The 112417-nt window shown below is 40.8% G+C and overlaps 8 protein-coding genes across 17 annotated transcripts; 3 read left to right on the top strand and 5 right to left on the bottom strand.

The window, feature by feature from the left end:
* The first annotated feature begins 851 nt into the window (after nt 1–851).
* On the top strand, nt 852–6975 carry sephs1 (selenophosphate synthetase 1). 2 transcript variants are annotated; one of them, XM_030732296.1, is made up of 10 exons: nt 852–932; nt 2411–2551; nt 2653–2749; nt 3221–3324; nt 3443–3550; nt 4520–4674; nt 4768–4858; nt 4959–5058; nt 5691–5903; nt 6178–6975. In XM_030732296.1, the coding sequence occupies exons 2-10, from the start codon at nt 2456–2458 to the stop codon at nt 6390–6392; spliced, it is 1179 nt and encodes a 392-aa protein (XP_030588156.1). In that variant the 5' UTR covers nt 852–932; nt 2411–2455; the 3' UTR covers nt 6393–6975. The 2 variants fall into 2 exon arrangements, with proteins under 2 accessions (XP_030588156.1, XP_030588157.1); XM_030732297.1 differs by having other exon boundaries at nt 905–932; nt 2429–2551.
* Nucleotides 6976–10062: 3087 nt separating this feature from the next.
* cpt1b (carnitine palmitoyltransferase 1B (muscle)) lies at nt 10063–37226 on the bottom strand. 4 transcript variants are annotated; one of them, XM_030730819.1, is made up of 20 exons: nt 36902–37226; nt 35521–35590; nt 15495–15647; nt 15175–15314; nt 14854–15025; nt 14609–14710; nt 14014–14151; nt 13847–13924; nt 13507–13614; nt 13326–13410; nt 12861–13056; nt 12580–12765; nt 12393–12498; nt 12189–12305; nt 11902–12066; nt 11677–11811; nt 11043–11195; nt 10820–10933; nt 10608–10700; nt 10063–10515 (listed from the first exon to the last, which is right to left on the bottom strand). In XM_030730819.1, exons 3-20 carry the CDS (start codon nt 15633–15635, stop codon nt 10384–10386), a joined length of 2361 nt encoding a protein of 786 aa, XP_030586679.1. In that variant the 5' UTR covers nt 15636–15647; nt 35521–35590; nt 36902–37226; the 3' UTR covers nt 10063–10383. The 4 variants fall into 4 exon arrangements, with proteins under 4 accessions (XP_030586679.1, XP_030586680.1, XP_030586681.1 ...); XM_030730820.1 differs by lacking the exon at nt 35521–35590; XM_030730821.1 differs by lacking the exon at nt 35521–35590 and having other exon boundaries at nt 15495–15644.
* Nucleotides 37227–37397: 171 nt separating this feature from the next.
* Nucleotides 37398–39781, bottom strand: LOC115781264 (kelch-like protein 42). Of its 3 annotated transcripts, none has more exons than XM_030730823.1 (7): nt 39516–39781; nt 39238–39422; nt 38817–39168; nt 38563–38708; nt 38289–38443; nt 37913–38070; nt 37398–37787 (listed from the first exon to the last, which is right to left on the bottom strand). In XM_030730823.1, the coding sequence occupies exons 1-7, from the start codon at nt 39642–39644 to the stop codon at nt 37605–37607; spliced, it is 1308 nt and encodes a 435-aa protein (XP_030586683.1). In that variant the 5' UTR covers nt 39645–39781; the 3' UTR covers nt 37398–37604. The 3 variants fall into 3 exon arrangements, with proteins under 3 accessions (XP_030586683.1, XP_030586684.1, XP_030586686.1); XM_030730824.1 differs by having other exon boundaries at nt 39238–39414; nt 39516–39648; XM_030730826.1 differs by having other exon boundaries at nt 39238–39301; nt 39516–39640.
* Nucleotides 39782–40675: 894 nt separating this feature from the next.
* chkb (choline kinase beta) lies at nt 40676–48791 on the bottom strand. Of its 3 annotated transcripts, XM_030732212.1 has the most exons (11): nt 48243–48791; nt 47393–47501; nt 47108–47221; nt 46804–46937; nt 46615–46719; nt 45568–45626; nt 44546–44633; nt 44247–44355; nt 42417–42517; nt 42230–42311; nt 40676–42115 (listed from the first exon to the last, which is right to left on the bottom strand). In XM_030732212.1, the coding sequence occupies exons 1-11, from the start codon at nt 48752–48754 to the stop codon at nt 42059–42061; spliced, it is 1470 nt and encodes a 489-aa protein (XP_030588072.1). In that variant the 5' UTR covers nt 48755–48791; the 3' UTR covers nt 40676–42058. The 3 variants fall into 3 exon arrangements, with proteins under 3 accessions (XP_030588072.1, XP_030588073.1, XP_030588074.1); XM_030732213.1 differs by lacking the exon at nt 47108–47221; XM_030732214.1 differs by lacking the exons at nt 42230–42311; nt 42417–42517 and having other exon boundaries at nt 40676–42073; nt 44256–44355; nt 48243–48790.
* Nucleotides 48792–50399: 1608 nt separating this feature from the next.
* LOC115781643 (zona pellucida sperm-binding protein 4-like) lies at nt 50400–52642 on the bottom strand. The gene is made up of 8 exons (XM_030731417.1): nt 52248–52642; nt 51963–52147; nt 51758–51855; nt 51435–51592; nt 51161–51353; nt 50899–51082; nt 50709–50784; nt 50400–50542 (listed from the first exon to the last, which is right to left on the bottom strand). Exons 1-8 carry the CDS (start codon nt 52618–52620, stop codon nt 50433–50435), a joined length of 1377 nt encoding a protein of 458 aa, XP_030587277.1. The 5' UTR covers nt 52621–52642; the 3' UTR covers nt 50400–50432.
* A 2838-nt stretch (nt 52643–55480) lies between these two features.
* LOC115781799 (zona pellucida sperm-binding protein 3-like) lies at nt 55481–57769 on the top strand. The gene is made up of 8 exons (XM_030731657.1): nt 55481–55947; nt 56067–56185; nt 56380–56483; nt 56570–56744; nt 56842–56959; nt 57068–57150; nt 57238–57467; nt 57648–57769. Exons 1-8 carry the CDS (start codon nt 55528–55530, stop codon nt 57710–57712), a joined length of 1314 nt encoding a protein of 437 aa, XP_030587517.1. The 5' UTR covers nt 55481–55527; the 3' UTR covers nt 57713–57769.
* A 2132-nt stretch (nt 57770–59901) lies between these two features.
* On the top strand, nt 59902–89644 carry mapk8ip2 (mitogen-activated protein kinase 8 interacting protein 2). 2 transcript variants are annotated; one of them, XM_030730811.1, is made up of 14 exons: nt 59902–60389; nt 71784–71889; nt 80838–81077; nt 81197–81275; nt 81647–81748; nt 82283–84482; nt 84668–84876; nt 85522–85597; nt 86116–86288; nt 86376–86485; nt 86583–86705; nt 86828–86898; nt 86985–87083; nt 87887–89644. In XM_030730811.1, exons 1-14 carry the CDS (start codon nt 60325–60327, stop codon nt 87957–87959), a joined length of 3726 nt encoding a protein of 1241 aa, XP_030586671.1. In that variant the 5' UTR covers nt 59902–60324; the 3' UTR covers nt 87960–89644. The 2 variants fall into 2 exon arrangements, with proteins under 2 accessions (XP_030586671.1, XP_030586670.1); XM_030730810.1 differs by having other exon boundaries at nt 81647–81850.
* On the bottom strand, nt 89641–95099 carry arsa (arylsulfatase A). Its single transcript, XM_030730812.1, has 8 exons — nt 94879–95099; nt 93457–93697; nt 93137–93355; nt 92713–92882; nt 92304–92428; nt 91111–91238; nt 90924–91026; nt 89641–90836 (listed from the first exon to the last, which is right to left on the bottom strand). The coding sequence occupies exons 1-8, from the start codon at nt 95097–95099 to the stop codon at nt 90544–90546; spliced, it is 1500 nt and encodes a 499-aa protein (XP_030586672.1). The 3' UTR covers nt 89641–90543.
* Between the last annotated feature and the right edge of the window lie 17318 nt (nt 95100–112417).

Below are 112417 nucleotides of genomic sequence, written 5' to 3'. Positions count from 1 at the left end.
CATGTAATTAAAGGAGAGTTTAAAACTGTCATATGAAACAAAGTACAATAACAGCATTGCATTAATTTATTTTGCAAAAAATACATCACACAGGAAGCTGTCCATTGTGAATTGTGCCTTTTAAGTGACTTCGGTGGGTTTGACGTGCAGTGCAGCATCCACCTTTATATTCAAATGCAAAAATCTGTTTGTTTTTTTTTGGCAAATTTTAATTCATTAAAAAAAAATCTTGTTAATAGAAGGTTTGCAGTCTTCATCTGCCTGAAAATATAAAAAATATACACCATACTATATTTTTTTTCATATATTATTTAGGCTATGCATATCACTGCTGTTGTCAATATTGTGATGGCATTAAGTATTTTCCTTTTCATTTTTGCTAACTGTGCATATAAAAATTATAGCTGATTCCATCATTAAATATACTTTATTAACAGCTGCTTTTTTGTGTGTGTGTGCTTTTTTAATATTATAGAAAATATAATTAACAAGCGAAATGTTTTCTAATCTTTGTTAGTGTAACTTTCAGCCGGGCAATGCTGTATTGCTGGAGTTGCACTTAGAGGGAAACAGTAAATTAAAGGTACACTCCATTGTAGAGATTTTGTTGCCAGACTTCACAGCTCATTAAAGGGGATGTTGAAGTCGCCAGTGTGCAGTCGGAGGACCCTTTGAGCTCTCGTTAGTTTCCTACTTGTATTCTGAACCACAGATTTTTTATGAAGGCGAGCGAAGATTGGAAATGTTTTTGTAAACACAATACGGCTAATTGCACGTGATAGTTTGATAATTTTATTCTCCTGGAGCAATGTTAGAAGTAAAATATGTGTCACTTTTCGTCAGGCTTTCTCTCAGGACAGCCGTTTGCTGCCCCGGTGCATGCTGGTGCCTTCCCCGCTCTTCTGTCGGGATCCGCCGCTAACGTGAAGCTGGTAAGGATAAACTGGTCAGAGCAATTAAAGGGGAAATGTTGCAAGAATATACCTCCGCTTTGATCCTAAAATCGCATCTAGAGCAGTTGTAAACACTTCTATTACACCGCATGTTACAAAGTTTGCACACGTAGCAGATGCAGTCCTGTTTTATTCAAGTTGACGCTGATGTTGCACACATCGCATGGCGAGGGACAGGAAAGGGTTAATTTTTTCCGCCGCCGACATTTTTGTTCGGCGCTCTACGGCAACTTTTTAACTTGCATGTGCTACGAGTTGGCGCTGCGACTCAAGAGTGCGCATCGCGTTTAGGTGGCAACGTGTGTCGTGCTTGTTTTTTTAGATGCACGGCAGGCCGCGGAGTGGGCTGCACTCGGCTCTTTGTTGCACGGAGCTGCTTGTCCTCATCGGCTCATGCATGGACCAGGGTTTGCTAGCAGAGAGCTAGCACTAGGAAAAAATAAAAGCATTTTCAGCAAAACAAACAGACGTGGATGGTGTAGCTGTCGTTATCAGCGCACGTGTCTTAAAGCTGAGCTGCCGACAGTGTTTTATGAGGCGCACATCGCAAAAAATAGAAGTTCACTTCATCACTTTTATTGTTAGCCAGTGCCTAAGGGTTGAATGAACTTGGGATCATTGTGTTTCTTGAACACTACCCCACTAATAATAAATGCGCCTTCAGCAGCTCACACTGGTTTATACTCAAACCGCGATAAGTTACAAGTAACCAGCACGGCGTTTCCATTTTATGCATTTCTAACGTATTCTGAAAAAAAAAATACATATATTTGCACGCATCTGTACATTTTAAAGATTATTATTTTTAGTGATTGGAGAGCATCAACGCAGTACTTTTATACTGTATAGTAGTTTGCGGTCTGCAGTATTCATTATTGTGCATTTCAGTTTTAAGTGTACCCCTCTCACCACCCCCCCAAAAAAGGAATAAAGTCATTTTTAAAACTAGTATTGAATAAAATTAAACACATTTAATAAATGTTCATTAAAAAAATCACCATGTGGTTTTTATTAAATTTATTTTTAAATCGAAAAATACAGCACACCCACAAAAAATAAAACACTGATCAGTTTTAATATTGATGTGGGAGAGGTGTTGATTTAATTCTAGTCATGTTTTTAGTGGCAACTTCTAGTGCACTGATAAGCTGTTCCTAATATTATGTCAACAAAGCACCGACTTTATTAAACATAACTTCGCCACAGAGGATGTCTCTCATTGCTGCAAAAGAGATGCTAAGCAGCAGACAGTTAATCTACAATTTTTTTGTGATTGATTCTTTGCAGTGATGCTTCTGCAGATGTACTTCCACTGATTCACTCGAAATGATGTGATTGCATTGCTGCGAATGAACTGATATTCTATTTATTTTGTGCAAGCTAACATTTTCTTGTAGTTACTCCTAAATAACCAGACACTGTGTCTAATCACCAGTTTTGTTGTATATTCTTAATAGCCATTGATGTGGTTCTAGTGGTGAGGATCCAGAGCTTCTTCAGACATGTCTGTGAGGGAGTCTTTTAACCCTGAAAGCTATGAACTGGACAAGAACTTCAGGCTCACACGGTTTGCTGAGCTCAAGGGCACAGGCTGCAAGGTTGGCTGTCCACACAAATCCACCTTGGATGCATTATTTTCTCTGTACAGATTAGCTGGGAAATAATGTATGAAAATTTTGGTTATTTTCTCTAATCACAGGTCCCCCAAGATGTGTTACAGAAGCTGCTAGAAACCCTGCAAGAGAACCACTATCAAGAGGATGAACAGTTCCTGGGGGCAGTTATGCCTCGATTAGGTAATTCTTATCCTCATATAGGACTGTACTAGTGGATGATTTTTAGTGCTTATGAGTAATGAAGCCTTATTTGGTTTTTTAAGCAAATATGTATACTATGTATGTATGTATATATTAAAGGACTAAAACTAATTGCATTAAGTTTTAAAGAAATATCCTGCTGGGACACTTTTCAGAGTGAAGTAAGAATCCTTGTTTTATGTTAAAACATGTTTTGTGGTGGCATTGAAAACATAGTTGTTTCATGTATAGTGGTCTGACCTCCACTGGTCAGAGAATTGAGATAAGAAGTAAAACTTCACTCTCGGTTTTAAAGCGGACAAGCCACAAGTGTGCACACACTAAAGTAGGGGTTCATTAGATTGCTTAATTTTTTCTGTTAAGGCAGATTATGCACCCTGTACTGTACACACAAACACAGCTGATGTTAAACAGCAAAATGTCTCATTAAGAGATATTTTCTTTTTGAAGGCATCGGCATGGACACTTGTGTGATCCCCCTCCGGCATGGTGGCCTTTCTCTTGTTCAGACAACAGATTACATCTATCCCATTGTGGATGACCCCTACATGATGGTAAAGAAATCGCCTTCTTCAGGAGCAGTGCTTTTTGCTCCTGCCTGGTTTTCTTTCATTAAACCTACTTTACATACCAAACCTTTATGTGCTTAATTTTATGATCTCCTTTCTTTAGGGAAGAATTGCTTGTGCCAATGTTCTAAGTGACCTGTATGCCATGGGAGTGACAGAGTGTGATAACATGTTGATGCTTCTGGGAGTCAGCAACAAAATGTCAGAGAAAGTAAGACACATCTTGCTTAAATTATGTTATGCACTCACTGGACACTTTGCTAGTACCAGGTTGTCTTCACAACTGCCTTAATTCTTCATGGCATAGATTCAACAAGGTGCTGGAAACATTTCTTTGGAGATTTTGGTCCATATTGACATGGTGGCATCACACAGTTTTGCAGATTTGTTGGATGCACATCCATGGTGCGAATCTCCTCTTCCACATCCCAAAGGTGCTCTGTTGGATTGAGATGTTATGACTGTGGGAGCCATTTGAGTAACAGTGAACTCATTGTCATGTTCAAGAAACCAGTTTGAGATTATATGAACTTTGTGATGTGGTGCATTAGCCTGGTGTAAGCAGCCATCAGAAGGTTTGCACACTTGGTCATAAAGGGATGCGCATGGCAGCAAGAATACTCAGATAGGCTGTGGAATTAAGTGATGTTCAGTGGGTACTAAGGGGCCCAAAGAGTGCAAGAAAATATCCCCCACACCATTACACCACCACCACCATCCTGAACTGTTGAATACAAAACAGGATGAATCCCTACTCTTGTTGTTTATGCCAAATTCTGACTCTACCATCCAGTGTGGCACCACAACTCAATCTTCATCAGTAGATGAGCAGTTCCTGAAATACTTAGAGCAGCTTCTTTGGCACCAACACCATTCCATGTTCAAAGTCACTTAAATCACCTTTACTTCTTCATTCTGATACTCAGTTTGAACTTGACCATGTTGTCTTGACCATGTCTACATTCTATCAATGTATTGATTTTCAGCCATGCATTTGGCTGATTGGATATTTGCATTAATGAGTAGCTGAACAGGTGAACCTAACAAAGTGGCAAGTGTTTCTATATTTCATGCAATAGCTCCAGTACTGGCATGAGATTAGTTCGGGACATCTCTTAATATAATCATTGCATTGTAAAATATTCTGAGTCTCAGCTCTGACATTCGTATATCTTTACAGGAGAGAGACAAAGTCATGCCGCTGATCATCCAGGGATTCAAAGATGCATCAGAGGAGGCAGGCACATCCGTAACGGGAGGTCAGACGGTGTTGAACCCCTGGGTAGTGATGGGAGGGGTTGCAACAACAGTTTGCCAGCCTAATGAGTTTATCATGTAGGAATGAGTTTCTGCTGCACATGTAGCTGTTTTTGCCTTTCTTAGCTGCTTAAAAAGAAACCTGATGATGCCATTTCTACCATTTCTCAGGCCAGACAATGCAGTGCCAGGAGATGTGTTGGTATTGACCAAACCACTTGGAACACAAGTGGCAGTTGCAGTACACCAGTGGCTAGATATTGTAAGTCTGCCAACTCATTTATTAATTTTTTGTTTAAAAATCTGTTGTTTAATAATAACCAGTAACACCATTGCATCTTTATGCTGTCTTTGCCTCTCAGCCTGAGAAGTGGAACAAGATCAAGCTGGTGGTGACCCAGGAGGATGTAGAGCTGGCTTACCATGAAGCCATGATGAACATGGCCCGGCTCAACAGAACAGGTAAACTCATTGAGCAGGTGTGAATTGTTCTTGTAACTGCCTGAACTTTAGATTATTCTCAGTTAAATTTAAATTAATATTGCAATATAGGTGGTTTCAATAACTGTCCTTATTTTATTGGATTAATTACTTGTTAATTACAAGTAATTAATGAGTGTTATTACTCATTAATTACTTGTTAATTTACAAGTAATTAATGAGTGTTATTACTCATTAGGTTCTGTTATGTTACTGGTTGGCATCATTTCATATGTAGCATCAATCAATCAATCAAATATACTTTATTGTCCCCACAGGGAAATTTGTCTTGGACATCGTACAAAAACAAGCTGCTACCACAATAATACAGTATAACAATAAAAGTCATTTTAACAGTGCATAAATACACCCCCCCCCCCCAAAAAAAAGAAATTCAATAAAAACAGTCAGAAACACTAAAACAATAGAATACATACACTTACATACATACATTACATACATTCCTAGAGTGAGCGAGCCAACAAATCAGTTAGCTAGAGCATCATGGTTATTTGCTTGTTTGCACATTTTTGGCAAACATTAAGTCCTTAAACAAATTCATATTCATGATGTTTTTCTAACTCTCTTCTCTCCATCCCCGTCTTTCCTTGCAGCTGCTGGTCTCATGCACACCTTCAATGCTCACGCAGCCACCGATATCACAGGGTTTGGCATCCTTGGTCACGCTCAGACATTGGCACGACAACAACGAAGTGAGGTGTCTTTTGTCATCCACAACCTCCCAGTGCTCGCCAAGATGGCTGCCGTGTCTAAGGCCTGTGGGAACATGTTTGGACTTATGCATGGCACTTGCCCTGAAACATCAGGTGTGTGTGTGTACATGTGTGTATTTTAATGTAAAGCTGTACCAAGGAATAGATTGTACCAAGGAACAGCCAGTAAGTTTCAGACAAATACCTTTAGAAAAAGAAAATGTGTAATTTAGCAGTTTGATGAAAACATTCAACTATGGTCACACAAGTTTTGTCTTTGTTAAACCATGTGGAGATACTACAAAAGCAGTGTAGCAGCAGTGTCACACTTTAAAAATATTATCATCATTTAAGACACTTTGCTGACAATATCTGCTTTCATTTCTAGGAGGCCTGCTTATTTGTTTACCTCGAGAGCAGGCTGCCCGCTTCTGTGCCGAGATCAAATCCCCGAAATACGGAGAGGGTCATCAAGCTTGGATCATCGGGATTGTAGAGAAAGGAAACCGCACTGCTCGAATCATTGACAAACCACGAATCATAGAGGTGGCACCACAGGCAGCCACGCAGAATGTCAACCCAACACCTGGAGCAACTTCTTAAACCTCCTTTGTTCCGTCACAGACCGGACCCCAAAAGCTCTGAGTGATTTTAGACACACAAACTACAGAACCATCGTAGAGTGTTGAAGTATATTCACAAAATAATATGTACACAGAAAAGACTGGGTTGGCGTGCATCAACATGAAAACAGCTCCACACAGTGGCCCAGGGGGCACTTCATCACCCAGTGGACTCAACCTGCAGTATCCCCGTGATAAAAATTGGTATGAAATAGAGCTTAAACGTCCACTTGCCTTTCTTGTCTGTTGTATTCTGTTATGTTAAACATGCTTGTTTGGCAGGCAGCTTCTGATAGGAGATAATCTGATACTGCTGATTCATTTTGAATCATAGGAAGTCTGGAGTCGGTTGCCTCTTTGGCGCTCTTAAAACTGCTCTCATCAAACTGGTGGCGTTTTTGTTTAATGTCCATTTACTTTGTTGTACAGTTATACAGCCTAGTTTTAGTTTATTGTAACTGTTGCCTTGAAAGAAAGTACGTGCGACCAGAATGGCTTGTTTTTTATTACTTTGACTTTTTGTACTGTCCCTTCATGAACTAATAAACCGTCTTCTATTTGAATATTTGTTCTCACTGCTTTGGAGCTGTACTTGTGTGGATGAACTAAATCAAATTGGCCATGATGTAATTACAATATTGAACTAAAAGCTTATTTTTTGGATTTAAAAAATAGATACTTCTCCAGTGTGCTTTCTTAAGTTATAAATGAATCATTGTTTAGTCATAATACAGCAAAATCTGCATAACCCTCAGGAGATGAATCGTGAACCATCTGCATTCCCATTATGTCATGTTTAACATGTTGCAAAATATGAATCTAATACGAATATAAAAATTGCCTAAAATGTCTACATCATTAGTCTACAAGTACTCTACTCAGTGAGCTTGTTACCTCTGATCAAAATCTGCTACTTTTTTAAAAAACAAACCATTTCTCATTATTGCCAGACGATGTACTACAGAACTCTGAGTTACAGTATCGAAGCTTCCAGAAGAAGTTCTTGAAGATCTCTGTAAATGTTCAGGAACATGTTATAACCCCCATGCCGCCTCTTAAAATAAATTTCTCTAATAAAATGTCTTTTTGTGTCCATTGTGAATATATTCAAAGCATGAAAACATTATTTTGTAATGAATGGAAATACAGTACTGTACAAAAATCTTTATATTTTGCTAAAAAAGAAAAAGGAACTAGGTGCAGTGGTTTATTGAAATATTCAAATATTAATAGAAATACAGTAAACAGGGTTTGTACAATTTAATGAGTTTGAAAGTCAATATTTTGGTATGAACACCTTTATTCTTCAGCACAGCCTGAACTGTCTTGTAACTGACTGGAGTGAAAATGAGTGAAAAAGCAGCCAGTCCATGGAAAAACTTTGAAAGACCTTCAGAAAGCCTTCAGTGCTCAGGACCATTTAAAAAAATTACAAGGATGCCTGCCCCATTTGTAAGTAAAATAAATTCATAAAGAAGACTTTTGCACAGTACTGTATATTATCTACAAAGTTTCTAGAATGATTGAATGAATGAATGATTTTATCAATTTGTATTCATGGAGCAAAGCTTGCAAGTGAGTTTAGTTCAAGCAGACAACACAAACTGGTCTCTGTCATACAGATAAATTGCCTTACTCTCCTGAACAGAAGCTCCCAAGTTTGTCAATCTATTTAAGCTCCAAAATTCCCATATTTTTCCCTGTGCAGTGCAGTGCTGGTCTGTCACTGCCTGCTCTTTCAGTCTCTTCACTATAGCATATCTCTCTCTCACTCATTATACACCATTCAAACATAACATTATGACTACCTGCCTGACACTGTGTTGGTCCCCCTTTTTCTGCCAAAACCACCCTGACCTGTCAAGGCATAGACTCCGCTCCCTGAAGGTGTGCTGTGGTATCATCAAGATGTTAACAATAGATCCTTTAAGTCCCGTAAGTTGTGAGGTGAGTCCTCCATGGATCAGACATGTGTGCCCGTCACATCCCACAGATGCTCAATTGGATTGAGATGTGGGAAATTTGGATGCCAAGTCAACACCTCAAACTTGTTGTTGTGCTCCTCAAACTATTCCTGCACCATTTTTGCTTTGTCGCAGGGTGCATTATTCTACTGAAAGAGGCCACATCTGTTGGGGAATACCGTTTCCGTGAAAGGGTGTTCATGGTCTGCAACAATGCTTAGGTAGATGGTACGTGTCAAAGTAACATCAACCCAAGGTTTCCCATCAGAACATTGCCCAAAGCATCACACTGCCTCTAGCGGCTTCCCCAGGTAAATGATGCCAGGCCGCCTTCTTCCATTGCTCTGTGGTCCAGTTCTGATGTTCACGTGCTGGCACTTATGGTGGTGGACAACACCACCAAAAGTGCACCACCTTGACTGGTCTGCAGCTTTGCAGCCACATACACAACAAACTGTGATGCACTGTGTATTCTGACATGTTTCTATCAGAACCAGCATTACATTTTTCAGCAATTTGAGCTGCAGTAGCTTTTCTATTGGATTGGATCACAGGGGCCAGCCTTTGCTCCCCACATGCACCTATGACCCTGCAGCTGGTTCACCACTGTTCCTTCCTTGGACCACTTTTGATAGATACTGACCACAGTTGTGTAGCCGTCACAATTTGGAATTCATGAATTGAATTCTTCACTTCACCTGTCAGTGGTCATAATGTTATGCCTCACTGGTGTATGTACTGTTCAAAAAAAATTAAAGGACCACGTTTTACTCAGTTTCAAGTCAATTGACCTGGTCAGTTAATTAGCTGAGGCAGTTGTTAATCAGTTTCAGCTGCTTTGGTGTTGATGAAATTAACAACAGTTGCACTAGAAGGGCAACAATGAGACAACCCCAAAATGGGAATAGTTTTACAGGTGGAGGCCACCGATATTTTTTTCCCCTCCTCATCTTTTCTGACTGTTTTTTTCACTTGTTTTGCATTTGGCTAGGGTCAGTGTCACTACTAGTACTTGCACGAGGTGATACCTGGACCCTACAGAGGTGGTACAAGTCGTTTAACTCCTCCACGATGGCACACCAATCCATTGCCAGAAGGTTCACTGTGTCTCCCAGCACAGTCTAAAGAGCACTGAGGACATTCCAGGGGGCAGGCAATTACTGTAGCAGAGGTGGACAGAGTTGTAGAAGGTTCTTAACCCATCAGCAGGACCGGTATCTGCTCCTTTGTTCAAGGACGAACAGGATGAGCACTGCCAGAGCCCTACAAAATGACCTCCAGCAGGCCACTTGCGTGAATGTCTCTGACATAAACAGATTTATGAGGGTGGCCTGAGGGCTTGATGTCCTCTAGTGGGTATGGCTATGTCCAGCATAATTTTTTCCCTTTGAGATCTGATTTGTTTTCAAAGTGGTCCTTTAATTTTTTTGAGTAGTGTGTACAGTACCAGTCAAAAGTTTGGACACACTGTCCAAAGTTTTGACATACGCACACATTTCAAACAGGAGTTTTCTACTCTTACACAGTAGTGTCACAGAAGTCATATTTAGTTATATTTTTAATCACAAATGACAACCACCTTAAAATGAGCAGCAAATTATTAAATATTTGTATATAATGAATCATGTGATCTGTAAATACATAAACACATTATTTTTGGCAGATAAATTTACAGCTTTCATAAGATCATGAATAAATACAGATTTATTTATTTTTTTACAGATTTATATACAGTCCTTCTGGTATGTGTATATGAGGAACTATTTTCAAAAATATCCTTTATTTACCCCACCAACACCAAAGCATCTCTGAGAAATACAGTATAAATAGGAAAAACACAGAGGTGTCACAACTGTTGTTTTTATCTGAGAGGAATGCCCAGCTCCTGTTCTGTGACTCACCAGAGTAGCCTAACCTGTCCCCAGAACCTTGTTTTACTTTTATGAATGAAGACTGAGTCACAGGTTGTACGTGCTCCAAATCCAACATACCCTCCCACACTGTCTGTTATATGTGCTTCTTCCCATTTTCCAGATGGATATACTTTGCATTCTCTCCTATCTTATCATTTTCAGGCTTGAAAAGAGCTTGGATGTCAAGCATGGCCTGTCGAATTTGCTGACCAAACCGATATGAGTCCTGCAGGTCACACAGAAAGGCAGTAATCAGAGAGATCAAAACAAAAAGATTTGGATTTCTAGTAGGTAATGTTCTCTTTTATTTGCTCTTACTGTGTCAGGACTGGAGAACTTGCTGGAGATGTGGAATGTGATGAGGTTTTCCCCAACAATGATATAAGACACACCATAACCATCATCAGCAACCTGGGGATATAAAAGAGATGATGTTATACTTCACTTAGCACTACCTGATCAGGCTAGCAGGTAAGAATGGTATGACTGTAACTTTCTACACATCTTTATACTACAGCAGATGAACTCACAGGGCCAAATCCACCTCCAGCACCCACATATTTAGGGAACTTGTTGATGTCAACTAAATTGAGCTGCTGTTGTGGAGTCTGGCTGGTGGACAACTTCCAGGGCTCTGAAAGCACCTTTGGCAAAGACAGTGAATTTAGTCTGGAAAAGGGCAGGTTAGAATGGTGTTACAAAACAGAAATCAATAAAAAAAATAAAAGAGAGAGCGATAGAGATGATTCTCACCTTCTTAAGAAATGGTGAGTCGACACCAAGGTATTTAGATACTATATAGAGACAGAAAAGGTGACGATCAATCCCAGAACCCGTCATGGCCAGACGATACATGTTTTGATGTTTTTCTGCTGCTTTCCGAAACAGAGCAAGTCTCTGGGCATTCTGATCACATAAACAACAGGTAAACAATTTAATTTCTAGTTTTCATAAATAACTGAATGCAAACTACATTTAAATAATTCTTAGATAACTATATTTAACAATAAAGAAACGTGTCAGCTTAACCCTGCCAGAACATCCAAGAGTTTAAAGTCCAGGGCACTGAGACACAGAGACACATTATATCTAGGTCTTGGTCACCATGTTATGGGCAGAACATCATGGCCTTTAACAACGTGACCTTTCAGAAAATCTGAAATTGTGTACATGGACATCATGTGACTAAATTTGTGAGGCAGTTAAACCACATTAGGTCCAAAGTGTTTATTCTAAAAAATAAAAAAACAAAAAACAAAAAAAACCTTCTCCATTAAAGTGCTTTTCATCTGTGATTCTGCTTCTACAAAGATGGCGAGCAACTGGATGATGTTTTCATGAACCTTTTTTTTTTTTTTTTGTGAATATGGTTGCTTGTTTTGCCTACCGTCTCACCAGCGTCCTCCATGGCTCTGACAAATGCAACTGCCTCAGAAGTGCAGGAGCGTACCGTCTCTGTCCGCCCATCTCTGAACATGCGAGTCATCGATGACTCGTACGTCAGACAGAACACCCTCTGGTCCTATGAAGGAGGTAGTTTCCTATGAGTTAATGGTGGCCGGTGATGCAGTTAAAGAAATGTCAGTGATTCAGTGAAATATGGCAGGTCTACCCTAAACTGGGCCAGCTGCAGGGCCAGCTGAATAAAGGCATCAGGGCTTGTCCTGCACTTCTTGATTAGGCCTTTCCCAAACTCAGTAAACAGATGGCCATGGAAGTCCACATCATCAGCTATATGCTTGGCCAAGAGGTATGATGTCTCAATGACATCTTGGCACTTAGAGAGGGCAAAACAATATCCTAATTAGTTTGTGTACAGCTCTAACATACGAAGAATCCATTAAATCAAAACAAACCTCACTGGATAGAAGAAATAAATGACATTAATCTCTACTACACCTCATTTGGAATATGCCACTGTAATCGAGTGGGATAAGGCAGGTTCTTGTTCACATCCCCTTTACAGTGTCCCTCCTCAGTGTAACCAAGATGGAAACAGTCTGTTGCAAGAACATACTAAAAAGAGAAAATTACAGCTGAAGGAATTTTTGGGATTTTTTTAATCTTTTTTTTTTTAGGATTCATTCAGAACACGTTTCCTACCTCCCACATGTGTCCTACAATTGGTGCATCAGACCAAGAATGTTCAACATTTACACCCATTTTTCCATTTGGATAAGAGATCAAGGTAAAGGATTTGTCAAACCACCTGCGAAGAAAGAAAAAATATATTTTTTTAGGGAACTAATTTGCTTAAAGTCAATAAAAAGCTGAGCCTTTCTTTGCCTACCTGTCATAACATTTTCCATGCAGCAGGGACTTGGCGTAACTATCAAGTGAATTGCTCCTTGCAGGATCGTAACCCTGTGGCTCATCATCCAGTGTCAGGAAGAAGGCAGCTGACTCAATGGCATCCAGGGATACTTTGTTTACTCCCCGGTTAAAATATTTTATCCGAGCCAGAGCCCATGGGACCCTAAAGGAGAGCATTAGACCAGTTCCCTTTTCTACTGGAAGTGAACAGTTATCCTGCTTACTGTGTGTGTGTGTGTGTGTGTGTTTTGTATATACCTGTGTCCTGCTGTCAGGGCAGCTAGTTTGAGTTCTCCTGGTTGGGGTTCTGATGTATCATTGAGGATCCTTTGAAACTGTGTCTCAAGTTCACTGGGCAAGAGGTGGCGCCCTCCAGTGTAAAGCCACACCTGAAAGAACCGACCCTTGTGGAATACAACCAGGTGTTTACGATCAGTCAGGTGCTGCACAATATCTGTAAGGATTGTTAAAACAGTAAAAGATTAGATTTAATTTATGTTACACTGAAAATGACTGAAAGCAAGATGCTCATGCCCCCACTTTAGTCCAAATAACTTAATCTAAGCCTTTCACCCACAGGCAACCCTTAAAATGATAAGGGGAAGAAAATGGATGGATGGATGGATGGATGGATGGATGAACAGCAAGAAGTGTCTTATCTATGACTTAGTGTCAATTCAGCCTTCTAACAGTACAGCACAGTACTTCTACACAGTTGCTCACCTGTTTCAATGCCAGGGATGCGAGTGGTGTTGAACATCCTCTCCATTTGAGTGGAACACATAGGAACTGTTCCTAAAGCCCTTAACTAAGAAGAAAAAATTAAATAAAAATCATCATGCGTTTACCCACGTAGGAAAAACACACAAAAAAGAAAAAGGTCCATTGTAAGGGCAAGCTGTACCGGTGCATGTTCACCACGTTCCAGTTTGCGTCTGTATTGCAACATGGCATGGACCACATTTCCTGCCCTTGCAGCCTGACGGTGTGTTGGAGTCATGTACAGGAGGTCCTTCACAAAATAAATGGAAAGACCAAACATATCAAAGTGTCAAAAACAGACAGAGAACATGTATAAATAATACACACTTATTACAAAATTTAAGGATTACATTTTTTAGTTAATGTTTTAATACTTTCCCATTTGCTAAATAAGATTTGTGCTCTTATAATTTTATAAAAATAAATTACTGCATCAATTCCACTACTAATACAAAATTGATCTAATTGACAGTCTAACATACCATTATATAGAAGTTACTATTGACCATGATAGGGCTCCTGCCCCTGAGGTAAATGTACTCCTCCCACCAGTCACTTACCTAGAGAAAATAACAGGTTTTTATTGTGTAACATCACAATTCAAGTGAATTTCAGTTACAAGATTGCATTACATGTAAATATTACTCACATAATTTGTTGCCCACCATGATTTCAAGATTAGGTATCTCTGCAGCTGGGCTGCCTCGGTTTCTTTAAAATCATTGGCCAAAATCTCCATTTTATTGTACTGTTCATTGTCCAGCAGAGGCCGAACTGACTCAAGGTACTGTGAAAACAATATTGAATGCTGTCAATAAAAGGGAGAAGTGTTATGTAGACGCAGATGTCATATAATAGATCAGTTAAACTGCAACGCCAGAAAACTTGGGAGACATCTAACATCCAAGAAAGTTTCCTGCAAGAGGACAGGCTAAGTTTTTCCCAGTAAAACTACTGAACTAAGCAAGGTGCAAGAGGGCTGCTGGAGCAGTAGAGGGAGTATTTTTTATACCTCTGTTTGTTTGGTCTGGCAAGTAATCATTTACTGAATGACTGACAAGACCTTTGGGCGATGTAGATTTAGTTAGGTTTGAGTTTAGTTTTGGGAATTGATGGAACAAACAAACAAAACACAAAATGAAAAAATTTTTTTTTTTGTATGAAAAATTCACATACTTATAATGACCATGTTTTTATTTTATGTGTTTCTGGTCATGGAAGGCCATAACTGTGTAACTGCATACCCCGTGAACTGTGTCATCCACACTGGGCACAGGGAGTCTGGGTAAGGAGGCCTGGAAACTGTAGAGCAATGGTCTGCGTCCAGAGAACATCTTTACCAGGCACTGGTAACAACAACCAGAAAAACAAGCAAAAAACAACAACAACAAAAAAAAAAACGATGAAGATATCCTCTCTACTGCATTAGAGCTAAAAAGACAGAAACAGTACAAGATTCATACAGTGAAGGAAAGGGAGATGAATATACCAGCCACACTTTGGTTGATGTGCTCATTTTTCCATGGGATTCAAAAATCCATCCATGATAGGACAACAGAGCTTTGAGAGTGTATCTCAAGAGGTAGATGAGGAACAGCCACAGTCCCGTGGCAAACAGGATGGCACTCACCACCGCTCGTGTCTGCACTGAGACATGATCTCTGCACAGAAAAAACAAAACACTGCCTTTGTCATTAACTGCATATATAAAAATCAGTGAAATAGAGAAATGACTCACTGTATAGCTTGTCCAGTAAACACTAAAGGTCCAGTGAAATACTTAAAAACTGGGCTTTGTGGGATTACTGACCGGTATGGTAGATTTTCCTTGATGACATCCATCATTCCTAGTGAGGGGTCTATGTGGATATATAAAGAACTCATCATGGCAATCACGACAATCAGCCAACTGGATGGACTGGCAGGGTAGACTCCTGCCAGTATACCATTCTGCAAATATAAAATATCAGCATTCATTGGCACGGATACACTTTTCAGTATGGACATTATGAAAGAAAGTGCACAGCCAGCAGTTAGAACTCTCAAATACGTTATGTGAAAGCTTGTTTTTAATTTCACTGAGTGACTTCACATAAAAACAAGCTAAATCTGAAGTGCCAGCTTTTGTACCTTGAACCGAATGGCTTTCTTCTTCCATGCTGTCACTCCTGATAGGTAGATGTTTTTGATGACTTCTCGACTCAGTTTAAAGTCTACACCATCTGGCCGCACAGTGAACTGGAAGCCTACTGCCTGGTGTGCCTCAGCCATCTCTGTGTTCTGCTAATATGATCAGCAACGAGAAGCTATTAGGTTTTTGAATACAATGATGTCCATAATGTCATGTCAGAACAAGTAGCACTCTAAGAGCACAAGCCTCCACTAAGGCAGCTCACTCTCTGGGCAGTACTTACTTTTAAGGGAATAGTTTTGTGTTTTGTGTATATTAATTAGGCCCGAGCCGACGAAGTCTCGGCGAGGAGCCTATTGGATTCACTATGCCACATACCCCAAAATGCGTTAAAATCCCCACGGTCGCATGGGACGCGGTCGCCAGTGACCCCTGACCTCATAGGGACGTGGGTCAGGTCGAGACGTTTCCGAAAAGGTATGCGTCGGGGTGACTGGGAAAACGCCTAATTGTTTTTGCTCGAATTCTCCATTATTCTTTATTATTATTATTATTTTTCTTTATTATTATTAGGCCCGAGCCGACGAAGTCTCGGCGAGGAGCCTATTGGATTCACTATGCCACATACCCCAAAATGCGTTAAAATCCCCACGGTCGCATGGGACGCGGTCGCCAGTGAGCCCTGACCTCATAGGGACGTGGGTCAGGTCGAGACGTTTCCGAAAAGGTATGCGTTGGGGTGACTGGGAAAACGCCTAATTGTTTTTGCTCGAATTCTCCATTATTCTTTATTAGGCCCGAGCCGACGAAGTCTCGGCGAGGAGCCTATTGGATTCACTATGCCACATACCCCAAAATGCGTTAAAATCCCCACGGTCGCATGGGACGCGGTCGCCAGTGACCCCCGACCTCATAGGGACGTGGGTCAGGTCGAGACGTTTCCGAAAAGGTATGCGTCGGGGTGACTGGGAAAACGCCTAATTGTTTTTGCTCGAATTCTCCATTATTCTTTATTATTATTATTAGGCCCGAGCCGACGAAGTCTCGGCGAGGAGCCTATTGGATTCACTATGCCACATACCCCAAAATGCGTTAAAATCCCCACGGTCGCATGGGACGCGGTCGCCAGTGACCCCTGACCTCATAGGGACGTGGGTCAGGACGAGACGTTTCCGAAAAGGTATGCGTCGGGGTGACTGGGAAAACGCCTAATTGTTTTTGCTCGAATTCTCCATTATTCTTTATTATTATTATTATTAGGCCCGAGCCGACGAAGTCTCGGCGAGGAGCCTATTGGATTCACTATGCCACATACCCCAAAATGCGTTAAAATCCCCACGGTCGCATGGGACGCGGTCGCCAGTGACCCCCGACCTCATAGGGACGTGGGTCAGGTCGAGACGTTTCCGAAAAGGTATGCGTCGGGGTGACTGGGAAAACGCCTAATTGTTTTTGCTCGAATTCTCCATTATTCTTTATTATTATTTTTCTTTATTATTATTATACTTTCTCTCTCTTTGAACCCAATTTTGACCCCCTGAACATGCGCGAAAAGTCACCATTTTTTGCATGGTGGTCAGGTCTGGCGAAAAATTACGTATTTTAATGTCGCCACAAACTAACTCAAAAACACGGCTACACTGCGCCCCCTGGAAATTTCATTTTTCGGGCCCCTATGGGAGAGGCCAAATTCAAGTTTGCCCTAGATTCATGAAATTCTCGTCACACATAGATCATGTCAGGACAAACAAAAAATCCTCTTGAGGCACCCCTGCATGACCCACAGGAAATCCACCAGGTTCACTTGAAATTTGACTTTTGCCGAGTCAGCAATTTCGCTCACCTTGTATTTGCGCGAACTTCTCCTACAGCATTTGACCCACAAACACCAAAATGGCTCAGCATCATTTAGAGACATAGGGCATCTAAAGTTATCGAAGGCTTCGTATTCATTTCAATTGTCTTGTCACACTAGGCCCCTGAAGTTGGCCTTCGTTTGACCAATAATTCCGGTCCTCTTTCCTGCCATCAATCGCACATCCTTTGCCCGATCTGCCCCAAAATGGAATCATTTATGAACACACCTACACTGAATCCATAAGTGCAGAAACCACGTCGATTGATGCCATAGCGCCCCCTACAGAACAAAATGAAAATTTGTATGGGGGTCCACAAAATTAGTTTCTCTGGTATGCATGAAAATTTTTTTACATGTTCTTCAGATACTCCTGGTCAGAAAAGCCTATCAGACCTATGCCCAATTTTGCACGCCACACGCGCCACCACACCGCAAATGTGCGTTGCGTTTATATGGGGAGCCAACAATTTACTTTCTCAGACATGCATGCAATTCGAGACAAACATTCTGTACCCCAGCACGATCAAAAAACTCAATGAGACCCATACCCACATTCCCACAGGAAATCCGCTAGCTTGGCTTGAAATTCTGTTTTTGCCAATTTTGCACTGTTGGACACCTCATATTTGCTCGAACTTCTCCTAGGGCATTTGACGCACTAACACCAAAATGGCTCTGCATCATCTACAGACATAGGGCATCCAAAGTTATCGAAGGCTTCGTATTCAATTCAACGGGCTTGTCACATGAGGCCCCTGAATTTGGCGTTCGTTTGACCAAAAATTCCCGTCCTCTTTCCTGCCATCAATCGCACATGCTTTGCCCGATCTGCCCCAAAATGGAATCATTTATGAACACACCTACACTGAATCCATAAGTGCAGAAACCACGTCGATTGATGCCATAGCGCCCCCTACAGAACAAAATGAAAATTTGTATGGGGGTCCACAAAATTAGTTTCTCTGGTATGCATGAAAATTTTTTTACACAATCTTCAGATCCTCCTGGTCAGAAAAGGCAATCAGACCTATGCCCTATTTTGCACGCTGCAGCCGTGACCACCACCCCAATGGCAAGATGACGTCACTATGGAGAAACCACAACCTTGTCACACGTATTGCACAATCACTCACGCACTCTTTCTGCACTTTGCTTGCCATTTCCTTTCCCTTATGTACTGGACAAGACTTAATTTAGATTTGTGGATTCAGAGCAACAAGTGCACTAGTGCCCCCTACAGATGGAACAAAAGCATTAGATGGTGGGAATCACATTTAGGTTTTCTGAAATGCATGAAAAAAGGTAGACAACTTCGCGACAGTCAAATAGATAGATTCAACAGTGTTATCATGTCCATCCTTGCCAAGATTTTCATCTTTTGCCAGTGGGGATTACATTTGGCAGAACAGGTGGCTCTCTGACAGCTTGAAGGGGGATCTCAGGTGGCTCGCAGGTGGGTTGCAGGCTGTTTGCAGGGCAGGTTGTTCGCAGGGAAGGCAGGTCGCAGGTTGCAGGAGCAGCGGCTCTCAGGCGGCATGCAGTGGGGTTTGCGGGGCTCGCAGGTGGCTGGCTGGAGATTTGCGGAGCTCGTAGGTGGCTCGCTGGGGGTTCGCGGGGGCTCACTGGCGGCTCGCGCTGGGTTTGGCGGTCGCGCACGCAGCGAGGGCCGTAAAACGCCGCTTGCGGCTTTAATTATTATTATTATTTTTCTTTATTATTATTATACTTTCTCTCTCTTTGAACCCAATTTTGACCCCCTGAACATGCGCGAAAAGTCACCATTTTTTGCATGGTGGTCAGGTCTGGCGAAAAATTACGTATTTTAATGTCGCCACAAACTAACTCCAAAACACGGCTCCACAGCGCCCCCTGGAAATTTCATTTTTCGGGGCCCTTATGGGAGAGGCCAAATTCAAGTTTGCCCTAGAGTCATGAAATTCTCGTCACACATAGAGCATGTCTGGACAAACAATAAATCCTCTTGAGGCACCCCTCCATGACCCACAGGAAATCCACCAGGTTGACTTGAAATTTGGCTTTCGCCGAGTCAGCAATTTCGCTCACCTTGTATTTGCGCGAACTTCTCCTAGAGCATTTGACCCACAAACACCAAAATGGCTCAGCATCATTTAGAGACATAGGGCATCTAAAGTTATCGAAGGCTTCGTATTCAATTCAATGGTCTTGTCACACTAGGCCCCTCAAGTTGGCCTTCGTTTGACCAAAAATTCCGGTCCTCTTTCCTGCCATCAATCGCACATGTTTTGCCCGATCTGCCCCAAAATGGAATCATTTATGAACACACCTACACTGAATCCATAAGTGCAGAAACCATGTCGATTGATGCAATAGCGCCCCCTACAGAACAAAATGAAAATTTGTATGGGGGTCCACAAAATTAGTTTCTCTGGTATGCATGAAAATTTTTTTACACCATCTTCAGATCCTCCTGGTCAGAAAAGGCAATCAGACCTATGCCCAATTTTGCACGCCACACGCGCCACCACACCGCAAATGTGCGTTGCGTTTATATGGGGAGCCAACAATTTACTTTCTCAGAAATGCATGCAATTCGAGACAAACATTCTGTACCCCAGCACGATCAAAAAAGTCAATGAGACCCATGCCCACATTCCCACAGGAAATCCGCTAGCTTGGCTTGAAATTCTGTTTTTGCCAATTTTGCACTGTTGGACACCTCATATTTGCTCGAACTTCTCCTAGGGCATTTGACGCGCTAACACCAAAATGGCTCTGCATCATCTAGAGACATAGGGCATCCAAAGTTATCGAAGGCTTCGTATTCAATTCAACGGGCTTGTCACATGAGGCCCCTGAATTTGGCGTTCGTTTGACCAAAAATTCCGGTCCTCTTTCCTGCCATCAATCGCACGTGCTTTGCCCGATCTGCCCCAAAATGGAATCATTTATGAACACACCTACACTGAATCCATAAGTGGAGAAACAATGGCGATTGCTGCAATAGCGCCCCCTACAGAAGACACTGCAATTTTGTATGGAGGTCCACCGCATTACTTTCTTTGACTTTTCTGATCAGGAGTATCTGAAGAACATGTAAAAAAATTTTCATGCATTTCAATCAGACCTATGCCCTATTTTGCACGCTGCAGCCGTGACCACCACCCCAATGTCAAGATGACGTCACTATGGAGAAACCACAACCTTGTCACACGTATTGCGCAATCACTCACGCACTCTTTCTGCACTTTGCTTGCAATTTCCTTTCCCTTATGTACTGGACAAGACTTAATTTAGATTTGTGGATTCAGACCAACAAGTGCACTAGTGCCCCCTACAGATGGAACAAAAGCATTAGATGGTGGGAATCACATTTAGGTTTTCTGAAATGCATGAAAAAAGGTAGAAAACTTCGCAACAGTCAAATAGATAGATTCAACAGTGTTATCATGTCCGTCCTTGCCAAGATTTTCATCTTTTGCCAGTGGGGATTACATTTGGCAGAACAGGTGGCTCTCTGACAGCTTGAAGGGGGATCTCAGGTGGCTCGCAGGTGGGTTGCAGGCTGTTTGCAGGGCAGGTTGTTCGCAGGGAAGGCAGGTCGCCGGTTGCAGGAGCAGCGGCTCTCAGGCGGCATGGAGTGGGGTTTGCGGGGCTCGCAGGTGGCTGGCTGGAGATTTGCGGAGCTCGTAGGTGGCTCGCTGGGGGTTCGCGGGGGCTCACTGGCGGCTCTCGCTGGGTTTGGCGGTCGCGCAGGCAGCGAGGGCCGTAAAACGCCGCTTGCGGCTTTAATTATTATTATTAGGCCCGAGCCGACGAAGTCTCGGCGAGGAGCCTATTGGATTCACTATGCCACATACCCCAAAATGCGTTAAAATCCCCACGGTCGCATGGGACGCGGTCGCCAGTGACCCCCGACCTCATAGGGACGTGGGTCAGGTCGAGACGTTTCCGAAAAGGTATGCGTCGGGGTGACTGGGAAAACGCCTAATTGTTTTTGCTCGAATTCTCCATTATTCTTTATTATTATTTTTCTTTATTATTATTATACTTTCTCTCTCTTTGAACCTAAATTTGACCCCCTGATCATGCGCGAAAAGTCACCATTTTTTGCATGGTGGTCAGTTCTGGCGAAAAATTACGTATTTTAATGTCGCCACAAACTAACTCCAAAACACGGCTCCACAGCGCCCCCTGGAAATTTCATTTTTCGGGGCCCTTATGGGAGAGGCCAAATTCAAGTTTGCCCTAGAGTCATGAAATTCTCGTCACACATAGAGCATGTCTGGACAAACAATAAATCCTCTTGAGGCACCCCTCCATGACCCACAGGAAATCCACCAGGTTCACTTGAAATTTGGCTTTTGCCGAGTCAGCAATTTCGCTCACCTTGTATTTGCGCGAACTTCTCCTAGAGCATTTGACCCACAAACACCAAAATGGCTCAGCATCATTTAGAGACATAGGGCATCTAAAGTTATCGAAGGCTTCGTATTCAATTCAGTGGTCTTGTCACACTAGGCCCCTGAAGTTGGCCTTCGTTTGACCAAAAATTCCGGTCCTCTTTCCTGCCATCAATCGCACATGTTTTGCCCGATCTGCCCCAAAATGGAATCATTTATGAACACACCTACACTGAATCCATAAGTGCAGAAACCACGTCGATTGATGCCATAGCGCCCCCTACAGAACAAAATGAAAATTTGTATGGGGGTCCACAAAATTAGTTTCTCTGGTATGCATGAAAATTTTTTTACACCATCTTCAGATCCTCCTGGTCAGAAAAGGCAATCAGACCTATGCCCAATTTTGCACGCCACACGCGCCACCACAGCGCAAATGTGCGTTGCGTTTATATGGGGAGCCAACAATTTACTTTCTCGGAAATGCATGCAATTCCAGACAAACATTCTGTACCCCAGCACGATCAAAAAAGTCAATGACACCCATGCCCACATTCCCACAGGAAATCCGCTAGCTTGCCTTGAAATTCTGTTTTTGCCAATTTTGCACTGTTGGACACCTCATATTTGCTCGAACTTCTCCTAGGGCATTTGACGCGCTAACACCAAAATGGCTCTGCATCATCTAGAGACATAGGGCATCCGAAGTTATCGAAGGCTTCGTATTCAATTCAACGGGCTTGTCACATGAGCCCCCTGAATTTGGTGTTCGTTTGACCAAAAATTCCGGCCCTCTTTCCTGCCATCAATCGCACGTGCTTTGCCCGATCTGCCCCAAAATGGAATCATTTATGAACACACCTACACTGAATCCATAAGTGGAGAAACAATGGCGATTGCTGCAATAGCGCCCCCTGCAGAAGAAACTGCAATTTTGTATGGAGGTCCACCGCATTAGTTTCTTTGAAATGCATGAAAATTTTTTACATGGTCTTCAGATACTCCTGATCAGAAAAGTCAATCAGACCTATGCCCTATTTTGCACGCTGCAGCCGTGACCACCACCCCAATGTCAAGATGACGTCACTATGGAGAAACCACTACCTTGTCACACGTATTGCGCAATCACTCACGCACTCTTTCTGCACTTTGCTTGCAATTTCCTTTCCCTTATGTACTGGACAAGACTTAATTTAGATTTGTGGATTCAGACCAACAAGTGCACTAGTGCCCCCTACAGATGGAACAAAAGCATTAGATGGTGGGAATCACATTTAGGTTTTCTGAAATGCATGAAAAAAGGTAGAAAACTTCGCAACAGTCAAATAGATAGATTCAACAGTGTTATCATGTCCATCCTTGCCAAGATTTTCATCTTTTGCCAGTGGGGATTACATTTGGCAGAACAGGTGGCTCTCTGACAGCTTGAAGGGGGATCTTAGGTGGCTCGCAGGTGGGTTGCAGGCTGTTTGCAGGGCAGGTTGTTCGCAGGGAAGGCAGGTCGCAGGTTGCAGGAGCAGCGGCTCTCAGGCGGCATGCAGTGGGGTTTGCGGGGCTCGCAGGTGGCTGGCTGGAGATTTGCGGAGCTCGTAGGTGGCTCGCTGGGGGTTCGCGGGGGCTCACTTTCGGCTCGCGCTGGGTTTGGCGGTCGCGCAGGCAGCGAGGGCCGTAAAACGCCGCTTGCGGCTTTAATTATTATTTTTCTTTATTATTATTATTATACTTTCTCTCTCTTTGAACCTAAATTTGACCCCCTGAACATGCGCGAAAAGTCACCATTTTTTGCATGGTGGTCAGGTCTGGCGAAAAATTACGTATTTTAATGTCGCCACAAACTAACTCCAAAACACGGCTCCACAGCACCCCCTGGAAATTTCATTTTTCGGGGCCCTATGGGAGAGGCCAAATTCAAGTTTGCCCTAGAGTCATGAAATTCTCGTCACACATAGAGCATGTCTGGACAAACAATAAATCCTCTTGAGGCACCCCTCCATGACCCACAGGAAATCCACCAGGTTGACTTGAAATTTGGCTTTCGCCGAGTCAGCAATTTCGCTCACCTTGTATTTGCGCGAACTTCTCCTAGAGCATTTGACCCACAAACACCAAAATGGCTCAGCATCATTTAGAGACATAGGGCATCTAAAGTTATCGAAGGCTTCGTATTCAATTCAATGGTCTTGTCACACTAGGCCCCTGAAGTTGGCCTTCGTTTGACCAAAAATTCCCGTCCTCTTTCCTGCCATCAATCGCACATGTTTTGCCCGATCTGCCCCAAAATGGAATCATTTATGAACACACCTACACTGAATCCATAAGTGCAGAAACCATGTCGATTGATGCAATAGCGCCCCCTACAGAACAAAATGAAAATTTGTATGGGGGTCCACAAAATTAGTTTCTCTGGTATGCATGAAAATTTTTTTGCACCATCTTCAGATCCTCCTGGTCAGAAAAGGCAATCAGACCTATGCCCAATTTTGCACGCCACACGCGCCACCACACCGCAAATGTGCGTTGCGTTTATATGGGGAGCCAACAATTTACTTTCTCAGACATGCATGCAATTCGAGACCAACATTCTTTACCCCAGCACGATCAAAAAAGTCAATGACACCCATGTCCACATTCCCACAGGAAATCCGCTAGCTTGGCTTGAAATTCTGTTTTTGCCAATTTTGCACTGTTGGACACCTCGTATTTGCGCGAACTTCTCCTAGGGCATTTGACCCACTAAACCCAAAATGGCTCAGCATTATCTAGAGACATGGGGCATCCAAAGTTATCGAAGGCTTCGTATTCAATTCAACGGGCTTGTCACACGAGGCCCCTGAATTTGGCCTTCGTTTGACCAAAAATTCCCGTCCTCTTTCCTGCCATCAATCGCACATGTTTTGCCCGATCTGCCCCAAAATGGAATCATTTATGAACACACCTACACTGAATCCATAAGTGCAGAAACCATGTCGATTGATGCAATAGCGCCCCCTACAGAACAAAATGAAAATTTGTATGGGGGTCCACACAATTAGTTTCTCTGGTATGCATGAAAATTTTTTTACACCATCTTCAGATCCTCCTGGTCAGAAAAGGCAATCAGACCTATGCCCAATTTTGCACGCCACACGCGCCACCACACCGCAAATGTGCGTTGCGTTTATATGGGGAGCCAACAATTTACTTTCTCAGAAATGCATGCAATTCGAGACAAACATTCTGTACCCCAGCACGATCAAAAAAGTCAATGAGACCCATGCCCACATTCCCACAGGAAATCCGCTAGCTTGGCTTGAAATTCTGTTTTTGCCAATTTTGCACTGTTGGACACCTCATATTTGCTCGAACTTCTCCTAGGGCATTTGACGCGCTAACACCAAAATGGCTCTGCATCATCTAGAGACATAGGGCATCCAAAGTTATCGAAGGCTTCGTATTCAATTCAACGGGCTTGTCACATGAGGCCCCTGAATTTGGCGTTCGTTTGACCAAAAATTCCGGTCCTCTTTCCTGCCATCAATCGCACGTGCTTTGCCCGATCTGCCCCAAAATGGAATCATTTATGAACACACCTACACTGAATCCATAAGTGGAGAAACAATGGCGATTGCTGCAATAGCGCCCCCTGCAGAAGACACTGCAATTTTGTATGGAGGTCCACCGCATTACTTTCTTTGACTTTTCTGATCAGGAGTATCTGAAGAACATGTAAAAAAATTTTCATGCATTTCAATCAGACCTATGCCCTATTTTGCACACTGCAGCCGTGACCACCACCCCAATGTCAAGATGACGTCACTATGGAGAAACCACAACCTTGTCACACGTATTGCGCAATCACTCACGCACTCTTTCTGCACTTTGCTTGCAATTTCCTTTCCCTTATGTACTGGACAAGACTTAATTTAGATTTGTGGATTCAGACCAACAAGTGCACTAGTGCCCCCTACAGATGGAACAAAAGCATTAGATGGTGGGAATCACATTTAGGTTTTCTGAAATGCATGAAAAAAGGTAGAAAACTTCGCAACAGTCAAATAGATAGATTCAACAGTGTTATCATGTCCGTCCTTGCCAAGATTTTCATCTTTTGCCAGTGGGGATTACATTTGGCAGAACAGGTGGCTCTCTGACAGCTTGAAGGGGGATCTCAGGTGGCTCGCAGGTGGGTTGCAGACTGTTTGCAGGGCAGGTTGTTCGCAGGGAAGGCAGGTCGCCGGTTGCAGGAGCAGCGGCTCTCAGGCGGCATGCAGTGGGGTTTGCGGGGTTCGCAGGTGGCTGGCTGGAGATTTGCGGAGCTCGTAGGTGGCTCGCTGGGGGTTCGCGGGGGCTCACTGGCGGCTCTCGCTGGGTTTGGCGGTCGCGCAGGCAGCGAGGGCCGTAAAACGCCGCTTGCGGCTTTAATTAGGCCCGAGCCGACGAAGTCTCGGCGAGGAGCCTATTGGATTCACTATGCCACATACCCCAAAATGCGTTAAAATCCCCACGGTCGCATGGGACGCGGTCGCCAGTGACCCCTGACCTCATAGGGACGTGGGTCAGGTCGAGACGTTTCCGAAAAGGTATGCGTCGGGGTGACTGGGAAAACGCCTAATTGTTTTTGCTCGAATTCTCCATTATTCTTTATTATTATTTTTCTTTATTATTATTATACTTTCTCTCTCTTTGAACCCAATTTTGACCCCCTGAACATGCGCGAAAAGTCACCATTTTTTGCATGGTGGTCAGGTCTGGCGAAAAATTACGTATTTTAATGTCGCCACAAACTAACTCAAAAACACGGCTACACTGCGCCCCCTGGAAATTTCATTTTTCGGGCCCCTATGGGAGAGGCCAAATTCAAGTTTGCCCTAGATTCATGAAATTCTCGTCACACATAGATCATGTCAGGACAAACAAAAAATCCTCTTGAGGCACCCCTGCATGACCCACAGGAAATCCACCAGGTTCACTTGAAATTTGGCTTTTGCCGAGTCAGCAATTTCGCTCACCTTGTATTTGCGCGAACTTCTCCTACAGCATTTGACCCACAAACACCAAAATGGCTCAGCATCATTTAGAGACATAGGGCATCTAAAGTTATCGAAGGCTTCGTATTCATTTCAATTGTCTTGTCACACTAGGCCCCTGAAGTTGGCCTTCGTTTGACCAATAATTCCGGTCCTCTTTCCTGCCATCAATCGCACATGCTTTGCCCGATCTGCCCCAAAATGGAATCATTTATGAACACACCTACACTGAATCCATAAGTGCAGAAACCACGTCGACTGATGCCATAGCGCCCCCTACAGAACAAAATGAAAATTTGTATGGGGGTCCACAAAATTAGTTTCTCTGGTATGCATGAAAATTTTTGTACACAATCCTCAGATCCTCCTGGTCAGAAAAGGCAATCAGACCTATGCCCAATTTTGCACGCCACACGCGCCACCACACCGCAAATGTGCGTTGCGTTTATATGGGGAGCCAACAATTTACTTTCTCAGACATGCATGCAATTCGAGACAAACATTCTTTACCCCAGCACGATCAAAAAAGTCAATGACACCCATGTCCACATTCCCACAGGAAATCCGCTAGCTTGGCTTGAAATTCTGTTTTTGCCAATTTTGCACTGTTGGACACCTCGTATTTGCGCGAACTTCTCCTAGGGCATTTGACCCACTAAACCCAAAATGGCTTAGCTTTATCTAGAGACATGGGGCATCCAAAGTTATCGAAGGCTTCGTATTCAATTCAACGGGCTTGTCACACGAGGCCCCTGAATTTGGCGTTCGTTTGACCAAAAATTTCTGTCCTCTTTCCTGCCATCAATCGCACGTGCTTTGCCCGATCTGCCCCAAAATGGAATCATTTATGAACACACCTACACTGAATCCATAAGTGGAGAAACAATGGCGATTGCTGCAATAGCGCCCCCTACAGAAGAAACTGCAATTTTGTATGGAGGTCCACCGCATTACTTTCTTTGAAATGCATGAAAATTTTTTTACATGTTCTTCAGATACTCCTGATCAGAAAAGTCAATCAGACCTATGCCCTTTTTTGCACGCTGCAGCCGTGACCACCACCCCAATGTCAACATGACGTCACTATGGAGAAACCACTACCTTGTCACACGTATTGCGCAATCACTCACGCACTCTTTCTGCACTTTGCTTGCCATTTCCTTTCCCTTATGTACTGGACAAGACTTAATTTAGATTTGTGGATTCAGAGCAACAAGTGCACTAGTGCCCCCTACAGATGGAACAAAAGCATTAGATGGTGGGAATCACATTTAGGTTTTCTGAAATGCATGAAAAAAGGTAGACAACTTCGCGACAGTCAAATAGATAGATTCAACAGTGTTATCATGTCCATCCTTGCCAAGATTTTCATCTTTTGCCAGTGGGGATTACATTTGGCAGAACAGGTGGCTCTCTGACAGCTTGAAGGGGGATCTCAGGTGGCTCGCAGGTGGGTTGCAGGCTGTTTGCAGGGCAGTTTGTTCGCAGGGAAGGCAGGTCGCAGGTTGCAGGAGCAGCGGCTCTCAGGCGGCATGCAGTGGGGTTTGCGGGGCTCGCAGGTGGCTGGCTGGAGATTTGCGGAGCTCGTAGGTGGCTCGCTGGGGGTTCGCGGGGGCTCACTTGCGGCTCGCGCTGGGTTTGGCGGTCGCGCAGGCAGCGAGGGCCGTAAAACGCCGCTTGCGGCTTTAATTATTATTATTATTATACTTTCTCTCTCTTTGAACCCAATTTTGACCCCCTGAACATGCGCGAAAAGTCACCATTTTTTGCATGGTGGTCAGGTCTGGCGAAAAATTACGTATTTTAATGTCGCCACAAACTAACTCAAAAACACGGCTACACTGCGCCCCCTGGAAATTTCATTTTTCGGGCCCCTATGGGAGAGGCCAAATTCAAGTTTGCCCTAGATTCATGAAATTCTCGTCACACATAGATCATGTCAGGACAAACAAAAAATCCTCTTGAGGCACCCCTGCATGACCCACAGGAAATCCACCAGGTTCACTTGAAATTTGGCTTTTGCCGAGTCAGCAATTTCGCTCACCTTGTATTTGCGCGAACTTCTCCTACAGCATTTGACCCACAAACACCAAAATGGCTCAGCATCATTTAGACACATAGGGCATCTAAAGTTATCGAAGGCTTCGTATTCATTTCAATTGTCTTGTCACACTAGGCCCCTGAAGTTGGCCTTCGTTTGACCAATAATTCCGGTCCTCTTTCCTGCCATCAATCGCACATGCTTTGCCCGATCTGCCCCAAAATGGAATCATTTATGAACACACCTACACTGAATCCATAAGTGCAGAAACCACGTCGATTGATGCCATAGCGCCCCCTACAGAACAAAATGAAAATTTGTATGGGGGTCCACAAAATTAGTTTCTCTGGTATGCATGACAATTTTTGTACACAATCCTCAGATCCTCCTGGTCAGAAAAGGCAATCAGACCTATGCCCAATTTTGCACGCCACACGCGCCACCACACCGCAAATGTGCGTTGCGTTTATATGGGGAGCCAACAATTTACTTTCTCAGACATGCATGCAATTCGAGACAAACATTCTTTACCCCAGCACGATCAAAAAAGTCAATGAGACCCATGTCCACATTCCCACAGGAAATCCGCTAGCTTGGCTTGAAATTCTGTTTTTGCCAATTTTGCACTGTTGGACACCTCGTATTTGCGCGAACTTCTCCTAGGGCATTTGACCCACTAAACCCAAAATGGCTCAGCATTATCTAGAGACATAGGGCATCCAAAGTTATCGAAGGCTTCGTATTCAATTCAACGGGCTTGTCACACGAGGCCCCTGAATTTGGCGTTCGTTTGACCAAAAATTTCTGTCCTCTTTCCTGCCATCAATCGCTCGTGCTTTGCCCGATCTGCCCCAAAATGGAATCATTTATGAACACACCTACACTGAATCCATAAGTGGAGAAACAATGGCGATTGCTGCAATAGCGCCCCCTACAGAAGAAACTGCAATTTTGTATGGAGGTCCACCGCATTACTTTCTTTGAAATGCATGAAAATTTTTTTACATGTTCTTCAGATACTCCTGATCAGAAAAGTCAATCAGACCTATGCCCTTTTTTGCACGCTGCAGCCGTGACCACCACCCCAATGTCAACATGACGTCACTATGGAGAAACCACAACCTTGTCACACGTATTGCGCAATCACTCACGCACTCTTTCTGCACTTTGCTTGCCATTTCCTTTCCCTTATGTACTGGACAAGACTTAATTTAGATTTGTGGATTCAGAGCAACAAGTGCACTAGTGCCCCCTACAGATGGAACAAAAGCATTAGATGGTGGGAATCACATTTAGGTTTTCTGAAATGCATGAAAAAAGGTAGACAACTTCGCGACAGTCAAATAGATAGATTCAACAGTGTTATCATGTCCGTCCTTGCCAAGATTTTCATCTTTTGCCAGTGGGGATTACATTTGGCAGAACAGGTGGCTCTCTGACAGCATGAAGGGGGATCTCAGGTGGCTCGCAGGTGGGTTGCAGACTGTTTGCAGGGCAGGTTGTTCGCAGGGAAGGCAGGTCGCCGGTTGCAGGAGCAGCGGCTCTCAGGCGGCATGGAGTGGGGTTTGCGGGGCTCGCAGGTGGCTGGCTGGAGATTTGCGGAGCTCGTAGGTGGCTCGCTGGGGGTTCGCGGGGGCTCACTGGTGGCTCTCGCTGGGTTTGGCGGTCGCGCAGGCAGCGAGGGCCGTAAAACGCCGCTTGCGGCTTTAATTATTATTATTTTTCTTTATTATTATTATTATACTTTCTCTCTCTTTGAACCCAATTTTGACCCCCTGAACATGCGCGAAAAGTCACCATTTTTTGCATGGTGGTCAGGTCTGGCGAAAAATTACGTATTTTAATGTCGCCACAAACTAACTCAAAAACACGGCTACACTGCGCCCCCTGGAAATTTCATTTTTCGGGCCCCTATGGGAGAGGCCAAATTCAAGTTTGCCCTAGATTCATGAAATTCTCGTCACACATAGATCATGTCAGGACAAACAAAAAATCCTCTTGAGGCACCCCTGCATGACCCACAGGAAATCCACCAGGTTCACTTGAAATTTGGCTTTTGCCGAGTCAGCAATTTCGCTCACCTTGTATTTGCGCGAACTTCTCCTACAGCATTTGACCCACAAACACCAAAATGGCTCAGCATCATTTAGAGACATAGGGCATCTAAAGTTATCGAAGGCTTTGTATTCATTTCAATTGTCTTGTCACACTAGGCCCCTGAAGTTGGCCTTCGTTTGACCAATAATTCCGGTCCTCTTTCCTGCCATCAATCGCACATGCTTTGCCCGATCTGCCCCAAAATGGAATCATTTATGAACACACCTACACTGAATCCATAAGTGCAGAAACCACGTCGATTGATGCCATAGCGCCCCCTACAGAACAAAATGAAAATTTGTATGGGGGTCCACAAAATTAGTTTCTCTGGTATGCATGAAAATTTTTGTACACAATCCTCAGATCCTCCTGGTCAGAAAAGGCAATCAGACCTATGCCCAATTTTGCACGCCACACGCGCCACCACACCGCAAATGTGCGTTGCGTTTATATGGGGAGCCAACAATTTACTTTCTCAGACATGCATGCAATTCGACACAAACATTCTTTACCCCAGCACGATCAAAAAAGTCAATGACACCCATGTCCACATTCCCACAGGAAATCCGCTAGCTTGGCTTGAAATTCTGTTTTTGCCAATTTTGCACTGTTGGACACCTCGTATTTGCGCGAACTTCTCCTAGGGCATTTGACCCACTAAACCCAAAATGGCTCAGCATCATCTAGAGACATAGGGCATCCAAAGTTATCGAAGGCTTCGTATTCAATTCAACGGGCTTGTCACATGAGGCCCCTGAATTTGGCGTTCGTTTGACCAAAAATTCCCGTCCTCTTTCCTGCCATCAAACGCACGTGCTTTGCCCGATCTGCCCCAAAATGGAATCATTTATGAACACACCTACACTGAATCCATAAGTGGAGAAACAATGGCGATTGCTGCAATTGCGCCCCCTACAGAAGAAACTGCAATTTTGTATGGAGGCCCACCGCATTAGTTTCTTTGAATTGCATGAAAATTTTTTTACATGTTCTTCAGATACTCCTGATCAGAAAAGTCAATCAGACCTATGCCCTATTTTGCACGCTGCAGCCGTGACCACCACCCCAATATCAAGATGACGTCACTATGGAGAAACCACAACCTTGTCACACGTATTGCGCAATCACTCACGCACTCTTTCTGCACTTTGCTTGCAATTTCCTTTCCCTTATGTACCGGACAAGACTTAATTTAGATTTGTGGATTCAGAGCAACAAGTGCACTAGTGCCCCCTACAGATAGAACAAAAGCATTAGATGGTGAGAATCACATTTAGGTTTTCTGATATGCATGAAAAAAGCTAGAAAACTTCGCAACAGTCAAACAGACAGATTCAACAGTGTTATCATGTCCGTCCTTGCCCAGATTTTCATCTTTTGCCAGTGGGGATTACATTTGGCAGAACAGGTGGCTCTCTGACAGCTTGAAGGGGGATCTCAGGTGGCTCGCAGGTGGCTCGCAGGCTGTTTGCAGGCCAGGTTGTTCGCAGGGAAGGCAGGTCGCAGGTTGCAGGAGCAGCGGCTCTCAGGCGGCATGCAGTGGGGTTTGCGGGGCTCGCAGGTGGCTGGCTGGAGATTTGCGGAGCTCGTAGGTGACTCGCTGGGGGTTCGCGGGGGCTCACTGGCGGCTCGCGCTGGGTTTGGCGGTCGCGCAGGCAGTGAGGGCCGTAAAACGCCGCTTGCGGCTTTAATTATACTTTCTCTCTCTTTGAACCCAAATTTGACCCCCTGAATGTGCACGAAAAGTCACCATTTTTTGCATGGTGGTCAGGTCTGGCGAAAAATTACGTATTTTAATGTCGCCACAAACTAACTCCAAAACACGGCTCCACAGCGCCCCCTGGAAATTTCATTTTTCGGTGCCCTTATGGGAGAGGCCAAATTCAAGTTTGCCCTAGAGTCATGAAATTCTCGTCACACATAGAGCATGTCTGGGCAAACAATAAATCCTCTTGAGGCACCCCTCCATGACCCACAGGAAATCCACCAGGTTGACTTGAAATTTGGCTTTCGCCGAGTCAGCAATTTCGCTCACCTTGTATTTGCGCGAACTTCTCCTACAGCATTTGACCCACAAACACCAAAACGGCTCAGCATCATTTAGAGACATAGGGCATCTAAAGTTATCGAAGGCTTCGTATTCAATTCCATGGTCTTGTCACACTAGGCCCCTGAAGTTGGCCTTCGTTTGACCAAAAATTCCGGTCTTCTTTCCTGCCATCAATCGCACATGCTTTGCCCGATCTGCCCCAAAATGGAATCATTTATGAACACACCTACACTGAATCCATAAGTGCAGAAACCACGTCGATTGATGCCATAGCGCCCCCTACAGAACAAAATGAAAATTTGTATGGGGGTCCACAAAATTAGTTTCTCTGGTATGCATGAAAATTTTTTTACACAATCTTCTGATCCTCCTGGTCAGAAAAGGCAATCAGACCTATGCCCAATTTTGCACGCCACAGGCGCCACCACACCGCAAATGTGCGTTGCGTTTATATGGGGAGCCAACAATTTACTTTCTCATACATGCATGCAATTCGAGACAAACATTCTGTACCCCAGCACGATCAAAAAAGTCAATGAGACCCATGCCCACATTCCCACAGGAAATCCGCTAGCTTGGCTTGAAATTCTGTTTTTGCCAATTTTGCACTGTTGGACACCTCATATTTGCTCGAACTTCTCCTAGGGCATTTGACGCGCTAACACCAAAATGCCTCTGCATCATCTAGAGACATAGGGCATCCAAAGTTATCGAAGGCTTCGTATTCAATTCAACGGGCTTGTCACATGAGGCCCCTGACTTTGGCGTTCGTTTGACCAAACATTCCCGTCCTCTTTCCTGCCATCAATCGCACGTGCTTTGCCCGATCTGCCCCAAAATAGAATAATTTATGAACACACCTACACTGAATCCATACGTGGAGAAACAATGGCGATTGCTGCAATAGCGCCCCCTGCAGAAGAAACTGAAATTTTGTATGGAGGTCCACCGCATTGGTTTCTTTGAAATGCATGAAAATTTTTTTACATGTTCGTCAGATACTCCTGATCAGAAAAGTCAATCAGACCTATGCCCTATTTTGCACGCTGCAGCCGTGACCACCACCCCAATGTCAAGATGACATCATTATGGAGAAACCACAACCTTCTCACACGTATTGCGCAATCACTCACGCACTCTTTCTGCACTTTGCTTGCATTTTCCTTTCCCTTATGTACTGTACAAGACTTCATTTAGATTTGTGGATTCAGAGCAACAAGTGCACTAGTGCCCCCTACAGATGGAACAAAAGCATTAGATAGTGGGAATCACATTTAGGTTTTCTGAAATGCATGAAAAAAGGTAGAAAACTTCGCCACAGTCAAATAGATAGATTCAACGGTGTTATCATGTCCATCCTTGCCAAGATTTTCATCTTTTGCCAGTGGGGATTACATTTGGCAGAACAGTTGGCTCTCTGACAGCTTGAAGGGGGATCTCAGGTGGCTCGCAGGTGGGTTGCAGGCTGTTTGCAGGGCAGGTTGTTCGCAGGGAAGGCAGGTCGCAGGTTGCAGGAGCAGCGGCTCTCAGGCGGCATGCAGTGGGGTTTGCGGGGCTCGCAGGTGGCTGGCTGGAGATTTGCGGAGCTCGTAGGTGGCTCGCTGGGGGTTCGCGGGGGCTCACTTGCGGCTCGCGCTGGGTTTGGCGGTCGCGCACGCAGCGAGGGCCGTAAAACGCCGCTTGCGGCTTTAATTTTGATTGTTTTTTCTTTTCAAGCATACTTTAGGAAGTATGTAGTGCAGTAAAAATCACATAAGGGTAGCACAACAGATGCTTACTTTGATTACACAAATATTATATAGGAGGAGGTAATAGATAATAGGTATTCTTTGTACATAACTGACCATGAATAACTTGAGCTTATTATATAATATTATACTACAGTATATCTAACTAACTAGGCAGCTCATTCTCTTTCTCTTGACAGTACTTTCCTTAGAGATATAACACATTTTGAGGTCAGCTTGAAAGAAAGACAGATGCGAAATGTAACAGTGAGATCAGAGGTCAAATGTGACATGATATTTGGATGCAAACTATAATGTGATGTTTAGGATCCCCATATACCAATTTTAGTTCCTAAATGTTGCCAATACAAACAAAGGCAGTTGAATTTTAAGTAGAGTTTTAAAGATGATAGACATTTTTGAAAGTTTGACCTTATTTGACCTTGAAGAAGAGGTCAGATGGCCAAAGTAACATGATATTTAGAATCCCCATATATTATTCCCAATGTGCCTATATGTTGTCAATATAAATAACAGCAGTAATTAAACATAGTTTTAAATAGCTTTATTTAACATTTTATCACTTTGACGTTCAGATCAACCTCAAAGATGTTGGCAGGAAGTAAAACACCCCCAAAATAAATAAAAAATAAAAGCATGCAAATAAAAAAAACAAAAAAACATCTGAAGTATACAACAATCAAAATCTATTAGCAAAATCCACACCATAAAAAAACACAATAAAATATAAAAATACTTCCACAGGGTAGCATAATGATTTAATGTTTATCCACAAATGTAGTTTTTTAAATGATAGCTCTCAAGGCTTTGTCCTACCAAGAGCTTAATGTCCAAAATTCATACCTATTGGTGTTTAAAGTCCTGGCCACACAGGCATAGAGACCATCAGGGACCCTCTGGCAACCACTGGGTCCTAGGTAAAAAATGTATGTTACCCAAAGCAAACACCCAGTGAATATAAATTTGAATTCAGACTTTAATGGGTGCTGCAGGTTGGGGTTGCCAGAACCTGATGATGCACACTCTTAGTAATCAAACCTACTTATTATTAGTCAGTTTGAAGGTTGTGACTGAAAGCCGCTAGCACTGAATTTTTCAGCACGTGCCATTGAACTCCCCATAGACTGTCTTGAGATAGGTTAGTTTTACCCTAGTGATGATGTGTTGTTGCAATAGTAATCACACTCAGTATGAGAGGACCTGCAGGGTTACACAAATGGTTTTACAGGGTGGCTGTGGCTCGGGAGGTAGAGGGCATCTACTAATAGGAAGGTTAGTAGTGCGATGCCTGGCTGCTAAAGTCTGCATACTACAGTATCCTTGGGCAAGATGCTGAACCCCAAGTTGCTCTTGATCCATTCACTGGAGTGTGAATGTGTGTGGATGTCAGGCAAAATAATCAGATGTAACAAAAAGTGCTTGTGTGAATGGGTGAATAAAGTACTTTAAGTGCTCAAGCAGAGTAGAAAAGAACCAGTTTATTTACTTTAATGGCAGAATTTTTCCATTGGGCCATGCTTTGGTTTTACTGAATATTGTGAATCACTATTGTCACTCAAATAAGTGAGGCTGATCTTTCAACAATTAACCTGAAAAAAAGAGACTTTCATAGATGTGACTGACGGCTATTTCAAAGAAAGCAGCTCTGTTTGTGTTGTTTGCTCAAAATGCGATAAGTTAGGTCACTGATAGAGGTTTGACAGCTGCCTCTATGAAAAGTAAATACACTATTTGGTTGAAAGAGTTCAGTCATTGTCTCTGAAATATGATGGCCATCTGTAATTCTAAACAAAAATATCTGGACTTCCCAAACCATTCCATATAATGGTTGGGGGGGAGAGATCTAGTATTTCTTTTTCCATGTCATATGACTAAACAGTCACCAAGTGGGACAAAGTTCACTGGCCAGATATAGTAGTACCCTGGCTGAGCATGTGCACAATCTCCAGACAGGCATGGAAATATAAACACAGAACACAACCAACAAATGGGTGCAAAATCTAAGAAAGACTATACAACCATTTCAAAATCTAGCAGATAGCTAAAGATTTTTGTCTGCTACTGAATTATAATTTTCCCACTTTAATGCCTAAGCAGAATTTTACCTTTACATTAACAAGCAATCATTAGAAATTTAAAAAAAAAAAAAAAAAACCCAAACCAAACCAAAACAAAAAACATGCATGAAGGACTAAAAACAATTTAAGGCAGGGAAGTACATTACCTTGTGAGCAGAGTAAGCCTAAACCACTGGAGCAAAGAAAAGCTGTGACTTTGGTTTGTGTCAGTGAGGCAGTGAAATTCTTCCGTTCTCAGGCTTGTGTGCTCTGTGCCCTTGAAGTAGCTTTCTACAGGTTGTGGTCATAGTTGTCCTTTCCTGTGCTTTACACACCTCCCCACCACCATCCTCAATTTCTCTCTCTCTCTCTCTCTCTCTTTCTCTCTCTCCTGCCCATCACATGCTCCCCTTTGTAACGAGACACCAAACACAGACAGAACCTAACCTGCTACGCAACTGAATCTGCAGCAGTGCTGCGTTAAGACGTAACAGAGAGCCATGTGACATTTCACCTACTGAGAAATACTTCTCCAGTATGACACCAAAATATAATGTGACTTCAGTTTTATGTGATAAAACTGATGAGATGGTGTTTATCAAGAGAAAAAAAAATGATTACATTGTTTTAATGTAAACAAAACAAACATTCAAATTAGCAGGGATAAACAGGTCATACATTTAAGGATACTTTATACTTTAAACCAGCAAAGATTTTGAATCTCACATATAAATATGAACACTGGACAGTATAAGGACTGGGAGTTTGAGCACAAGAGATTGTTGTGTTTGAGAAGGACATTCTACAAACTGCATTCAGCCCAAAATAATCTGCACACAATATATGTGTGAAAAGATGCTAACCATTGCATCAGAAATGAAGATAAAAGGTAGCTTCATAGCGAGTGAAGATGGGTAGAAGAGGAAGAACTTTGAGGGAGAGTGTTTGGAGGTCCATTCTAACCACAGTGTTGTGCTCAACACTTGGAATCAGGACCTGATCACCAGCCACTGTCCCCTGACCTGCTAATGCCACTTTCTCAGCTCTGTGTACCTGGAGAAAAAGAGCATAATAGACTATTTAATTTTAGTTAAAATTTCTGTGAATGAACATGATTCATGTTCACATAACCCAGCACTCTTCAAATATGAGGGCGGGTTAATTAGTTAGATCCTTACCGTTCCCCATTTCCGTGACTCCACACAGAACGAGGTTATCACATTCTCTGAGTTGTTCCCACCAATCACAAGCAGTCTGTCAGTGGCCCCCAGGAAGTAAAGTGTAGGGAGATCTACACTGGCTCTGGAAAGGGTGGGAAGCAGTTCAGACCACAGGTCTAAAGAAGGGAGAGAATTCAAAAGCAAAATATTTCATTGTTCATACAGATAAGACGTTGGGAAGCAGTGTACTGCTTGTAAATGTAAATCTAGAGTGGGTGAACTATACTGAAGGCATTTTGCCGATAACAGCACACATAAGCATGAGCTTTCTGTGCTGGCAATAAAACCACATTTCTCTTGGTGAGCAGGGTTGATCCTTTCTGGCTTTTTGCACCTTGCTTTGTGTTGTACTGCAGCAACAACTTCTCTCCAGTCCTCTGGATGCTCCCCAGCACATAGATACAGTGTCCAAGGCTCGTAGCAAGAGGAACATCATGGGACAAAGACATGGTGAACTGGAAGGCAGTGAGTGGCAATGAGGACACAAACCTGAGGCAGAGATTATACGAATTACTGAAGGAAGCGTTTTTTTGAAACATAAACAATTAGAAAGCATCAAGTGCCACAGAAAGCTGCTAGCTGTTTTAACTAACAAAGAGGAGACAAACCTCCATTTATCCTTCCATGGATCATAGCACTCCACAGCTGTATAGAGAGCTGTGCTGGAATCTGGGGTTACCAGAGAGTCCAAGTACCAGCCTCCCACAGCGTAAATAGAGCCTTCACAGGCCACAGCACTGAAGTGCCTTCTGTGCTGTGGATGTAACAGATGGTGACACTTTTCATTAGTGTTATATAAACACTGGAGGAAGACAGACAGACAAACTGGTCATTGGTTTCCACAAACTGGAAGACCTCTTACTTTTATCAGAGGAGATGTGGTAACCCATACATGAGTAAAGGGATTATATCTAAAGGAAGCCATGCTGAACTCCCAGCCTCTCTTCATACGCTCCCTGTAGCCTCCTATGACATACAAGTAGTTGTAAAGCACCACTGTAGTAAAACACCACTTGTCAGCCCAGAAAGGAAGTTCTGTAACTGGACACCACTCTCCGCTGTCCTCTGACCCTTGCAGGATGAATAAGTGTCGTGCATGCTCTGTTTCTGGGTCCTTCCACGAACTCAGGTTCTCTTTCCGTAGGCTGCATAGATGTTGGTCTCCTTGTGTCCTCAAGTGGACAACTTCTTTCATCTCCTCATCATTCAGGCATCTGAGGTATAAATCAATTTCAGTGACAAGAGACAAGCATGTAAAATTGGGAAGTTAAAACATTGCTTACCTGATGATGTGTGGGAGCTCCAGTAGGTTTCTGCTCAGGTAAGTCAATACTGTCATCTTCAGTTCTACACAAAAGATCTCATGAGCAAGACTCAGGTATGACAGACAGTTAGATGGGCTGAGCTCATCTGTCAGGACTGACAGGCACTTTGTGAGGAAGGCCTCAGCTAGAAGATAGCTGCTCACCTCCAGAGTCAGAAAGAGAAATAAAAGAAAGCATGACATGCCTCTTAAGAATTAGAATTACCAGCTAGGGAGATTTTACATATTAAGCTGTACCTTGATGTGTGCTCCCAATTCATCTTGGGGGACTTTAAAATGATTGTTGAAGGAAAACTCAAGGAGGTTGTGGAAGATGGAAGAAGACACATGATCCATGTGGATGAGGCTCTCAGAAGTCTCTCTCATCCTGGACTGGGACAAAGCTCGGAAGTACTCACTGCACTCTGAAAGTCTTTGGAGGCTCACCTTAAAATAAATTATTAAACCAAGTTTTTTTCATGGCCTCATGTTAGCCAGTATAACCGGAAGTCTTGTACTTTAATACTTACATGAAAAGCATGTGTTTTGGTTTGGACTGTAACCTTGGTTTCATCTCCAAGGAGATATGTTCGTAGTGCCTCACTGTTCTTCCATTCTTCTGAGTCTGTTTGGCATGATGTTCTAGGTGTGACACCAGAGGACGCTATCCAGTTGTTGACTATTGGAAAAGCATCCAAAATTCTTCGAAGAATGCATTTCAGGCACAAGCTTACCCACTCAAAAAGTATCATACTGTATTGCCTAAGATGATTCATCTTAATGACAGAGAGTGCTGCCTGGATCTAAGTTTAGGCCATTTTAACAATTTTAAGATGCACCTCACTGTCCAAACACTCATTCAGGATGGAAATGTAGGTCCTCCATATAAAGTAAGCCAGGCCCCCTGAAGAATTCCAACAACCACTGCACAACAGAAAAATAGAAGCCCATGTATTTTAGTCCATGTACCGCCAACTGCTCTCCATTTCTCTCAGCTCTGTCACATGACCTTTAACAACGTAAACACCAAAATGACGGTGTCCAATTTTGGAGTACTTGCAACTAGAATAAGCACGGAGAATAAAAGGCTAGAAGTGTCTGTTCTGAAACAGATCCAGTGGATTCAGAAGCGTCTCTTGATCATAAAGCAGTCTTTAGCAGTTCTTTCTGCCTGGTCTATTCTTGGATCATGGAGGGGGGACAACTATCAGCTTTTGGGGATAGTGTTCACTCTAAACATCATCACTGGCCACTCAGATTACTTTGTAGTTAGCTTAACTTTACATCTCAAACTTATCTAGACATTAAACACAACTTTTACAGCTGAAAGAAGTGAAAGAGATACAGAGTTCTAAGTACATACATTTATTAGCATTTAAATTAGATTTTTTTTAATGGAATAAAATTTGTCGCTTGAAAATAAAAAAAAACATTGTTATGGAGACCTTATTTATTGCAAAATTACTGAACATTCAGTGTAATACAAGACAGTCAAAATAAATAAAAGCACAATAAAGCAATTTTAAAAAAATTACCATTCAAATGAACTACAGGAAGTGACTGCAACACACTTTTTCATTATTGGTGAAACTTACACATTTGCCATAACTTTCTATTAGGTAAGAATGTCAAGCTATTATTTGCAGACAAAAGAGAAAAGTAGAAATAAAACTGAGTTAAAAAGGCAGACAGCTGATGCAGCAGAAATGCAACTATAACAGTTATCTTATATAGTGACAAGGACAAAAATTACAGACAAATGCTTCAAGCCATTTTCACACATGAACTCTTCATGTTGCTTCAAGTTCTGATGTAGCACATAAGAGGAAAGAGTCTGTTTCAGATGTGTTCTTATTACAGGAAGGACTGTGTGAGTAAGGCGAGGGTGCTGTCTGGATAAAGCATGCAGGAGTTGCCATACAATTCTCACATCAATGTGATGAGACACCTCATAAACTTTGTGTTTTTAATGGCCAAAACATACATTTCTGTAGGGTAATGTCTAGAAAAGCTCAGCGCTGCAGTTCATATGTGAAAACAGCTTTACACTTTTTAATTAATTGCTTAAACTGACAGTATTGTTGACTACAGTGATGAAAGAGTATAAATAAAAAGCCTTCACATAATAACTTGCTGAAAGCAGGCAAGCTTATAACTTAATTCTATGAACATTTAAAGAATAACTAGAGTGGAATATTTTCACATGGTCTTCAGTAAAACCTAAAACAGGAAAGAGTTATGATGTATGGAGTGACTATGTAATTATAATCTAAGTTATTCCCTCACAGGACACAGTTGTAATCAGCCCTTTAAGATGAAAACAATACACACTACAAACATTGCAAGTGAGAGGTAGACTTTTATACAAACATGTCTCATGCTGAACTCAACAGTATTGGTTTAATATACACTAAATATAACTAATACAGGCAAAATTTCAAATGAAAAAGGACATTCATTCTCTGGTCTTTGACATCCATAGAAAACACACAAAAAAAAAAAATGTCCAAAAGTGGTCCAAGGAAATGAAATGCATAAACCATAACATAACATAAACCAGCTGTGAATCAACTGAGTTCCCTAAATGATGACAACATTTCAGTCAGGTTATTCGTGAGTAACTGCTTGAGGTGTAGAGCGTACTTGTGTATCGCCTTAAAATGTCTTTTTTCCCCCGCTTCACCATAAGCAGACAGGTATAGTTTCAAAAATATGGATGCAAAATGTTGACAAAGGCATGAGACAAGCTTGAAGAAAGATAACATAAATGAGACAGTACACCCTGATTAACATATCGGAAGTCAACTGAAGAGCTTCTTTTGCTTGAAGTAGGCATCAAAACGACACTGGGCGTAGTCCTGCAAAATAATACTGTTCATTACGATGCTGCAGGGTGAAAAATATGAATGTGTGACTTGTACTATGCTAAAAAAGAATAATAACATCAGCAATTACGCTCAAACCCTCCTTACCATGTATCCAAACTCAATCTTGGATATCTTAGCTTGAATGATGGACCACAGCCCCCAGAGGAAGTGTGATGCCAATGCATATCTACGATTCAATGACAGAACAAAAATTCAGGGTTTGTGTGATCTCGCTGTAATTTGTAGTAACAGACAGTCAACACAGCTGTAAAACTATTCAAGACTGTTTTACCTGTTTGCTTCGATTATCATATCTTCTTCAGTCTGTGTCTGGTCCACAGCAACGTTAGTGAATTTGCTTTGTTCTGCCAAATAACTTCTAATAAAAAGAAGCTGAAATCATAAACAATAATTCATTACATGTTAATAAGTGTAGCTAAAGTATCAGCTGCTTGCGACTTGACTGATTTAATTTAAGTGCACCTGCAACATTTGATCGCCTTCATAAACATAAAAATTCAAGACGTTTCACCATTAGATGGCACTGCATACCCAGTCTATCCCACCAAGGGAGACAACTTCAGATATTTGGTTTAAACATCAGCACTGTTTAGCATTACAAGGAGAAATTAGCAGAAAATGATTTAACTACCGTATTTTTCGGACTATACGTCGCTCCGGAGTATAGGTCGCACCAGCCAAAAAATGCATAATAAAGAAGAAAAAAACATATATAGGTCGCACTGGACTATAAGTCGCACTTTTTTTTTGGGGGGGGGGGTTGATAGAATCCGAGACTCAGAGCACAAATTCCATCTTGAACGGCAATTTAAAATAATAATGGATTAAAGAACAGGACGAACACGGTTACACCTACGTTATGCTAACGTAGCACATTCAGCTACATGACGCACAACGAACACGTGTTCGGTATTGTTACGTTGTAAACACACTTCCAAAGTCGGCGATATTCACAACAAAGGTCGTCTTTATTAACAGAAAAACGGCTGCTGTAGGCCACAGCCACGCCAACCACAACTACAACAGTGGAACAGCAACACACACACAGGCAAGCTCTCGGTCTTTTTCTCTCTCTCCATGCTGCCTTCACGAACCTCCCGAACAGTCCGAAATCCCACAACATCAACACGCTCTCTAACTAAGAGAATCGCTACAGTATGTTAACGTAACATTAAGTTATTCAGATAGCCATAGCATAAAGAACATACTAACAAGTTAACCAAACCATCAATCCATTGAATTCTTCATCCTCTGTGTCACTTCTAAACAATTCCGTACACTCCGTAGACGAAGCGCCGCTTCCTCTTCTGTGTCGCGTTAGTCAGACTCGTCGTCAGCTGCAGTTCCAATTATTCCAGCCTTTCTGAATCCCAACAGGATGGTTTGTCACTGAAGCCCATGTTTTCTTGATCCATCCAATGACTTCCAGGAAAGTTGGGTGGCGCATTCTCCCAGTTGCCGTTAAGCTGTGCTCTCCATCCATCATCCACTGCGCCCACAGGTTACGCAAGACTGCCTTAAAGCTGCAGTTCACGGAGATGTCAAGTGGCTGGAGTATTTTGGTTCATGTGTTATAAATGTCACATATACGTCGCTCCGGAGTATAGGTCGCACCCCCAGCCAAACTATGAAAAAAAGTGCGACTTATACTCCGGAAAATACGGTACCTATATATCCAAACAGTAAATAAGAAACCTGGTCCTAAATGTGTGAATATTCACATTTAAAAGAAATAGACTGAAGCTGCATGAATATTCAACCAAGACAAAACGCTGTAAAATATTTGAGTGATTAATTAAATGCGTCCATTAAAAGTGCAAGAGTTACTGTTAAAATCAACTTTCATTTTTTATTTAAGCTTTTCTCTGATCTTGTAAGAACTATAAAAATTAATTTTGATGCCTTCTAGTAAATTTTCAAATCTGTTTCCTGTACTTTTATTTTTTCCTACTTGACAGTGTATGAACTACCCTTATGCATTATGACAACGTCTATACCCATAATTGCATTACATGCAGTAAATAAGAGGGTATTTAAGCAGTGTTAAAACTGCAGCTCAACTGACAATCCTTTTTATTTGGCTTTAATTTGTGGGACTGACCTGCTGCTCCCTGGTTGGATAGTTCTCTGGTGTGGCTTTGTAGAAAGGCCACTCATTGTAGGTGTAGTCATACATCCACTCACTGAAATGGTTCCCGAAGTCAAAACCCCTAAAAAAGTAACATGTTGTGTTATTTACGTGAAGGTAAATAACATGTTGTGTTATTTACCTTCACGTAAAAGGGGCGTAATTATTTGATTTCCTAAATCAAGGGCAGCAATTCCCTTACACTAAAACCACACGAATCCCACTAAAACAATTTTTTTTTTTCCACTAAAACAATTCTGAGATCCCGTTACCTGTAGTTGTAACTGCTGTATTCAAAGTCGATGAGCATGAGTTTGTCCCTTGAGGAATGCGTTTTGTCTTCCAGCATAAGGATGTTGCCTGCATCAACAAAACAAGAAGTGATGAATGACACACTAAATGCTTCATGTACTCTTAGACCAGCTCAGCTTATTAAAATGAAGTAGAAACATTACTATTGGAGAGATCTGAACCAGTTAGACTGGTCCCCTTCTCTATAGGAGTTGATTGTGCCAGTGGGGGGGTTTGATGGTTCATCTGTCACTGTACTTCTGATATCACATTTCTTTTGACATTATAAACAGCTTTAATGTGACATACATACTGAATGCTTAGTAAATGATAAGTCTTTACCTTATAAATGCAAAAAAATTACCAACCATATCTGGTACATCTAAATGTCCTTTTTGTTCTTAGTTCTAATAATGACAACATTTAAAGAATACAATGATAATTTACAGTAAACAGTGTACTGTGCCTCCAACTGTTTGCAACAAGCTATTTTGTTGACATCAAAATGACACTCCCAAAGCTCAGAGCCAGACTCAGAGACATGTTATTCCCAGCTTGGTTTAGAAGAAATTGACTGGAGTGCCCTGACTTAACACCTTGGAGTAACGTGGAACATTTTTTCATATCTGAACATATCCTTGCAAGTGAAGGAAACAAATGAATATAGTCAAGGAGCGACACATTCAAAGCTGCACCACAGAGTGGAGGCTGGTAAATGGGTGTTCAGATATTTACCTACTTTTGGCCAAAAGTTCCGCTTAGGTGGCTGCCTTGTTTGTGAGACACTCCCATTTGTATCACCTCATCTACTTTAGTGACTCTTTTTCACATTATGCATGATGTATATGAATATGACCTGCACCTAACTACAGCCCAGATTGCTGATGACTTATATACCGATTTCGTAAGAATCGTGACAGCAAAACCAGAAGGTGAATCAATCAGAAAACACCAGAGACGTGATGACAGGCGGAGCTATGACTGGATGGAAGGAAGTTTTTACCTTCTTGAACGTCATTGTGGCAAAATACCACTGGTGAGGGAGTCGCTGCCAGCAAAGCACTGTTGCGGAGACATGAGCCAAGAAAAGCGAGTGGATGATAAAAGAAAAAGGGGAGAAAATGAAACATGAATGTTAGTGCTGGATATGCAGACAGTGTAATTTATGCACTTTTAAATTTCCACGAGATGTGGCGTAGATGTGTAGCTATCCTAATCTACCGAAATTAAACTTAAGCAATAGCAGACATTAAGCAATAAACTGTCACTACTGCACTGTAAGATAAACTGAATTATTCAACAGCCAATACAGTTCCACTCTCATTGGTCGACAGCACAGACAGAACACTATGTGAAAGTCACTGCTGACTTGAATTTTAATTTAATTTAACTTAAAGTATTTTACCATTTCTACTACCCTGAATTGGATAAGTGGAAGAACATGGATGAGTGGATGGATGGCTGTACTAAGCCATTCAAAATATGTAAAAGTTCTATGACCTGATACTCTTGCATGAATGGGAAAACTCCAGAATAAGTTAAGTGGCATAAGCAGTGTTTAAATCTCTAGAAGCTCAGGATTATATAACTGAGGATTCTTGATCATTAGTAATTCCTGACTGCAGAAAGAAGACTAGAGTGCCTAGAACAAGCTAAGACAACAGTACCCTGGAGTCTACTAGCCAGCATGCTGTGAAAGATATGCCTTCAACTCAGATAAATCTGAAGCCTTAAGTTCACTGCAGCAGACACCAGTTGCATGTTGAGACTGGTACATTTAAACAAGATAACACTTGTTCATAGATAAACACAGATAAACACTGGTCTGATTCTGTAGTTGTTCTAAGGTCAGACTACCCAGACAACTCAGCAGTGAACTTGTGGAGGCACTGGGACAAAGGTCAGCTGATGCATAATAAAGAATGAACCAGTCCTGGGAAACTCACTGAATTTTCTTTTTCTCAGTCTAAAGCTTTATGTAAACTCTGTGCAAAAAGATATGACTCCAGTATACAGCATTCAGCCATCTGAAGCCTACATTCCAACTCACCGGAGGCTCTTCAGCTCAGCAGGAAGGTCTAGCTTCATCAACTTCTTGTACTTCTTCACATGTGCATCACGTACAAAATTAATTTTCAGCACTTGAGCCATGTATCTAAAAACAACACATAGACAGTATCTTTAACTGTGAATAAGTAACAGTTTGAGTAGTTGAGAGATAACATTCATATGTCCTCACTTATCAATGGTCCCAAACAGCCACTTAGGCTCTTTGTTAAAGGGCATAACCATGTTATGGAAACGTGCCAGCTTGTTGGCAATCTCAGCTGAGATGGCTGGATCTGAAAGTTGTTCGGTGCACATGCGAGTATTCTGGGAAAATGCAAGCACACACACACACACACACACACACACACACACACACACACACACACACACACACACACACACACACACACAATCATTGATAACATGTTTTCAAAGACAAAACAAACTGACAGAAATAACTGCAGTATAAAGCAGCAGAAATCCACTGTGTATACCAGAAGGTATTGTTCCAAGCGTCCCTGGGGGAAGATGCCATAAAGTTTTGGGCCTAATGCCCTTTCTGCAAGAATGGCAAACATCACACTCTCCAACACCAGAGAGTCCACTCCCTACATCACAGAAACACGTGAGACACGACACAAGCATGTGCAAATTAATGATGGTTATAAGGTATACTGAGTACAACAAAAAAAGTACAATCTTCTTGTTACAATAATTGAATAATACCAGTAGCCAGATACACACGTAACTTCTTGAGGACCCATATTAGACAGACTAACCTGTAAAATGGCACCATAAATCCTGAGGAGCACCTGGCGAGGTTCCTGTCCCACACATTGCACATGGTCGGGCAAACTACACAGGTACAGCAAATTACTCAGTCCACCACTGCAAATAAAAAAAAAAAAAAATTATGTTATAACATCTAGGCCAAGTTAAAATGACCCTACTAAATCTTAAGAATTACATGAAAATAAATATAAAAATAAAAAGTGTTGTGTAAATCTGTGTGTAAATTTTATATGGTTTCCAAAAGGCAAAGCTACTGAAGAACTTTTAAGGGCAATCCGATGGTTGTAAGATCAATTTAACATTCCATGACTGTATGACCCAGTATTTTAAGGTGGGTTCTAGATCAAACGGAGGGACACCCTGTTGCTGGTCGGCATCTGTTTTCAATAAACCCACGTGCCCCAAACAGAGGACTCAGGGACCTTTCAGAAATTTTGATCATTTGGATTTGACAGCTGTTGGGTATACAAAGCAAACATGGGTATGGTATCACTTTGAACCTTATTTAGTAAAGCAAGATGGGAGAAAACAAACAAACAAACGTCAGCTCTGAATAAGTCTACAGACCACTTGGCGCGCCACTTTTCCAACCCCCCATCGTCATCAGTTGTCCGACAGCGAAACAACCAATCACAGGGGGGGAGGTGGGTGTACAGCTGATTCAGCGTAGCATAAACATCAAGGATCTTGGCATTACAGTAGCTTTATTTCGAACCATGGGGACAAACATAGTGGTCCCTACACATTCACGTGTAAAAAAAAAAAAAAAGACTAATTATAAGCTCCATATCATTATAATAAAGACGTACAGTCATTGGTAACTTTTTATAATTTTACCTGACAATGCTGATTTGAAAATCAGCATCTTCAATGGTCTTCCACGACCCAGAAAGAAAGTCTCGGCACCAATTTATGGCCCTGTCCCTTGTGTCCCTGTCGACCTCCTCGCTTCTCCCATCCCGGAAAGCCTCTGCCTCCGAGTCGTCATCGCAGTTGGCCCCAGTCTGAGGGCTCGGGGTCCTCAGGTGTCTCTGGTTCACAAGAAGCGTACTGTGCACTTGCTCCTTCTTCTTCTCATCCGGAGGACCTGCGTCTTCTGTAATGACAGTGGAAATGTTGCTGCTGTAAAGCTCCGGCCCAGAACTATTTGTTTTGCCTAAACACGCTTCGCCGCAACTGCTAGCTACATTTCGGCTGGGCTGCATAGTGAAATTCCGGGTGAAGAGTAAAGGAGAACTGCGCTGAAATGTCGGTGCGGGGCAGCAGGAGGGACTCGCTAACACACGCAGTCCGCCGGTAAAGCTACTTAACCGGAAGAGCCAAACATAACTGGGTGGTCTGAACCACATGGGAGATGGCTGATAGCGTAACTATAATATATTCAGATATCTTCTACGTCGTTGCAAAGATATCTACCAGTGGCTGACATGGAGAATTCAACGTCCAATCAGAATTTAAGATCGAATTCAGGCGCCAATCTCATTGGTCGTTGCCGGTCGTAAATTGTCACGTAGGCTTCACGTTCGCTGAAGGTTTCTGGGAAATGAAGTTTCTACTTTCGTAATTGACTGTGGCGTAGACCTCGGTGGATTCATAGCAAAAGGAAACGAATTCACCGAGTGCGACGAGTAATATAATTTCTGAGTGTATTCACAGATATTATGCAGTAGGAATGTGGGAGAATACGGTGTAGTTACGCTGTGCTTGAGTTTTATTCAACATAAATTTGAGTTTTAAAACTTTTTCAACTTTGAGTTGTTTTCAATAGCCCACAATTGTGCCACGAAGCTCTTTATTTCTTGCAATCCCTTAATATTAAAATATGCTGTTCTGAACAGGTCAATGGATGAGGAAGTTCCTTAGTTGTAGATGCCCAAACAGAAAAGGCCATACAGTATTTCATGAGACAATATGTTCACTGAACTTAACTTTTAACTACATTTCAAAAATTGATGTTTACACTGTTTTTGTGTTAGAAGTATTTTTATGTTTGTTACACTTAAGTGAAGAAGCTAATCTTGACATCTACAACTATACTGCTGTTTATTTGTTTTCTGGGTTTAAGAAATACACATTAGTGTATTAGTGCACGGTAGTGTGGTGGTTAGTATTAGTAGTATCCAGTCTGAGGCCTTTCTGTGTAGGGTGTGCATGTTCTCCGTGACTGTGAATTAGATAATTGGAAAAGAATAAATGGAACTTCAAATTATAAAAATTTAAATTGTGCTTATCTATGAGTTAAAAATAACTCATAGAAGCCATGTGATTTTATTCAGATCTGTTTGTAAATTACTCTGCAAGATTTAGGGCATCTACTAAAATGTGTCATTGTTTTGGTTCTTTCATAGTCCTGTTATAAAACTCTGCAGTGCCTGACAGTCAATTTACTTCATACTGCGGCATATTTGCTTTTAGCCTGTTTCTGTGGGCATTTTCTCACAAGACAGGAGCATTTTGCAGCAGCAACGAACCTTCTTTTCATTTAGTAGCTTCATTTAAACCTCCCTATAGTGCCTCCTACATTTGCTGTTTTGAGGCATACTGCCATCAGCTTTCTCTGATAATGCTTTCTTTTTTTTTTAATACCATAACTGTAAATGGTCAATGGAGAACTTGGCATTTTTTTGTGAAATTAACAACCATACAAGATCCTAAAAGTTTTGGATTCATCAAATAATAAAACATTTTGAAAGTTTATCATCACTGTGAGTTTATACATGAAGCTCCATGCACTGGAGGATCAGACACTAGGAATTTTAAATTTGTTGCTCAGCTGTGTTTAGATGTATTTATTTTTAAGAATTTTTTTTTCACAAACCTTTATCTGGCCAAATCTGTATTTGCTCTGAATTACTAACATACTTTTTTTTTTTTTTTTTTTTAACTGATACCAATGATATAAAAATATGAGAACTAAAACATGTAAAATGTCAACTAAAATGATGTTTTCTGAGGGAACAAAATGATCTGGCAATGCATTTAGAGTTCTGAAGATTTATTTTAAACACAGTCATTTCAAGGATTGCATCATGAGGATGATCTGTTAGGATCTGTTTCCACAAAGATAAGCTCCAGGCTGCTAACCACACTGGTGTCTTCTCTGGTGCCTTTCTTGATCGAACCAGCAATTTCTCTCCCTGTGTATAAAACATGGTAGCTGTCAGATACAAGCAGACTTGGGGTAAATAAATCACAAGCTGACCGGAGATGTCCTAGTTTCATTAATTATCTTACTCACAAAAGGGGACTAGACTCCAGAAAACACTGTACTGATGGTGCCAGTGTGAATGTTGTTTTACTTACGCTTTCTGAGGCACCTAGGTTCACAGTTATTTCCAAGAGTAGGTTGGCAAACAGCTACATCACAGTGAATATACAGCTGGTCAAAATAAAATAAAGAAAAAAAGGGAATATCTTTGCAAATATGTTTACAACCAATAATAAACATGCTGTGAAAACAAAGCATTTTTCCCTAGATATTTGGATACTATACCTTTTCTTGGATAGGAGGCATATTGTCTGGATTTTTAGGCACTTTCTGGCCTGGACTGACTACACGATCACCTACAAAACTGAACAATTTGAAAACAAAGCGCCTGTGGTGGCTCGGGAACTTGTATCCCGATGAGGGTCTAGGAAGCAGGGTTGTTAGGTAACGGTCATCACGGTAGGGGCAGCTATTACAAAAGGAGAGCATGTACAATAAAGTATAAAAAATATTATATAAATGTCTCCAAATTCAGACCACCACTTACCCATCAATTAGCAAGTCCCACTGAGGAAGGCTATGAGGGTAGGGGCTAGAGGTTACCCAGCATCTTCCAAGAGTCAGGACAAGGTTGGGATCTGTCCTCTCCATCATGTAGACCTCAACGTAAACTGGATCCCTCAAAACCTTTCTGACAGGGTAATCAGCAGAAGTGTAAAAGGAGGTGTAGGCCTCCTCCTCTGCCCCCAAAAGAGAATGGTTGTTAACACATTTCCTGCTAAATGAGACTAACTGTACAAAGCAGGCTCTTTAATACAAACCTTCAATGCAACCCTTGGCAATGCAGTGTCCGTTGGCGAGCTTGAGCTCCACACGCAGGGGTCCAGCAGCTGCAACTGGGATTGGCTGAGGAACCAGACCAACCTCAATAACCAAAGCCTCAACTGTGGTGCCAACATATCTGCACTGGACCCACAACCTGAGACAAGAAATACAGATTGTGTTAGTCAGTCAGAAACTATAAATACTGAATAATAATCTCTTGCTCACTGGATAATTTCAGTCTTCCAGTCTTTGCCCATGCATAGTAACCCTTTTGTCCTATGCTGTAACCACTTATTTATAAAGACATTAAAACACATACTCATAGTAAGTGTCCCTGGTAATGGATCCATAGGGTCCAGTAACCACTTCAAATAAGGAAGTCATCTTATTCTGATAGATTACAACACCAGGTTCCTCCTAGAGTACATTGAGAGGATTTCAATCTTCATTATTTCCAAACAAAAATGAGTAAAAAATTCATCTGAACAACCACATTGGTTGGTTAAATTGGTTACAACCCTTACTATTACAACTGTGCCACAGGTGGTGACAGGGAACTGGTAGATGACAAAAGCTGAAGTGGTGCCAACTGGATTGCAGTTTTGACCCTTCTCACTGAAAGAAATTGACTCCAAATCAATGTTGGGTAGAGTGGCATCTCTGGCCACCACCACAATAAACTGGGCATCCTTGGTGCACTGAAGTGTCACTGAAACCAACAATTTAGAAAACAAAGATGAATGCAAATGCTTTGCCCTTTCACTTTTACGTATTAGTAGTGTAGTGTTTCTTAAAGCAGAACTGCTTACCAGATTTGCCATAATAGCACATGTGTCCATCAAAGCAGCAGTTTATAGCATCACATTCTGAAGCAGAGATTGTAGAAGCACCACACCTTATCTTGTAGTTATCAGCAACTTCACAAGTGTGAAATGGTGCTAAAGGATTTTGAGGCTGCTGAGGCTGTTTGGGCTGCTGAGGCTTCGAAGGTTGCTGAGGCTGTTGAGGCTGTTGAGGCTTTGAAGGCTGCTGAGGTGGGGAAGGGGGGTACCTAGGGGTCTCTGGCTTTGGCCTCTTTGGAGATGGAGGGTTCTGAGACCCCTGCCCATAATTTTGAGCATCAGCCCAACAGCCAAGCAGGATGAGTGCCAAAAGACAACAACAAGTCAGCTTCATTGCCATGGCTTCAAAGCACAGAGCAGCGGATGCTGTGATGTGAAATGATGCCGTAAATATGCTGCTGACTTTTATAAAGTGTGATTAATGATGACCTGTTGGTATCTCATACCTTATTTGTTGTCTGCAACTGCCAATCAAATGCTACCAATACTGGTTGGTCTATTCTGATGCACTGAGGTAAGATTAGAGTAGTGAAAAAATAAATCACGGAACAAATTAGACCAATTTTAAAGAGATACTAGATTTTAATAATATTTTAAAGTATACTGTGCTAAATGTTGCTTTGATATATACCTAAATGTTTATTTTTTTAACTATCTACATCATGTTTGACACAAAGAACCAGCTGTTTTTTATTGATTCAGAGTGAAAACATTCTACCTTGTTTGAACAATTTCATAACAAGAACCTTCAGAAGGTCTGCCTGACCTACACTGTGCCTTCACAAGGTAAACAAATACTCTGGTTTATCTTTAATTTTGACATCAGTAAAAATCTCTAACAGGATAATGTGAGGTTTTTTGTTTTGTTTTGTTGTTGGGTTTTTTTTGAATGATAAAATGACATAATTAGAGTAAGCAGGTCATCTATGGACATAAGGCAAGACCTTTCCGCATTCTATGTTTTCACTGTATAATCTTTTCATTCAATTCATTTGTGACAAGTTAAAATGTTAGTTTTAAATATCCTGAGTTTAATTACATTGTGCATGGAACTCAAGTAGAGTACAGTATGTTGACCTACTGGAACTCAAGCTCTTTTTTTCTTAACTTGGTCTTCATATGGAGCAAGGAGTTTATTTTACAGCATAACACAATTAAGTCACAAGTGCTTAACAAAGTATAAAACACTCTGAAATAAGGTGCAGAAAAGTATAATATAATGACCCCAAATAAGGACGCAGGATCTCAGGAGGTTAAGTGTAAAACCAGTATGAACAAATCAAACTGAAAGCAAATTGCAGGAGAAATACTGTGCAAAGTGCACAGTTATTATTATTATTATATATTTACCTGAAGCACAAAAGAAACTCAGTGTTTGTATATTTAAACATTCTGACATAGCAGTAACTGTGGTCCACATAGCTGCACTCATTACTCTCATGATAATCAAGACATTTCTTTTGTTTTCAGTATTGATGGGAATTTGGAACAAAACAAACAAACAAACCCCTTCAAATTGTATAAGAATTCAAACTATAGCTATTTTTTAGGTAATATAATCTGAAGTGAAATGATAAAATGCAGATTCATTCTTAAATAGAATTGTCACTTGTTTATAGGGTTATGACTTCAGAATTTCAACTATTTCCACAAACCTGGATGCTTCTTTGTCTGTTTGAGTTTTCAACATTAGAACAACATTAATTGAACTTTTCACACAAGCACGCACGCACGCACGCACGCACGTACACACACACACTCACATGCACGCACGCATGCATGCACACACTTACCCACATGTTGCAGGCTGTAAAGTTTTGCACTCTATAGTAAAATATATATGCACATACAAGGCATACAGGATATGATATAGTTATTTTCTACTCATGAAACAGGGCATACAGGAACTAGTAAATAAATAAACAAACTTAGTGACTTCTTTTTTTTAAATATTAAGGAATACTTGATAAGGAAAATTGGCAGGATTAAACTAGCTTAAAATTTTGGTCATAGCTCTGCATAAGTTGTGTAAAATTTTAACATAATTTATCCATTCAGCCATTCTCTTCCACTTATCCTGTTCAGGGCCATGGGGGTGTGTGGGGGGGCTGAAGCATATTCTAGCTGACATAGGGCGAGAGGCAGCGATTTACCCTGTCTCTGGCGACAGAGAGACAGACAACCATTCATACCTATGGGAAATTTAGAGTGACCAATTAACCTAAGTAACTGCATGTCTTTGGACTGTGGGAGCAAACCGGAGTACCCGGAGGAAACCCACGGAAACCCACATGGGTTTCCACGTGTCTGCGTGGAATCGTGGAATCGAACGCAGGCCACGTGGAATCGAACCCAGGCCTTCTAGATGTTATTCCAGCTGTGAGGCAGTAGTGCTAACTGCCACACTACCGTGTTTCCCTTTAAAATGTTAAAAAAATTTTTTTTCCATAATTTGAAATGTAAAAAATAAAATAAAATAATTGAAATTGGCTAACTACCTTTTCATAGACTTATCATTGGGTGCAAACTAGTCAGTGTCTTAACAAAAAAACAATAACAAACAACTCCACCTTCCCACTGTACTTAACCAACCAACAAACAAATAAACAAACAAACAAACAAACAAACAAACAAACAAACAAACAAACAAACAAACAAACAAACAAACAAACAAAGTCTTTTGATTTTAGCCTTCTGTTGTGTTGGAATGGCACAATTTTCTTCCTCACATCCACTTCTTTCTCTTTGAGTTTGGTGGTTAATCGCACCTGTTATGGATTGGAGCATATTGATTTGCAGATGTTAACACGAGGTGCTTTGGCAAAATACTGATTTTTTTTTATCAGCTGTGTTAAGGGCAGGTAAACCTAACCCAGGGTCAACATAACTTTTTTGTGCCTTTTTTTTTGCTGCATTTTTTTTTTACATGTTTGAATATCTTCTCTCACTTGTTTGAAGAAAATATGCTTGAAGAAGATTTGCCAGCATGCTTGAAACTGTCACTTTTTATTCCTAAAAATGAAAAATGTAAATCCAGATGTAGATGATTTTGTAGTTACTCATCTACAACTACAATTATTCCATTGGCTAAGATTTATGCTTATCAACCCTAATGGGGAATGACCAGCTGAAGGGGTGGGAATGTAGTGGAAGTAAACAAGTTCACCTTATTATAAAAGTAGGTGCACCTTTCCAGCTTCCTTACAACACATAGTGAGCTCCTGTGATCACTTGTTGTTGTGGAGCCATGCTATTGAAGCGTGCTGCTGTTTGCCTTGTGGCACTGGCCTTGCTTGGCTTCTGTAATGCTCAGGATTTCTTTCCTGGTGGGAAAAAGATCCCTGGAAATCCTTGGCCTAAAGACCCCCAACAACAAAAACAGACATTTGACAAACCTCTCACATGGACATACCCTGAAGAACCTAAGCCTAAACCCAAACCTGAAGTGCCATTCCAGCAGAGACACCCTGTTTCTGCTGCAACTGTTGCTGTTGACTGCAGAGAGAGTATTGCTCATGTGGAAGTCAATAAGGATTTCTTTGGAGTTGGCCAGATGATAAATTCGGCTGACCTTACCCTGGGACAGTGCAGCGTTGTTGCAGAGGATCCTATAGCTCAAGTGTTGATTTTTGAATCTCAACTGCAGGATTGTGGGAGCACATTAAGAGTAAGCACAAAGTGTAACATCACTTACTGAAGAATAAATACATTATAAGAAAATTGAATTAAAACACTAAGAAATATGTTATGTATAATTTGATATGTTTTATATCTGTATGTTTCAAGATGACAGGAGATTCCTTCATCTACACCTTCACACTGAACTATAACCCCAAGCCTCTGGGTGGTCCTCCTGTGGTTAGGACCAGCAGCGCTGCTGTAATTGTGGAATGTCACTACCCAAGGTATGTAAGCAGTTGGAAAAATTTGTTGAAATAAAGAAGTAAAAATATAATTATATTGGTATTTTATTTACTCTAAGGCATTATTTAAACAATTCAAGTAACTAGAATTTACCAAATTTAATTTGTATGTTTCATTGAAATATTTTTCATGTTTTAGTTTTCTGTATTCTAAGAAAACACATCTTGTCACTTAGAAAGCAAAATGTAAGCAGCCTTGCTCTTGAGCCTCTCTGGGTCCCATTTTCTGCAGCCAAAATGGCAGAAGAGTTCCTCTATTTCACCCTGACACTCAAAACTGGTGAGTTTAGGATCAGTTTCTCAGTGTGTTTTATATTGTATGCAACCTTGATTCAAAATATATATTTATCTTTTCTTACTTCACAGATGACTGGCAATATGATAGGCCAAGTTACCGGTATTACCTGGGTGACGTGATTAATATTGAGGCCTCTGTCAAGCAGTACTACCATGTACCTCTCCGTGTTTTTGTGAACAATTGTCTTGCAACCCTTTCAACTGGCACATCTTCTAGCCCCAGATATGCATTCATAGACCAAGGGTAACGTAGTTTTATAAGTTTATTGAAGCTACTTTGTTAAATACGACTAGATTATCATGAACACCTATGTTACTTTGTTTGGGTTTCTTCTGTGTAGGTGTATGATTGATAGTAGAATCACTGGATCTGAGTCAAAGTTCATGGTTCGCTCTGCAGAGAACATCCTTAATTTCCAGATTGAAGCCTTCAGATTCCAGGGCATAAACAGCGGAGAGGTATGCATTTCCAAGTCTGAGTTATTGAGTGCATTATGTTGTGTTTTCTGCCACACTAATAAAAGCAACAAGATTACAAACAGCTTAAATTCTCTATCATTCTTAAAGATGTACATTACCTGCAACTTGAAAGCAACATCTGTTAACCAACCCATTGACAGTGATGATAGAGCTTGTTCCTACCACAATGGGTGAGTCTGCCTTTGTGCATGTGTATTAATGATCATCAGTCCAGAACTGATGTTGTGTTTAGTGCTTACGTTTCCATTTCTTACAAGGTGGAGGGAAGCCAGTGGATATGATGGAGCTTGCAGCTCATGTGAGTCTTTAGCATCTGGAGTTGTGACTGCTAGTAATGTAGTTGTAACGGGACATACAGGAGTTTTGAGTGGTGGAGGTGGAACGGTCAATACAGGAACTGGAAGTACAGGTGGTGGAACCTGGGGTGTTCCATCATCCCCTAAGTTTCCTCCAGGAAGGAGAGTGCGGGACGTGTCTCGGCATGACGGTATGTGTGTGTGTGTGTGTTTTAAAATACAGTCATCATATTGTAACATTTTAATAGAGCCCAAAGTATTTTTTTTAATCTGTCATACAAATACAAATAGCTACTTGTATTATGCTTTCTATGTTGCAAGACAACCACAGAGATGCTTACTATAAGAATTATTCTCTCTTCTTTTCTCAGTTTTGGAATGGGAAGGAGATGTCACTCTGGGTCCCATCTCCATTGAAGAGAAGCTGATTGCTTAAAACAATTTCCTGTCATAACCATGACCATCAAAATAAACTATCAGTAGTTCTAATCTGTCCGCATGTTATTCTCACCCTTCTAACGGGAGCTCACAACAACATAATAAAACACAAGAAATGAGAATTCCTTCACTGAAATGTAACTCCTTTTACATGCTGTGTAATGATAAATGTTTCATACAGAGCCCATCTCTTTCCATTTAATGGAAATAAAAAAATACAGTTGTTTGAAATTCCTGTGTCATCACTGACAACTGTCTTAATTTGTGCACTGAACCTCGTAAGTAAGTTAACACAGAGGTAAAATTCTTAAATGTCCTCTCCCACAAAATAAAACAGCAAGCAAAAAACAACAAGAACTACTCAAAAACACATCATATACATACAATATACTCAGAAGTCTTCTTGCAGAAGTTCATTGAAATCTGATTGCTTTCAGAGTTAAAAACAAAACAAAACAAAAACAACAACACTATACAGCAGGGATCCTCAAGTCCAGGCCTCGAGGGCTGGTGTCTTGCAGGTTTTAGATGTGTCCCTGATCCCACACACCTGAATCAAATGGCTGAGTTACCTCCTCAGTATGCAGTCAAGTTCTCCAGAGTCCTGCTAATGACTTCTATATTTGACTCAGGTGTGTTGAAGCAGAGACACATCTAAAAAGTGCAGGACACCGGCCCTCGAGGCCTGGACTTGAGGATCCCTGCTATACAGGGTATAGTCACAAACAGAAATCATTTAAAAAAGAATCAAAATTTAAGTAAAATAAGAGTATAAATGTTTTAAGCAAGTGAGGGTGGAGATAGGGAGTTGGACGAAGAAAAAACTCACAATCAGCCCGAGCACACATGCTCACCATATCTCCTGATAGGTGCCCTCAGTCTGTTAACGCGGACACCACGTAGAAGTCAAACAGGTAAAGCAAACAGACACAGTCCGAGAAGTTGCAGAAAAAACATTCTCCCTAAAGATGACAGACATGCTCTTGTCATAGAAGATGAAGAAGCCACTTATACAACCCCAGCCCACATCTTCTCAGGTGTTCTCTCAGTCAGTCATCAGCGCCTACAGCTCAAAGAGCGAAAAACCGCGGGGTCCTGGCATGCAATGGATGTGCTTGTTCTAGGGCTTTCACTCAGTGAGTGGGCTTTTGCTGTCACCGTGTGGCATAAATAGTAAACTGCAGTTTAGCGAGCAACTAATTCGACACGCAATTTCAGCACCACGAGCAGTGAACAGCTACACAGCTCACGAAAAAATTATCCTTTTTGTTTTCAGATTTCTGTGTTACAGTTGTAAATGAAAAGGGTGCAAAAATATAGCCTTCAGGCTCTGATCACAAAGCAGTGCAAATAGCCAGTCAATTCAAAAACGTGCCCATATTTTTTATGGCACTTTTTAAAAACACAAATGCATGATCTGTGTTTTGGTAAATGAGTCTTTATTAGAGTCATGGTGAAAACGTGGCAAGTCATAGTCCCAAAATGAAAATATATAATCAAATTTTATGCGCTCCCGCAGACTCCATAATACGATACAAGAGCAAATTATTATTCTTTGCGAGTTATAGTATATAGACTGTTAAAGTATATGGACTTTGTACTAATCTGCGAAAACTGAATTATGTGCAGAGTGATAACAATGTTTTATCTCGGAGGTTTCCTTCCTGTTTTATTTTCTCACATTTGATTCTTTCGTGCCTGGAGAATTAGTATTGTATATGAATCTTTGCAGCTGGACTTTTCATTCTGTTTGCCTTTGAGCTGTATTGATCTGTTTGTTTTGTCTTGCAGTGTGCTTGCTCTTCTGTCATCACATTCTCCATCCACTCCCTTTGCCCTGCGTTTTTCTATTTGATCTTTGCATTCATTGGACCACACAAACACAATAAACTGAAGCTAAGCCGCCTTATCCAATATAAAGTCACTGCTGCAGAACAAGAATTTAAAATTGGAGTCCTTGTCTTTTCCGGGAAATCCCAGGGCTAGTCCACACGGACCTCAGTCTGGAGAGCACGTTCGCTCGGGCTGCAAATTTCCCTCAGTGTAATGTCATCTTAACAACTTTATGGACACTGTTTTATCTACGCTGCCGTTTTGCTCCTTGTGACCCTTCAGGCTCTGACTGCATCCACTCAGCACAGCCTGCTCATATGGTATCAGCACTGACGTTATACCGTCCCTGCCCCCCCTTCCTCCTCCTCCTCCGTCTCTGCCTGTCTCCGCACTGCTGGCCCGTATCTGTTGTGTGTCACGGGCAGCATCACAGCGGCCGATATTTGGAGAGAAAAAACACGGACTGCGGATACAAACTGAGCACTTCATGTTTGGCAAGGGAATAACCAGGCAACACTGGAATTTCTGCGGTGCCGCTGAAGCAAATTTTAGCCTTGACACCCCTTCTTATCCTGCTTGTGTGGATGTTTGACTGCAGATTTCATGGTGCTGAGCAGGCTTGTCTGATTGAAGGCTTGCGGCCAGGGGGGTATCTGTGGGGCCGCAGAGAGAGAAACCTCTGTCCACGACTGCGCCCGTCCTGTGCACTGTAATTGTGAATGGACTGCGCTCCCTCCGTGATTTTCTGCAGTCGCTCTGAGTCATTTGTGGAAGAAGATGGCGGACAGGGCTGAGATGTTTTCCCTATCCACTTTCCATTCTCTCTCTCCTCCTGGATGCAGGTAAGAGCACATATGTAGAGTGACAGTGGAGGGATGATGGAGGATGCGCTGGCCTAATAAGAGGAGAAACGAAGTGAAAAGGCGGAATATATATCTATCAGTATCGCTTTGATGACTGCAGTAAAACGCGCATCTCCAGCCTGGGTTGAAATAGATATTGTGAATAACCTGCTCGGCCTACTGCTGCCTCACTGCGCGCATGTAGGTGCTGCAGCTGAACATTGCTGGTTGTTTATGTTTTGGGAAGTGGTGACTTAGTGACGAAGGCTAAACAAAGAAGAAAAAAAGACTCGCGTTTTAGTGATTTCTTAAAAAAAAAAAAAAAATGCGAAGAATGGCGAATTGTAAAACATACTGCATATGATTGATCTCGAGCTGTGGCGACAGTCACCGGCTTTGCGCATTCTCTGTGTGAGGCCCACGCCCTGTTGAGTCCAACCCAGGCAAGGGTACGTTGCTGAACAATGATTTACGGAAGTCCTACTGATATTGTTAGGTCCAACGCCTCAAATGTGACCTCTGCGACAAACAATATGACAAATCACCCCCGTTTTCTTCTGCTACAAACATATTCGTGAGTGGGATACGCTTGCTATTTAGCAGCAGCGGTAACTAACTTCATGCACAGTGTTAAATGAGTGTTCTCTACAAGGTTATTATTGAATAAAAGGCAGTTTGGGCTTATCGACGTAAATTAGGCCTGGTAAGATGAGGAATACTGCGAAACCTTGTAGTGGATTTTGCTGAATCTGTGTGAAGGTTCTGCAGGAAACCTACATTTCCCTGAAGTTGGAGGTGTGTTAGTAATGATATAGTAGAATAAATATTATTGCGTGGTTGCTTTTATTGCAATTATTGTGTTATAACAATATCAACAGCCTGAATAGACTTACAAGGCACTCCTAACAAAGACCAGAGCCAAAGTAACACCATAATTTACAAGTATTAAACAAATAACCTAGCCTGGCCTCTTTTCTAAGCTTTAGAAAAACATTATTAAATTTAGATATTCTTAAATCACAACGGGGACAATGCAGAAAAAAAAAAGGCTTACACAGCCTGTCAGCCTTCTGGATGTTTTTTAAATCTGCCAACTCCAAGGGCAAGAGGAAGGTGTTCTGTTCACAGTCCTCTGACTTCTTGATATGTTTGCAGTACTGTGGGGTTCAGGGTTATAGTTTTGCTGGATGAGAATCTATCCTCATAATTTTGGCTATCAAAAATTGTGCAGCTCTAATCTGTAAAGAGTCTGCCTTTATAGCCTTTAAATATTCATATCCCTGCAGAATAATTTAACATAAAGGAGGCACCTGCATCATACAGTTGGGAATATGTGAGATACCCAAGCTCTATAACATACTTTTAATTTGTTGACAACAGACCCCACTGGCTCTTGGAGACCGATTATTTTAATCATAAATTAATCAAAAGTATATATATGAATACTGATACAGTTTCCATGCATCTTGGAGTACCTTTTTCCTGAAACTAATAATAATAATAATAATCTCACTGTATTTCTAATTCTATATGATATAGAATTAGTTATAATATATACCCTTCTGGTGCTGCTGTAAGAATTTACTTTGTTTTACCGAACGCAGTGTTAGTACAAGCCCTTTGCTCTAATTTATATGAAGTAAACACATTTCAACATGCTTCTCTCTGCCTCCACATGCCTCATGTCCTGCAGAGGTAATCACATTAGCAAACCAGTCCTGGTGGATTTTATATCCACAGCATGTAATCGTGTGGGATTTCAATTGCATTGCTGGATCATATCAGATCAATACACCAGATCATTCACATGAGAACCTGTGACCTTAGTTCAGCTCACTCAGCCAAGCTCTGGCCATGCTATTAATGTTATAAATTCACAGCATTAGCAAACAGCCAGAGCAAGCTCATTTTAATTGTATCAGAGGAATCATGTGAGGAATAGTTTATTGCATTACTCTGTTTAATGGGGTGAAGGCTGATCCATTTGTTTCTGTTGTTTTTAGGTAGATTTTTATGCATTCAAGAGCAACCACTTGAAGGTGGTTTGTGTTTATTTTTGGTTGGGTGCTCACTTTTTGATTATGAAATATCAGTAAATAAGGATATGGAAACAGTGATTCTGTAAACATTTGTACATTTTATTGTATCCGTTTTCACAGTTATTGTGTATATGTGTGTGTTGTCTCTTTCTCTGTGCATCTGTGTGTGACTGACTCTTGGGTGAAGCCACCAGTGGTGGGATGGTGTGGTCTGGTAATCTGCCTTACATAACCCTAACACGGTTTCCAGTGGGCAACAAAATCCGTAAGAGGCAGCACCTCAATCCCTGGACCACCAGAAATTTATTACAGATTACAATTTTCTCTATGATGAAGGAAAACTCACAGCTTGAAAGCTTAAAGATCCATATAAATATAGTTTAGTGATCAGTTAATGATCAATTTCAATTAATTTCTGTTAATAAGAGAAAATATGCCAGCACTGTGTTCCAGCATAGAAGCACAGAGACCTTTATATCTTAAATAAGAATAGAAGTTTAATTCTTCTTATTTTCTTACAGAAATATACACAGAAACGGTTCCATTGAGGTGTGCTTTGTTTTTTTCATCATAAATATTCCCTGCTGTGGATGAAGGCTATGTCGGCTTATTACAATGCAAAGGCTCCTACAATACCAAGTTTTGTGAAACGGTTTGTTCTAGCTTTCTTAGATTTGCTGAGGCAGCCGTTTTAATGTAGGCAGTCATTTGTTTGTTGCTTTTATTTTATGTGCATTTAGTGCTCTGTTTCTACTACTTTTGCCTTTTTAGATCCATTTCAAGGATCCCATTTTTTAGGTTAATCAAAAGTCTTTGTTTTAAACAAACCTTCACATACTGGTTGGCAAAAGCAGAGCCTTGGTTATTTAAATGGCAGAATTATTCTTATTTTTGTTCTTATTTCATCCCTAAATATACCACAAGTCATTTGCAAATGACCAGTCATTAGAAATATGAATAAATCTGTCTCTGAACAAAAAAGGAAAGTGACATAATTTTTGGTAATTTTTGGAAGCAAAAATATGAACAATGTATTTTTCTTTTTGTTTTCATAGTTTTTTTTTTTTTAATGGCAATTCACTGAATATTTTTAGGTTTTGGATTGTAAGACAAAGACATTTGAAGGTTAATCAGTAATGGAAATAATGACTCATCCCTGTCCTCTGTAGTACATCTAAATTTTATGAACAATATTTGCAGTAAGTATTCCCTCCGCCCCATGTTTTCCAGTCAATGTTCTACTTTTGCCTCCAACTCTTTGAAGGCATTTGGAGAAAAACAGAGGGGGAGGGGATGATGGTGGGTATGGTTACCATGGGGTAAGAGGCTTAAATCAAATACAGATGCATTTTAGCTTAAGCGTTCCATTCTCACTCTCTTTGTAGATTTTTGTTTCCCTTCTCTCTCCTGCTGTCTTCCATTTTCGCTTGCCATGTTTTCACCTGTCAGTCTTTGTAGCTTGCTATTTTTTTTTAATTTAACAGCAATAAAATAATGAGTAATATTTACACATTTTCTTAACATCTGATGACTTCATTGATCCAAATCCAGACAAATTTACACAGAATTATGGGCTCACAGCAAGCTGATGTATCATCATGGCATGATCTTTGCATTTGGATCTGACACAGACATCATGGAGTCCTTCATTAGGAAAAATGTGTGACTCATGTGTGTGTGTGTGCGTGCACGTGCGCTTGAGTATTTTTATGCGTGGGTGTGTATGTGTGTCTCTACTTACTGATGGTGGTGGAAAAACCTGGGAAAACGATTTTGCTAATGAGTCAGTACCAACTACAGCATGTCTTTGGCTTTTAAAGATGATGTCACTGTGAAGCAGGTGCTCATGGTTAAAAGGCAGCTTAATCACACCACCACCACCACCACCCCACCCCACCCCACCCCACCCCACCACCACTTGCATCTGTATCTATTCTAATATTCTTACTAGAGTGTCATCATATTTCCTCTCAAGTTCCTATTTTTTGACCAATTCCATTCTTACATTGTGGGCACATACTGATTTGCATATTTGCAGGCATCTAGCCTATTATATATTCATTTGGTGTGATTAGAGTTATTTAAAAAATAGCTAATTACTTTCATCTGTTAACAAACACATTCATGTTGCACATATACTGATGGACAGATCAGGGACATTTTGGGGTTCAGTGTTTTGCCCATTCTGAATCCGTCTGCTCAGTTTTCTGAAAACCTTTATTGCACATTTGAAAGAGTTTAGATGCTCTTCCATATACTAAATAATTTTCAGAAGTATTAAAAGTAGAAGTCAATGTGATAATCATGCAATCTTTTATTTTCACAAGACAAGAGACGCTTTGAATGTGTGAACGTGGAGACAGTAAATACAAAGATGACAGTTTGAAGCTCTGACAAATTCTGTTCTGGACATGAACCTATCAGAGATGATGGAAAATAACTGTTAGAACAAATGTGGGCTGGAGAAATTAATTGAATCTGAGAGGGTTTGGAAGGAAAAGCTCAGGGCACAGAGCCGGGAGGAAAACCTTTATATGGCAGTGAATCTGGGTGTGCCATTGCAGCAGCATGACCAGCATCAGTGATGGTAATTTTCTGCTGACTTGGTTTTGGGAGGTAGGATTCTCATCTTGCACTGAATGTCACAGTGTTGAATATATAGAGATGGATGAGATGTAGGAGGCTGTTATTGTATATTGATGATTCTTGCTATATAGCTCTGAAGGCTCAGTTTTAAATCCTAACTATTAAGACAAGCAACCGACATCAAGTGTTGAGTAAGTAGTAATCGGTAAACCACATAATGTAACAGACACTGCACACTCGCTAAGATAGTGTCAGCAGTAATGCCAGCACTGCAGTGGTATGGTTCAGCTTACAGTCTCATATGGGTTCTCAAAACAAAACACTATAAATACAAAATATTTCAAAAAAAGACAAAAGAGTGTGTCTGTGTTTGGTCTTTTCTTTATTGGAGGAGCGGCGACGTGGGGCCACATTCTGCTGTGCAAACTGATAAGCACACCAACAAAATGGAATCTGGAAACACAGTGGAATAGGTAGCAGCGGAGGAGACAAGAATAAAGATACGGGATAAGAGAGAAGTAAACGAAAAACAACTGAAAACGATAACGAGCCCTTTCATCAACATTCCAATAAAGTACATCTGATTTTTTTTTTTCATTCAAATTGTGAGGTATCTATTTCTGAGACGGTTTCTGACACAGTGGGAAAAAAATCGTGCTGCTCAGCATTATAATTATTTTTAAAATCTGTATTTATATTTTTGTCAAATCAAACCAAACAATTAAGTTTCTGCACTGCTTTTCCATCCTTTCTGTACAGTATTCACATCTTACTCCTTCTCTGCCTTAGCACGTGTGGTTATCAATTCACCCGCTCTGACCATCAATTTCACTAAAATGCCATCCAAAAATCAAACATGAAACTTTCCCCTTGTGTGCTGGTGGTGACTTCCTTAGATACGGCTGCACAGATGTGATGTTCTTTTCCCACTGTGAATTCCACACCCACAAACACCCACATTTGCAAACACAGCTTCCCTGAAGAGCTCATTAATGAACTCCTTTTTTGAAATTTGGTTACTTATAGTACTCATTGTGCATATAGCACTTATTTGATATGGATAGGTGCTGACAGTCATGTCGCAGCAACAGATCAATCTCACTGAGACTGTTTTATGCTGTGATGAAAATGTGTCATTTTGAGCTGGATGATGTATTGCTTCACAAGTTTTAACCTACATAAAGGTAGTTTTCTTTTCCACACACAGTGCTTTTACATGTTTGTTCTGTAAATGACAGTATTATCACAAGACTAATTAATTTAACTCAAAAATAAAAAGTGATTAGAAGTAATGATTGCACAACAAGTGGCAACACTGTTGATTTGTTAATGAGTGTGTTCCCTAGCCCCTTACCCTGATCTTGCCAATCACAGCTAACCCCCACCCACCCCCAGTAAAATTCTAATCCTTGTACTAAATCCAAGTCTTAATTCCCTTATTGCCCTTGTCCTTTGACTGGGGATGGTGGTTTTATCATGATAGCTCATTAAAAATAATACAACGCAACAGTCATCACAGGAAGTATTTTTACTCTTTACATTTTATCTCCTAGAGAGTGGTCACAACTCACATTTTTCTGTTCTCAGTATACAAATTCAACCACAATACGTTTGGTGAGATATCTATGTGCCAATTTGAAGCTTAAGATGGCATGTAAAGCAACATTTTGTACAGTATTTTTTTATACTGGCATTTAGATTAAACAGTCCAATGTGATACTTTTTAATAATCTTAGAGAAGATGTCAGATGTAAGCAAGGCTTTTAGCTGTGTTTGAGCAGATACAAAGTTAACATCAGATTTACTGTCAGCTTAGATTTCAGCTTTATTGTTGGTGCGGTCATACTGTAGATTGAATGGTACTCTCTGAGAAACATGTAGAAAATATGTAGAAGGAGGTTCCAGTGTCTACAATAGCCTGGCAGCCCTGTGAGCACCAGCCAGTATCTTGTCTGTTTATCTAGAAACTGCATGGAAAAATATGTTTTTGTGTCATATTTGGACTTGTCACTAATTTAGTTTAAAGGCAAAGAAAATTTTGGACAAAATGTTTAAAAGCACAGACCCTTGCCATTAGTACTCAGAGGCAACAGGAGTCCAATAGATCTGGCCCTGGGACAAACTACCTCTTCAAAAGAAAGCACACTACCCTGCTGTTCTCGTCGGAGCCACAAAACAAACCATTCCTTAGCTGCTAACTGTCCATTCAACAAAATTAGTTTAGTGCCACTAGGGTAGATATATGCAGCAGGAGTGGACAGTAATGAGGCCGAGGCAGGATAGCATATATACGTTTTACATGATCAAAGTCTTGTCGGTTGTACCTAAACAGGTAGAAATATCTTCCTACTCAGCAGGGTATGAGCAATCATGTTGTCCATGACAGGAGTCTGTCCTGCAGCTGGGATGGAAGGATAGGAAAGTCCAAGGTGTGTGCCACCACAAAATTCTGACCAGCATCATCTGTGCTCAAACCAATCTCCTGGTGATCGTGATACCATCCACTGACAGAATACAAAATTAACCAATATGATGGACAAATGATATTGTGTATTTACACACATATTTATACTGTTAAAATATTTTGTTTTAGGCCCTTTGTTTTAGGTTTTGTGGTGATATTAAAATAGAAAACAGGCATAGTCTGGTAGTATTTCTGGTTGCACTGGTCATTTTTTTTTTTTTAAACCTGTTTAGTGGCTTTGACTCACGTTAACTATACCATAACCAAAGACTACATAGAGGCTTCCAGCTCCATAGGGCAGGCAGAAGGACTGATGCTTTGCTGTAAAGGTTGAGGACTGAGGGGGATTAAACTTTCTATGTGCATCTACAATTGACATACATCTGGATTACCTTTGGAGCCTCTATGTCTTTATGCATTAGAGAGCTTTTTGGCTTACTGACAGTTCATTAGAACTCACAAGGTGAATTTCAACTAACTCAGTAGCTGATGCTTTGCAAAGAACATAAATGCCTGTAATTACACAGAAAATCTAAATCCCATGTATGTGTCATATTTAATCTCTTGGAAACAAGATGACAAACTGCAGTGTTTAAGTCAGCTATAAGTATTCTGTAGAAGGTTTTTACAAATAAATATGTTCTGAAAAGAATGGCAGGATGTGGTAGAGTAAAGCATGTACTCACGGCAGGCCTGAGTGTTACACTAGACAGAGTCCACCCCCAGGTTGGCAGAACCAGTGTCAAACAGCACCTCAAAGGACTGGGGATAACTCCATGGTAGGTAGTCTAGGCAACATAATGACTGACAGTAAAACAGAATATAACAAGTTAGCCAGTTATTGCTTTCAAGAAAAAGTTGTGTCCAGCGCATAAGTATTGATTTCTTTACATCACCATAGTTATTGATATACATATTAACCAGAGGTGGCAAAAGTACTGACATTCTGTACTTAAGTAGAAGTACAAGTACTTATGTTAAAAAATACTTTAGTAAAAGTCGAAGTACTGGTTCAACTTCTCTACTTAAGTAAAAGTAAAAAAGTACAGGCTCTGAAATGTACTCAAAGTAAGAAAGTAAAAGTAGTTCTTTGGCGGATGTTTCTACAAGCTATTTTTGTGTAAAACAAACCGAACCTCATTATATATTATTGTAATAATATAAAATAGTACATGAGAATACAAATGTTATTCCAATCTAAATTTTAATTCTAATGAATGCAATCAGCTTGAATCTGTTATGTAGGACACAAACTGTGAAAGGGAATTTGCTCTGTTCTCTGTGTCCTCCATAGTAGAGGGTGACTGTGCCTCCACCTAAACACCAACATGAGGATACTCAGGGGTTACAGTGGGATTCAGAAAGTGGAGGAACCCTAAGATCAGCTGTAGTGGCTCTGCATGGGGAGAAGAATCACAACTTTCTATTGTGAGCTGCAGTAAATGATGTTGGTGTGCAGGCTGTGATCAGCTGACCTGCTGCTGCTGCTCTGAGGTTTACTGCTCTGTGTGGATGAACTGAACTCACAAAGATTTAACCCAGTATTTCACAGCTATCTGAGCTGATCTCCATCCCCTACACTGACAGCATACAGGCTGTAGAAATGTTGGATTCAGTGAATGAATCTCAGCATCAGCAGCTTTGATTCAAACTTATCTCTGCTGCACTGATGTAACCTGTAACTCTGACCATGAACACAAACACTGCGCTCCAGTCCAACACAGAGCTTTACTGTAAATACAGTACAACAAACTAACCTATTTATTACACACTAAACTGCAGCATTTTCATACAATCTTTGAATTACACAAAGTCAGCATACTTCAGTTTATTTTCCAGTCCTTACCTTTAATTCTAACCTCTCTTCTTCCTCTCCTGTCCTCTTTCTCCATCTCTGAGTGAACTTCTCTCTCTTTGCTCTCCCTGAAATGCAGCAGCTCTTCTTTTAGCTAGCAGACACACTGTGTGACAAACTGCACACACTTTGTGTGTTTGCTGATATTTGTTGAGCATTTAGAAACGTTGCATTTACCTGCCACACGTTACTCCCTTCATGCTCGCTCCTCTTCAGTAGCGCTAGCTAAGCTGTTTATGTGCCGCAGCGTAACTTACGGACTCGGTCCGGCCCGATTATAGCGCTATAAATGAGACATTAATTACATGGGTTTGCGTATTTAATCCCTTTGTACGAGATAAGCCCCGGTGATGGAGGATACGCAGTACGATTGTCTCTTATATGTTATTATTCCTCCGTTTAGGCTCAGATCGTTTTATGTTTGAAGGCGCACTGACCGGAAATGCAAACTTCTCTCTGACGTTAAAAAGTAACGATTCTGTTTGAAAATGTAAGAAGTAGAAAGTACAGATACTTGCGTAAAAATGTAAGGAGTAAAAGTAAAAAGTAGTCAGAAAAATAAATACTCAAGTAAAGTACAGATACCTGAAAAATCTACTTAAGTACAGTAACGAAGTATTTGTACTTCGTTACTTCCCACCTCTGATATTAACAGAGGCAAAATGATTTGGCAGATTCTCGAGAGCTGGATCTTTTAAGGCAGCTCAATCTCTCTCTCCCTTAGGGCCTAACGCATAGACTTACACTTGTCCAGAGGGACCCTAAGTAAGGAAGACAGAAAAAAAGCAACATGGCTTTTGGTTTCTGTCACTTCAGCTGTAGGTCTTTGAGTCATAGCTATGATTTTTTTTTTTCAATAAAATGATAGCAGTTTCCTTGCTTAACAATTCCCTCAGCGACAACGCACTTCATGATCCTCCTTTGTACACACCACTCCTTGATAGATACAGCTCAGCTTGGAGCTGAACAGGCTTTATATACAAGTGTGTTACCATATCAGCCTGACAGCTATCAAAAATTAAGCGATATCAGCTTAGACTGGGTAACCAATCTTTATGCGTATTTTCAGCATACAAGAAGGCTTCAGTATGCAACACTTTTTGTGATAAGACCCTAAAACCAAAGCCAAAAGCTTTATTATTATAAATAACTTTGATTGAGTTGGGATTTTTTTTTTTTTTTTGGATATATGGAAATTTTGCACTTTCAGTAAAGCACTTTCTCTAATTGTTGCATTTAATATATATCACTACCAAACTCAAGAAAGCACAAAAAAATTTAAACCTCTGATTATTAATTCTTTTCAAGTATTTTGTTAATTGGTCCTCTGCATATTGTTTGGACTCTTCAAGGACCACTTTAGGGCCATTTTATCTGATTAGCTTTACATATCAGCACCAAGATTACACTTAATAGTTTATGTGCAGCTGTAATTTCCAGTGATGGAAAATAAACATGTTAACAATATATATGTTAAGAAAATTCAATTAGGATGGCAGATTGTTTGACTACTAAGTGATTTTATTCACTGTCCAGCATTTACCTTGTGCTTCAAATTTATCTTCTAAAATCCTCAGTAATCATTTTAATGTAAATGACTGCCCTGGTTGGAGTCGGAGTTCTTTTTAGTCATTATTCATTAAAGCTGACAAGGAGTAAGGGGAAACTCTGATTACATTAACTTTTTCATGACCTCTTTTGTATTATTATGCACCAGCACATCCTCTTTCAGAACCACAGACCCAATGACACTGTGTACTTAGGACCCCTATACAACCATATGATGTAAGCTAACATTCATACGTAATATGTAGAGCGCCCTTATCTTTGCAGGAAAGCTGCAATGCAGCATTTCCTTCAACACACTGCAAGCCAGCTGCTGTAGAACTGGAAACCTGCTGTAACTAATGAAGTAAAGACAACATAGAGTCTGTTGAAGAAAACTTGCAGTGCCATGGCTCATTACAGAGGTGCACTTCCCTGTTGTAGAGTGCTGGTGCTGTAAATGAAAGTTTAGAAACTTTGGTGTAAGAGATCAGCTAGTAATTCACTTCTGAGTCTTTCCAAGGGATCCACAGCTCACATTTTTTGCAATAAAACCCAGCTAACTGAATCTGAAATATTGGCATAGAATTTGAGGGTTTTAGGTGCTGCTTCTGTCATTCACTCGATTCAATGAATGTGTCATACCTTTGTAGTAATGAGATATTATAAAATTAGAGATGATAGTGGGTGTTTGTGCAGCTGCTTTTGTCCAGTGTATGAGCCAGAGATGCAGACAGGGCCTGACAGCCCATGAGTTAGAGCAGGTTTCCCCTGGATCAGTGTGTGAGCATCAATCAAAAAGATATTCCCTTTTGGATTGTTCACGAATGGAAAATACATACTGCAGATATCAGTGTTCTTTTTCAGAACATGCAGTGAATATACCATCTCTCATGTATTCCCAGGCCAGCCCACGACATCAGCCTGGAGGAGTTTGATGATGAAGATCTCTCTGAAATCACAGATGACTGTGGGATTGGACTCAACTACGACTCAGACCCATATGAAAAGGTGAATTTTTTTTGTTGTTTTTTTTTTTGTTTTTGTTTTTGTTTTGTTTTTTACAGTGTGTTCCATTTTGTCTAAAGACATTAGAGTGCATATTGCATTTGTTATGCCTTATGAAATGGAAACTTGCATTGTTGGAAAAAAATTAAGCCAAAAGAGCAAAAAGCTGCAGTTCTTCAAATTGCCACATGTGGTTAATTCCAAAACTGAGGCAATGGCTAATATAATTTTATGAGAATCAAAGATGGAAACTGACCTGGTTTGTATAGCTATTAAATGTTGAGAATAGCTTATTTGGATATGTTATGTAAGCATCGCTGTACCTTCAAAGCTACCTTATCTAAAGGAAGCCTAACTCACCAGTATTGCAGTCATTATATTAATGTCCATATGCCTTAGATAGCTACATTACACAAGAAAGAAAATTATAGCTACAACAGCTTTGTTTCACTAGAAGGGTGAGTCACTCTCTACATTATGTACTTTGATCATCAAACAGATCTCATATCAGATCTGAAGCTACTCTCAAGATATAATAGAAATTTAAAGCAGCAGTACCCATAAGGATCATATTCAAGCGACTGTGCTGAAATATACACAAATAATTGAGTCATTAGCTGTATCATCCGACATGTCTGGACGGCTTAGACTTTAATTACACCATTTCTAAGAACTAATCTTATACCACCACCCTCTGTATTTTCTTCTGTCCATCCTGTGGGGTGTAAATGTTTTATGCTGGTGGCGTTGAGCCATGGCTGCAGCAGAGGGTGGGTGACCCAGTGCAGTTTGCTGCTATGCAGAGACAACCTCCTTTCCTCGGTCTTTTCCTCCCTCCCAAGTGTCTTTCCCTCCCTCCCTATGAAGTGTTGCTTAGAGACAGAGCTCACATTCTCTCCTCATTCTCTGCCACCCCTCCGCCCCTTTCCCCCTAAAAGCCTCCCTTCCTTTACTTTCTTTCTTCTCTGCCGTGGTGCCTGGGAATGAGGATTTAGCTCCAGGATGGCTGGTGTTCAGGGTTAAGCTCCTGGCATAAATCTGTGCTAGATTTTGCTTCCTCCATTTTAATCCACCAACAAAACACATTATGTGGAGAGTTGGCAAATCTGTTCTGTAAGAGAGGTGTCTTTGCATAACATGTGAGAAGACCCCGAGAGAAGAAGAGACTTCAGAGAGTGGATTTTAGTCAATGATGTCGTAGATACTCCAAATTAGTTCTCTCTATCTTCTTTCTTGCTCCTGCACACACACACACACACACACACACACACACACACACACACACACACACACACACACACACACACACACACACACAGGTTTATTTATATGGCACCAAATCACAACAAGAGTGCTGCATACTGTAAAGTAAAGAACCTACAGTATTCGGGAGAAAACCTCAATAATCAAGTGACCCCCTTTAAGAAAGCATTTTGCAGTGGTGGGAAAGAAAAACTCCCTTTTAACAGGAAGAAACCTCTGGCAGAATTTTAGATTTAACAGGGAGACAATGAAGAGAAGCCCATATGGGAGAAATATAATCTTTCTTTCTCTTTCCTATTAGTACTCTCACTATGGTATTTTGGATTAACTGGAGGCTTTTTAGGGAACGTTGAGAACAGCCTGATAATAATAAATTCAGTAGTCCAGTCTAGTAGTAATAAATGCATGAACTGGTTTTTGAGCATTACTCGGAGACAGGATGTTTCTAATTTTAGTGATATTACGCAGATGAAAAAAATAGTCTTACATATTTGTCCAATGGACACACTGAACAACACATCCTGGTCAAAAATGACTCCCAGGTTCCTCACAATGTTAATGGTAGCCAAGGTGATGCCATCCAGAGTACGTATCTGGTTAGACAGCATGTTTCTAAGATTTTTAGGACCAAATATAATAACCTCAGTTTTGTCTTTATGTATTTAAGACATGCCTGTAGTTTGACTAATTGATTTGTGTCATCTGGCTTCATTGATAAATACTGCATAACTGGATCATCTGCATAGCAATGAAAGTGTGTGGAGTATTTTCTAGTAATATTAGTTAAGAGAAGCATGTATAATGCAAAAAGGTTTGGTCTGAGCATTTACATGAACAAACAGGAATCTATCAGATAGATAGATTTCAATTCAATTCAATTCAATTCAGTTCAATTTAATTTGATTTATATAGTGCCAAGTGCATTATATTGTAAGGTAAAGACCCTACAATAATTACAGAGAACACCCAACACTCAAAATGACCCCCTATGAGCAAGCACTTTGTGACAGTGGAAAGGAAAAACTCCCTTTTAACAGGAAGAAACCTCCAGCAGAACCAGACTCAGGGAGGGGCAGTGATCTGCTGTGATTGATTGGGACTGAGGGAGGAGAGACAGGACAAAAGACATGCTGTGGAAGAGAGCCAGAGATTAATAATAAGTAATAATAATAACTAATGATTTGTAGGGCAGAGTACAATAACCTGAGTTTTATCTGAACTTAGATGCAGGAAATTAGAGATCATCCAGGTCTTTATGTCTTTCATTCCTGCAGTTTAACAAATTGGTGTGTGTCATCTGCCTTCATGGATAGATAAAGCTGGGTATCATCTGCATAGCATTAATATTATGGTATTATGGTCAACAGTACTGAAAACTGCACTGAGGTCTAATAGGACAAGCACAGAGATGAGTCCACTATCAGAAGCCATAAAAAGATCATTTGAAACCTTCACTAATGCTATTTTTGTACTATGATGAATTCTAAATCTTAACTGAAACTCATCAAGTAAACAATTCCTCTGCAGATGATTGGTTAGCTGTTTACAAATACTCTTTCAAGAATTTTTGAAATGAATTTGGAAATTGGCTTATAATTGGCTAAGGTGATGGCTTTTAAGAAATGGTTTAATTACTGCCACCTTCAGCCTGTGGTATGTAGACCATTAATAGAGATAGATTGATCATATTTAAAATCAAAGCATTAATTAATGGTAGGACTTCTTTGAGCAGTCTTGTAGGAATGGGGTCTAATCGACATGTTGATGACTTAAAGGAAACAACTATTGAAGTTATCTCAGAAAGAGAAAAGGAGTCTAAATAAATATCAATAGTACTGAAAGTATCTGCACACAAAGATATGTCTGTGACGTAGATTTGAATATTTTTTTCTCTAATGGTTAAAATATTATTTGTGAAAAAAATTCATGAAATCATTACTAGTTAAGGTTAAAAGAATACTCGACTCAACAGAACTTGGACCCTTTGTCAGCCTGGCTACAGTATTGAAAAGAAACCTGGGATTGTTCTTATTTTCTTCAATCGGCAATGAGTAGTAAGATATCCTAGCTTTATGAAGGGTGTTTTTATAGCAACAAACTTTTTCTAGGTTAAATGAAGATCTTCTAAATTAGTGAGACACCATTGCTTCTTCAGCTTACAGGTTATCTGCTTTTCTAAGTTTGCATTTGTGAGTTACATGAGGGAGTCAAGCACTTCTGCACTTCTGCTTGTCCTACACAGTGAGGATGTAAAACTAATAATGAGATAATTGACCTCTGTGGGAGTAGAGTTTAGATAGCTGGTTTGCTTTTGTGTTGGCACATGGCATTGAAAATAACAGTGAAGGAATTATATCCTTAAAACTTGGTTACAGCACTTCCAGAAAGACATCTACTGTAATGAAATTTATTCTCCACAGATGTGTAATCCATTATTGTAAATTTAAATGTTGTTAAGAAATTATCAGATAAATGAGGATTATCAAGGAATACTGTTAAATATTCAGTTTCTATACCATATGTACAAGATCTAGAGCACATGTGTCAAACTCAAGGCCCGCAGGATAATTATATACTGCCTGCGAGATATGACTATTATTAATGGCCCGCCGGTAAATAGCGCTCCCACCACTTATACTAAAAATTCCACAATGCACTGGAACAGATGCCACGCAGGCCAAGACCTGTGCACTAACCCGTTTTCCCGCATTGCCGATGACACGTTGATCAGTGATCAGTGGATAAAAACATCGGTCAGCACTTTTTACAGCGACATTTAAGCTGACGCCCAAAAATGGCCAAACGAAAAGTGGAAAACAGGGATTTTCCAAACAGGTGAGAAGCAAAGGACCTGATCACTGACAAAGGAGTTAAACCCGCGTGTCTCTTTTCCCCACCTGCGATGTGCGGAGAAAAGAGCGGATTGGTGGGACGGACGCGGGAGAAGATGCAGAGGGAGACCAGCACTGGTGAGCTGACAGTGCATCACTGCGTCACACACCAGGAAACACTGTGCAGCGAATTCTGAAGACAGAACACGTCATAAGCACCGTAACACAGATAGGGAACTTTATAAGCGGCAAAGGTTTAAATCACTGGCAGATTCAGTCTTTTCTGGAGGAAATACCTTCTGAATTTGGTGACGTGCCTTATCACATAGGTACGATGAGCTGCCTGAGGAAATCTGTCAGTTCATAAAAAGTAAAAGAGAAGTCTCAGCAGGGCTCCGCGATGAAAGGTGGCTGTGTGAGTCTGTGTGTGAGCCTTTCTCTGCAACATAATGAAGCATCTTAATGCGTTAAACCTGCAGCTTCAGGGACGGGACCGCGTGATTACGCACACGTATGATGCAGTGAAAGTTTTTCAAGTCCAAAAGGGAATTTATGCCACTTTCCATGTTGCCAAAAAAAAAAATCAGACTAGGTCTCCACCACTGTGTTTGCGGCTGCGCTATTTGCTGAGAAACTGGACACATTGTGCAGTTTATGCAGCGTTTTTCCGACTTTGACGTGGAGAAATTCACATCACACTTTTTACCTGAAAAAACTGAAAATTTTCATCAGCTTGAAATATTCTCATTTTCCCTGATGTTATTTTTGAAGAAAAATATAATTTTTATATTTTATTTAATGTGTTGAGGAAAACGTTGCTGTTTTCTAGCCATTCAAATTCATATTCCTGATTAAAATATTTTCACTTTTAGAATGTTCAGTAAATCCTGTCTGGCCCGTGACTTAGACTATGTTTTCAATTTTGGCCTGTCCTTTGACTGAGTTTGACACCTCTGATCTAGAGTGTGATTAAACTGGTAGGTGGGCTCATTTACATTTCAAGAAAAGCAAATTGAGTTTAATAATAGATTAAATGCAGTGTTGAGGCTGTCATTTTCAGCGTTTACATGGATGTTAAAATCACCCACTATAATTATTGTATCTGAAATGAGCACTAAATCCGGTAAAAAGTCTGAGAAAACCGATAGAACTGAGTAAGGGCCAGGTGGACGATAGATAACAAATTTTCCAATTAGGGTACACAAGACTAAGATTCTGGCTTTCAAATTAAATAAAACTCTAACTGGGTCTTTGGTTGATTAATAAGTTTGAGTGGAAGATTGCTGCCACTCCTCCTCCTTGGCCTGTGTTTCAAGGGTTCTGACAGTTAGTTTGACTCAGGGGTGTTGATTCATTTGAAGTAACATATTCATTCTGCTATAACCAGGTTTATGTAAGCAGAATAAATCAATATGCTGATCAGTTGTTAAATAATTTACTAACAGATTAGCGCAACCTAATGTTTAACAGTCATCATGCAATTGTTTTGCTTTTTAGTGTAGATGAAACAGTTATATTTGTGATTTTTAATATAATTAAAATGTTTTCTGCCTGTATTTTTGTTTATTATTAGGTGGTTATGGAGCAGTCTCTAAGGGGTTGGAGGGGGTTTTTTTTGGCACGGTGGGGGGGTTCTGTTGGAATTAGTAATTAAAGTCTCTGCTAAAATGAGCTGCTGGATATGTGGGCCATGCTGATTGAAAGAAAGTGGTAATTAGATTGGGGGAACAAAGCTGAGAATGGCTAGAGGACATGCACATCAGCAGAAGTCCTGACTGCTCAGTTCAAAAACAAGAAAGCACAGGCTAGAGACAATGTCAGTCCTTGTTACGTTACATCATTGCCCAAAGGAAGTAATCTTGCTGACATGGGATGGATTGGACACAGACCCAGATGCCCTCTGAGTGTGCATGTGTGTGCATGTTTAGATAACAAAAAAAAAAGAAAGGCAAGAGAGAGAATTTCATGCACAAACATGGTGTTTGATTCTGCCTGCATCAGTGGGGTGTATGACACTTTGGCAGCCCCTCATCAGCAGAAACAGCAGTCTTTTCCTCATGCACCACACTGTGCTGATGAAGAAAGAAGTTTTTGGTTTTGATGTCAGCATGATTTGCTCATATTACGCAGCATGTCTTTGATGTTTAGGATGAACAGCCAATCTAAACAGTGAGATTATCCAGCGACCCCAATCCCCAGCTCTGATTAATTCTAATTCGATATGGTGTTTGGGTCTTAAGCTGCAGAACACTTTAGTACTTTGACTTTGTGGCAGGGGCACACATATACATGTGAACGAAACAAACAGAGACATGTGATGTCAGACTGAGTAAACAATTATTGGCAACCCAGTGCCAAAATGCTATAGCCCGTCTGGCCCCGGCTGTCCTTTTCTGTGATGTCACCAACGGTTCGTTTTGACTGTATTCTTTCAGGCTTTCAAGCAAGAGAGACCACACTCTCAAGCCTTTTCTTTGTGTGTCACGTACACAAACACACAAACTGATATTTTCTGCCTCATATTGCCCCTGAGTCTTGAATTCCTGTCCCTCTAATAGCCATCTCTGCCTCTCCAGAGTCTCTGATTGAATGGCATGAGCACATGCATAATTCAGTATGTTAGCAGAGCAGGGGTGTCTGTGTGTCAGCTGTGATGCAACTCTGATTTTAAAATGTGGAAATATAAACGATGCACAGATAGAAGAGGGCCATCACTCACTAGGTGGTCTCAGTTAATGGGAGGCTCATTGACGTATGCCATACAGGTTTGCATGCACCCACACATAGACACAGTTTAAACTAGACGGACAGAAGACATGGCGTTTTATACATTAAAGATGTATATAGATGAAAAGAAATACATAAATGACTGGAATTTTATTCCAGGCAAAGAATAAAGGTTCAGGTATGCCCTGCACATTTATGGAGCTGTTGTATGTTGCCTTCCACAAGTGCATGTCACTTCCTCTTCACCTGCTTCTTGTTAGATTTGAAAGATTAGTTTTGAAAGATCACTTTATTCTCTTTAGATACATCCACTCCATGACATTTATAAGTTGCCAATTATCTCTTAATTTTCAAGACCTCTCTAATGGTGACATAATGATAACCTTCTCATATGGTTTCCTCTGTCAGTAGTGAAGACAGCCCATAGTACTATGAAACCCAAAGCTTCTTTTCACTTCACTTGTGAATTAGTATAAAATGGAGCTTCCATCTCACTGATCTTCTGATATGCAGCACCAGCAGAATCAGTAGAGTTAGCCATGCTGAACAACCCTGCAGTCTCCTAATTAGAGATCAAAAAGCTGATTTCCTTCTAACAGTTTTTTTTGGGAAGGAAAAACTGTAACCCTTATATCTTATTGGTAACTGCTATAGAAAAACATAAATTTGAATGAGCACATGCTTGCCTAAGTCTGCTGAGTGACAGGGGAGGTACAGTCACAGGGCTAGTTGGGATGTCCTTGGGAACTAGAGACCATGGAAATCGAATCTTGCCAATACACAACTCTTATTTATAGTTTTTCTTTTTTCCTCTAAGCCTACCTGCTGTCAGGTGGCCTTGCTTAAGGATGTCTCCTGACAGCAGAAAGTATTTTCCCTGGCAGATGTGGCATTTTCACAGCTCACTGATGTATCTGTAGATTTTTACACTCTCATGGAGTTGTAGGTCATGTATCCCCATGGATAATAATCGTTGAGTGTAAGAAAACAGCCTTGTGAATCTTGAGAGTAGAATGTGAACTGTGCACATAATTTTTTATCCAGACCTCTCTTTTCTGCTCTTTTGGAAACATTTCATTAGATCTTAATAGGTCAGTCATCCAAGAATAAATATGATAATTAGACATAGGTATACAAAATCATGTGCACTTGCTGGGCGTAGACTGTTGATTTCAGTTGCTGTAGCAGAAAGTGGCTGCACCCAGCGTCAGCAGAATTGTGAGTGGTAGAAGGGTGAGAGGGTGAGCTTTGATTCCTCCATTAAATAGACTGAGAGGCAGAGAAACTGCTGTGCTGTCCAAAATGAACAAGCAGGCAAGTCAATCCTTGGAACTGCATTGTTAAATTCAAAGGAAAACCAAAAACCAAAAACCAACAACCACACATGTGTTTGGTGGAGTGATTATGCTCTTTTTTTAAAAAAAGAATTTGAACTGGAATTGCTTTTAACTCAGTGCTTCTGGTCCATTAGGGAAATATTTGGTGGAAAAGATTGTAGCTGTGAGGCCTTGAGTCCTATTGGGAGCATTTGTATAATTTAAACAACTTGTTAAAATGTATTATTCATACAACAGCTATTTGATAATTTGTCTCTTAGTTCAGTAGTTAAATGTGTGTCATTAACTTATTTTATGAACTTTGCTCCACCAGTATATTTTGGAACGTACAACAAAACACATATGCATGCCCCTGAAGGTGTGGCCTATGAAACCCTGAAGTCATTTAGTGCACAGCTTTCCAGTAAACTAGCTGAAACCTGAGACATGTCTGATTGATCCACTTTCATGTGCCCCCCACCCCACCTTCCCCTTATATTTGATCATTACATTACCTCTCCCCTTTCTTCTTTGAGCAGTTCATGCCCTGTACTGGTCTGCTATTCTACTCTTTTAAGTTTTTGCAATGTGACTTTGTATTTAGTTACTCCTTTTTGTTGGTATGTTTGTGTTTCTTTTCCATGCTGTGCCTGTAATTTTGTTGATCTCTCAGACAGGCTTGTTCTCTTGCTTGTATCCATTCTGTTGTCAGAACAGAAGATGCTTTAATAGTGTGGCTATTATCTCAGATATGCTTAGTGTGTATGAAAATGTAGATCATTGTTCTCTCTCTCTCTCTCTCTCTCTCTCTCAGGACTCACTTATCCTTGAGAAGAATGACATACACCACCCAGTCTGCTCCTTTCAGGATGACTTCCAAGAGTTTGAGATGATTGATGATGAAGATGAAGATGAGGAGGAGGAAGAGGAAGAGGATGAAGAGGTTGATCCTGATGCACCCCCGTCTCCCTCGGCATCCCCCCCTCCCTCTCCTACTCTTGGCACTCTAAAGAGCAGACCCACCACACTGAACCTAACCACTGCTGTGTCGCAGGTAGGCAGACTGAGGCTCTGATGTCAAATGCACGGCAAAAACAAACATGTTCTGAGTCTTTGAAATAGTTGCTTACAAACTATCACTAACAATAGTGTTTATGTCTCTGTCACCATTAGGATTCACTGAACAACAATAGCAGTCTATCCCCAAAGAAAGGAAGTTGGCAGGACTCTTTGCGCAACCCAGCCTCACAGGGTTAGAACATCATTTGTTATCTATTTTTTTTAAAAAAACTAGGTGTGGCCTGATACTGTATGTTTTAATTCATATTTGTATTCATTCGGCTTTCCATTTCAGGAGATGCCTCACACAAGGCACCAGTTTTGATAAAATAAATATATCAAATAAATATATCCAAGTGAATAAGCTTTACAACTTCTAACTAACATGAAATAATAATCTGTTAATCCTCTGAATTTATCAAGACTCCATCCTGCTGGTCTTATAGTAATTAAAGGTTATTCTGTGTAGTAATTGTTTCACATGAGCACTAGCATTAGCATTAGCATAAGATACTATTATAAATTGCATTACACAGAGAAAATAAATATCTACTGTACCTCCAGGTCGTCTGTCTCCAACCCATTCATGTCTGGAGGATGGTAGCCATGTGACAGGCCAGTGCCCAGCCTCTCCAGTTTCCCAGGTCCCAGGGTCCCAGAGCAAAGGTACTCCACCAAATCAGGCAGGGGAGGGCGGGAACCCCCAGTCTCCTCATAGGCCCCTTCTCTGCGACATGGAGGGCAACAGGCGAGAGAGGCCCGAATACGGTAACAAGAAGGCCAGCTCAGCAAGCTTAGATCATCTCACTGATCAGTGCTATTTAGTGCTGTATTGTAATGTGAATTTGACTTCAGCGATGCACATGGTCAGCAAAACTCTATCATTCTTACAAGCCCAATCACACTTCAAAACTACTTAAAAAAAATCAAATTTTTATGCTTTTGATAAGGAAGAGTTTGCTGAACTTGTTCATGCTACTTTCCACTTTCAGATCATTGTGAACTCCTTTACATTGATAATCCTTGTTTTATTGATTTATTCTTATCTCCTATCATTATTTGTTGCTCTGGCATCCTCAACTCCTCTGACTTTACTTATTTCATCTTGCTATCTCACCATAATTGACTTCATAATCATCTATGCCATGCTTTACTACCAACCTCTTACTCCCTTTTTTCTATCATCTGCTATCTTCACAGGCTCATTTGGTCAACATAAGTCCCACCCATGTTCTGGTGATGCCACTGATCCAAAGGTCGATCCCTTAATACAGACAATGAGAGTACCCTCTGTAGATGAGCACTCCCAGTGTTCAGACACAGAAGTGGACCATGACCTCAACAGCGACCACAACCACAAACACTCAAACCGGCGTGCCACTGATACCTACACCATCACCAGCGAGTCAGGCATGGAGCCAGAGAATGACTTAGACCCAGATGGAACCAGCCGCTGCTTGTCATCCACTGCACCCATGGGAGCTAATGATGGTGCCGATACACCCTTGTCTGATGAGGAACTGGAGAAGGACTTTGACGTGGAGTTCATGTGTAAGGAGACCTACAATATGGTTTGTAAGGAGAATCGGTCATCATATGTGGAATTCCCCTCCATTGAACCTTCTGAGCCTGCATCCTTCTCTAGCTATATTTCATCGAGCCACTCAGAAATGCTTGACAAGTCCAACAGTTCAGATACTCCAGCAGTTTCTAATGTGGAAGCAGCAGCTAATGACTCCACCTCTCCATCCTCTGACCCAGGGATAGCAGATATGAACCAGCGGGGTTATGTGACTTCAGACCAGGACAAAGATCTCAGTTCTCCAGGCTCTGACTCTGACATCGAAGGGGAACTGGAGGCAGCATTTGCTTGTGGTGGTCCTGTCGTCTCCAACATGATCTCATCTATCTCAGAGACAGAGCTGGACTTGACCAGTGATGAAAGTAGCAGTGGACGCTCATCTCACCTCACCAACTCCATTGAGGAGGCCAGCTCACCTACATCAGATCAGGAACTGGACCCAGATACAGAGTTAGAGCAGGACAGTGGAATTGTTGGCCTGAAAACATCTCTACTTCTAGGTCAGCCAGATCCAATCAAAGAAAGCTCTCCTCTACCATCTCCTTCCCCACTACCCTCACCCACAATTGCTACACCATCTCCTGTTGATTCACCAATCTTACCCCGCGAGGCCTATGATGATGGTCGAGCTCTGACAAGGATGCAGAGTGTGGAAGATGAGCTGACTTGTGAGCACCAAGCTGACCCAGATGAGACTCTTCCTCCAGCTCAGTGCAGTGAGGACAGTCTGTCCAGACAGATGGTGCTCCAGATAGAACCAGACCACAGCCTAGAGAGCTTCAAACGCTCCTTTTACCTGCCGGTGGGACCCAGGCTAATGCCAAGCGCAGATGACTATGATGGAACAAGTGAGGGAGACTCTGAATCTGAAAGTGAAGATGACCTGAGTGAGAACTCAGACTCTCCCTGGCTGCTTAGCAATTTGGTCAACAGGATGATTTCAGAGGGCTCCTACCCAATCAGCTGTCCTGAGGAGTGTTTCAAGAGGAAGGTGTCTGTGTCTGATACCATCTCACCATCCTCAGACATTGGAGATGGAGATGGCTTCAATGATGAGGACCAAGAGAAGAAAGCAGGAATGGATGGATCACAGGAAAGAGGCAGAGAACGAGAAGAAGTGAGAAGTATTAACATGCAGTCTTCAAAAGGAGGAGCAGTGATAAATTCCCATCTCTACATGAGCAATCCCACTGGTGACTCCATAACCCCACTGATTTTAGAGTGTTGTGCAAATAGCTCTTTGCATACCACTAAAGACTGTGACAAGAACTTTGTAGACAAACCATCTAAGAATACCACGAGACAAGAGGATGATCCCGAACCCAATAATGACTTGATGATGCTGGAAGGGAGGAAAGATCTCGACTCACCCAGCCTTAGTGAGAGCGTGATCAGTGACAAGGATGAAGGACGAGAAATGGAGTCCAAGCCAACAAGTCGTTCCTCAGCCTCCCTTGAGCGTATCACAGAGGTCAAACACAGCTTGACACTTGACATACCCAGTGCTCAGACTAACCGCTGCTTCAGCCTCACTTATTCCACAGACAATGATGAAGAAGAAGATGATGGGGACTCTTATCCATACCTGGGTGGCTTAAGGAAGCAGTCCTGTAGGGGTAGTGACTTAGAGCTGGACAGTTCACCACCCATTGATTCCAGCGTGCAAAATCATCCCTTACCTGATCATGACCTCCCACTGTGTGAGAAAGACCTGGCTCTGAGGCAGTCAAACGAAGATGATGGACTGGCCTATGACTCCATGAAATATACACTGGTGGTGGATGAGAATACTACACTGGAACTGGTCAGCCTTAAAAGGTATGCTTTGACAATATGTTTGAAAGCCAACAAATTGAGTGTGTATCAGTGTTTAAATCTGACAGAAATAGCTTGCCAGTACCTTTCCTTTGGCTATGAAGTTAGCACCATTTCTGTGCACCTTATATAAACACAAAAATGATTATAAAGCCTTAAATTGGGATTCAACTTTCTCATCCTCTCAGGTGCACTTCCGTTCTGAGTGATGACAGTGAGCTCTCAACTCTTTGTGATGAGGAGCCTTTGGGGACTGGTGATGTGGACTATGATCGTGATGATGAGGAAGTAAGGCCAGAGCTTCTGAGCTCTTCTGAGGACTCTTCTCCTGAAGCTGACCTCCCATTCTCCAAAAAGTTTCTCAATGTGTTCGTTAACAGCACCTCCCGCTCCTCCAGTAAGTCACAGGCAATTCTATTCTCTTGTTCTTATCTCTTGCCAAGAGGTAGAAGAGAGTACTGAGGTTGCTTTAAAATATTTCCCCCAAATATGAAATGATACTCTGTTGGCCATTAGCTTACATTAAGGATCAGAAATTAGGTGAAATAGTTGGCCTGGCTCTGTCCAAAAGTTAAAAAACTGACTCCTGCAGCATTATTTCTAAAATTATCCACTCTGAGCCTGCCCTTAGAATGAATACTGCATTAGGGTTCAACTCATCACTGTCAAAATGATATATTAAGATGTGATCTAAATATGGCATGGTGCCCACACATGACTGATGGGAGGGCTCTACCAGAACACCATCAGTCAGGGCTTTTGCTTCAAGATTTATATCTATAATAAAGAGTGATTTGCATAATAAAAAAGCTCATTATAACGGCCCCCCATTCTTATTTCATTTTTGATATAATCCCTTAGCCTTCATTTAGATCTCACCTTAAAGATTTGCATAATAAATGTTCCTCAACAAACAACAGGTTAGAGGAAAAAACTTAAAAAAAAAAGACAGTTCTTTCAGTTTTTTCTTTCTTTTTTTTCAAAAGAAAAAAAATTATTATGTTATTATGGATGGTCTAAGTCATGTCTGTCTCTCATGTAGGCACAGAATCCTTTGGACTTTTCTCCTGTACCATCAATGGAGAAGAGAGGGACCAGACACACAGGGCAGTCTACAGGTAAAACAACCTCCTGTGCACTGTGACGCGGTTTAAGCAAAGCACAGTACTGAGAAGTGAAATGAAATTGAAGTTTACAATTTTCTAATTATCATTTTTTTGTTTGTTTGGGGTGAAAAGCCTTTGTGTTGGTAAACACAACAATATTCATTTGTGCCATTGTTATTCCACACGCTGTAGGGGTCATGTAGCAGTAGTGCATCACTAATTATGTTAGGGAAGGAGATAGATCAGACACCACCTGCGTCTCTTTGCCACACACAAAGACAGAGACAAGAAGCAAACAGTGCCTTTTTAACCACAGGCCTCATTCAGTGTCCCCCCCCATATTTAAAGTTCTTTGTCCTCTGCTACCCACCTTTCTTTGCCAGCTGTCTCTATCACTCCTATCAGTTACCCAAAACCCATAAAAGATCAAAATATGTCAAGACTATAGGAGCAGGGATATCATGTAAGGAAACATCCTTTTTGAGAGAGAGAATCTGCATTTTCCTTGACTTCTCTGCTGCCCTCTGCAGGTTCATTCCCAGACATGCAGATGAGCTGGAGCTTGACGTGGATGATCCCTTATATGTGGAGGAAGAAGAGGATGACTACTGGTACAGAGGCTATAACATGCGGACAGGGGAAAGGGGGATCTTCCCTGCCTTCTATGCTCATGAGGTTATAGGCCAATCCAAAGAACTGCTGGGTGAGTGCAAGAATACATCCACTTGTTTTGCTTTGTTATTTGAAACTTCAGAACAATCAGATTTTCTATACACATTGCACCCTGTAGGAATGAAAAGGAATCCAGCATGGATTGAGACTTTCAGTGTACAGTTTTTGGGGTCTGTTGAGGTACCTTATCACCAAGGAAACGGCATTCTCTGTGCCGCCATGCAGAAGGTAAGAAAACCACATTTACAATCACACACACAAACAAGACACGTTTATGCAGTGTTTAGTATGTCCAAGATACAAATACATTTTCTCTCTCTGTTAGATTGCAATATCAAGGAAACGGACAGTACATGTGCGACCTCCCTCTCTATGTGAGCTGGAGATTAGCTTGCAAGGAGTCAAACTGATTATGAGCCTCGAGGATGAATATGACACCCTTGATGAGGTATAGACAAATAAATATAAATTAAATGATTCTCCAAGTAATCAGTTGTCCCTTTGGTTTGGGATAATGATGCACTGCTTCATCATCTTCTTTTCTGTCTGTGTGTCTCTTTCTATATTTAGTATGACAGATGTAGTCACTTCTTCCAGATGAAGAACATCTCTTTCTGTGGATGCCATCCGAGGAACAATTGGTAATCAAATATACCCATCTTCTGCCCTTGCAGCGTACAGTGTAACATCTGACTGATTGCATCACGTGCTTTTGTTCTCTCTGCAGCTACTTTGGCTTCATCACTAAGCACCCAATGCTGAACAGATTTGCTTGCCATGTGTTTGTGTCCCAGGAGTCCATGCGACCTGTAGCAGAATGTGTCGGGTATGTCCAATTCCACATCAACTGAGGGCCATAACTGCCAATATGAAAAATAAAGAAAGGGGGGAAAAAGGAGTCAAAAAAAGAAAAAAAAAAACTTATTTTTGTATTTATTTTAATTAACTAAACAAATAGAGATAGATAACGAAGTAAATGAATTGGAAAGTAAGTCAGTAGAAAATAATTTTAAAGAACTACAAAAGCAAATCTGACTTTGGCAGTGTCAGTCCTCTGTAAGGGACAGTATTCGCTTTGGCTTTTTGTTTTTGTATTTCTGTGTGTTTATTACAGTAGAAGCCGCAATACCCAATTAGACATATTTAAATAATTAAACAATGACTATTATTTACAGCTGCATTATCTTTGAATTGCTCGTTGACGGTTTATTGCTGGAGTCTGATCACAAAATCTGGATGAAACTGCATTTTCATTACATATCTCCAGGTTTATTTTGCACACTAGCCATATGTGTGCATACTTGTATGGTGTATGGTTAAATGGCTGCAGAATTAATCCTGCATTATTCAGCCATATTGCGCTTGAATAATTAAAGATGCACATTAGTTCACTCTCAGAGCAGGCAGCTCAGTATAGAATGAAAGAAATGCTTCATCTATCAGCTCCTCATCATGCTCTTGCCATCAACGCAACCAGAATTTTTGATAAACAACTTTTGTTTTTGTTTACATCACGTAAACATTTCTTAAGAAACACAGAACACGTGTGCAAAACTGAATCCAATAATAATCTAATACCGTCTCACAGGTAAATCTTAAGCTCTCGTATTATGTCTATATTTTCTGTAGGCGAGCCTTCCAGGAGTACTACCAAGAACATCTGGAGTACGCCTGCCCTACTGAGGACATCTACCTGGAGTGAGAAATGTTGCCTTGCCAACTTTCCTTCTCCACAGCTTGTGTATGTTCATCAGGTTTGCCACCAGAGGGCGCTGTCAGTGGGGATTTTTTTTTTCACTCCATTGTAAAATACTTTTGTGTCCCTCGAAAACTGGGATCTTCATTCCTACAGTATGCTAGACATTTGACTGATTTCATTCATCCATTTCTTTTTATTTCCATGATCTCAATGGATTGATTGCCTGTTTCTTTTATCTTTTTCTATGATATAAAACTTAAGATGCTGAGCACCTGTTTATTTAAAGATTCCTCTTTTGAGATGAAAACAGTGTACCTACTACTGCTGTATCACTTTTCAATGCATGGCTAGTAGGATTACTGCACACAGACACACCAAGAAATACAAATATCCAAGTGAATGGCAAGCAGCTCAACAATCAGTAAGGAAATGGTGTGGAATCAAGACGTCAGCATTTGACTTAACTGTATATATGTTTTTGTTCAATACTGACAAACAGCTCATTTAATTTCTACTGATAGTGGAACAAAGTAGAGCGAGAGTACAGCGAGCGGTCCTTGGTCCAAGCTTACCCCTGTGTTGTGTACAAATCGTAGTGTGTTGTAAATACATGTATAGAGAGTAGACGTACAGGCGCCTCATTCAGACTAATTAAGAAATGCAGTTGAGACTGATGGTGGGAATTTTGTTCTTGCTTTTGATGTATCACTCTGACAGGAGTAATGGGAGTTTTAAGGGAGTTTAGATGCCTTGACTTCAGATGAACTTTGAATGTCATTAGTTCTGCAGATATATTCATTTCAGATTAGGGGCAGTAACTCTCTGCAAATTTGAATGACAGAACAATTTACTTTCCTCCTGTTGTCAAAGTTGCACTGCACGTAGAACCTCAATAGGAAGTCATCCAGCTGTTACAGTTGAAAAATCTTAGATCAGTGTATGCTTTATATGGCGGATGCTACTTTTAAGTGAAAGCTAAAGCCCCCTGAAAAGCCATATTCTCACATCTCTGACTGTTTAACTCTGGCATTCAGTGCTGTCCTGGTCTCCATTTACTTTTGACTTAGTAGTTTCAACGAGGGAAAAGGAATGACTAGATCGACCGGTAGATGAGTGTGTATTCATGGTATCCCAGTGGAATCAAACCTTTAAAAAGTCAGAATTTACAGTTTTGTTAATGGTTGGACATTGGTCTAATTTTTAAGTATGGTGAATAAGACAGAAATCCACACGTTTCCGCATTTAATTATGACTTCATTTACCTGTTACACAATAACCTACTCGGAGGTTGTCGTATCAAACCATGGCTTGCAATCTAGCACCTTACAGTATATAGAGAAGGGGGTCTCTGAAGCCCACCTCGCTTAATCACCCCCATTGTTCTCTCAGACACTGTTTAGCATCTTGTTGTGCTGCTTTCAGTCACAGTCCACCAGAACACACGTGATTTGCAGGATTTCAGTGTTAAAAGTTCACTGAAAGTTGACATGACGGGAGAAAGGGTATTATCTACATATGTATCGCTGTCAGTTAGATCGTGTATATACAATAGCAAATCTATGATTAGTGCTGTGTCCTTTATGTTGAGTATGTTATTAAAATGAATATGTACATTAATTAAAAATAAATTTAAAAAAGATCACGACCAGATAAAAACCCCCTGAAAGAAAAACACATAGATATCTGTGATCTGCAATAATTTTATTTCAGTGTCTTATGTTTCAACACACGGTGTTATCTCAGTCTATGTCACACAGCTGGCATTTGGGTTCCTGAAGACTCCATGACTCTCTGCAGACAGGCTTCAGCGGCACATTTAGGGCACATTTGTGAGATGTGACATCACTAGTGTGTGACACACCACCAAACTACTGAGCAATCTGCTGTTAGAGCTGAATAGTGACTCAGTCAGCTGCCACTGGAAAACTATTATTGTGTCTTGCCGATTATAGTAATCGCCTTTGAGCTCCAACAGTGTGTCCCATCTCTGATCTGTATTTACTTGCCTCTGATTCTGTTTTTCTATCTTGTTACAGCCTAGTTAAAATACTTCTTTTCACACAGCTACACAAGAACACCCTCTGATGATCTAGTCCTATATAGCCGCTGAGAAGTACTTTAAACCAACTTTTGACTTTATTACTTTAACAAGATTCTTCACTGTATACCTAGAGCAAAACAGTATGTGACAGAACATATCTTATCTTGTATCTTTAAAAACAAGGACTTGTAAAGTTCATGGGAAAACAAAAAAAAAAAAATCATTCGCCTTGTCATGGGTTTGGTCTTAAAAATAAAATATATGCTTGATGTCTGAACCTTTATTGTTGTCCTCATTGTTTAGTTAATTCTTGACTGTGTGAGTGAAAAAGGCTGCAAAACATTTTCAAGGCGGAACTCAGATTAGAAATCAAATCATAAAACAGTACTCGAACAATAGAAAATCACCTCACTGAGGAAGCACATTGTCTACATATTCCTCTTCAGTATGAACAGTAATTAAAGCTCGACTGTCCACAAGATAGCAGCAGTGCAGTCCAGCCATTCCTTCCATTGTCTTCATTAGAAGCTGCAACAGTTTGTCCCATCAACAATGACAGCAGCTGGGTTTGGGGCTACACTCAGGGCTGCAGCAAGGCTCAAGGTTGGGGTCTGTTCCTTTTGATATCTGGCTCTCCCCAAACACCATGGAGGTTTCAAACTGCTCCTTAGCTTTCTTGATCTGCTGCAGCACGGCTTGGATGTCTGGTGTATCTACTCGCAGAGGGTAGTTCTCAGATGGGTCAGCCTCCAGATCAAATATCAGAGGGGGGTCATGGTCCTTGAGGACTGCGAAAGCTGGGCAGTCCTTGTCGGGAGTGGTACCACTGTGAGTAGCACCTGATGTGAACATGAACAAGCAGGACTCAAGACCAACTCAAGCTTGACAGTGTGAACATGCTATAGTCAGGATATAAGACCTAGTACCTCGTGTATAGAAGTGGGCCTTGTACTTCCCCAGCCTTAGAGCAAACAGGCCATATTTTTCACTGGGATCTATAGGGTAGAACATCATTGTCTCTCTTTTACTCTGCAAAATGAGATAAAAGCCATACATGAGCTTGGTTTTTACATTATATCAGTCTTTGCACACCTTTAAATACAATACTCCTACCTTTCCTTGTTTAACAAGAATTTCTGTCATGTCGACCCCATCCAGCATCACCTGTGGTAGTTTAGCTCCTGCAAGGTGCGCCAATGTGGGGAGGATATCTAGAGTACTGGCCATCTCATGAGTAACACCTTGAAAAGATTCATTCAGAACAAAGGAGCGGCAATCACTCAAAAGCTACATGTAAATAGTTATTCATTTTATTATGGTATACTTTCATGTTGAAAAAAAAAGAGAGACCAGCTAATTTCTGGAATAAACAATCAAACAATGTTTTCACATTAGGTTTATAAAGTTTTCAAAAATACTGTTAGAAAGTTAAACCCAAACATTTTTCCTTTTCAATGTAACTCTGACGTACTTGTATGTACAGTCACCAGACGAGTACTAAGAGCCCCCTTTTGCCTTCAGAACTACATAAATTATTTTTGCATAGATTTAACAAAGTGCCGGAAACATTCCTCAGAGATTTTGATCACAGGCAGGCTTTGACAGTAAAATGATGCTCAGCTGGTACTAAGGTGCCCAAAATGTGCCAAGAATATATCTCCCACACCATTACACCACCACTATGGATCCATGATATGTGAATGGATCCATGACTCTTGCCTTCCTACTAGCTTGAAGCTATCTGGCCACGCTCCTCTTACATCAACAAGTCATTTTCACTCAGAGAACCTCTGCTCACTTGATATTTTCTCTTTTTCAGATGATTCTCTGTAAACCCTACAGATGGTTGTGTGCGAAAATTCCAGTAGATCAGCAGTTTCTGAAATACTCAGACCAGGCTGTCTGACACCAACAACCACGCCATGTTCAAAATCACTTAAATCACCTTTGTTCCCCCATTCTGATGTTTGGTTTGAACTTCAGCAGGTTGACTTGAACATGACTGCACACATCGTATGACAGCATCTCAGTGCTCAATGATTTTACCATTTACAATCAGACTCAGTTGGTTTCAGAACTGGCTTAAGAAGAACTTAATAATGCTGCAGAATATGCTCAGCAGTAAATTATAGTATGCGACTGAAATATTGCCTTTGATGGGGAAAACTGACATTAGATCAACTTTCTAAAAACTAAATGTACCCAAACTGATTTCTGTGTGGTAAGATTTAAGGACAGTCAACATTTTTTGTGTTTGAAAGCATAATCGACTTTTCATTTTTTGCAGACTACTAAAATGTCCTGACCTGGCCTGATGGTCCCTGGCCAGTATGCAATGGCTGGTTCTCTCATGCCTCCCTCATATGTGGTACCTTTGCCACATTTCAGAAGACCAGAGTTGCCACCACGGGACATACGCATCAGTTCAGGCCTATATGCAGAGATAGAAAACACATACTATTTAATAAAACACAATAAATGCAATATCAGGGCAAATATGTCTAGAAACTTGACCACTGAACAGACGAAAAATAAAATTTTCCTGGCGGGTGGTCGAATGTCAGCATGAAGAATTAAACTCAAAAACCCTGTAAACTCAAATTGCATTTCTCTTCATTGTTGTCTTTAAGCTATTGAATGGAATACCAAAATGGCATAACTATACACAAAGTACGTAGATTTAGCCACAAATATGATAACAAACTGAAAACCAACCCGTTGTCGGATGTAAAGAAGACCAATGTGTTGTTGATCACTCCCGCATTCTCCAGAGTTGTCACCAGGTTGCCTACAGTGTTGTCAAACTCCAGCAGGGAATCTCCGAATGGACCCCTTGAAGAGCGTCCAGCTGCCCCTGGACCTGCATACTGGGGGTAGTGGGTGTGCTGGAGGAATAAGAAAAAAAGTGATCATTGAATTACCAGAATCTCTCTACAGAGGACTAGAAAAAATGGAAATTTTCTCACTTTAAAAACTCACAGTTATGCACAGTACTTAATATTTACCATTTTGAAAACACATTTTTAAGCATTTAAAGAACTGACTGACCATGGGAAAGCTCTGATCCTGCACTTGTTGTAAGCTTTATTTTGTACACTTTAATTCATGTATTATATAACAGACTGTTCTTGTTTCTCACGTGTGATGGATAGTAGAGGAAGAATGGTTGTTTTTTCTGTGCTGATGTGGTAATGAAGTTTGTTGCAAAGTCACTGTAAGCCCTCTCCAGATCCAAGAAGTTGACTGGTTGTTGCTTGATATCCTCGTTGTACATTAGTGGGACAGTTACTGTACCAATGTCACACGTTCCAAAACACTTAATATCTGGAGGGAAGCAAGTCAGATTCCAACATGGACCCTGTGGAAGAAACAAGATACAAAAATGAACAGACAGTAATACAGATAGTAATAATAATAATAAATTCATGAAGCAACTTGAACTAGCACAAACACACTGACCATGTCATGAGAGTATGGGATCCCCAGGTACTGGTCAAAGCCCTGTTTGGTTGGAAGAAACATCCCATTGGACCCAAACCCTAAATGCCACTTTCCAATGACAGCCGTGGCATAGCCCAGGGGCTTCAAGACTTCAGCAATGGTGGTCTCATTCAGAGGAAGACCACCTACAGATCCTGGGTACAAAACACCTGGGTAGATGCCTGAGCGGGTCTGATAGCGACCTGTCAGTAGTGATGCCCTTTGAAGCAATTGACAAGACAGTTAATTAAGATAGCAGTGGAAAAGATAGAGAAGTAATTTTGGACTATTTCACTTAGGAAGACGGCCTGAATGACATCACTGCATCAAATCAACTAACAAAGTGGAAGAATGATGGAAAGCTGCAGGACATGTAGAAAAGATTTCATCACTTTCGTTGCACACCAACTTAAAAGTTTGAGGACACCCAATTAAATTTAATATACTTCATGAAACCAACAAAGCTAGAAATCATTATTCTTCAATCAAATATTAATTCAGTCCTCTTGGCTTTCCTTTCATCAAAGAATCATACATTCATTCCCCTTTAGGGGTCACCACAGAAGCTCATCTGCCCCATTTCACCCTATCCCTGGCATCCTCTTCTGTCAAACCAACCAAGAAAACAGGCTGCAAAATAAAATGTTAACTTTACTTGCGAGCCTTTATCCTGTACAAATCTCCCACTGCACCCCACCATTACCCCCCCCCCCCCCCCCCCCCCCCCATATCGTTTCATGTGTTCTACTTTTCAAATTTAAATTTCTCAGCACGTAACACTTTTTCCCAGCAATTTCCCAATCCAGTCCCTCTGTTCTTTCCTCCCCACCTAAACCTTTTCCTATCATTCAGTAGTCTAGCTTTTTCTTTGTAACTGCATAAAAGATGTCATTTAATGAAGCTGCCAGTTAAAACTATAAACTCTGATGTTCTTTTCCTCCTGTCCAAGTGTTCTCTGTCCCATGTCTGTTATTTTGCCTATCATAAACATTTCCTGTTATTGATCAGTCTCAGCTTTTTTTGTTTTATTTCCCTCTTGCTCAGTTCCTCCTAGGTCCTCTCACTTCTCTGTTGAGTTTTTTTTTTTTAATTTATTCACGTACTGGCATTTTTTTTTTGTACGCCTGCCTTTAAAATTACTCATGTAATAATGAGTCAAATAATTATTTATTGTCATTTACAACATTAACTAATAATTTATCAGCTTTTAAAAAGCGATTTTTAATGGAACATTTTTGAGCGGTAGTGCACGGTATTTCATGGTTCCTTACATTTTTTTTTTTAATAACTGATTGCTGTGTATATTAGTCATTAATATTTGTTTGTTGGATCTGAGACTTGGATTTATTTACGTTTTATTTACCCACGGACACAGTCAGTATTGATTACAGACACAGATACCTGGACGGGCTGCAGACGGGGCTGGTGCAGTAAAAATCAGTAAAGCGGAGTCCTTCTGCTGCCAGGCGATCCAGGTTGGGAGTGAGTGAACTGGGATGTCCGTAACAGCCCAAGTCCCCGAAACCCAAATCATCAGCGAAGAGGAGGACGAAATTCGGCGGTGAAGAAGAGCAAGTGCACAAAATAAAAACACTGAAAAAGGGGAAGCGTCTGTAATCCATCCTGTTCCGCCTTCTGACTGTACGCGAACTGAACACCTACACAAACAAAAATCAAAATAAAACGTCACGTGCCGGTGCACGGAAACCGTCGCGCGCCGTTTACGTCACGGAATACTGGGAAATGTAGTATCCCATATCATATTGGACTACATATTGCACTTAAACTAATTTCCTCTTCTAGTCGCGCGGGTTTCCTTAATCTGTTTATACTTACAAAACATCGTCTGACTATAGACTGTTTGTGAACAATTTCTGTAAAGGAAAAGCACAAAATCAGGTGTTTAAATAAATTTACAAATTAAATAAGACAATTATCCTTCAGATGAAGCAGTTTGTTTTCAAAGATGACAACAGACACAAACCATATAAGTTAATAAGCATTTAAACAAAACCCATAAAATAAATATATATATATATACAGTCATAATTTCAATTAATATAAACAACCAAATGGCACAAAACAACTACTATACTGTATAACATCAACCATCACAGAGACATTTATTAAGAAAGGTAGTTAAGCACTTTACTGGGTACAGCTGCTCCTCTCTCATGTTTTGTCTGCCCTTTGACTAAAGTTCCTAATATGAGCGCCCGCGGTCGAGTTACCGTCCTCTGTGGCACCCTTGGCTTCTGCCACTGATTCGACTTGACACATGGTCAATTAAGCAAGAGAGAGGAGAAATAAATCGCCGGTGCATCGCTGCAGAAGCTATCAGTATGAGCAGAAATGGACGTCGCAGCTGATTTTGTGATGTAGAGAGAGTACCAGGAGCTATTTATTTATGTATTCTCAGAGACATGGTTCAGTGAGGTGGACAGGAAAACAAAAGGATGATTCTACCTGCATTTAAATAAGCTGGCATTGTGTGAGAAGAAAAAGGCCATGACATGAGATCATTGAATACATGCTGTATCTAACAGACAACTCTCTCTGTATGTGTGTGTGTGTGGCAGGTAGGTGAGGGTTACAAGGAAGTCCTAATAGCATAAAATATTACCTTTTAATTTAAGGTTTGGTAAAGTCTGGGGTAAAGTATTGTTTGAGCAAGTCATTGTAATGTCCTTTAAAGTCCTCATACATGATGTATCAGTTGGCTTGCATGCTGTCCAGCTAGTATCGCTGTTTAGCCTTAGGGAAATCGATACTTTTGATTTATCATTCACTTTCACATCTCTGTACAGTACTGACCTACATTCAGCAGCAATTTTGCATGTATGTGTAAGAGAGAGGTTAAGGATGGCAGGGAGGCAAAAGTTGTATCATTGTATCATCTGTTTCCTTGTTCTTTGCTCTTACTTTTCTGTAACTAGTATTTTCTTATTGCCATGTCACACACAATAATCCACAGGGATTAGTTCTGCATACAGACTGTATGTATATGTGTTTGCATTCATGTTTACATGTGTATAGTACATGGCCCACTGAACTAAACAGAAGACAGCTAACAGAATCAAACAAAAATGCACATATGCACACAGAAGCTAAGGAGGAAAGAAGCTGTTCTGTGATAGAAAGACAAGAAAACAACAGTCACTGAGAGATTTTGAAAAAGTACCTTACTGCAACAGCTCCCTTCATCTAATCTTCTCAAACACAGAGCATTGGAAAGATCTCTGCAGGGAACAGCAACCCTGGAAGGGAGGCATTGAGGCCCCTGTGTTTCCTTAGAAAGTGTTCATTTTAAATTTAAGAGAAACCCTTCCCCAAAAAACAGTTAAGGCATCACGCTCTGCTCAGCTAAACAATGAGTCAGTCATTAGTCCGGTAGCTCTAATGGAGCACCTATAGCAGCCATCATTAGGAGCAAATATTCAGTAATGACTGCCACCACTAATAATAAATTTGAGGGTGCTTTCCAGACCCATCTAATGGTTTTGCATGAGTCATAGAGAAGAAGCAGGGGAGCCACTGTGGGTAAATGACGATCTGTGTGTTGCACAGGCCTGCCCGCACTGTGTTTCAGTAAAAGATGACTGCGCTGACCTTTTATTGCTAGTAAATGAAAACTGTTGTCAGTGACAAACACGGAGTAGAACAAGTAGCTTGAAGCAGCTGAGGCTGCAAAAAGGTCTTTACTCCTGCTTCTGTGTGTGTGTGTGTGTGTGTGTCTCCCTACATCAGCTAAGCATCAGTTGCTGTGTTGTGTGGGTCCGTTTCCACAGCATGCAGCATTGTTTGGGATTGAAATTTGGGGATCTTTATAAAAAAGTGGGTTGTCCTGCAAGAAAAACTCATCAGAATTAATGTCCCATGACAGGGTGTGTGTGTGTGTGTGTGTGTGTGTGTGTGTGTGTGTGTGTGTGTGTGTGTGTGTGTGTGTGTGTGTGTGTGTGTGTGCGTGTGTGTGTGTTGCTTTGGAACATCTGCTTTTACAGCCTGTGGGAACAGTGTGTGTGTTCTTGCACATGCTTTTGTAAATGGGGGCATGTGTATATGATGCAAGCACAAAACAACCCTGCAGAGCTCATGGAGAAAATGAATTCCACCATCCACTGTCATCCCACAGGACAACAACAAGAGAGAGGAACCAGCTTCATGCCTGCAGGGAGATCCTATCCCTACACCTCTTCAAACGCTCTCCCCACCTCTTTCTCTTCTTAAGAATCAGAAAACTCTTACAGTTTTCTGCATGTTATCCAGTTTATTTGACTCTTCAAGAGGCACTGCTTTCATTTTCACCTTGCTCATTGTTATTTCACACAATATTAACGGTCTGAGGCTGCAAGTTAAACTGTGAAGGACTGTGGAGCAGTGTTTCTGGGCAAGCAGCCTGAGTAAATCAGTGGGACAAGTTGCAGATAAAGTGTTTTAACACCAGTGGGCGCCATCAGATCACACTTTCCCTTATTTCTTCAAACACTGAACACTGATCATGAGGGAGAAAAGAAAATTTTCTCTATTAGTTCTTCATACAGTCTCTGATAAATCTGATTGACTGAGCAATAACAGGGAGGCAATATGTATCTGTAGCACATGTTGCACGACAGACAGACAGACAGACAGACAGACAGACAGACAGACAGACAGATAGATAGATAGATAGATAGATAGATAGATAGATAGATAGATAGATAGATAGATAGATAGATAGATAGATAGATAGATAGATAGATAGATAGATAGATAGATAGATAGATAGATAGATAGATAGATAGAAAGCTGTAAAGATAAATTGGTTGATATTCCAGCACCATGGACAGCTCCTAATACTTTGATTTAGCTCCGCTCTGAGCAAAACATCTAGAAATGAGCTTGCCTTCTATTATCTTGTCATCATGCAAATACATTTGGAGCGGCATAAATTGGAACATCTTTGAAGTTGCTCCTGAGAGAAGATGTAGTGATATTGATGAATAAGGGTTTGTGGTAAATAACCCAGAATTGTTTCATATTATTTGGTTTTCATTATGAAATTAAGGCACACACACTGTGTTATTGTGATAAAAGATAGTTATTACAGATATTGTCAGAGTAATATTAGAAAATCATACTTTTTTTTTTTTTTTTACTTGAATAGCAGGAGTACTACAAAGGCGAGGCAGTTGTGTGAGCCTATTTTGTAACAATCTACTGTGTGAGTGGGGATCAAACAGTGCTTTCGATGATAAAAAAGTCATTGTTATTCTGGCTTGTGAGCTGAGGGAGCAGTGACAGAAAACATCCTGGCAAATAAACAGAGGTTCATTGGTACAATAGAGGTTGGAACAGTGCACAGAATTATGCAATGAAATCTAACAGGCCTCCATGGAGCAACATGAGCTGAAGAACTCATAAATGTTTGAGGACCTGCTGGGGAAATATGTGCACGCCTTTGTTGACGTGCTCAGCTCACATGCTGAAGGTCTCATTGTAATAAATACAGAGAAAATATTTTCCTCTACTGGAAACTACTGGAATGACATTACAATCAAAAAGAATGTTTCCATCACTTTTTCTTATTAGCACACACATTGACAGTCAGATATAGACAACAAGGATGACACCTGTCTGTCCCTGTGTGGTCTCTGCTTACTAAAGAAACACTGCTGGTGGTAATCATGACCTGCCCCCAATTCCCTCCACAACTGCCTGGTAATATGATAAAGAAAAACGGTCTGATTGGCCCTTCATGCCCACTGCCTTCCTCCAACTACCCTCCGGCTGTCATCTGCTGCCATACTGCAAAGCTGCTTCCATGAGTGATTTATTCTTTTCCAGTCTGACTCCTGCATCACCCCTGCTCTCATCATGCAGACAAACAGACTTGAGAGATACACAGAAATGGCTCGAGAGGACTGGGCCTTCACAGAGTGTGATAACATTTACTCAAAATGGAATTCCTGCTACATTTATTGGGATATGACATAGAAGATGTATACTAAGAGCTAAGCTGAAACAGCTGATTAATGTTTCATGAGATAAATACCAGAAATGTGTATGGTTGTTTAGCTTCCAGATCCTCCATCTACAGCTCCACTCACCTTGAGATGTGCCTTTGCTCAACTTGTCCTCAGGGACAGAAAACTCTGTGCTTTGATTGTAAACAACCCTGTCTGAATTTATTATCATCTGCCAAGAGTGTATAATCACAAAGATCGCTTCCTCATGTCTGTATTTCCATATTCATGAAAATGTTGCTGTTGAAAGGGAATTGTAACTTCTCTCATTTTCCAGTTTGAATTGTGCATTGTCATCATTTGTAATTGTAACAGCTATAGCTAACCCTTCAAAGATGCAGCATGCTCCTTCCCCAGCTTTTTGTGACTGAGTAACACAGAGCACTGTTTGGATGTTTGATCCATTCTCATGTGCACACTTCCTTCCGTGTTTGAATGCATTCATGTATCATTCATCAAATATCAGAAAATGATGTCAAGCACTGATAAATGCCAGCAGAATATATCTCTCAGTGGAAGATGTAAACAAGATTGTTAGGCCCTTCATTAGCAGCTTCACTGCTTTGCCAGGTTACAATATGTGACCAGATCACTCCTAATGACTGTGGAGCCACAAACAGTAATGAATGCAAAACGCATGAGCTGACTTAATGATTATTCTCCCATTTGAGAGTTTATCTTGATCAGCTGTCGGCAGATGTGGCTTCCTCCGCAGCTCATCCTGGGTACAGAGAGAATCTGATAAAGGTAAGAGCAGATAAAATGCAAATAAAGAAGGACTTCAAATGTGCCATTTTTGTGTGGGAACTGCAGGCTGGAGAGTTCTTAACATTCCTTCTTTACAGTTAATTAATGTTTTAATGGGCTACACTTTAGCAACCCTTTTTTTTTATCAAGCATATACAATGCAAACAGAATATTTATAATGGTATGGCAATATTTTAAGTGATTTTAATGTATTTCTAAACAACTATAACTTTTCTTGTTAACGTTTCCCTTTTTCTGCATTTAAAACTCCTGAAGAGCTTGAAAACGTAAAAGTTTTTATATATATATATATATATATATATATATATATATATATATATATATATATATATATATATATATATATATATATATATATATACATATATATATATATATTGTGGTGGCTAACCAACCGGACATCGAAGTGGTGGACAAACAAAGGAAGAAAGTCGTGGTGATAGACGTTGCAATACCAAGTGACGGGAACATCAAGAAGAAGGAACACGAGAAGCTCGACAAATACCAAAGGCTCAGGGAGCAGCTGGAAAGGATGTGGAAGATGAAGGTAACAGTGGTCTCTGTGGTAATCGGAACACTCGGGGCAGTGACCCCCAAACTGGAAGAGTGGCTCCAGCAGATTCCTGGAACGACATCCGAGATCTCTGTCCAGAAGAGCGCAATCCTGGGAACAACTAAGATACTGCGCAGGACCCTCAAGCTCCCAGGTCTCTGGTAGAGGACCCGAGCTTGGAGGGCAAAATAGACCGCCTGTAGGGGCAAGCTGGGATTTTTTTTTTTTATATATATTTCACCACTTCTTTATTTCTATTTGACATCACCTCCACTTTCCCACACTGTCAAACTCAATGCTGACCTCATCTCTTCTAGTCCAATCATCTTTTTGCCCACCTTCCTTGAGCCAATCATTCTCCGCTCAGGGTGCTTTAAATATCACTGCTTACCTGCCATTCTCCCTTCCAGATTCATTCATGCAACCCGTCAAAGTGATGCCATTTTGGTATCAGTACTTCTCAACTGCATAATGAAGATCTGGCTTCATTATGCAGTTTTGACTTTCTCTGGCTTTAACTATCATGAAGTGCAGTACTGCTCGTGAATGTTACTTCCACGTCCAGTGCATTATTCACATGGAATTCATTTGGTGGGGAAGCTGGCAAGGGATGTAAATGAATTAACAAGGGAAGCAATACAAAGTCTCTAATTATAGTTTTGACTTTGAATTTGCATGGAAAGCTATTAGCTACATCACTTTGAGGAGTGGTTCTTTAAGGAGATAAATCTCATTCTCTGTCAAATGGGTATTTAAGCTATCAGCAGATCAGCTCCCACACCTGAGGTTGGTCTACAAGCAGATCTAGAGTTTTGAATCAATTACCACTTCAATGCCCACAAACCCAGATCCCATTTCTCTCTGTCACGCTCGATAAAAGCTATTCCCTGACTTTCAGCGTACATTGTCTATCTCTCAGTGCTGGAACTGCTTTTCATTTGTTTCACAGATCTTTAAAGTGTTGCCCATTTCACATTTTGTGAACTGACTCAGATCTCTGTCTATGGTAAGACAACCCCTGCAGGTGTGGATGTCAGAGTTTAAATTTTGACTTTATCCCACACTGACCTCACTTTTTGTTTTTTCTTTGAAGAAAATTGTCACCCGTCAAACTGAATTATATTTTAATCACTCACCAATATCTCTCTGGGACTTCGAAGCTTAGCAGAAGCATTTCGGGGTTGTGCCCACTAACTACAAACCCATAGTCTCAGTGCTACACTGGTATTAATGGGATTTTTTTCTATACTTTATGTAGATCATTCCGTTATTTAGAAAACTACCATCTGTTTACACATTCTGATGTGCAGCATTTAAAAAGTGTTGTAACAAGGATGATATTTCATTGTATTTTTCAGGGAATACAGTGCACACATGCACAGATACACCAATATTGTGTTACTATTGGATACAGAGGCCAGTGCCATGTTTTCTTGAAAATCACAGTCTTGCATTGGTGAAACAGATAGACCTATGTTTTTCATAAAAAATAACTGTAGTTGAGTTAATAAAGTAAAATGCAATGCTAAAATGATCAAAGTTCAAAAACGGAGGGAAAATACATTAAAAGAGGCTCACTGAATGTGTAACATTGTCAAAAATAATTCACTGGAGTTGAACAAATAATACAGATGCACACATGTAAAAACATTTGCTTTATGCAGGCTGATGTCGTATTATCTTCTGTCCAAATGGACAGCACTTGACACTGCTCAGCTAAAATCAGCAGCAGCTTTCCTTGAAGGTGACTCTGATCAGATGTAGTCAGCATTGTTCCGTTTCAACCATGAATATGTAAATGAGCCTTTTGGACCCATTTGAGATGAGATCAATTTGTAGCTGAAGTGGATTGACTCATGGACTTTTAAATACCCAGAAATCTCATTGACATGAGTGACAGCTGCTGCCCTTCTCAGGTGGAGAAGTGAGAAGAATATTTGGACAGTTAAGTAAGCATATATGAATGTGTGAGTGTGCAGGATTCTGTGGGCTGTGTGTACATAGCATATAATTGTACCAGTAAACCTCTCCAGCTGTACTTTGGGAACAGTGATTATCAAGAGTAAATCCTAATTCTTTTCATTTAAATCTGACAAATTCCCAATCACAGAAATAGAATTTTACTACCTTCAAAGAGAAGAAAAGATGGTGCAGATCTTTATTGCTCACTGCAGGTAAACAATAGCTGGATCCCTTATAAGCACACACTCACACAGAGCACTCCTCAATTATTAATGCAGGTGTGGATTACTTCTGCAGAGGGGGAGAGTTTACACACAGGTAAAGAGTGAACTGTTTTACTCCAACTGCCCCATTTCCAATTCCACTTTCATCTCCATCAGACCCCCTCAGCCATATCACGCCCTCAGACTCCATAAGAGGACCTCTGAATTTGTCTCAGCACACAAACACACAATGGTAGCTAATGACTGGCTCCTTGCTGAAAGGCTTGTCTCCTTCCTCTTATCACAGAGGAGGTATTCAGACCCCCCCACCTGTGTTTGGTCTGTCCTAGCCTAGCTCCTCGTGACTCAGTTAAGTCCATCTCCTTTTGAATGGTCAGGTATTGTTTCACTAACCAGGATCCTCTTACCTTGGACAACAAAGAGAGGCCATCATACCATCCTGACACACACACACACACACACACACACACACACACACACACACACACACACACACACACACACACACACACACACACACACACGCACACACACACACACGCACACACACGCACAGAGGACAGACAGGGGGAGAGCAGTCTGAGAGCAGCAGTCACATTTTTCCCAAGCGTCTGCCTGGAAAGCTGCAAGGAAATCACATTCTCTCCAGCTTTTCACAGGAGTACTGTGTCTTTTGTCACAGTGGTTGGAGTTTCACCACAAAATCATTCTACGCTTTTGTCCATGAGCACTTCTGAAGTAAAGTTGTTGGTGGGACTCTGCTATTTGGGGCCATCTCTTCAGGTAAGAGAACAAAAGACAAATGAATTGTTGAGGTTGTTTGAATTTATAGATTTTTATTACCAAATAATGTTGTTTACAGTTATTAATAATCATTAACAGCAGACTGGCATTGTTTGCTGCAGCATGAAAATACAGCACTTAATTTGATGTATTTTTTTTAAATATGTAAATACATGACATTAAGATCAGACCAATTATAATCCTATTATTTAATTGTAATCCTAATTAATTCATTGGTTAGTTCATTTTTGCAGTTTCATCCCTTTCTAAATTTGCCCTCCAAAGGTTAATTTTTTTCCCCTTGGTCCAAATATTACTTATGAGTTTTCTTCTTCTTCTTTTTCCTCTCCTTAAATCCCAAAAATGGGCCAAAAAGCTGTTGCTTTTTTACAGCAGGCTTATAAAACCTGTTGACATGCTGGTATTCAGGAATAGAAATAAGCTTAAGTTATTATTCAGATTTAAAGTTTATAATTTAAAATTTTAGGAAACTAATAATCGTATTCAACTGTCTGAAGCAACAAGAGATCAGTAAAAATATTAAGGGCTTAAAATCCCAGTACAAAAATGTCCGTCTCACAAGACTCAGATATTCAAGTTACAAGTTCAGTAAAGGAAACAGTGTGGTAATGATAACAACACCAGGAGAAAACAAAAATTCACACAATATCCAAGCATTACTATTAAAGTAAGGACACAGAAAAGAAGCAGCTTGAGGATCTGGGTGAGAACTAGGATTTATTTGGAAAAACGATAAATAAGAAAGCTTCTTCCCAACTCCCAGTTCTTTTCCACATTATATTTCTCAAGATGTTCTTGAAAGCAAGGACTCAAACTTTGGGGCAACTTAAAAGAAGTGTCTATTTAACTAATGTATTTTTTTTTTTTTAATTCACCTTATTTTAGTAAATGCGATGGAACACTTGGATTCCTTTCACTGTTTGCATCATATCTGAGAAACAAGTTTTGGAGACCTCTACCTCATAAACAAGATTAGTCATAAGCTAAAAAAAAAGAACTATACAAACAGGTATTATAGCTCTCCTCTGTGTGGATCATCATTAAACTGCAGAAAGTGGAGGTAAATCCTTTCCTCGGCAGGATATACATTTCCCAGTTTTTAGTAAGTATTGGCAGGACTAACTATAATTGCACTTAAATCAGCCTATAACAGAATTAAAGAATGTGGTGCTTTATTGAGCTGTAATTTCATGCATTTTATGATGTTTTTACAGCTTGACAAAGACAGGCATTGTGTTATTTATTGACTTAATTTATTTTATATGGTTTATTTAAGGCATTTTTTTTAACCTTTTTTTTGACAGGGACAGCAATAGAGAAAAGAACAGTGGGTGTGGATTCTGGGAACCTTTTCTGTCGCAACTGGTTTTAAGCAGAAGTGAGCAGGTAGAAAATAAATGTGAAATAAGAGGTGAGAAAAGTAGAATTTGCTTGTCTTATAGTTTCACAGGCAGTAGCAGAAAGACAGTTCACATATGTCCTAAATAGCTATAAATAATATTTAGAAAACTAAATGCAGACACAATAAAGAGTAGAACTGCAGAAATGTGCAATAAATTGAAATTAAAATCAGGCAGTCAGGTGATTCAGGCTTTCCAGAGGTAAGAAGCCACAGGTGGTAAACAGACTTTGTTGACATACATTAAAAGAGTGAGGGGGTCTTCAGTGCATCCTCTCCTGATTGCCCTGATAAACATGCTCTCTGTACATCTTTTCTTCTTTCACCACTGCTGCCCTCGGGGCTCCCCCTCACCTTCTCAACCCCTCCATCTGTTTCAATTAGTTGGAGTGCAGGGTGGAGCACAGAGGTCGATCACACAGGCACAAGGCTGCAGGTGCACCTACAGTATAACACACAGATGTCACTCTGTGCCTATTAGGGGGGGAACATTGTCACAAATGAGAGCATGAGGATGTTATTCCTACAACAGAGCTGCAAAATGTAGGTTTTTGGGGGATGCTGGAACCACTCAGGCACATGGAGACAGGCACTGAGTATCAAAGTAATATAGAACTACATGTTGGGATACAAACATGTACCCTTACCCCCTCTCATCTTCTTATCCCCATTTATCAAACTGTGTTTGTGGTTCTTTTATAATAAGATGGTAGTAAATGCACCTCCCTGAATGAAGTGCAATATGCTGAGAGTAACTGAGGAATAATGCTCCAAAACAGTTTTTTTTTTGTTGTTTTTTTCTGGTGAATCAGCCTGGTTGTCCTTAACAGCATGTGCATCATTTTGATGCAGCTACCATTAACTAACTCAACAATGTGCAAAGACATCTGGTATGTATGATGCTTGTTTACTTTCTTACCTTGAGTTTATATGAAGCTCAGGAGAGAACTAGCTTTCCTTAAGCTTAGCATGCAGACTAGGAGACTGTCCAAAAAAATAAATCTCCAGTATAATATATTCTCTTCTCTTTTCTATTTATTTTCAGTACATTTCTTTGCAACAAGTGGAAACATTTAGCAAGCTAGATCCTGTTAACCACAGGAAGGATTTGATTTCTCTCCAAATGCTCACACTGTTGGACAAAAGATGATCAGATAAACAAAGTGCTCCTGAGTCTGGTTTCTTGTCAGTCATAAAGCAGTGTGTGGTTGTGCTGTCTTTCTGTATGTTCCCCATTCATCTATCTCCTAACAAAGTTTCTAGGCTGGTGCTCACAAGCCCTAAAACATAATATGCACAGTAACGCTGTACAATTAAAACTTAATCTGGCACCACTTTCAGAAATTTGTCAAACTTAAGGCCAGAATTGAAATCTGAACAGTTTTATAATTATACTTTACAGGTCCAGATGTCTGCCTGTCTGTGTTCCTGCTTTTGCACAGAAAGAAGTGACTGAGCCATTTCAGGCCAAAATCTATCTCTCTGTTCTTTGCAAAAAAGGCTCTCAGGGTGCTGGTGTAGTCATGAAGGTGATCAAAACCCTTTAGATCTGTACATCTCTGTACCCTGAAAATACTGCAAGCGTAGCCTCCTAAGGGCTGTCTTTAATCCACATGTTCCACCAGTGAAATAAAGCCGAGGACCTCTATGGTTGTGATAACCCTAATGAATGGCAGTCAGGTCAACCAATGGCACAGTAATATTGAGGGCCTTGAGGGATGAGTGATAGAGGATGTGATACCAGCAGAAAAGAGGCAGATGCTCTTTTGACTCCTTGTCAGACACAGGGAGAAATGCTAATGACATTTTCCCTGAAGAACTGAAGAGATACAGACAGAGAAGAACTAATGACTCTATCTCTGTGGTCACTAGCAAGCCTGCGGACAGCTTGTTAAATCTCACAGCAGACCAACAACATGTTATTCAGAATGCTTAGAGCCATCTGCACACAGAAAATATCTGGCTGTTAAAAACAAATGGAAAAGTAACAAAATCCATGATAACAATACAAAAGAATTTAAAGGGGCATCCCCAGTGTTTTTGTCCTGAAACATACAAGAAATACACAAGAACAAGATGTAAAATTGAACCATAGCTAGTTAAACTGTTCTTTTTTCCATGGGTGGTATGATTGTACAGCATACATCTTTAATGGCATGAATTGAGTGCAAACCTATACAAACAGGCTCATAAATAAATATACACACTCACACAAAATGCCAACATAAAAAGGATTTGTTTGACAGCACTCACTGGATTGACCAATACTTGATGATATAAGAAGGAAAATTATAGATTCATGCGAGTTGGGAAGGTCTTTTGGAGCCATTTCTAAACTTCAGATTCTAAGATCATCAATTCAAACAGTTGTACATGTACAAGTTTTTTGGATGTGGTCTGGAAGAAGACCCCAACTCACCCTCAGATGAGAGGACATTGGTTAGAATTGGAAAAACCCAGGAACCACCAAGGCTCAAGTCTGCCATGAAATGGGAGCTGCTGGAAAAACAGCATCACTGTGCACAGTAAGCAAGTTTTATACATTACTATGGACTGGAAGGGTGCAAGTCAGAAGCCCCTGTTCCAAAATCAATACTTTCACCTTGTGGAGAAAAGTTTTATGGTCAAACAAGACAACGAGCTATTTGAGCTATTTGGCCAAATTACAAAAGGTATGTTTGAAGGAGTGAAAGTGAGACTTTCAAACCTAAGAACACTGTAGTGTCAAACATGGTGGTGGTAGCATCATACGCTGGGGCTGTTTTGCTACCAGTGGTGCTCATACATTGCACATAGTGGATGCAATAATGAAGAAGGGGGACTACCTCCAAAATCTTCAGATTCTCTTCAAATCAACAGCTTGACAATTGAAACTGGAACATAACTGGTTGTTCCAACAGGACAATGATCACAAACACACATCAAAACTGCTTTTGGAATTAATAAAGCATGCTAACATATAGGGATGGCATGATACCACTTTTTTATGTCCGATACCGATATTTTACATTTGGATATCGGCCGATACCGATATAAATCCGATATTTAAAATTGATCCAGGCATTTAAAAACATTAAAAAAAAGAAATGAAAAAAAGAAGTCAACAGTCTCTCACACAACAAAATCAAAATCTTTTAGTTGTCCCATATACAAGACTAAGGACCAGGGCGGGCAGAGCTTTTTAGGAAGTGGCACCAAAACTCTGGAACTGTTTACCACTCCAACTCCATTTAGCTGACTCTGTGGCGTCATTTAAAAAATAGTTGAAAACTTTTCTGTTTAACCAGGCTTTCTGGTTTCTGACTTTATTTTTATTCTTTTTCTTTTAATATGGTAATGTTATTATGTTTTTAACATAGTGTTTTCCTGAGGGGGGGGGGGGGGGGTGATTGTGTTTTAATTATTGTACAGCATCTTTCTGTCTGTGAAAAATGCTATATGAATGAACTTTACTTACTTACAACAATATCTATCACCTGAATCCTGTTGCTTCTGTGTGAGAAGGTGATGCTTATGGCATGTTGCAAATTTCATTAGGGCTGCAACTACCGATTATTTTAGTAATTGTGTATTCAATTTTATTGATTACCCAAGTAACTGGATAAGAAATACTTATCCAGTTACTTGGATAAGTATTTCATCAGCATATTTTAACTTCCGTACTGCAGTTTTTCTCTGTGTGAAACAAACAGGGTGGATGGAGCAGCTACAAAGTTCTCTTTTCTTCACTTACTGATCAGGTGGTTGATGAAGGATCTCCAGCTGTTTCCCAGTAAAGGTTTAATGGAGGTTACAGGGACGAAAAGGCTTCTTTTGGACACTAGAAAAACATTTCCTTCTGCTCCATCTGAGCGCGCTGTAAATCAGCTGACTGCTGCTGTTGCGTCATCAGTTTTCACGTGAAAAACTAGGGGCTACGGGAGCGCAGTCTTGTAATGCTTTATATTTACAAGCATTCTCCTAAATACGTTTCTACTGCAGGTCTATATTTAGTCACAAATCAGGGATTAAAGTATCAAAAATATTTTGACGGGGAAGGGGTTCTTCCGGTACCAGACGGTCACCAGTGCTAATAGCTGCGCTCGCTAGCAGTATGTCCGGGAGCTGAAGTAGAGAAAAAAATAACAGCTGATTCTCAGCACAGCGAGCACAACACACAAACAAGGCAGAGAGCGGTGGAGGCGGAAAAACATGTCAGCGATGATCGCTCAGTGTCAAAGGGAATCCATCGCAGCGACGGAGGATCTGAGGGGGCTGTTTTCTAACTCCTGATCCCCCACTCCATTCCAGTAGGTGGTGGTAATGCAGCTCTAAGCTGGTTTGGTCAACTGCAAACCCACAAGTAGAAGACGACTGAGCCCTGTAATGCAGCTAATGTGAGCGAAACGTTATTTAATGTATCGGATTACATTTTTTAAATTTCTTTCCGATATCCGATCCAGTAATTTAGGCCAGTATCGGACCGATACTGAATATCGGATCGGCGCATCCCTACTAACATATAGCTTCTGGAATGGCCTTCCCAAAACCCCGACCTCAACCTTATAGAAAATTTGTGAATTACACTTAAAAGCCGGGGCTGTGCCAGCTAGGAAACCAAGCAATTTAAATGAACTCAATCATATGTTCATGAGGGTGTACGTATATATTTGAGCCTGTATGTATGTTTTTCACCTTGTATGGAGAAAATCCAAAATAAATTAAAACTTGAGCACCCAGTTCCTTTTTTTTTTTTTAACGACAGATGTCGTACAATCATTCCATCCTGGAAAAAGAACAGTTCAAATAAATCATTAAAAGTCCTAAATTACCATGATATTCATGCCCATGATGAGTGTATGTAAACTTCTGATAACAACTGTATATTTCAGTTCCATGAGCTTGTTTGGGTTAAAGCTTACATTGGAAAGCTTGTCCACCAAATTATCCTCCAACTAGAACCTCGAAAGCTCATTACTTAACGTTCAGCTTTCTGCTGTTATGTATTCAACACCTTCATACACAGCATGTGCATGTAAAATGCCTATCCAGCCTTTGTTACCTCCTAAACTAATATCTGCTATCATCAGTATAGGAGCCAGAGTAATTGGTTCTATTAGAGTTGCTTCCTATGAAAATCCTTCCACGATTAAGAAAATGATCATACCCTAGTGTGTGATACAAATCTGCAGGCTGTCACACACAAAGACAACAAAATAACACCATATTTAAAGTCATCAGAGGTTACCAATTGTAATGGAGAAATGAGTCTTGGTGCCATTTATTTAAAGGTGCACCAATAGTCCTCTGACTTGTGTTCAACTTCCATCAGCATCCTTGCAGCCAGTAAATGGCATAATTTTATTGTATTCCTTTTAAAAGCAATTACATACTAAATGAAAGCAGATACATGTTGGAGAAGTATTGGATGAGTGAGCAATATGACAAATCTGCTCTGGAGAAGATTTTAGTACCATGGATACCAGCAGTTATTGTCTCAGCTCAACAACAGGCAATTACACTTTACAAAGAATAATTTCTCTCTCCATCTGACATGCAGTTTCTGTCTGTAGACATAATGCTTGGGGTAAGTTCTGTAGCTGCCTCTTATTCATCCCTTAATGACAGAGAGATGCCTGTAGGAGGAGCAAAGAATGAGTGACAGTTTGTCTGTACCAGCCACTGACTAGGATGAGATTAACACTTTGGGGCAAGACTTACACTCATCTGTCACTTTTAGGCAACTTGTATCTGTCTCTCCTATATCTCATTCAATTTTATTACAACATGGGGAGAGAAAGTACAAAAACAGATAGAGCTCAATGAAATTGTGGTTCATTAGTAACCTTGTGTGTATGTGTGTGTGTGTGTGTATTTGTGGTGACACCAGATTAATTTTTATAATGTTTTGGACAGTAAATGGGCAACAAGGTAGCTTATTGTACACTGCTCAAAAAATTAAAGGAACACTTTGAAAACACATTAGATCTCAAAGGGAAAAAGAATTATGGTGATATCTATACTGATATGGACTGGGTAGTGTGTTAGGAATGAAAGGATGCATCACTGAGCTCCTGGACAGTCTGAGGTGCAACCTGGTGGTGTCGAATGGACTGAAACACAATGTCCCAGAGATGTTCTATTGGATTTAGGTCAGGCGAGTGTGGGGGCCAGTCAGTGGTATTGATTCCTTCATCCTCCACAAACTGTCCGCATACTGTCACCACATGATACCAGGAGGAATCCAGGACTCACTGCACCAGTGTAGGGTTTGACAAGGGGTCCAAGAGTTTCATCCTGATACCTAATGGCAGTCAGGGTTCCATTGCCTAGCCTGTAGAGGTCTGTGCATCCCTCAATGGATATGCCTCCCCAGACCATCACCAACCCACCACTAAACCCTTCATGCTGAACAGTGTTACAAGCAGATTAATGTTCTCCATGGCTTCTCCAGAGCCTTTCATGTCTGTCACATGTGCTCAAGGTGAACCTGCTCTCATCCGTGAAAAAGGCACCAGTGGTGGACAAGCCAATTATGGTATTCTATAGAAAAGGCACCAGTGGTGGACAAGCCAATTATGGTATTCTATAGAAAATGCCAATCAGACTTCATAGTGCAGTGAGCACAGGGCTCAGTAGAGGACATCAGGTCCTCAGGCCACCCTCATAAAGTCTGTTTCTGATTGTTTAGTCAGAGACATTCACACCTATGGCCTGCTGGAGGTCATTTTGCAGGGCTCCGGCAGTGTTCATCCTGTTTCTCTTTGCACAAAGGAGCAGATACAGTTCTGCTGATGGGTTAACCACCTTCTATGGCCCTGACCAGCTCTCCTAGAGTAACTGCCTGTCTCCTAGAATCTCCTCCATGCTCTTGAGACTGTGCTGGGAGACACAGCAAACCTTCTTGCAATGGCTCTCATTGATGTGTCATCCTGGAGGAGTTGGACTTCTGTGCAACCTCTGTAGGGTCCAGGTATTGCCTCAAGCTACCAGTAGTGACATTGACCCTAGCCAAATGCAAAACTAGTGAAAAAAATAGCCAGAAAAGGTGAGGAGGGAAAAATGTCAGTGACCTCCACCTGTAAAACCATCCTGCTTTGAGAGTTGTCTCTTTGTTGCCCTGTAGTGCACCTGTTGTTAATTTCATTAACACCAAAGCAGCTGAAACTGATTAACAATCCACTCTGCTACTTAACTGACCAGATCAATATCCCTGAAGTGTAAGTGACTTGATGCTATACTCTGATTA

This window comes from Archocentrus centrarchus, chromosome 6 (assembly GCF_007364275.1).
Source record: "Archocentrus centrarchus isolate MPI-CPG fArcCen1 chromosome 6, fArcCen1, whole genome shotgun sequence".
Taxonomy (NCBI): domain Eukaryota; kingdom Metazoa; phylum Chordata; class Actinopteri; order Cichliformes; family Cichlidae; genus Archocentrus; species Archocentrus centrarchus.
This window is presented reverse-complemented; position numbering and strand designations above follow the sequence as displayed.

Bases quoted from the DNA above. Each gene is read 5' to 3' on its own strand.
- sephs1 (XM_030732296.1), top strand. From the start codon at position 2,456: ATGTCTGTGAGGGAGTCTTTTAACCCTGAAAGCTATGAACTGGACAAG. The intron at 2,552-2,652 runs GTTGGCTGTCCA...CTCTAATCACAG, and splicing joins TCAAGGGCACAGGCTGCAAG to GTCCCCCAAGATGTGTTACA. The intron at 5,059-5,690 runs GTAAACTCATTG...CTTTCCTTGCAG, and splicing joins GGCCCGGCTCAACAGAACAG to CTGCTGGTCTCATGCACACC.
- LOC115781264 (XM_030730823.1), bottom strand. From the start codon at position 39,644: ATGAGAGAGACTTCTGAGAGCCTCATCCACATGGATCATGTGTCTTCT. The intron at 39,169-39,237 runs GTAAGCAATGTT...TTTATACCTCAG, and splicing joins GAGCTCCCACACATCATCAG to ATGCCTGAATGATGAGGAGA. The intron at 38,071-38,288 runs GTGCAAAAAGCC...TCCCTTCTTTAG, and splicing joins GCAGTACAACACAAAGCAAG to ACCTGTGGTCTGAACTGCTT.
- chkb (XM_030732212.1), bottom strand. From the start codon at position 48,754: ATGTGGTTCAGACCACCCAGTTATGTTTGGCTCTTCCGGTTAAGTAGC. The intron at 42,518-44,246 runs GTCAGTCCCACA...TTATGATTTCAG, and splicing joins ATCCAACCAGGGAGCAGCAG to CTTCTTTTTATTAGAAGTTA. The intron at 42,312-42,416 runs GTAAAACAGTCT...ATTGAATCGTAG, and splicing joins ATGATAATCGAAGCAAACAG to ATATGCATTGGCATCACACT.
- arsa (XM_030730812.1), bottom strand. From the start codon at position 95,099: ATGGATTACAGACGCTTCCCCTTTTTCAGTGTTTTTATTTTGTGCACT. The intron at 91,239-92,303 runs GTCAGGACATTT...AATCTTTTCAAG, and splicing joins GCCAGGGACCATCAGGCCAG to GTGTTACTCATGAGATGGCC. The intron at 91,027-91,110 runs GTAGGAGTATTG...CTCATTTTGCAG, and splicing joins TTCTTGTTAAACAAGGAAAG to AGTAAAAGAGAGACAATGAT.
- LOC115781799 (XM_030731657.1), top strand. From the start codon at position 55,528: ATGCTATTGAAGCGTGCTGCTGTTTGCCTTGTGGCACTGGCCTTGCTT. The intron at 56,186-56,379 runs GTATGTAAGCAG...CTTGTCACTTAG, and splicing joins GTGGAATGTCACTACCCAAG to AAAGCAAAATGTAAGCAGCC. The intron at 56,745-56,841 runs GTAACGTAGTTT...TCTTCTGTGTAG, and splicing joins TATGCATTCATAGACCAAGG to GTGTATGATTGATAGTAGAA.
- cpt1b (XM_030730819.1), bottom strand. From the start codon at position 15,635: ATGGCTGAGGCACACCAGGCAGTAGGCTTCCAGTTCACTGTGCGGCCA. The intron at 14,152-14,608 runs GTATGCAGTTAC...TTGTTTTCACAG, and splicing joins TGGATGACACAGTTCACGGG to TACCTTGAGTCAGTTCGGCC. The intron at 12,067-12,188 runs GTGTAGTAGAGA...GCCCTCTCTAAG, and splicing joins AGTGGCATATTCCAAATGAG to TGCCAAGATGTCATTGAGAC.
- LOC115781643 (XM_030731417.1), bottom strand. From the start codon at position 52,620: ATGGCAATGAAGCTGACTTGTTGTTGTCTTTTGGCACTCATCCTGCTT. The intron at 51,354-51,434 runs GTTTGTATTAAA...TTTTGGGGGCAG, and splicing joins TGCCAAGGGTTGCATTGAAG to AGGAGGAGGCCTACACCTCC. The intron at 50,543-50,708 runs GTAAGTAAAACA...TTTTATACACAG, and splicing joins ACCTAGGTGCCTCAGAAAGC to GGAGAGAAATTGCTGGTTCG.
- mapk8ip2 (XM_030730810.1), top strand. From the start codon at position 60,325: ATGGCGGACAGGGCTGAGATGTTTTCCCTATCCACTTTCCATTCTCTC. The intron at 86,486-86,582 runs GTAAGAAAACCA...TCTCTCTGTTAG, and splicing joins TCTGTGCCGCCATGCAGAAG to ATTGCAATATCAAGGAAACG. The intron at 87,084-87,886 runs GTATGTCCAATT...TATTTTCTGTAG, and splicing joins CCTGTAGCAGAATGTGTCGG to GCGAGCCTTCCAGGAGTACT.